The sequence below is a fragment of the Rattus rattus genome, chromosome X (genome assembly GCF_011064425.1).
Source record: "Rattus rattus isolate New Zealand chromosome X, Rrattus_CSIRO_v1, whole genome shotgun sequence".
Taxonomy (NCBI): domain Eukaryota; kingdom Metazoa; phylum Chordata; class Mammalia; order Rodentia; family Muridae; genus Rattus; species Rattus rattus.
The window spans coordinates 70413588-70520978 of record NC_046172.1 but is presented as its reverse complement, the minus strand read 5'-3'; the positions used below and the strand labels follow the sequence as shown (position 1 = coordinate 70520978).

At 37.4% G+C, this 107391-nt stretch overlaps 1 protein-coding gene across 1 annotated transcript; it reads right to left on the bottom strand.

The window, feature by feature from the left end:
* Positions 1–1626: 1626 nt before the first annotated feature.
* On the bottom strand, positions 1627–61753 carry LOC116889025 (rab proteins geranylgeranyltransferase component A 1-like). Its single transcript, XM_032890228.1, has 4 exons — positions 61691–61753; positions 29242–29308; positions 3445–3517; positions 1627–1982 (listed from the first exon to the last, which is right to left on the bottom strand). The coding sequence occupies exons 1-4, from the start codon at positions 61737–61739 to the stop codon at positions 1827–1829; spliced, it is 345 nt and encodes a 114-aa protein (XP_032746119.1). The 5' UTR covers positions 61740–61753; the 3' UTR covers positions 1627–1826.
* Positions 61754–107391: the final 45638 nt, after the last annotated feature.

Sequence of the window (107391 nt, the reverse complement as noted above, 5' to 3'; positions counted from 1 at the left end):
ACGTATTGCTGAATATTAACCTAATCCTCATACCACATACAGAAAAGAACTAAAGTGGGTCGTGAACAAATATGCACAATATGTAATTATAGTCTTCTGAAAGTACATTCAAATGAAGATATCTCACAGTCAACGAAAAAACAATCCACAGAAGGGAAAAATAAGTAAATGGCACTTCATTAATATCTGTCAAACGTGCTGGGCAAAATATCCTGTTTAAAAAGGATAAAAAGACAAGTTATAGGTCAGGGAAAGTAGTCTTAAACTAGTTACTAAGGAACAAATATCTACAAAAAGAATTCTGTAATCAACAAGAAAAAACTCAATTTACTTTAAAAATATGCAAAAGGCATTGATCAACAGACAGTTCACCCAAAACACATACGAATACCAAGAAACTACTGAAAACGATGTACAAAAGAAGACATTGGTGAAATTCATCCTAACATCAAAAATGTAGGGTGATTTGTAGCTCAACTGGTGGAGTTCGATCCCTAGCACTGCATAAACTCGGGAGGGGAGCACACCTGTAACCTCAGCACTCTGGAAGGATGAGGCAGGGGGGCAGACAGGAGCTCATGCCCATCCTAAGCAACATAAAAAGATCTAGTGCCAGACATTCAAACATAAGTGACAAAATAAAATTCAATGGTGCTGTCCCATTGCTCTACCTCATGTCCCAATAGAGTAAGAGGCAGAGCCCCTGCAATAGATAGTGGGGACATAGAAAAAAGCTTTTAGCCTGTACATAGCAAAGAAGTCTATCAAGTGAAGAGGCAGCCCACAGAACAGAAGAAAACCTTAGTCATCTATATTTCTGACAGGATTAGGATAGTACAGACAACAAAGTCAAACAATTTAACATCAAGAAAACAAACCTAATTTCAAAGTCAAAGATCTACTGTTAGTTTATTTGAGACGCATCCATACTGACTTCCACAGTGGCTAGGCCACACTTACACAGCACTATATAGAAATTGCCTTTTGTCTATATTTATTGTATTTTTCTTAAGAACATATTTTATGTGTATGAGTGTTTTGCCTGCATGTGTATACCACATGCACACCTGGTGTCCAAGGAGGTAAGAAAAGGACATCAGAGATCATAGAACTCGAGTTAGGGGTAGTTCTGAGCCATCATATTGATGCTAAGAGTCCTCTGTAAGAGTAGAAGAGTAGGAAGTGCTCTCAACAGGTAAGCCACCTCTTGAGCCTACTTTCTTATACCACTCAGGACCACCTGTCAAGGGTGGACTGGACCCTGTGACACCTATAGGAACTGGATCTGTCCTCTATCAATCATTAATTAACAAAATGCCAGAGGTCCTCAGTTCAAATCCCAGCACCCACATGGTGGCTCACAACCATCTGTAATGAGATCTGATGCCCTCTTCTGGTGTGTCTAAGACAGCTACAGTGTACTCATATATATTAAATAAATAAATAAATCTTTAAAAAAAAATGCTTCCACACAGCTACAGTGTACTCATATATATTAAATAAATAAATAAATCTTTAAAAAAAAAATGCTTCCACAGACTTGCCTACAGGCCTAGAGGCATTTTCTCAATTCAAGTTACCCCTCTACAGATTCCTATAGCTTGTGTGGAGCTGACAAACTAGTCAGCTCAGCCCTACTGGAACACAGGATTGATACAAAGATAAAATGAAGTGCATGGCATTAATGTTAGACATTATTACACCAAAATCAGAGAACGCCAACGGTGGGTTTCAGCTTAAAAAGGAAAGAAAGCTAATGTATCAATTTCACTATAGCAGCATCCTTATTACTGAAGAAGCATGAAAAGAAGGAAAGAGCTGTTTTCTTATTGAATGCTACAGAAATGATTTTCATACCTGGCATAACAAAATACTTCTACATGTTGAATTGTTTTGTCCTTGCTACTAAGAGGAATAGCTTCTTCGTTTTCAAGTATCTGTTCTTGCCACATTGAATTTTCAGTCACAACATCATTATTTTCCTAAACAAAACACAGAAAAGAAGTTTTAACTAAACTAAATAATTTCCAAGAGAGATTGTATCTTGTCTTAAATTCATGTTTTTATTTGTAATCGCATCAAAATTTAATGACTTCAGAATAACTGAACTGACATCAAAAGTGTACCAGCTTCAAGGGAGGCAGAGGCAAACATGCATAAAATGTATCAAAAGCTAGGTGTCTATGAGGCCCTGTTGTGCCTGAAAAATGCTGTTTCCTTCCAGTTATCCACTATCTCTGGCTGGCTCTCATATTCTTTCTGTTCCCTCTTCTGCATAGACCCCTGAGCTTTGATGGGAAGGATACAATATGATAAAGCCATCGAATTTAGGGACCAGCATTTCAAAGACTCTAACTCTCTGAATGTTGTCCACTAGGCCACATCCATTTATGCAATAGTATTTAAACTATAACCTCACTGCAGCTTTATCACCCATATTTTTGTCTTCAGGAGAGCCACTGCTGATATACTCTATTAAAGTCAGTGAAAGCAAGTACCTTGCTTAGTAGACTAATTGAATGCTGTAAGCAACACCTCTTAGCTAACTGAATACAGTTTCCTGAACTATTAGCATCTCTTTTCCCAATCTTCTCAGCTTATTTTAATCTATAAAACGAGTCTTAGAGAAAATGTTGAACTCTACAACAGCACGACTAAATCTCTACACTGCACAGCCAGTTATCTCTAAAATCCTTCGTTACAGTGGGTACTCAGCTGTAGAATTAAGAAGGTGCTTTAGAAAAACCAATGGGTTGTCCAGTGCCAGGTGGTCAGCTGCGAAAGCATATATACAGTGCTGTATTGAGTGAGAAGGTTATGTTTAGGAATATATGTGTATATGCACAATATGCAAGCAATAACAATTAGTGGAAATAGAGACCATGAATTTGAAGGACCATGGAGAGGTATATATGGGAGAGTTTGGAGGGAGAAAAGAGAGGGAGAAATAATGTAATTGCATTGTAATCACAAAAATTTAAACAGATCTTTAAAATTTTTTATGTATTAAAAATTATAACTGACTTTGAAATAAGAAAAAAGAAAAACCAATTTTTAAATGTCAATGTTTTTCTTTCTTTTTCTTTAAAAGATTCTGCCACATGATAGAAGTAAACATACAAACCAGAAAATATTCCACATTATTTTCTTCAAATAAATACTAGTACATGTAACATCTTAAAAATATAATGTAAAGAACAACTAATAAAAGGTGAGATTTTTAGAATGGCTGGCAAAATTTTTGTGAAAGGTTTTGTAGAAAGTCTTTCCTTATATATCATTAGCTTAAGAAGTAATTGCATGTATTTTTGTCAGATAAGTAAATGAAAATAAGTTATCTATCTCACATGACAGAAACAGAAAATATTTTGTCAATGAATGGACATTACATGACACAGGATATAACCTAGAGATATTACTTGTAATATCAGATCACAACTTTACCTGGTATTCCTTTAGCCAGGACAGCAGTCCTGAAAAGCTGAAACTGGCCCAGTTTCCTCCATAGTAGCTTCTTCTGTAACAATGAAAATAAAAAGAATGTAAAGATCAAGTCACTGATCTCTATAAACTAAGCCATTATTGACCTTTAAACTCATATTATTTTCCAATATTGTTGTCCCAAGTATCCCAAAGCACATGACTGAGTTGTTGAAATAAAAGGAAATAGTAAATGGGAGGAAATGGTTATGTTCAGATCTAAAAGGCAACCTTTTCTGATATAACAGCTTAAACATTCTTTGCCTTCCAGAGAAAATTGTTTTCTTCAGGGATCACAGGGAAACTTCAGCTTCAAATCAGTAGCATAATGTGTTCCAGTAATGATTCATCAGAATAGTTAAGAGTCACAAAGCTGGGAACTAATGGGATGGTGTCTGTAATTTAATAAACTTTCAAATATATATGTCAACTTCTTTAAAAATGATACAATTACCCTATGATTCAGCAATTCCTAAGCAATTACATAAGAGAAAAACATTTTTTGAAAAAATGCCTTTTCATCATATTATTAGACCCAAAGTGATAATATCATTAACAGGAAAATGTGTAAACAAGCTAAGCTATATCCACAGAACATATACTTTTACCATTGTAAAAAGATAAAAATACTGACACAAAAAACAATGTAGGTCAATCTCACAATTTTTACTCTGAATGAAAACTTAACTCCGTTAATGTGATATTGAAGAACAAGCTAAATAATGTATGATTTAAAAAAAACATTAAAAAAATGAGTGTTTACCTCAGAGTGGGAGTGTTAAGTTTTAAATTACATGAGTATATGCATTTTAAGAACATATCTAAATGATATACTTAAGATCTGAATGTTTCACACTATAAAAATTTAACTTTGAAAAGAACCATAAGCAAATATTTGTATTTACTAATGCTAAATGTTAAACTTGGTGACAGAAATTAATGAGTGCACAAATCATTAAGCTGTAGATGTATGCAATGAATATCCTAGTAAGAGCAATTAGTGGAAGGGAAGCCCCTGGGTCCCTAGACTAACAGGTGAACTAGACTGTTGGGGAGGCGGCAATGGGGGAGGGGGGGAGGAACACCCCATAAGGAAGGGAGGGGAGGGGATGTTTGCCGGAAACCGGAAAAGGGAATAACACTCAAATGTATAGAAATATTCAAGTTAATAAAAAAAAATAAAAAAAAAAATAAAATAAAAAACAGTAAAAAAAAATACAGAATGATTTCAAGAAACCAAAGTTATGTACACTGGGCACCCAAAAAAAAAAAGACTGAGATGTAATGGACCCCAGAATGAGTATGTGGATGCTTATGTGATACACAGAAACTACATCCAAATGGCGACCACAGAACCTCTGTAGTGAACTCATAGGTGCTCATATGTATTGGTTTGGTTTGGTTTCTCAAGTTTTCTGTACACTTGAAGATTATCACAATAAAATGTAGGAAAAGCAGAAGTAATCTGAAATTTTGAGTACTAACTATACTGTGTCAATTTCCAAGGTATTTTCACCTAATTATGAAGAGCCTAAGAAAACTCTCAGTGGAGCCACTCTCGTGTCACTATTAAGTGACTTGAGGTCAGTTTCTGATCAAAACCTATTTTTCTCCCCTACTCTTGGTCAAATGGTTTTTGACAGAGCTAATTGGCCCTCATAGTTTTCCATGCAGCTCCCATTTTCAACTTTCCCTGATTTGTTCCTAACATCAACATCTGGTGATCTCATCCAATTATGTATGTAAAAGGTGAAGCATGGTTTTCATTACTGTGGTTTTTCAGACAAAACATGGTAAGACAACTATGAGAAAACTCACTATAAAACCAGAAGATTCTGACAAACTCATTTTGATATATCTATGGTTTTAAATATGGTTGATGACATCTCCTAAAGATATTAGATATCAATATCAAGAGGACCAAAAGAAATAGAAAAAAAATCAATATGACATTCTAATGTGATCTCTGGAACAAACTACAATAGCTATAATAGAAATTAAAGCCACGGGATGTTTTGTTTTATCTTTAAAGATATGGCTTTAGAACTGTGACATTTAAATCCAATTTATAAAATGTTTTTCCATTATGCTTAAAATGGATTCTGCAAGGGGGGAAATAAGACAAGGTTACTAGTTTTGATTTTGAAGCCTCATAGACATGATTTAAAGACAAAGTGAGACTGAGAAAAAAAAGGGGGGGGGGAAATGGTACAGCATGTTTTCTGCCAATTTTGTATCATCACCACCTCTGTACATCAAGTAAAGGAAGAATCACTTGATGAGGGAAAATAAAGTACATTTTTGCTGTCAGGAACAGCTGTGATGAAGAAAAAGACTTCCTTAAAACTAGAGTCTCTGGGAAATCAGAAAATAGTCATGATATTTAAACAGGAAACATAAAACTAGAATCTAAACTCTTCTAATGTCCCATAATAATTCTATGTCCGAAAGTCTTTAGTAAAAATAAATAGACAAAAAAGTATAATGGGCATTTTTAAAGACAACCCCCTGAGTTATAATACCATATTATGTGAAATGTTGATCTTAAAACTATACAAAATAATGTTTTGATTTTTCTATATTTTCATATAACCTACTCCAAATACCATCGAAGTTTTTGTAGATAAAATAAAAAATGAACTCAATAACTATCAATTAGTAGCAATGAATAAATAAGTATACTGATGGCAATAATTCTAGACATTTCTTGACCTTTCCATAGGTTTTATATCACTTTGCTCCATTTTATCCGACAGAAATATATAATAAGCAGATATGATAACCATTAAACATATCAGGTAGACTCCATTAATTAAGCATCAACCCCTTTCTTTTCTACTTAGCATAATTATAATTCTTTACTGACTATTCAGTAGCAGGGACAACCGCAAGATGCTATATTACATACTGTATTGTGAAACAGCTTCTATAAAGAAGCCCCAAAACACTAACAAAAGACAGTTACTGGCATTCAGACACATTCATCTGGGAATCATTTTACTTAAGAAACTCACAGTGGGCTGACAGGCACGCAATAGGTTTTAAGATTGCTCAGTGAGAAAGGGAGCCAGCCTAGCTCAACTCTAATAATATTCCTCTATATCCCAATATCTCATAATTCCTTTTCCTATGGCAAGACTAATAGCACTTTCCTTTGACAGCATTTTATCTTTCCAAGTTTTTTTTCAGAAGTATTGTCTCTTGGATCTCCAGCACTTTTAGGAGAATGATACAAAATGCTTCATTTTATAGGTGCACCTGATGAGATGAGACTTGCCTACCAGCCAGGGCAGCAAGCACAGCCCTGAATGTCAGAACTGATATTCAAACTCAGTTCTCCTAAACACTAACCCTGTCCATACCGACACACAAATCTGCAACTTCTAGACTAGGAAGCGTCTGTTGGTCTTCAAGATAATGGTAAAATAGAGACTAACACTTGCATGCTGAAATTCAGCTTTCCTGTAATACTAAATTCGACTGCTCCAAAATGAAACTACAGACTGACCACTAAAAGTTGTATCAAAGGAAAAAAGCCTAATGACAAAATATAAATGGAAAACACTAGGTTTCAAAAAGTTAACAAGAAATGGTTTTCTAGTGCCATGGCTTCTTGGCACCGTTACCCAATACAATGCTGGCTGTAGCTTTTCAAGAGAGAATACAGCTCTATAAAGCATTTGAAAACATAATGACCAATGAGCACATTTTGTGAGTACTTTGACTGAAGGGCATTTAACAACACATTTTGAGAAATATTAGCTGACTTCATATTAAGGGGAAGGAAAACCCACATGCATTGTGCTTGGCATTTTATATTCACTCTTTCATTGAAGTGCCTTGTCTGATTCATTCAGCTAAGAAAGAGTAACGCTGGAACTTGAGCCCATGGTATAACTATCCCCAAAGCCTATCCCTGCCCCGTAAATAGTATCTACTATAAACTATGGGTTTCACATCTTTAAAATTACGAGCATAAGTAAACCCTAGACTGACATATAAGCAAAAGAAGTGGTGTCTGCTTACAAACTCCAGAAGGTATAAAGTCTACTTGTGTTTTGCTTTGTTTCATAAAAACAGTACAATATTCTCAACACTGTCTATTTTGAATGTCAGAGCTGGGAGGACTATTCATTTCTAGGACCCAAAATTTAATAGGATCTCTCAAATTCAGAATGCACAAACAGAAAAAAGAAAACAATTCTTGCCAGCTAGTATTGGTTTGCCAGCTATTAATGAGTACGATGTGCCCTGTAAATTAAACAATGGATCAAACCTGCCCTCCTCAGTACAGTAAGGCAGTGTCAGTCTCAGCAAAAAAGGGTCGGTTCCACTTAAATTTGTTGGAATCCTACAACTTCATGACATGCCGTTATCGTTATCTTCCTGTTAACAAACAATATGTCATAATTCTAGGACATAGAAAATATATTGAACTTGATCCTTAATACAGTGTTTCACTTAGCAAAAGTTCAACACACATGCCATACAAGAAAGTTGTATGCCTTCTACCATCCCCTACATTCTTAGACAATTTGGTTGGATCTTCATGATAAAAATGCAGATTAATTCTAATGTTAGAGAAGATGACCAGGCCCTTTCTTCATTGTTGGTGTTTGAAGTAAAAAAATGTAATACATTTATCATATCACTTATCACTCCTCTACCGATGACTCATAAGGTGGCACTCCAATCTGGGCCCCTCTGCTTATCTCCAAGCTCAGATCTGAAAATGCAAACTATGAGCCATCCGCTTCTTAGACACCTCCCTTTCTTTTTTTTTTTTTTTTTAATTTTTTTTTTTATTATTAACTTGAGTATTTCTTATATACATTTCAATGTTATTCCCTTTCCGGTTTCCGCAAACATCCCCTCCTCCCCTTCCTTATGGTGTTCCTCCACCCCTCCCCCATTGCTGCCCCTCTCCCCAACAGTCTAGTTCACTAGGGGCCTCCCTTTCTTAAACAGCCAACATGTACTTCAATTCTGTATATCCAAGGGGCAAAATTTTATTACTTGTCAATATACCCCAACCAAGTCTTTTTTCTTTCCTCATTTCAACAAAGTAAAAACAGAAAACCAACAAAAACAGTGGCACTATTACAGTTATTGATGATGAATAAAATAAACTTGAGCTTCTAAAATATTTCTTCAAGTATCGACTGTAATTAGTTTGTCAAATCTCTTCGCTCCTTTCCAACCCTCCCTTCAAGTGTCTTACTCTGATACTCCAGGTATTAGCTTACCTGTCTTAATGTCTTAGTCTCAGCAAAGAGTTTCCTACCTCTAGCTTCTTCCCTTTTCAATCCAACCTCAACACTAAGGCCACTGTGATCTGGTCTGAAGACCCCATTATGTCTTTCTGAGGTTTAAAGATGTCTGATGGTGGGCTCGAGAGATGGCTCAGCAGATAATATCACTGACTGCTCTTCCAGAGGTACTGAGTTCAAATCCCAGCAACCACATGGCGGCTCACAACCATCTGTAATGGGATCTGATGCCCTCTTCTGGTGTGTCTGAAGATAGCTACAGTGCACTTATATACAATAAATAAAACTTTTTTTAAAAAAAGATGTCTGGTGGTGCAATAATGCTTATGGAACCAAGTACCAACTTCACTCTATATGTATCAGACATATCCATATTCAGCTACAGCAATGCATGAATGAGCCAAGTGCTTCATGTCACTTTTATTTGTGACATTGATTGCCTATACTATACCCGAATTCTAGTCCATCACAAAACTAATAATAGTCCTAGCCAAACCATTCAGAATCCCCACCTCTTCTGTGCAGCCAGAAGTTCTCCAGCCTAGATAATCAAAAGAACTGTGTGCTCCCTAACTTTGCACTTACCTGTATAAGAATTCTGTCAGTGTTCTTTTTTGTAAATAGTCATTTCCTTCTTAATGCGGTAAGGTTTTCTCTATTTTCCTGGCCGTTTATGGCATAGTCTTATTCACAAAACCTTCAAAACATATATAACTTTTTGCTATCTTAATCAAATATCTCTATGTTGGTAGAGGAAAATGACTTGCATTTTTTCTATACTATCTAAATTATTGATACTAATATTAAGATGGAACTAATATGATCACTCCCACTGCAGTAGTCACCTATAAGCAGTGGTTCTCAGTGTAATCCCTTCCCTTTTTTTCCTTTTATTTTTTTAATATTTTTTATTAGATATATTTCTTTACTCACCGTCAAATGTCATTCCCTTCCTGGCCTCCCATCCACAAGCCCCCATCTCCTCCCCCTCCCATGCCGGTACACTCCCCATATATCCCCCACCACGCCCCCACTCCCCTGAGCTGGAGGTCCAACCCTGGCAGGACCAAGGGCCCCCACTTCCACCAGTGCCCTAACAAGTCTACTCTCTGCTACACACGCAGTTGGAGCCCTGGGTCAGTCCATATACAGTCCTTAGGCAGTGGTCTGGTCCCTGAAAGCCCTGGTTGGCTAGCATTGCTGTTCCTATGGGGTTGCAAGCTCCTTCAATTCCTTCAATACTTCCTCCAATTCCCCACCAAGGGGGGTCCTGCTCTCAGTTCAGTGGTCTGCTGCCAGCCATCGACCTCTGCATTGGACATGCTCTGGATGTGTCTCCCAGGAGAGATCCACATTTTTTCGAAAGTAGTTTTTTTCATACAATTTATTCCAATTGCAATTTCCCCTCCTCCAACTTCTCTTAGACACTGCCACCTCCCTACCACCCAAATCTATATCCTTTCTTACTCTTTCTCATTTGAAAACAAATAGGCATCTGTTAAATAAGGAAGGAAAATAAAACAATAAGGTAAAATAAAAAACAAACGAACCTGCACCGGATAAAACAAAACAAAGAAATAGAAAAAAGCCAAAGAAAAACACCAACTCGGGGACACTCACACTCACACAGATAGAAAACCCATAGAGACACAAAATTGGAAACCATAATGTGTAGCAAAATGCTTGTAGAGAAGAAAAAACCCAGACTTTGTTTCTGACACCTACTGCTGGGGTCTTTCCGTAAGTGTGTTTTGCATACCCCAGGAAGACTCCTTGAAGAAACTAAACTAATCTTCCTTTGTGAGTGCTTATCCATAAGAGATACCTTCTAGGTTAGGGATAGGAGCACAAAGGCAGACAACCTAACCTTGATTTGGAATGCTACTACAATGAAACTTCACAGTAGGAGTCATTTTGAATCAATATTGGTTTCCTTTTTGATGAGTGAATAATCATTGAACACCTAGAGTATTGTTTTTCTTTCATTAGAGAAATAACACATCATTTTATTTAACTCTGCTTAGGCACAATTTAATTTCAGAACAGAAAAATAAACGCAAAGTTGATTTGGCAGACAATTGCAGATTCAATATTTGAGGTGATTCAATGAAGTAAAATTATATTAAGCAACAAAACCTGCCTCTAGTAAGAAATCCACCATTTTCCATGAAAGGAGTAAGGGAGAAAATGATTCTGTCAATGCCATATACAGTGTCTTATATCCAAGATAAAGTCAAAAGGGATTGTCATGACCAACTCCACTCATTGAACCCTCCAACCACAAATCCTAAATGGTGTTACATTTGACTATCCTACAATAAACTCTGATTCTTCTACATGGTGTAATTATAAAATTTAAGATGTTTAAAATTCATATCCCCTATTAGGGCTAAAAGCTAATAATGAAGACAGAAGTTCCCCTCATGGTTTCCAAGGACTAGAAATCTACATGATGAGTTCAGTTGGTTTTATAGCCAGCGTCTTCTATATACTTCTTGAGAAGTTATAATTCTTGACAAAGCAGAGTTTCTTTCTCACAGTGGTGCCACACCTACTAATAACTACGTTGAGAAAAAGGCATGCTGATTCAATGGTAAGGAAAAAGTGAACACAAATGGTTCCACACTAGTACCTATCTCTTCTGGCCATAGAAAGCTCTGGAGGTAAGCATCCTAGAGAGGTAGAGAAGTTATCAGAAATCCTGATGATCTTATATGGCACTGTGGAGATTGAAGCCCCACTCTGGTGTTTGTTTGTTTGTTTACCTTTTCATTTTTTTTAAATAAAATTATTTTCTTTATTTACATTCCAAAGTTGCCCCATTTCTCGGTCCCCCCTCCCCAAGTTCTTCCCCCTTCTCCCTCCACCTCCCCTGCCTCTTTGAGGGTGCTCCCATATCTGTCCCTGACCTCCCACCTCACCCCCACTAGCATCCCTCTTCCCTGGGGCATCAAGTTCCTACAGGATTAAAGGTATCCTCTGCTATACATGTGCCAGGGGCCATGAACCAGCCCATGTATGAAGTCCAACTCTTAAATGACAAATGGCCAACATTATATTAACTTCTAAAATACCAACTGAGATCAATTTTCGTTAAACTCATTTAGTTGTATAGTTTGGGTCAAATACGTACCTATTTTAAAAGCTCCTTTTTATTGTTCCATCAGTATCAGTTCCAGAATAACATAAGAGCACTATATATTCTGCTATATAGCACTATATATACTGTAGCACTGCTAAATTTTATTCATTTATCAAACATTCATTGAAAAATTGCTATGTTCTAGATACTCTTAGGCTGTGAGGATATATAAATGAATAAAGAATGACCCTTGAATATCTACGAATAATAACACAATATAAAATTTTTATATTAGAAATGTTACATAAATTTGAAAGTACAAACACAAAATTCGATGTCACTAGAAATATTATGGAATGCTACTAGAAAACTATATTTTATCTGTTCTTGGGAAAAGAATAAGAATTGTGGAAGGTTGTTGTTTTTTTCTTTGTTTGTTTGGTTTTTGTTTTCTTTTTTGTCTCATAATGCTTTATCTGGGCATCTTTTCTTTAACCGTACAAGTCTATTGCTTATTATTATTGCTTCTGGTTTTGTGGTTTCATGGGATTTCTGTTTATGTGAATGTGTGTCTCTACATTTATGTGTTTCTTGTGCTTTTTCTTTGACTATTTCCATTTTGCTTGCTTTTTTCCTATTCTAGTCTTATTTTATTTTATTATTAACATTATGTGTTTAAATGCCTGATTGAAAGAGAGCCATGGGTATAGATTTGGGTACCCAGAAAAATGGGGAGGGGAAGGAAGTTGGGGGAAGGGAAACTATAATCAGAATATATTGTATGGAAAAATCCAACTTTTAATAAAAAGAATTACCCACACAGAATAGATAAAAGCATAAAGTTGTGAACAAGTAGAACATATTCACAAAGAGTCCAGGGTGGGGTTTGGCAGAAGGATGACTATAGTTGAAGTGGAAAACTTAGCTAAGTAAATTTATAGCACACATGAATGTAATATTACAATTAACATAAAAATCTGCTTTGAACCAATGAGGTACACATAATGACTTTGCACAAATGTCCAAGTTTTCATCTCCACTTGATGAAATGCTTTTTTTCCTACCCCCACCAAAAGATTCTTTTACTAACATGATGAAGGATGTCAAAATGAAAAAATTGTTCTGGATTATCCACATAGGTTGCAGGTAACCACAGCATTCCTTATAAAGAGGTGTCAGGGCAAAGATGGAAGGATCAGATAGGAAGACCTAAGAAGAGGTTGGAGAGATGCACTTGGAAGACAGAGGAAGGGCCACCAATGGCCTGTAGCGTGAAGACAGGGAAGCAGCTATGCCCTGGAACCTCCATGAGAAGTACAGAAGAATCAATGTTATACTCAAGATGAGATATTTTTTAGATTAAATTTTTTCCTTGACTAATATATTCAGTTCTTCTACCTTGTGTTCCAGACCATACATTCCAGACTTCTAGCCTATAAAAAAATAATTATATAATAAATCCGTATATTAAAACAACTATATTTGTGATCATTTGTTCCTGAAGGAAAATAAAAATAATACAGCTAGTAGTCACTTGGTGACAAAGCCAAAAGAAATGTAAAGGTCTTCATGAAGAAAGCAGAACTTCCGCAGATTATTCCCCACTTAAGAATAATGTAAAATTCACCCCCATCTACACTCCTTGGGGACTGTCTCTTGGTGTGCTGACCCAGCTTAGCTCTTTTCCCACCTACTCTCTAAACCTCCTATCCACAAAAACATTTTCTACCAGGAACCCCAGTGGCCACTATGCTGAGAAGCGGTTCTCCATAGCTCCAGCCCTCCGTTCTAATTTCTCCAGACTTATTCTTAGTCCTGCAGCAACCTACTTCAGAAACCCCTCTTCCCACCACATATCCATTTTTCTGGGCATTCTGTCTCTTGGTGTGGACCCCAGTCCACCTAGCTCCTTCCCTCTGCCCCTCTTAGCTTTACTTCTAGGCCATCTCCATCCCTTTGTGAGATCTATCACAAGCCAGCAGAAACACTCTCTCCCAAGAACCCCACAGCCACCACACTTGCCTAGGATCCAGAGAAGGCAGCAGCAATCAAAGAACGGAACACATAGTACTCATCAGGCATGAGACCAGGCATGAGACCACAAGAAATACCTTAAAACACCTTAACTCCAGATGCCAGTGCAAAACCACAAATATGAACAGCCACAACAATATAACTTCTTCAGAAGCCCATAGATCATATGACCTGAAAAATGCAATATAGCTAAAGCACAAGAACTTCAAAATATCAATTATAAATAAGCTCAAGTGGATATAATTACTTGCATGAAAACCATGAAAACAAAAACAGTTAAATTAAATAATAATAACATCGTAAGACATGAAAGTGGAAATAGAATGACTGAAGAATACCCAAACAGAAATATAGCTATAAATGATAAACTTAACATATCAATGAAAAACTTCAAAAATAAGCATCACCAAACAGATTACAAGACACAAAAGAGAAAATGTCAGGTCTAGAATACAAGGTAGAAGAACTGAACATATCAGTCAAGGAAAAAAATTAATTAAAAAAAAAAAAAACAATCTAAGCATACAACATCCCAGATATCTGGGACACTATGAAAATATAAAACCTATGAATAATAAAGCAAAATAAACCCAGCACAAAGAGACTGCAAATATTTTCAACAAAGTCATGGAAAAAAAATTTTCTAACCCCAAAAAGGAGATCCCTATCAAGCTACAATATGAAAACAGAACACCATATAAACTGGACAAGGAAAAAAACCCTATAGCCCATTCCAGACAAGACAGCAGGAAAAAAAAAAAAAAAGGTTCCAGGGGCTAGTCCGGATGAGTTTGGGAGCTGACACAACTCCTTATATGCCATGTGGTAGTGTAGGGTGAAGGAGAGCTGCCCTCCCTTACCCCACCCACCATAATACCAGCAGGCAGGAGAGCTGGCCCTGCCCCTTGCTAAAGAGTGGGCCCTATACCTTGCCTGGGCAGCATAGTAGAGTTGACCCTGGTGGCCTCGGGGTACATGAGCAGGCCCTTAAGGGCATGAATTGGGAAGTGCCAGTTGTGATACCAGATAAGCTAGCCAGGACAGAGCTGGAGAACTCAACACTGGCAATGTGGGTATGGGAGAGCTGGTGGGCTGACCAGTTCAGTTATCACCCAGGCCCAGATCCAGGGCTTTGAGTTGGCACACCCCAGCATATATCTCATCAATGAACTGCTGGAGCGTAGGAGTGTTGAACCTACAGATCCAAAGCTGCCTGATCTCTATAACACTGGGCAACAAGAAGATATCCAATAGGAATCCTGGTGAGAATCCAGTATTGATAACATAGCAGAAGCCAGAGGCCTTGAACCAAACAAAACCTCCTTGCATTTCTAAGTACAGATATATGAACAAAATGTATACTGTGTGAAATCTGTGACACACTACAGCTTCCACAAGATGCTTTTTCCTTTTTGGGGCAGGTTATAAGAGTAAATGGCAGATATAGAGGGACATGAAGATGAGTGGAATTTGGATGCATGATGTTAAATTCACAAAGCAGCAATAAAAAGTTTAAAAAAAACCCTATGACACATAGTAATCAAAACATTAAATATACAGAACAAAGAAAAGATATTAAAAGTACAAGAGAAAAAAGACCAAGTAACACATAAAGGTAGAACCATTAGAACAGCACTTCTCAAGCTGTTACCAACTTCTCAAGCATTATCAGCAGATACAGATTTTTACATTATAATTCATACAAGTAGTAAATTACAATTATAAAGCAGCAACAATGATAATTTTATGGTTAGAGGTCACCACAACATGAGGAACTTTACTAAAAGGTCACAACATTAGGAATATAAAGAACCACTACATTAGAGAAACATCTGACTTCTCAAAGGAGACTCTTGAAAAGGCAGAAGGACCTGAATAGATATTCTATCAGTTGTGAAAGACCACAGATACAAGCCCTGACTATTATACCCAAAGCAAGCATTAATTGCAATCACTGGGGTTTGAACACTAACCAAGAACCTATCCACAGCTGATACTTGAAGGCAAAGGAAAACTGAGTTTTCTCCAATGGTGCCTCACAAAATATGTCAACCGCACTTCAGCTCCACACCTGGGAATAGTTGGCTAACACAGAATGAATTCAATGGTATTTTTGTGGACACTGTTTCACTTGGCTTTCTTTTGGCATTTGCTTTGTTTTTTTTTTTTTTTTTATTATTTTGATTTCCATTTTGTGGGGGTTTTTGCATTTCTTGGTGTGTATGTGTCTATGTCCATTTTTGTTTTTCTTAAAACAAAAAAAAAATAACAAGATTGGGTGGGGGGATGAAAAGGATATGGGAGGAATTAGGGGAGAGAAAAATACAAACAAAAGATACTGCATGAATTTTTTTCTCAATTAAACAAGAATGCAAAAGTAAACATTTCTGGTGGATAAAGGCATGCGACATTAACCACAAAATGGAAGAGACATTAGATTATAAACTTTTTATAATATACATTTGTTTTAATGAATGAATTGGAACTGGAGAGATGGCTCAGTAGGTAAGAATGCTTGGAGTTTAAACATGAGAACTTGAGTTACAATCCCAGGAAACCCATAAACAAATAGACATGCAGCACACAAGCACATACATACATACTTATAACCCCAGTGCCTTGAGGGACAGAGAAAGGAGAGCTTTCTCTTGCTGGTGGCCAGTGTGGAAGAGCTTTCCTCCAAGGAGTAAGGCATACAGTAAGGAGAGTGGGACATCTGATGACCACCTCTATGTATCTATGGCCAATACTCATGTGCAAACAGATAAATGCTCATATATAACACACAAATATATCATCACGCATATACATATTCTCTCTGTGTATGTGAGTCTGTGTCTCTCTGCCCCACTTCTCTCTCAGAACCAAGCAAAGATAATGAAAGTTTTTTTTTTAAAAAAAAGAACCAAACTGTAAGAACTGAAAAGGCTGACAGAAGAGGAACACCAAGTTCGAAGACAGATTGGGCTACTCAGTGAACCTGAGGCAAGTATTGGGCTATCTAGCAAGACCTGGTTTCAAAAATAAACCTGCAGGATTATCTCCAGAAGTTAATGTCACTTTATAAAAACTGAAAGCTATATTATCTATCAATATACATCTTAAAAACCATTAAATTAGAAAAGACACTTGTAAGCATAATTTATAAAGTGCTAGACACTCATTATTATTGGCTTTGCAGGCCATATGACCCCTGCTACAGCTGCTTCTCTCTATTATGGAATGTGAAGACATGTGTAAGTATATATAAAAATGGTTACAGACACAATAACTTAAAAGTAGCCAACCTATAAGCCACAGCTAGCTGGTAACTACAAAACAAGATAATGTCAAAAATTAGCCAAAATGTAACATTAAAGGCATAAAAATGAAAATAGAAAGATACCTTAAGAGGAGTGAAAAAGATAGAATGAACCTGTATGTGAAATCAGTTCATGGCCCCAGGCCTCTGGCCTCCTCTGCAAATGAGCTTTACCTTGTCCCTCCTTACCACAGAGCTTTACACCAGCCTTTAAGCAAGATCATGAAGCTACCACATGGCATTCCATAGATAACTTCAAGTATTGCTTGGCTTCCACTTCCAATAATAGCACTCAAAGAAGTGCTAAGACCTGTAGTGAAGCCATCTGCTACCAGATGGAGTTTCTCACAGCCTCCATGGTCACTGAGAGGTGAAATTATTTCCCAGACAATCTATGCTTCCTTCATAGCAATATGAAATATTCCACTCCTCAGAGCAATAAGAGAGGCTGCAATAACTTTCCCCATACCAACAGCAGAATTATAAGCAGTCACTTGACTGCAAAGCCAATGCCAGGCCTCCATCTTTAACTGAGTAGCCATAACCAACCCCAGGATACCAGCTAATAGGCATATAGAGGTATAGCTCAGCCATACCCCTGCCTGTCCACCCCACAAACTAGACATCTAGAAATAAGAACAAAAGTAACTTTGAATTCTTTCATATCCAGAGAGCAAATACCAAAAAAGACATTAAGATTGCCTGTTCTTTGCTCTTTAAGCCACAGGCAAGTGTTTCTAATACTTATTACTATTTGCCGTGTTCCAAATAGAAAAATAAACTACCACCAACCAACACAAGATAGAAAGAAAGCACCCAGTGTTTTTATAATATGCTTAGAGCTCTCTGAAAATGTAGTTTAAAGATAGTGGATCATACAGGGCACACCTCTGGAGGAAAAGGACTCAGTAAATAAGATATAAATATAAAAAGTTAAATATTAGTATTTGCTCTTCGTAAACAAGACTGGTTCAGATATTTTCTGTTCGGGGTGTTTTAAAACTGCAAATGCTGCCAGCCTAAAGGCAGGCTGTCATATAATAAATGTGTTTGTTCTGGCAGAGACATTCTTTAGATTCTTTGAATTGGAATTATAGGGCTGATATTAAAAATAAAATCTGTTCTACTTGTACTTTCTAATTGTGACTGAACTTTTAACTCTGGACATGTAATGAAAAAAAATCAAACACATACGCAGAGACAAAATGATAAAATCATTAGTGTATCTTTGGTCTTTGAAACCTGTATAAATAAAAAAAAAAAAAAAAAAAAAAAAAAAAAAAACAACCTGACTGCTAGTCAGACAGAGCTGCAAGACTCCCCTGAGCACAGCATCTGACTCACTTCTTCCTCTTTAACTCTTTATCTCCTCTACAACCATTCTCTCAATGGCCAGGGCTGGCCCCTGACAGAAAAGAAGAGGTCAACATTGAATATATTAACTAAAGGGCTGAAATAATAAAAGGTAGAAAAACAATAAAAAAGCTAAATATAAGACTGCAGAAATATATCTGAGTATTAATGAATTATACCATAAAAATCAACAAGATGCTGTTAAAAGACAAATTGCCAGATGAAGGCAACAAACTTCAGGACGAAAGACATAACTCACTGGTTGACCATTTGCCTAGTATGCATAAATCCCTTAATCTGATATTTCCCTACATACACACACACACACACACACACACACACACACACACACACACACACACACACACACACACACACCTGGGACAGGGGAGAAAGGGAAAGAAACTGTACACACTGTATGTGTCATATATTGTTTTTTTTTAAAGGGTACACTGTTCTATTTTCTTTTCTGCGGTAATAACACCCAGACCAAAAACAACTTGAGAGAAAGGTTTCTTTGGTTCATATTTCCAGGTCATAGTCCATCAGATGGGGAAGCTAGGACAAGTCAAGGCAAGAAACTGAAGGCAGGCTAGCTTATGAATACATGCATTACATAGTAATAGCAAAGTCACTCACAGACAAAGCAGTAAAGAACAAACTATAGAGGAATGCTGCTTGTTGACTCAACCACAGACCCATGCTTAGCTAGGCTTTCTTACATAACCCAGAACAACCTGCCCAGGGAATGGTATTACCCACAGTAGTTTGGTGTTCATATCAAAGCAATCCCCCAAATCTGATCTGATCATTAGCCATTATGGAAATATAAATTAAAGCTATGATAAGTTGTCAGTATATAACAATCAGAATCAATGAAATTGAAAAACCAAACATAACACCAAATTCAACCAAAGACACAAATTGAATCACTCATTCATTGTGAGAAAAAAACTCTAAAATGGTATAGGTACTCAAAAATAGTTTCTCAATATTTTAAGAAAGCTAAACATGTGTGAGGAGCTGTCCTCACATATGTGAGGAGCTGTCCTCACATACTCCATTACAAGATGGCACCGGCATCCGGCAGAACGCACCTAGTAAAAAGGGCAATACGCAGGCGCCTGGTAACTTCCCTACTCAAAGGGACACGTAAGCTTTTGCAAATTCTGGCATAATTGGCAGCGACCAGTCAGAGAGTGACACGTCCTGGCGAGATAGTTTCCTATATAGGGACGGTTATTCCTCACTCGGCGTCCCTGCATTGTAAGCAATGCTCTCCCTCTCAAGACGATTAAAGCTTTTCTGCAGTAGGATCCTGTGTGTGCCGCGTCGTTCCTGCTGGCGAGACGTAGCGCGGGACAAACATGAAATTAATATATGCTCCAGAAATGGAAATCCTGAGGAAAGAACTCATTCACATTCTCTCTCTCTCTCTCTCTCTCTCTCTCTCTCTCTCTCTCTCTCTCTCTCTCTCTCTCTCTCTGTGTGTGTGTGTGTGTGCGTGTGTGTGAGTGTGTGTGTGAGTGCGCGTCTTGCTTGGCATGCATGCATATGCATGAGTGCATGAGTGCCTGTGTGTTTCCCATACAAATTTTATCTCATCTCTGGAATCAGCTCAGATGCCCATCACTAAGTAAATGTTTAAACAAGTGATTACACACACATAATAAAGAATACTCTCTTAGTCACTCTTCAACTGCTGGGAAGAAACACCGTGACTAAGGCAACACTTATAAAAGAAATCATTTAATTGAGTCTGGTTTATAGTTTCAAACAGTTAGTTCATGATCATCAAGGCAGGAAGCATAACGACAGGCAAACAGGCATGTGGCTAGAGCTAACATCCTGATCTACAGAGAGGCAGGCAGGCAGGCAGGCAGGCAGGCAGGCAGGCAGGCAGGCAGGCAGGCAAAGATTACCACTGGGCCTGGTGTGAACTTTAGAAGCATAAAAGTCCAGCCCCAGTAACACACCTCCTCCAGGGCTACCCTTACTCCAACAAAGCCACATCTCCCAGCCATTCCCAAACAATTTAACTATCTGAGCACTAAGCATTGAAACAGATGAGCCTAAGAGAACCATTATCATTCAATCACAATTACTAAAGATTTAAAGATTTTAAGATTTTTTTAAAACAAAATATTGGAAACATACAACATAATGAGATGCTAGAAATCATGCTGTCTGAAAAGAAGCAACATCCCAAATTTACCTCCAAAACAAGATTAGCTGTCTATAATCACCAGTTTTATGCAGTTTTAGTCAATAAAGTTCATTTAAAAGCTAATCCGCAGAAGGACACGGAATAGGTAAAAACAATAAGCCAGATAGAATGGCATATATCTGAAATCCTAGCACTCTACAAGATGAAGGGAGTAAAATCCAAGTTTAAGGCCTGTGTGAGCTACATAGCAAGATGCTGTCTCAATTCAAAACAGAACAAAGATCAAATAAATAAAAGGTAATGGTAACTGCTTCTGAAAGGTGAGACTGGTGGGATACAGAGAAGAAAAAACAGAAAGATGCACTATTACCTTTACTTTTCTTTGATCTTTAGTCATGAAAATTATAATAAACACTACCTCAACACACTGAACAAAATATGTATTTCTTAAAACACACCTCTAAGTAATCAATATAGAGAAAGCTCATAACAAGTATTAGACAGCATTTAGAATTTATATACACAGTTACTATGGATATGGATAGAAATCTACATTGGTGTCTGATTGTACTAAGGAAAAAACATGGCGTAAAATAAATTTAAGTATTTAAATCAAGGAGTTAGAAAAAAAAAACTGGTTCCCAATAAAAGTAGGTATTTTGTACCCAAATCCCATTGGGGAGAGAGCTGAACCCTCAGAAGTGCAGACATCCTGAGAGTTCAGTTGAGACTTCCACTTCTAATCACATTCCTGGCCCAAGGGGAACCTGCCTAGTGCCCTCTAGATACAGGAACCTATGAGCAGTTGGGGAGGGGCGTTGGGAGGTGGACAGGACCCTCCCAGTTTCTGTCTATGTCCAGAGCTGAAAGCCAGTCGCCAGGAGCACTGACACACCTGAGAGCAGAGGTAAGACCAACTCTTCCTCTCCAAGCGAACCCAATGGAGGCCTCAGGACAGAAAAAAACAAGAGCAGTCTGGGACAGAAACCTTCAAGTTTCTCACTGCAACCAGAGCTGACCCAGTCCTACAGTAATCTGTAGCCAGATTAGGCTGAAAGAAAACAGGTCTACAGGAGTGCTAACAAACAGGCTTACAGGAAGGTCAAGCCACTGTCAGAGACAGCAAGATAAGCTAATACCAGAGACAACCTGATGGACAAAGGCAAGCACAGTAACCTAAGCATCAGAAACCAAGACTACTTGGCATCATCAGAGCCAAAGTTCTCCAGCAAAAAACAAACAGTGGCTATCTCAACACACGGAAAAGCAAGATTTGGATTTAAAATCTCATCTCATAATGGTGACAGGGACTTTAAGAAGGACATAAATAACTCTCTTGAAGAATTACAGAACAACACAGGTAAAAATAAGTAGAAGCCCTTAGAAAGGCGACAGAAAAAAATCCCTTAAAGAATTACAGGAAAACACAATCCAACAGGTGAAGGAATTGAACAAAACCATCCAAGATTTAAAAATAGAAATAGAAGCAAAAAAGAAAGCACAAAATGAAACAACTATGGAGATAGAAAACCTACGAAAGAGATCAGGAGTCATAGAAGCAAGCATCACCAACCGAATACAAGAAATAGAAGAATCTCAGGGGCAGAGGATACCATAGAAAAACATCAACACAACTGTCAAAGATAATGTAAAACACAAAAAGCTCCTAACCCGAAACATCCAGGATATTCAGGACACAATGACAAGATCAAATTAGGGATAATAGGTATAGAAGAGAGCAAAGACTCCCAAATTAAAGGGTCAATAAAAATCATCAACAAAATTATAGAAAACTTCCCTAACCTAAAGAAAGAGATGCCCATAAACATACAAGAAGCCTACAGAACTTCAAATAGATTAGACCAGAAAAGAAATTCCTCCTGTCACATAATAGTCAAAACACCAAATGCACAAAACAAAGAAAGAATATTAAAAAGTAGTAAGGGAAAAAGGTCAAGTAACATATAAAGCACACATATCAGAATTATACCAGACTTCTCAGCAGAGACTATGAGAGTCAGAAGAACCTGGGCAAATGTCATACAGACCCTAAGAGAATGCAAAAGCCAGCCCAGGCTATTATATCCAGTAAACTATCAATTAAGGTAGATGAAGAAACCAAGATATTCCATGAAAAAACAAAATTTATACAATATCTTTTCACAAATCCAGCAATACAAAAGATAATGGATGGAAAACTCCAACACAAGGAGGGAAAATACACCATAGAAAAGCCAAGGAAGAAATCTCCTTGCAATGAACCCAAAAGAAGAGAGCCACAAAAACAGAATTCCACTTCTAACAACAAAAATAGCAGGAATCAGCAATCACTATTCCTTAATATCTCTTAACATCAATGGATTCAATTCCCCAAAAAAAGACATAGACTAACAGACTGGATACTGAAAGAGGACCCCACATTTTTGCTGAGTAAAGGAAACACACCTTGGTGACAAAGATAGACACTACCTCAGAGTAAAAATGAAAAGGGTCCCAAGAAACAAGCTGGAGTAGCCTTTCTAATATCCAATAAAATCGACTTTCAACAAAGGTTATCAAAAAAAAAAAAAATAAGAAAGGACCCTTCATATTCATCAAAGGAAAATTCCACAAAGATGAAGAATCCTGAATATCTATGCTCCAAATGAAGGGCACCTACATTCATAAAAGAAACCTTACTAAAGCTCAAAGCACACATTGCACCTCACACAATAATAGTAGATTTCAACACCCCACTCTCATCAATGGACAGATCATGGAAACAGAAATTAAACAGAGACATAGACAGACTAAGAGAAGTCATGAACCAAATGGACTTAACAGATATTTGTAGAACATTCTATCCTAAAACAAAAGAATATAACTTCTTCAGAACCTGACAGTACCTTCTCCAAAATTAACCACATAATCAGTCACAAAACAGGCCTCAACAGATACAAGAAGATTGAAACAATCCCATGCATTCAATTAGATCACCACGGACTAAGGCTGTTCTTCATTAAAAACAAAAACAACAGAAAGCCCACGTATACATGGAATACTCAATAACAACTTGCTCAAGGAAGAAATAAAGAAATTAACGACTTCTTAGAATTTAATGAAAATGAAGGCACAGCATACCCAAACTTATGGGAAACAGTGAAAGCAGTGCTAAGAGGAAAACTCATAGCTCTGAGTGCCTGCAAAAAGAAACAGGAAAGAGCATATGTCACCAGCTTGACAGCACACCTAAAAGCTCTAGAACAGAAAGAAGCAAATACACCCAGGAGGAGTAGAAGGCAGGAAATAATCAAATTCAGAGCTGAAATCAACCAAGTAGAAACAAAAACAAATATACAAAGAATCAAGAGAACCAAAAGCTGGTTCTTTGAGAAAATCAACAAGATAGATAAACCCTTAGCCAGACTAACTAGAGGGCACAGAGAATGTATCGAAATTAACAAAATCAGAAATAAAATGAGAGACATAATAACAACATAATCTGAGGAAATTCTAAAAAGAAAATCAGATCCTACTACAAAAGCCTATATTCAACAATACTGGAAAATCTGCATGAAATGGACAATTTTCTAGAGAGAAATCAGGTACCAAAGTCAAATCAGGAACAGACAAACCATCTAAACATTCTCATAACCGTTAATGAATTAGAAGTCATCATTAAAAGTCTCCTGGGTGTTGAGGATTTATCTCAGTGGTAGAGCGCGGCCCTGGGTTTGGTCCCCAGCTCCGGAAAAAAAAAAAAAAAAAAAGAAATAGAAGGATTTATTAAAAGTCTTCCAACCAAAAAAAATCCCAGGACCAGATGTGTTTAGTGCAGAATTCTATCAGACCCTCAAAGAAGACCTAATACCAATACTCTTCATACTATTCCACAAACTATAAACAGAGGGAACACTACCTAATTCATTCTATAAAGACACAATTATGCTTATACCTAAACCGCACAAAGACCCAACAGAGAAAAAGAACTTCAGATCAAAATTCCACCTCAATTCTTCATAGATTTAGAAAAAGCAATTTGCAAATTCATTTGGAATACCAAAAAGCTCAGGATAGCGAAAACTATACTCAACAATAAAAAAACTTCTGGGGAAATCACCATCCCTGACCTCAAGCAGTAGTACAGAGCAATAGTCATAAAAACTGCATGGTATTGGTACAGAGACAAACAGATAGACCAATGGAACAGAATTGAAGACCCAGAAATGAACCCACACACCTATGGGCACTTGATCTTTGACAAAGGAGCTAAAACCATCCAATGGAAAAAAGATCGCATTTTCAACAAATGGTGTTGGTTCAACTGGAGGTCAGCATGTAGAATGCAAATCGATCCATTCTTATCACCCTGTACAAAGCTTAAGTCCAAGTGGATCAAGGACCTCCACATCAAACCAGATATACTCAAACTAATAGAAGAAAAACTAGGGAAGCATCTGGAACACATGGGCACTGGAAAAAATTTCCTGAACAAAACACCAATGGCTTATGCTCTAAGATCAAGAATCGACAAATTGGATCTCATAAAACTGCAAAGCTTCTGTAAGGCAAAGGACGCTGTCATTAGGACAAAACAGCAACCAACTGATTGGGAAAAGATCTTTAACAATCCTACATCTGATAAAGGGCTAATATCCAATATAGACTCCAGAGAACCAAGTAACCCTATTAAAAATGGGGTACGGAGCTTAACAAAGAATTCTCAGCTGAGGAATATCGAATGGCTGAGAAGCACCTAAAGAAATGTTCAACATCCTTAGTCATCAGGGAAATGCAAATCAAAACAACCCTGAGATTTCACCTCACACCAGTTAGAATGGCTAAGATCAAAAACTCAGGTGACAGCAGATGCTGGCGAGGATGCGGAGAAAGAGGAACACTTCTCCATTGTTGGTGGGATTGCAGACTGGTACAACCATTCTGGAAATCAGTCTGAAGGTTCCTCAGAAAATTGGATATTGCACTATCTGAGGACCCAGCTATGCCTCTCCTGGGCATATACCCAAAAGATGCTCTAACATTCAACAAAAACATATGCTCCACTGTGTTCATAGCAGCCTTATTTATCATAGCCAGAAGCAATCTTAGGAGGTGGAGGGAGAGAGGGATCTGGGAGGGAAAGAGAAGGGTGAGGAGAAAGGGGGCCAGGTTGATATAAGGGAAGAGGGGATGAAGTACAGAGGGTCAGGAATTTAAAAGGAGGTGTGTAGCAGGGGGAGTGGGGACTAGGGGTTGCCACATGAAAGTCCCAGATGACAGGAAAGGAAGAGGCTCCCAGGACACAACGTCCTGGGATGAAACGCCCAACAATGGGAGGGAGAACCTGTGGAGATCATATCCAGAGGTATGGCATGGCCCCTATTTGAGGGATAGGTCTGCCCCCAAAGAGTAGAACAGAGAGAGACTGAATGAAAGGCCATCTAGACTTACCCACCTGGAGATCTATCCCATATCAAACACCAAACCCAGACACTATTACTGATGTCAAGAAGTGCTTGCTGACAGGAGCCTAGTATAGCTATTTCCTGAGAGGCTCTGCCAGAGCCTGACCAATACAGATGTAAATGTATGCAGCCAAATATAGGACTGAGTGCAGGGACTCCAAAGGAGATGTTAGGGCAAGGACTGAAGGAGCTGAAGGGTTTGTAACCCCCATAGGAAGTACAACAATATCAACCCACCAAACTCTCCCAAAGCTCCCAGGGACTAAACCCCCAATCACAGCGTACACATGGGGGATCCATAGCTTCAGCAGCATATGTAGCAGAAGATGGCCTTATCTGACATCAATGGGAGGGGAGGCCCTTGGTCCTGTGGAGGTCCTGTGGAGCCTAGATGCCCAAACATAGAGGAATGCTGGGACGCTAAGGTGGGAGTGGGTGGAGGGGGAGAAGACAGAAGATTTGTGGAGGGCAAACTGGAAAGGGGGATAACATTGAAATGTAAATACATAAAATAACCTATGAGAAATTACATGTAAACCAAAATTAAGAACAATAAAGTAAAAAGTTATTATACCATGACCAAGCTGCTTTCATCCCAGAGATGTAAAACAGGATCAACATAGACAAATCAATAAATGTACTGTATAAAACAGACTTAAGGCCAAAAACCACAGGACAGTTTCAGTACATTGGGAATAGAGATTTGACAAACTTTAGCATCCTTTCATGATGAAAGCTTTGATAAAACTGTAACTACTAGAAACACAACTCAACATAAAAGAAACCTAGAGACAATATTATATACTAAGTGGAAAAATGTCATCTTCTCTAAAATCTGGAACGAGAAAATGGTACATCCTTTTTGCACTCTTATCAATGCAGAGCTCAAAATCTTAGCTACATCAATAAAAGCATGAAATGAAATGGACCCAAAATAGGAAAATGCCAAATTATCCCTGTTTCATGATAATATGATCCTATATTTAAAGGATCAAAAGACTGCAGCAAAACCTCTCAGAGTCAATGAGCACTTACAGTAAAATAAGATATAAAAATCAACATCTGAAAGCCATCAGTCTTTCTGTACTGCAATGACAGACTTGTAGAGGAAGAAATTAGAGGCAAAAACATCCTTCATGATAGCTTCAAAACAGAATAAAATACTTAGGAATATAACTTTTTTGTTTCGTTTTTTGACACAGGGTTTCTTTGTATAGCCATGGCTGTCCTGGAACTCACTTTGTAGGCCAGGCTGGTCTCAAAAGCACAGAGATCTGCCTGCCTCTAGCTCCCAAGTGCTAGGATTAAAGGTATGACCCACCGCCACCCAGATAGAAATGACTTTTAAAAAAGAGGTGAAAGATCACAAGGATTTAACCTGAAAACTACAATTTAAAAGTGGGTGTCAGATGGCTCCTATCTGCTAACCCCAGCCTTTGGATAGAAGAAGGAAAATCAGAAGCTTAACCTGTGCTATGAAACATTGTCAAAGAATTAAATATAAATATATGTTCTAACAGAAAAAGTTGAACAAGGGTGAAAAGACGTCCCATACATATGGAATGGCAAAATTCATACTGTAAAAATATCTATATTACTGAAAGTGACATGTAATAAAACACATTTCACATGGAAGTCTCAACTACATTCTGAAGAATATATTTTAAAAACATACAAAATTTCACATGAAAGCAAAAACAACCCAAAATGGGCAAATAAATTTATTTTAGTTTACTTTGTATTGCGAGAACAAAACCATCTTGGGAATGAAAGAGCCTATTTCATTTTAAAGTGTACTTCCTGTCTCTCACTAAGGAAATGAGGGCAGGAACCTGAAGACAGAAACTGGAGCAGAGACCATTGTAGGAATGAATACTGCTTACTGGCTTGCTCCCCATTGCTTGCTTGCTCTCCATATTATATACCCAAACTAACTGCTGAAAGCTAGCACTTCAATTATTAATCAAGTCTCGCAGACCTGCCCTGATATGGGCATTTTCTCAATTGATGTTTCCTCTCTCAGATAAACTCTTGTGAATATTAAAATTGACCAAAACTAACTAGCACACAATTTCAGAACGAAGATGGTCTGTGGAGAGAAAGAGATACAGAGAAACAGAACGTCATAAACTAGAAAGGAATGCATAAGAGGAAAAGAATGATCCGAAGGGAGGCATCAGAATGGGTAAAGAAGATAGCTAAAAAGATGGGACATGAACACAGAAAGGGGGTCACTGGAGGGAAGGGGTCAGAAAAGGCAGATTAATGGATCCAAGAAGGAAAATGGGCAGGGTATAATGACATACATATATGAAAATGCAAACAAAAATCATATATGTGACTACTTAAAAATAAATAAATTTATGAAATGTTAAGTATGCTACTTAATGTTAATGAATGCTACTTTTTACAGTATGAATGAAAGAATGAATGGGAAACCACCATACACTATATCTAGTGCTATTTTGTTTTCTAGGATTCTGGAAAACACTTCACTTATTCTCTCTTCTGAGTCATCAAGCCTCTATTGAAAATGAGTAAATGCATACTTGGCACACTTAAGGGCTGCTTTCAAGGAGCAAAGGAATTAAGATTTAAGTTATATATAAGTTTTCCTTTTACTTCCATTTTATTCATGCATTTAAGAGAAAACTATGTATATATTTTCCTAATTAAGACTTTTAAGTTCGAATGTTGATACCCTTTAAGAAAATCATGAATTCAAATCTACTGGCTAAAGTTTATTAAAAAAAAAAACATGAAGCCTAAAATATGATACCAAATAAATGTGATATATACCCACAGACACATATATATTTATATAAGAAAAGGCACATGTGAGGTTTTCAAGCCTATTAAAGTATTACTCATTTTAAAAACAAGCTTATTCCTGAGAAAAGATTTTAAAATTCATTTAGTTTACTCTTAAAGGACAAATATCCTTATTTCATCAAAGAATAGACTAAGAAATCTTGTATTTTATATTTTACAAATACTGATGAAAATGAAAGTAATTCCAGGACTTCTTTTATGTTATGAAATTTCACATGGCACATACATAAATACGTAGACACATGTGTGTGTTAAATGCTACCAGGATTAAAACTTACGAATCAACATGCAGAACCCTCTGGCCACTCCTTGAACATGCAGCTGCAATGATGGATTCAGGCAAACCTACAAAAACACACACCTATATCACTCAGAATGTAGATATAGAGAGAGATATGTTCAAGTCATACTATTGCTGCAATTTTAAATAAAAGTATTTTCGATAAAGAAAATTTACAATTTTCAAAATTATAAATCTTGTATTAATGATAGATACTGCCTAAACATGCAAATCAAAAACTGAGTTGGTTTATGTAGAAGAGACACTTCTTAATAAGACAAGTGCTTGGAGTCTTTTCATTTGTAAATGAACATAAACAGACAACTGTTTAAAAAGCAGGGTGGCTTTGTTACTTAGGAACCAAGTTAAGCACACAAGCTTATCTGATCTTCCCAAAGACATAGAGAGATAAGAATCTGCACCTGTGAGACAACAAAGACACTACTGCTCACGGATGTTAACTTCCTGCTAAAAAGATCCGGAATTGAAATTTAAACTCAGATCTAACTCCAAAGCCACAAAGTCTCTAAGAAAGAATGGCATACATTTTTTAAGTTAAAAGTTATGTTACTTAACTATCTAGCTTGTTGGTCACTATAGCAGACTGGAAAGAAAAGATTATTGCTTTGGAATGAAATGTAGTCATACCATAAAGCTGATTATCTTAAAAGGAGATATAATTTACTACCAACAATATAAATAAAAAATCTAAATTGAGGGTTGGGGATTTAGCTCAGTGGTAGAGTGCTTGCCTAGGAAGGCGCAAAGGCCCTGGGTTGGTCCCCAGTCCGAAAAAAACCAAAAAAAAAAAAAAATCTAAATTGCCAAACTCAAATGTTATACTAAAGACCAGGTTTTCTGCTACATTAATAAAATGTCTTGTTATAAGTTCAAGACTCTTGGGGTTGGGGATTTAGGTCAGTGGTAGAGCCCTTGCCTAGGAAGCGCAAGGCCCTGGGTTCGTTCCCCAGCTCCGAAAAAAAAAAACCAAAAAAAAAAAAAAAATCTAAATTGCCAAACTCAAATGTTATACTAAAGACCAGGTTTTCTGCTACATTAATAAAATGTCTTGTTATAAGTTCAAGACTCTTGGGGTTGGGGATTTAGGTCAGTGGTAGAGCCCTTGCCTAGGAAGCGCAAGGCCCTGGGTTCGATCCCCAGCTCCGAAAAAAAAAAAAAAAAGTTCAAGACTCTTCCCCAATTTTCATCATTGGATTTATCATTTCAATAGAGGTCAATAGGTCCTATTATCAGTCATACAGATAAAGCATATTTTGAAAGTTTAATACAAGTCAAACAAGTCAATACCACCATTACCATGAAAAGTCATGTTTTTCTACATTTTTACAAGGCAAAATAGATAAGCCCCTTTCTTTGATAAGCATTTAAAGTGCTCATCAAGAATCAGATTTAAAAGGGGGGGTAATTAACTTGCTTATGTAAAAACAAAACATGAGGCTAGGGTGGTTATAAAGGTGTCTGCTGCTATCCTCTGTCCTCCCTTTATATAACCAGTAAGTACACACACACACACACACACACACACACACACACACACACACACACACACACACACAAATGGATTTTAAAAGCAGTTTTAAAGTAATACACACATGGAAGCAGTTGATATGATCCGTCTTCAGCTAAAAACCACATTAAACACAAGCACCAACCACCTTCGTAAAGAACTATTTTTCCAGTGTTGGATACTTTGTGGGTATATAATGTCTGGTTCGGAAAAATAAGTTTTGACCAAATGTACAGAATATAGCCATTAAATAACAATTATTGGAATCAAGCCATCATAAAGTTTTAACCAGAGAAAGAATCAAACTTTTTTTTAGAATACAGGGAAATAGGAATTTCAAATAACTACACGATACTATATTCTTCTATAAAAACTATTATTTTAATGTCTCTTACAATGATCCAAACTTTTTTGCTATACCTAAATAACTTCCTTGCTAAAGAAATATAATCAATATGTTTTAAAAGTGGATAAGCAAAGAAATATTACAAAAGAGAATTATTATGTTTAAAAGTACTTTTCTAGATAATAATGATAATATTAGAATGGTATGTAGACAGTTTTTGCTTTGTACCATGTTTATACTTATAACCTCACATATTTATCATTGTCATATTAGAAAATACCATCTAAAGGACAAAAGAAGCCAAATACATGGGAATTTCATATCTCTAATTCAAATAACAGCAGTTGTTCACTCCCTCCAACCTGACCTAAGTTGGAGAACAGGCTGTAAGAGCAATATAGGTAATGCAATGGAATGAGTACCATCACTGAGACCTAGACTTGAATCTTTGTTTCACTGGTTCACTTACAGTGCAAGTTCAGACAAGTCAGATTTCCTGTGCTTCTTTTTCCTTCTATCAGTGGAAATATTCATAGGATTATTTACTTATTAGCAAGACTATCTGTGGTGGAAATATTCTTCTTTTAATTATTTACTTTTGAGATTATGATAACTAAATCATTTCCCCCTTCTAAAACCTTCCAAATTCCCCCTTCATTGCACTCTTTCCAATTTGTGGCTCTTTTTTTCATTAATTGATACTACACACACATGCACACACACACATATTATATACTACTATACGTACATACACATACATACATGTGTGCTTATATATACTCATAAATATTCCTAAATGCATACTATATAACCTGGAAGAAAATATCCTTAGCATCCTTGAGGATTGTTTAGAAGCATCAAGTTTTCATTTAATATCACACTAAACATATACCTCTTTACACCAAATGCCAACAGCAATGGCACACAATATCACTCTCCTCTATTTCACCCAAATTACCTATTCCTTTTGGTAGGCAGATATGTGTTTGGAAATTTCTATGCCTAAAATGAACAATCAGAAGTCAAGACTGCTGACAATGCAAAGTCAAAATGGTTTTCAATACGGAATGTGATCTGAGCCCAAACTATATAAAACCAAAATAACTACTATTTTATGAATTTCCTTAATTCTTCCATCCAGATACCACCACAAGTTTGTGAAATCCATAGACTGCTCCAATGTTAAATGTAAGGGTCCATTATTTTATGCTTAGAATTATTAAAATAACAAGCTACAAATATAGTTAGCAATGTCTTTGTGGCCAAGGTTACATATTTTGTTCCACTCAGTCAATAAATAATTTCTGAGAAAAGGGCAGAGCAAAAAGAAAATGTCAGGAGGATATATATTATTTTAAATGTTTTTACAATAAAACAGTATCTTTTCAAAAAGAGTAGTTGGAGTCAAATTGGCATATCTGAATGCCATTCTTTGAGCAACACAGAGTTTGAAGAGGATTTCAGTGAGAAAAACAGTTCTAAGTTAGTGTTTACAACAACAACAGAGCTGGAGAGATGGCTCAGCGGTTCAGAGTGCTTATTCTTGCAGTAGACCCAGGTTCAGTTCTGGGCACCCACACAGAAGCTCCTATCTCCTATCACCACCAATCTCCTGTTCCAAAGAAAACTACTGCACTATTCACAGCAGAAAATCGACCTTGATAAAGTGGGAGCTTTAAGTTTAAAAAAATATGTAACACGATTAAAACTGTTCTCAATCACTTAAGAAAACGACTGCTTGTTTTAATATGGGGGTAGGGAAAAATACCCAGCTCTGCGTGGCCTTGGAAGGGACAGAGTGGCATGGTTCCTGCCTCCAGGACAGGGCCCTAGTGTAAGTCTCCATAAGTGTCAACAGCTGCTATGAGTGTATGGCTTGTTTGTGTAATAATGTTATATTTTCTAGACCTACTAGCAGAGGAAGACTTTTTCCTTCTGAGGAATGCCTGCCTGGTTAATGTTGATGACTCCAAGAGACTAGAAACAGCATGAGTCCAGGGTGTGGCTATATCTTACCAAAAACACTGGGACCTTCAGGACATCCCTTAAAGCTATGGGAAAGAGTTCTAAGTATATGAGTTCAAAAATGTATAATTTCTCAACTATGCAAAAATATAAGGATGCAATATGAAATAAAAGGAATCTTGTTCATGAATCTAAAAGAACAAAGGTAGCTATACTATAACCCAGCTTGTCAGAAAAATACAAAGACAGGGAGTTACAAAGGCAGGCAGATTACTAAATTCAAGGTCAGCCTGGGAAACAGCCAGTCCAGGCCCAAGTGTGATAGAAAATGGTAGTTCAGGGCAAGGTCCCACCCTGAGGCAGCAGAGCGGAGGAGACCACCAACGCCGCCCACCCCTGCCCCACATCCCTGGCCCAGGAGGATACTGTATACGGCCTCTGGGTACCAGAGAGGAGGGGCCAGGAGCAGCAGATCCACTGCGCCTGAGACACCGCACCCTGAAGGGACCGACCGGATAAACAGTTCTCTGCACCCAAATCCCGTGGGAGGGAGAGCTAAACCTTCAGAGAGGCGGACACGCCTGGGAAACCAGAAGAGACTGCACGCTGCACACAGTACTGACCCCAGAGGAAAACAAAAGCTATCTGGAACCCTGGTGCACGGAACCTCCCGGAAGGAGCGGCACAGATCTTCCTGGCTGCTGAGGCCGTGGAGAGCTCATAGGCAACACCCCACTAGCAAACTTGAGCCTGGGGACCACAGGTAAGACAAACTTTTCTGCTACAAACGACTTGCCTGGTGAACTCAAGACACAGGCTCACAGGAACAGCTGAAGACCTGTAGAGAAGAAAAACTACGCGAACGAAAAAAGAACACTCTGTCCCCATAACTGGCTGAAAGAAAACAGGAAAACAGGTCTACAGCACTCCTGAAACACAGGCTTATAAGACAGTCTAGCCACTGTCAGAAATAGCAGAACAAAGTAACACTAGAGATAATCTGATGGCGAGAGGCAAGCGCAGGAACCCAAGCAACAGAAACCAAGACTACATGGCATCATCGGAGCCCAATTCTCCCACCAAAGCAAACACGGAATATCCAAACACACCAGAAAAGCAAGATCTAGTTTCAAAATCATATTTGATCATGATGTTGGAGGACTTCAAGAAAGACATGAAGAACTCCCTTAGAGAAACACAGGAAAACATAAATAAACAAGTAGAAGCCTACAGAGAGGAATCGCAAAAATTCCTAAAAGAATTCCAGGAAAATATAAATAAACAAGTAGAAGCCCATAGAGAGGAGTCACAAAAATCCCTAAAAGAATTCCAGGAAAACATAAATAAACAAGTAGAAGCCCATAGAGAGGAGTCACAAAAATCCCTGAAAGAATTCCAGGAAAACACAATCAAACAGTTGAAGGAATTAAAAATGGAAATAGAAGCAATCAAGAAAGAACACATGGAAACAACCCTGGATATAGAAAACCAAAAGAAGAGACAAGGAGCTGTAGATACAAGCTTCACCAACAGAATACAAGAGATGGAAGAGAGAATCTCAGGAGCAGAAGATTCCATAGAAATCATTGACTCAACTGTCAAAGATAATGTAAAGCGGAAAAAGCTACTGGTCCAAAACATACAGGAAATCCAGGACTCAATGAGAAGATCAAACCTAAGGATAATAGGTATAGAAGAGAGTGAAGACTCCCAGCTCAAAGGACCAGTAAATATCTTCAACAAAATCATAGAAGAAAACTTCCTAACCTAAAAAAAGAGATACCCATAGGCATACAAGAAGCCTACAGAACTCCAAATAGATTGGACCAGAAAAGAAACACCTCCCGTCACATAATAGTCAAAACACCAAACGACAAAAATAAAAAGAAAGAATATTAAAAGCAGTAAGGAAAAAGGTCAAGTAACATATAAAGGCAGACCTATCAGAATCACACCAGACTTTTCGCCAGAAACTATGAAGGCCAGAAGATCCTGGACTGATGTCATACAGACCCTAAGAGAACACAAATGCCAGCCCAGGTTACTGTATCCTGCAAAACTCTCAATCAACATAGATGGAGAAACCAAGATATTCCATGACAAAACCAAATTTACACAATATCTTTCTACAAATCCAGCACTACAAAGGATAATAAATGGTAAAGCCCAACATAAGGAGGCAAGCTATACCCTAGAAGAAGCAAGAAACTAATCGTCTTGGCAACAAAACAAAGAGAAGAAAAGCACACAAACATAACCTCACATCCAAATATGAATACAACCGAAGCAATAATCACTATTCCTTAATATCTCTCAACATCAATGGCCCTAACTCCCAATAAAAAGACATAGATTAACAAACTGGATACGAACGAGGACCCTGCATTCTGCTGCCTACAGGAAACACACCTCAGAGACAAAGACAGACACTACCTCAGAGTGAAAGGCTGGAAAACGACTTTCCAAGCAAATGGTCAGAAGAAGCAAGCTGGAGTAGCCATTCTAATATGAGATAAAATCAATTTTCAACTAAAAGTCATCAAAAAAGATAAGGAAGGACACTTCATATTCATCAAAGGAAAAATCCACCAAGATGAACTCTCAATCCTAAATATCTATGCCCCAAATACAAGGGCACCTACATACGTAAAAGAAACCTTACTAAAGCTCAAAACACACATTGCACCTCACACAATAATAGTAGGAGATTTCAACACCCCACCTCATCAATGGACAGATCATGGAAACAGAAATTAAACAGAGACGAGACAGACTAAGAGAACTCATGAGCCAAATGGACTTAACAGATATTTATAGAACATTCTATCCAAAAGCAAAAGGATATACGTTCTTCTCAGCTCCTCATGGTACTTTCTCCAAAATTGACCATATAATTGGTCAAAAAACGGGCCTCAACAGGTACAGAAAGATAGAAATAATCCCATGCGTGCTATCGGACCACCACGGCCTAAAACTGGTCTTCAATAACAATAAGGGAAGAATGCCCACATATACGTGGAAATTGAACAATGCTCTACTCAATGATAACCTGGTCAAGGAAGAAATAAAGAAAGAAATTAAAGACTTTTTAGAATTTAATGAAAATGAAGATACAACATACCCAAACTTATGGGACACAATGAAAGCTGTGCTAAGAGGAAAACTCATAGCGCTGAGTGCCTGCAGAAAGAAACAGGAAAGAGCATATGTCAGCAGCTTGACAGCACACCTAAAAGCTCTAGAACAAAAAGAAGCAAATACACCCAGGAGGAGTAGAAGGCAGGAAATAATCAAACTCAGAGCCGAAATCAACCAAGTAGAAACAAAAAGGACCATAGAAAGAATCAACAGAACCAAAAGTTGGTTCTTTGAGAAAATCAACAAGATAGATAAACCCTTGGCGAGACTAACGAGAGGACACAGAGAGTGTGTCCAAATTAACAAAATCAGAAATGAAAAGGGAGACATAACTACAGATTCAGAGGAAATTCAAAAAATCATCAGATCTTACTATAAAAGCCTATATTCAACAAAACTTGACAATCTGCAGGAAATGGACAATTTCCTAGACAGATACCAGGTACCGAAGTTAAATCAGGAACAGATAAACCAGTTAAACAACCCCATAACTCCTAAGGAAATAGAAGAAGTCATTAAAGGTCTCCCAACCAAAAAGAGCCCAGGTCCAGACGGGTTTAGTGCAGAATTCTATCAGACCTTCATAGAAGACCTCATACCAATATTATCCAAACTATTCCACAAAATTGAAACAGATGGAGCACTACCGAATTCCTTCTATGAAGCCACAATTACTCTTATACCTAAACCACACAAAGACCCAACAAAGAAAGAGAACTTCAGACCAATTTCCCTTATGAATATCGATGCAAAATACTCAATAAAATTCTGGCAAACCGAATCCAAGAGCACATCAAACAATCATCCACCATGATCAAGTAGGCTTCATCCCAGGCATGCAGGGATGGTTCAATATACGGAAAACCATCAACGTGATCCATTATATAAACAAACTGAAAGAACAAAACCACATGATCATTTCATTAGATGCTGAGAAAGCATTTGACAAAATTCAACACCCCTTCATGATAAAAGTCCTGGAAAGAATAGGAATTCAAGGCCCATACCTAAACATAGTAAAAGCCATATACAGCAAACCAGTTGCTAACATTAAACTAAATGGAGAGAAACTTGAAGCAATCCCACTAAAATCAGGGACTAGACAAGGCTGCCCACTCTCTCCCTACTTATTCAATATAGTTCTTGAAGTTCTAGCCAGAGCAATAAGACAACAAAAGGAGGTCAAGGGATACAGATCGAAAAGAAGAAGTCAAAATATCACTATTTGCAGATGATATGATAGTATATTTAAGATCCCAAAATTCCACCAGAGAACTACTAAAGCTGATAAACAACTTCAGCAAAGTGGCTGGGTATAAAATTAACTCAAATAAATCAGTAGCCTTCCTCTACACAAAAGAGAAACAGGCCGAAAAGAAATTAGGGAAATGACACCTTCATAATAGATCCAAATAATATAAAGTACCTCGGTGTGACTTTAACCAAGCAAGGGAAAGATCTGTACAATAAGAACTTCAAGACTCTGAAGAAAGAAATTGAAGAAGATCTCAGAAGATGGAAAGATCTCCCATGCTCATGGATTGGCAGGATTAATATAGTAAAATGGCCATTCTACCAAAAAGCGATCTACAGATTCAATGCAATCCCCATCAAAATACCAATCCAATTCTTCAAAGAGTTAGACAGAACAATTTGCAAATTCATCTGAATAATAAAAACCCAGGATAGCTAAAACTATCCTCAACAATAAAAGGACTTCAGGGGAATCACTATCCCAGATCTCAAGCAGTATTACAGAGCAATAGTGATAAAAACTGCATGGTATTGGTACAGAGACAGACAGATAGACCAATGGAACAGAATTGAAGACCCAGAAATGAACCCACACACCTATGGGCACTTGATTTTTGACAAAGGAGCCAAAACCATCCAATGGAAAAAAGATAGCATTTTCAGCAAATGGTGCTGGTTCAACTGGAGGTCAACATGTAGAAGAATGCAGATCGATCCATGCTTATCACCCTGTACAAAGCTTAAGTCCAAGTGGATCAAGGACCTCCACATCAAACCAGATACACTCAAACTAATAGAAGAAAAACTAGGGAAGCATTTGGAACACATGGGCACTGGAAAAAATTTCCTGAACAAAACACCCATGGCTTATGCTCTAAGATCAAGAATCGACAAATGGGATCTCATAAAACTGCAAAGCTTCTGTAAGGCAAAGGACACTGTGGTTAGGACAAAACGGCAACCAACAGATTGGGAAAAGATCTTTACCAATCCTACAACAGATAGAGGGCTTATATCCAAAATATACAAAGAACTGAAGAAGTTAGACAGCAGGGAGGCAAATAACCCTATTAAAAAATGGGGTTCAGAGCTAAACAGAGAATTCACAGCTGAGGAATGCCGAATGGCTGAGAAACACCTAAAGAAATGTTCAACATCGTTAGTCATAAGGGAAATGCAAATCAAAACAACCCTGAGATTTCACCTCACACCAGTGAGAATGGCTAAGATCAAAAACTCAGGTGACAGCAAATGCTGGCGAGGATGTGGAGAAAGGGGAACACTCCTCCATTGTTGGTGGGGTTGCAGACTGCTGCAACCATTCTGGAAATCAGTCTGGAGGTTCCTCAGAAAATTGGACATTGAACTGCCTGAGGATCCAGCTATACCTCTCCTGGGCATATACCCAAAAGATGCCCCAACATATAAAAAAGACACGTGCTCCACTATGTTCATCGCAGCCTTATTTATAATAGCCAGAAGCTGGAAAGAACCCAGATGCCCTTCAACAGAGGAATGGATACAGAAAATGTGGTACATCTACACAATGGAATATTACTCAGCTATCAAAAACAATGACTTTGTGAAATTCAGTAGGCAAATGGTTGAACTGGAAACTATCATCCTGAGTGAGCTAACCTAATCACAGAAAGACATACATGGTATGTACTCATTGATAAGTGGCTATTAGCCCAAATGCTTGAATTACCCTAGATGCCTAGAACAAATGAAACTCAAGACGGATGATCAAAATGTGAATGCAGATCGCCATGAGAGACACAGCCAGAATACAGCAAATACAGAGGCGATGCCAGCAGGAAACCACTGAACTGAGAACAGGACCCCTGTTGAACAATCAGAGAAAGAACTGAAGAGCTTGAAGGAGCCTGAGACCCCATATGTACAGCAATGCCAACCAACCAGAGTTTCAGGACTAAGCCACTACCCAAAGACTATACATGGACTGACCCTGACTCTGACCTCGAGGTTGCAATGAATATCCTAGTAAGAGCACCAGTGGAAGGGGAAGCCCTGTCCTGCTAAGACTGAACCCCTAGAACTAGACTGTTGGGGAGAGGGCAGCAATGGGGGGGAGGGGTCCATAAGGAAGGGGAGGGAGGGGGATGTTTGCGGAAACCGGAAAGGAATAACATTCAAATGTATAAAAAAATACTCAGGTTAATAAAAAAAAAAAAAAAAAAAATAATAATAAATGGTACATGGTAATGCTGACCCATTAGAGCCCTGGCATTTACACAGTTTACTTATGTGTATAATTACATAAGCACTTGAGTAATTGATCCAAGAGTGATTTGAAATGCCAGCTTTCTAATTCTTAAATATCTGAAAAAATAGCCCACTCCATAAGAACTCTACCAAAACCACAATGAGCATCCATTCACTTAGCATGGACTCGGCACCAATATACGCAAAGTGGTATGTGAGATGCCGATAAGACTTTATGGAGGATTACAGACATTGGAGAAGAACTTTAATAACTTAGTGGAGAAAGTCCAATATGTTCACAGAAAAAAATATAATTTGGATCAGGATCGGTGCCATAAGAGATAAAGAACTCAGGAGGTCCAGAAATGCAGCAGATGGGAGAATGGTAGTTTAGGCTGTAATTCGATTTTACAAAGAAGATAATATCTAAACTTTGTCTTCCTGAGTACAGGAATTAAGGCATGCAGAAATTGGGGGAAAATGTTGTGCACATACCTGCCTAACTTAAATACTTCCTTACCACAGGAAGTTGATCCCCAACAGATTGTGAAATTAGTAGTTGCTTTTACCCCAAAGAGCAGTCATTTCATGATCAACCCTCAAGGCAAATTACCATGGCTTAATAATCCAAAATGTATGAAAATACTTATAAACAAGACCTCAAATAATGATGAAGACACTGATCATCAGAGTCTTGGGGAAATGCGCTAGAACTGAGTTTACCCTGTGTGCTGATTTCTGTGTGAAATGTCCTCCTGTCCATTTGGTCTCCAGCTGGTAGTGAGATACCTTGAAGACTTGGAAGGGTTGTGGAACCTGTAGAAAATAGAGTCTCCTTGGAGGAAGTAGTATATCACTGGGGGCAGATTCGGGGTTTCACAGCATGGCCCCACTTTGTTTTCACCCTACTTCCTGATTGCAGGTGCAATGTGACTGGCCAGCTCCACTACCCATCATGCCTTCCACCCCATGATAGACTATATCCCCACCCACTATGTCTTCTACCCCATGACAGACTGTATCCCCACCCACATGCCTTCCACCTCGTGATAGACTGTATCCCCACCCATCATGTCTTCTACCCCATGATAGACGATATCCCCACCCACATGCCTTCCACCTCATGATAGATTGTATCTCCACCCACATGCCTTCCACCCCATGAAGGACTGTATCCACTCTGGAAATGTAAGACATAAACAAAACAATTCTCCTGAAAGTTGCTTTTGTCAGGGTTCTATATCACAGCAACAGAAGCAAAATGAGAACACTATGGATTAATAATATACAAGGTAATAAATAAAATGCCCTAAAATGAGAAAAACACAAGGCAAATTATATCTGAGTATATTTTGTGTGCTGTATCTTTAAAGATTGTGGCCAGAAAAGGAATAAAATAGATCACTGAATGCCTCCAGGCAAAAATAATAAGGAAAATAAAATATTTGCTGGTGTAAAAGAATTCCTTGGATTTCATTTCTAACAGGAAAACAAGCACTTCAGAAAAATGAAATTGTCTTAAATATAGAAACTCACGAACAATCCAAAATGTATGGAAAACTTACAATTCCTTAATTTTCACCCCAAGAAAAGGTTAATATGTGTGTATGTGTACAATACACATACATACATGTATACATACATACATACTACACACACACACACATATGAGTAAAGAAGAAGAGAGATTTAATAAAAAAAGATCTTATAGTCAAATTGAATATTGTGAAAGAGTCAGCACTGTTTTCTACAATACAATATTACAGAATATTTACAGAATGCTTGTACCCGATAACACCTGATATTACTGAACTGCTCTTCATGAAATGGGGAAATACAAACACAAGAAGCAGATCGTTTGCAACACTATGGATTCATTTTGCTACACCCTCATCAAGGTATCTTTTTTAGGATAGAGTCAACCAGCAACATTCTTGGATGTAACCATCTCATTCATTCCAGAGGAACTGTGCCAACTAAAGTATGCAGGAAAGAAATAGTCAGGAGCATCAACGTGGGTTAACCCTGGAGTCACAGTGGCATTTATTTTCACATTAAAATAATATTTCATTAATGTAGACAATCATATATTTCACCTCTAAGCAGCTGGAGACATCTTTGTAATTCTGTAGGTAGACCATTCACCCTTTGTAATATGGCCAAGGGCACTTATAAAAAAAAAGATGATATTTGGTGGTCCTGGAAGGCTCATAGGGGGGAAAAAGGAGGATTGAAGGGGAATAGGGAAAGAAAAGTGATGTATTTACATTTTAATTTCAAAAGTTTAGGAAAATGTACCTTAATGAATAAAAAAGCTGCAAACCCATTCTGAGTTTAGCATGTATTCAATCATTCCCATTTTAAAATTAAGTTTTATTAAAGAATGGCTTATATAAGTAAAAAAAAAAAAAGAGCGTGACGTGCATTCATGCTGCACGCCAAGATGCACATACACACACACACACACACACACACACACACACACACACACAAGTAAGTAAGCAAGCAGGACATGGACAGAGAAATATCTTAGAATGGCAAGCAAGTAGAATATAGACAGAGAAACCTCCAGAGAAAGTGGAACACAAAAGAAAAAGCAGACTAGAAAGGCTGCATCAAATCAAACACAGGTCTTCAACTTGGATATAGGATTTGACTTGACTTCAAGTTGTTCTTTCTCGGCTCCCAGATACTCCTTTTCTCAGAACCCTCGCCAACATGAGGCTGGTTCTTGGCTGGAAAATATGTGCCATGGGGCACACGTGAAATTGGGAGGACAACTTGCAGGAGTAGGTCCTGGGAATAGAAGTCAGGTTGTCAGACTTAGTGGTGAACATTTTTACCCACCAAGCTACCTCTTGAGCCCTTTTGTTTTTATTTTGTTTAAACACGGATGTGTGTGTGTGTGTGTGTGTGTGTGTGTGTGTGTGTGTGTGTGTGTGTGTCTGTTCAGCCTTAATACCACATTCCTCCCCTCCTGGTGGGAGTACAAAGCCAATTTGGTGGTTTTTCACAAAACTTGGAATAAGTCTATCTCAAGACCCAGTTATATACCACTCCTGGGCATGTAACCAAAAGATGTGCCATCATACCACAAGGACACCTGCTCAAATTATGTTCATAGCATGTTTATAAGACATCACTTATAATTGGATATTAGTCCTAAAGTACAGTACACTACAATCCACAGACCCAAAGAAGCTAAATAACAAGGGCTAAGGAAGGAGGCTAGAATCTCACTCAGAAGGGGAAATAAAATAGATATGGGAGATAGATGGAAGAGAGAGCGTATGGGGAGAGGAGTGTAGGGGAGGGCATCAGGTGTAGGGAGAGCCAGGGAGAGAGGGCCAGGAGAGTGAAGGGAAATGGGGGCGGGGTCTCTAGGATGTACCAGAGACCTAGGGTGGGGGAAGGTCCTAGAAATCTATGAGGGTGACTCTAGCTGAAATTCCTAGAGGGAGTGGGTAATGGAGCTTGAAGTGTCCACCTCCTGTAGCCAGCCAGAGAAGGGATAAGGACACCAACCCACCCACAAAACCTTGACCTAAAATTTGCCATATACGCACAAGGTGCAGGGATAATGATGGAACAGACACTGAGGGAACGGCCAACCAATGACTGGCCAGACTTAGCTCATGGGCAGTTACCAAACCTGACACTATTAATGAACAATATGCTGTTATGCTTGCAAACAAGAGCATAACGTAACTGTCCTCTGAGAGGCTCCACCTAGCAGCTGACTGAAATAGATGCAAAGGCCCACAGCCAAACATTAGACAGAGCTCCAGAAGTCTTATAGAAGAGTTGGGGAAGGATTGAGGAACCCAGAGGAGATATAGAATCTACAAGACCAATAGAGTCAACTAACCTGGACCACTGGGGCTCTCAGAGTCTGAACCACCAACCAAAGAACACACAGACTGGACCTAGGCTTCCCAGCACATATATAGCAGATGTGCAGCTTGAGGTCTTCATGCATGTCCTGAACAAATATGTGTGTGGGGAGGGAGGGTGCTGCTATCCCAAAGGCTGTTACCTGTTTGTAGAATGTATTCTTCTAGTTGGGCTGCCTTGTCTGGCCTCAGTGGTCGAGGATGCACCTAGCACTGCAAAGACTTGATGTGACAGAGTTGGTGAATACCCGGGGAGCCTCCACCCGCTCAGAGGAGAATGGGAGGGCGATGGGGAAGGAGTGTGGGAGGGGGAAACCAGGAGGGGGCAGTGAGTGGGATGTATGTAAAGTGAATAAATAAAAAAATGTTTAAAAATTATATATAAACTTTATATACAAATATATAAATATCTAAATATACATTTATAAATATATAAATGTATTAAATGTATTAAATATATAAATGTATTAAAATATTAACAATATATTATACATAATATATAGTATATTTATTACACATAAAACAATATATACATATAGACTTAAAATATTTATATATTAAAAATTTTAAATATATGTATTTGATACCTATACAATGTTTTATTAGTTATTATTTAAGTTAATCTTGTTTATAAAAAACAAAGAAATTATTTTATATATTCTACAGGAGTTCCTCAAACATTTGACAGAATTTAAACATTTCCCATTAAATATGATAATTAATTAGTTGAGGCTTTCCCAAAGAATCTGCTCTGCCACTCAACTATAGGAGAAATGCATAATTCTTACATAAGAACATCTTTGACTGAAAAGACAGTAAAAGCAGATACATATAAGGTAAGAAAATGACTTTTATTAATAGTTGTAATGCAGAATGTGGAGTCTTGGCCATCAGATCTTCTCAGTTAATGTTCTCCTACATAGTTGTCAGCTAAAAAAATATATCTGAGGAGCTTCTGGATTGTTATACGATCACATACTCTCATGAACAGTCCCATCCTTTCCAATTTTTCATACCCATTAAGATAAAATAAGGATATTTAATAATCAAATGAAGACTCAAGATTAAAATCAGGGTCAAGGTTATAAAGTGAGTATTTTCAAAATATTATCTTAAATATTTATAGGAATGAGAAAGTTATTCATTTGCTATTAAAATTACCTTTAATCCAAATGATCAATATTGAAATTTGCCATTTACAACTAAAATATTTAGGTTACTTCTTTCTACATGATATATTCTTAAAACAGTATTTGTATTTATAACTGATTTTTCTTAACAGTATCCTTACATAAGGAAAACATAAAATAAAGTACTTACACCACTCCTAGTGACTCAAACAATAAATAATAGATTCCCCTGACAGGACTTTGATGACCTGGCAAAGCCCGAGTGCTTTCAGCCCAAATCATATGAAACCATAAATCACTCTTTATTTTATAGAACATTTCAAAATGGATTCCTGCTTTCTACCTTGAAAGTCATTTCATGTGTTATTTATAACTAGTGAAGACCAGAATGGAAAGAAAATTACATAGAACTAGAAAATTTACTGTGACTACTTTTATGAAGAACAATTTCTTTCTTTTTCTTTCTTTTTTTTTTTTTTTTTTTTTTTTTTTTTGGAAAAGAAACAGAATGAATGGCAAGAAGCAACTTGTGAGTACAACAAACTTTTTAGTGGGCCATAGCTTTTTACTTTACTACTTAAACAACCCTATGTTGAGCCCTGCATCACAAACAAAAACAGAAGCAACATTAAGTACAGAAATGACTAGAGAGCAATACAAGGTAAGACTCTATACTTGATTTCAGCCAGCTCAAAAAAAGATGACCTAAATTAAGCAGAAACTCAATTTCAGCTGAGGCTCAAGTCATTTTGTTTAGTCCTAATTTGAGTGGCACATTCAGAATACTTTTAGTGGATACTTTAAAATGAAAAGAGAAGAATACCAGAGAAACAGCTCAGGGAACAAAAAAAACAGATAAAATAGTGTTCATAAATTCAAAATTAATTCACGTTAATTCCTCACAAACTATCAAGTACATTATTAATAAATTATGTTTAAAATCTAGTGAATGTCTTCATTGTAAAAATATTGTGCATATATACACACACACACACATATATATATATATGTGTGTGTGTGTGTGTTTAATTTTTCTAGCATTTAAAAATTATGCTACCTGTTAAAATATTAATGCAAGTCCAATGTAATGGAAGGGTTTAGGAATGGCTAATAATAAGAACACTGTTCCGGGACTCAGAGTGCTGAATGCTGAACCAAACACTAAGAGAACTGGCTTATTCTTTTCTGGTTCATATTAAATAGCTTTGACATTGGGAAAGCAATTGCCATTCCCTCCCTGGAATTACCTTCTATATATACATACCCTTATTAGAAGAGCTTAGAATAAATGATGCAAAGGCTCATTTCAGACTGTAAAAACATGAATTGACATTCTATACTATTCAAATATTTTTGACAAATGAATTGAAATGAAAAAAAAAATAAAATAAAATTCTTGGAAGACCACAGGAGCAAGAGTTGATGAATCTCCCTGAAGACCTTCAAAGTATCAAATCCTACAACATCTACAACAAAACCCGGCAACACATTACCATCATAAACCTCAAAATATTTGTGTGTCAATTCCAACAGCCAATAGTAAACCCATCACCTTAAGAATTAAAAAACCTCTAGATTGACATCATATACTGGCTAGAAGGTTGTCGGGGTATTCTGAGAATATAGGGGGTGAAAGCAGGAGATGCTGAAGGTTTTAATGGTAAGTAAAATGAAATGGGTATATAAATATGGGTCAGAATCCCTAGAAACTGATAAATCAAACTCTTCTGAATTATGTGCTAGGGGGTTAAGTATATGTAGAATGAGGGATGAGAGGGTAGGAAAAAGGAGTAGGTAGAGGAAGGTAAAACAATCACAAAGATGTTTGGTAAAACTGTATGGAAAACATTCCTTCTGAAGCCAAAATCTGTCAAATTAAAAATCTAATACTAGATTTTGGGGTATGGAATACCTCCCCTCAAGTTGTTGATTAGGGGAGAATCTCAGAGACCCCACACACACACCCTACAAAAACAGAATGCAGACTATTGCCACTGCTCTTGATTGTCTAACAGAACTCGGTGTTAAGATCCTACACATTTTTGACTCACAACTTGGAGAAATCACATTGACATTGACCCTCCTTGCTGGCTATTTCTCATAGTACCAGAAGGTGCTATACAGACTACTAGGGGAGAAAAACAACATCAGCACTTTTACCCAAGTATGAACCCTGTGAGCTACAATAATGGCTGGTATGCAACGAGATATGCAACAGTGGCGTGAATGTTATTTGGGATAGTCAGCCACTCTCAGGATGGCTTTAAGGCCTGACTCAGAGAATGAAACTCATGTCTGCTACTGTAAAGCTGGCTAAGAAACAGTGACTGGAACTCTGGCCTTAGAGGTGAACAACTTTTGATGTACTAAATGGTTATAGCTTCAAATTGTGTCCTTTCTCTTCCCCAATATATATGGAGGAAAGTAACCTGGAGTTGAAGAGGAAAGGAGAGAGTATGGTCAAATACACTGTACACATGTGTAATTTTCCCAATGAATAAAAAATACTACATTAAAAGGAAGAAGTAACTCCTCTCAACATCTTCCAAATCCATCAAAAGAGATAAAATAGGGCACATGGAATGGGAAAGACAAAATTGGCCAAGGGAAATAGTCAATAGATCTCAGATGCCAGTATGTTTTCACTGCATGAAAACAGAAGAGAAAGACCTGGAACAGGAATGTTCAAAAAGCTATAGTGGCCTATTGAAAAACACAAGGATAGGACATTTCACACAAAAACAATATGGATGAATTCTATTCAAGGCACATTAAGAGAAATAAAACACAGCAAGAAAACACTCCAAACAGACAAAAAAAAATTATCAAAAACAACCAGACAAGTTCAATGACAATTTTAACCTAGTTATGGTAATAAAAGCTGAGAAAATTTAGGAAAATCATTACAAATCTGAGCTATAAATCAAAATAAGAAAGCCTCAAGTGCAGGCTGATTAGAAAGCAGGAACATTTGAAAGACTATCTCCTAGCTGTTATTGTTTTTTGCTTTGTCAACGTTCTATAAACTAGAGTCGTTTGGGTAGAAGATGATGTTATTTCTTGAAGTTCTTTCTAAGTTATCTGGAGTGACATAAGACAGCAGTTAAAGAATACAGAGAAAACGAAAGTTGCTATGCAGACTTGATAACTGATCCAACTGGGAATCTGATACCTGGGGAGATATTTATACTGCTTCATTTTTTTAAAATTTTTGATAATAAAGTTGAGTCTACAATAGATGATGAAGTAGACTGATTGCTCATTTCAAGACTTATAAAATCAAAATCTATTTTCGTTTTTCACTTTATGTTTGAGATTATAATTACAACATATCTTCCTTCACTTTCTTCCTTCTAAACCCTCCCCATAGAACCCTCCCTGCTTTCCTTTAAAGATCATGGTTTCTTTTATCACCAATTTTTATTATGTATATACAATGTGCATATATATTCCTATAACCTGTTCTATATATATATGTGTGTGTATATATATATATATATATATATATATATATATATATATATATATATATACGTTTTCAAGGCTGACTGTTTGGCACTGGACAACCAAATGGCGTGCTCTTCCCAGGAGATAAGTTTGCAACATAGACATATAGCAGAGCACCAGAATGAATGAACGAATGAATGAATGAATGAATGCATAAGTCCCCTTATAAACTTTCTGGTTTTTTGTTTTGTTTTGTTTTTTTTTCCGGAGCTGGGGACCGAACCCAGGGCCTTGCACTTGCTAGGCAAGCGCTCTACCACTGAGCTAAATCCCCAACCCCTAAACTTTCTGTTTTAAGTACAGGTTGAGCCAGTGAGATGGCTCAGTGAGCAACTGTACAGACCTGACAATTTGAGTTTGTTTCCTGGAACCTGTGTTGGAATCAGAGAATCTACAGGCAATTTCATTTTTGTTTTTGACTCACTTAATACCCTAGCCTGGCCTTGAACTCATGGCAATCCCCCTGCCTCAGATTCTAAAGTGCTGGTATAAGTGTGAACCGCCACACCCAACTATCTGCCTATGCTTGTCCAGCAGATGCAAAACCCAGTTTTGACCTCCATCACTTCAACTGATTATTTGAAATGTAAAGCCATTAAATGATAAAATTTTGTGTAATTAAAACTAGCTTTAGTGCATGAACAATTTTATACTACATTTTCAAGAATGATAAATTACACTAATACTCTTACCTACTCTTTGAGAGAAGGAAAATGTTTTCTATGCATATCTGCAAATGCCAGAAACCAAAGAAGAAAATCTCTGATAGACTAGAAATGTGAAATTTATACATCTCCACATGTGTGCAATATTACCATAAACATAAGGCACAATTAGAAACCAAATATGGCAGTAAAAAACACGCATACAAAATGACAATATCCCAACAACGCGAATTCAAGGACACAGTAAGACTGATCTCTGCAATGCAAAGACAGTTAAACATATGTAAACATGACTCAGCACAGTAACAGAACCAACGAGAATGTAGTTATTTAAATAGCTATAGGAAGAGACATTTGAGAGAATTCAACAACCCTCCATGAAGAAAACTTGTAAGCAACTCGGTATATATAAAAGGACTGTAACTTATCAGAGTAGAAGCTCTGCTAAGATCTGGAATTAAACAGGATGTTACCACTTTTGTTCAGCATAATACTCTAAGTGCTCACCGGAGCAATGGAGCAAGAAAAGGACAAAAGGCATCTAAATTCAAAATGAAAGAAAATCAAACTGTCCTTGACAGGACTCGATTTACACAGAAAACTATTCAGTCGTCACTCACCAAGGAACAGCTGGAACTAATGAACTAGGAAACTCAGCAAAACTCAAGACACAAAACCAACAGACAAGTATCAGTTAGTATTCGGAGACACTAATAGTGAATTAACTGAAAAAAGAACTAACAACCCCAGTAACAATGCCTATAAAAATAACACATCAAGGAATAAGGAAACATAAATTCATATATTTCCACATAAGACATCACATAAAAATACAAGGCACACTTAGAAATTGAATATAACAATGAGAACACATACAAAAAAAATGTCAATTTCCCTAAAGAACAAAAGAAAAAGAGGCAAAAGATGTCTATGAAAATCATAAAGTGATAAAAGAAACTGGAAAGAGCATCAAAAAGAGGGCATGGAGGATGGTGGGTGTGGTTGGCAAACACTTTTAATTCCAGAACTTGGGAGGCAGAGGCACAGATGGGCATACCTCTGTCATTGAAGACCAGCCTGGTTTACAAAGTGAGTTTCAGGCCAGGCAGGGCTACAAAGTTAAGAGTCTAACTCAAAGAAGAAAAGGAAAGGAACAGAAACACAATGGAAAGGAAAGGAAAAGAAAAAGAAAAGAGAAAAAAAATATCACATTTTTATTAGAATTAATCTGGTTAAAATACCATGATACCATCTACAGATTCAATATCAAAATATCAGTATTTTCACAGAATCAGAAACAGAACCATAAAACACCTCAAATATGCAAAGCCTATAATAAGGCAAAAAAAAAAAAAAGAATGAAGTTCTACCTTACTTTAACATAACAAACCAATGGTACCTAATAATGAACTAAAACAGTGTGTCAGCAAAAACAAACACTAGACAAACCAGTAGAACAGAAGTGAGAGCACAAGGTTCAAACCACCCTCACATTTACAGCCAAGTGACTTTGACAAAAAGAACCAAGAACACATAGCAGGAAAGGGGCAGTCCTCTCATTAAGTTTTGCTGGGAAAAGAATATCGAGGTGCAAAAGAATGTAGTCAAATAAACCCCTATCTCCCTACTTACAGCTATCAACCCAAATAAAACTAAGGGCATCTGAAAGGCCCAAATCTATGAGTCTTGAAAAAGCAAACATAAAAAACACTCACAGGCATCGGTATGGGTAAAGAGATTTTGGAAATGACCCCAACTATGCAAGCAACAGAAGCTGAAACTGAAAAATGTGTTCCTATCAACTTAAAAAGCTTCTCCATAGCAAAAGAAACAGTCAAAATTAAAGAGATAGGCCTGGTACTAAAGAGAGTGCTTATGTAACATACATTATAGGACTGGATCAGTGGTCTTCACTAGGGGTGGGAAATGACTGAAGAGACAGATAAGACGACTAATAGGACAGGAGAAAATATTTGCAAACTATACATCTGAGAAGCAGTTACATTAACATACAAAATACACAAGGAATTGAACTTAATAGCATAAAAGAAAATCAAATTTAAAAGGGACTAAAGGACAAATTAGGCATTTGGGTTTTTGGGGTTTTTTGTTGTTGTTGTTTTTGGGTTTGGTTTTTTTTTTTTTTTTTTTTTTTTTTTTTTTTTGACTGCCTGCTTGCTTTTCAAGAAAGGATTTCCCTGTGTAGCCCTGGCTGTCCTGAAACGCACTCTGTAGACCAGGACATCCTGGAAATCAAGAGATCTGCCTGCCTCTGGCTCTGGAGTACTGAGATTAAAAGCATGAAACGATTCAGAAAAGGCATTGCACTATTCTGTTTTTTGGTATTTTATTTATTTTCATCTCAAATGTTATCCCCTTTCCTGGTTTCCGCTGCACACATCCCCTATCCTATCCTCCCTCCTCCTGCTTCTATGAGGGTGCTCTCCCACCCACCTAACCACTCCCAGCTCACCACCCTGGCATTCCCCTACACTGGGGCATTGAGCCTTCACAGGACCAAGGGCCCCTTCTCTCATTGATGCCAAATAAGGCCATCCTCTGCTACATATGTGGCAGGAGTAATGGGTCCCTCCATGTGTACTCTTTGGTTGGTGGTTTAGTGTCTGGGAGTGCTGGAGTGTCTGGTTGGTGATATTGTTGTTCTTCCTATGGGGTTGCAATCCCCTTCAGCTCCTTCAGTCCTTTTCCTAACTCCTCCATTGGGGTCCCCATGTCAGTCCAATGGTTGGCTGCAAGCATTTTCATTAGTATTGGTCATGTTCTGGCAGAGCCTCTCAGAGAACACCTATACCAGGCCCCTGTCAGTATGCACTTCTTGGCATCAGCAATAGTGTCTGAGTTTGGTGTCTGTATATGGGATGGATCCCCAGGTGGGGCAGTCTCTGAATGGCTTTTCCTCCAGTCTCTTCTCCATATTTTGTCCCTGTATTTCCTTCAGACAGGAGCCATTCTGGGTTAAAAATTTAGAGATGAGTGGGTGGTCTCATCCCCCAATGGAGGGCCTTGCCTAACCTCTGGATATGGTCTCTACAGGTTCTCCCTCCCCTTTGTTGAGCAGTTCAGCTAATGTCATCCCTGTTGGGTCCTGGGAGCCTTTTGTTTTCCGGGCATCTGCGACTTTCTGGTGGCTAGTCCCAGTTCCCCATTCCCCATTACAACACGCCTCTGTTCAATTTCCTGACCTTCTGAGTATCATACCCATACACTCCCATACCTGATCCTGCCCCATTTTCCCCTCCGCTTCCTCTCTTCCTCCCAAGTCCCTCTTACACTTTACCCCCTGTGAGTATTTTGTTCCCCCTACTAAGAAAGACTGAAGCATCCAAACTTTGATCTTCCTTCTTCTTGAACTTCATATGGTCTGTGGATTGTATCTTGGGTAATTTGAGCTTTTGGGCTAATATCCACTTTTCAGTGAGTGCATACCATGTATCACATTGTCTATACATATTCCTCTGTTAACAGACATCTGGTTCTTTCCAGCTTCTGGCTATTCCGAAAGAGGAGATATGGAGACAAAGATTGGGGCAGAGACTGAAGCAATGACCATTCAGAGCCTGCCCCACCTGGAGATCTATCCCATATATATGTACACACACACAGACACACACAGACACACACAGACACACACAGACACACACAGACACACACAGACACACACACACACACACACACACACACACACACACACACACACACACAGCCACCAAGCCTAGACAACAGTGATGAAGCCAAGAGGTGCATGCTGACAGGAGCCTGATATAGCTGTCTCCCTGAGCTGTCTCATGACAAATACAGAGGCGAATGCTAGCAGCAAACCATTGAACTGAGAGAACAGGGTCCCCATTGGAGGAGTTAGAGAAAGGATTGAAGAAGCTGAAAGGCCTTGCGACCCCATAAGAACAACAATACCAACTAACCAGAGCTCCCAGGGACTAAACCACCAAAGTATACACATGGACAAACCCATGTTTCCAGCTGCAGATGTAACAGAGGATGACCTTGTTGGACACCAACGGGAGGAGAAGCCCTTGGTCCTGCCAAGGTTGGACCTCCCAGTGTAGGGGAATGTCAGGGCCCGGAGTCAGGAAGGGGGGTTAGTTGGGGAGGGGGAACACCCCTATAGAAGGGGGAGGGGGTTGGGATAAGGGGCTTATAGACAGGAAATCGGGAAAGGGAATAACATTTGAAATGTAAATAAAAAATATCCAATAAAAAATGGAAAAAGGTTTCCTTTTCTCTGCATCTTTCCTTTTTTTTTTTTTTTTTTTTGGTCTTTTCAGTTATTGTGATAAAGATATAACTCAATCTTTTTTAAATTTGCATATCCTAGATATTTGGGAGATTTCTCATATATCTATCGGCTGCTTGTTTTAAGAAATGTCTAGGAGTGGTATAGCTGGGTCCTCAGGTAGTACTATGTCCAACCACCAGACAGATTTCCAGAGTGGTTGTAACAGTCTGCAATCCCACCAACAATGGAGAATTGTTCCTCTTTCTCCACATCCTCACCAGCACCTGCTGTCATTTGAGTTTTTGATCATAGCCATTCTGACTAGTGTGAGGTGAAATCTCGGGGTTGTTTTGATTTGCATTTCCCTGATGACTATTTATAATAGCCAGAAGCTGGAAAGAACCCAGTGCCCTTCAATGGGGAAGTGGATACAGAAAATGTGGTACATCTACACAATGGAGTACTACTCAGCTACTAAAACAATGACTTCATGAAATTCTTAGGCAAATGGATGGATCTAGAAAATATCACCCTGAGTGAAGTAACCCAGTCACAAAAAAAATATATATATATACATGGTATGCACTCGCTGATAAGTGGATATTAGTCCAAAAGTTCGAATTACCCAAGATACAATCCACAGACTACATGAAGTTCAAGAAGGACAACCAAAGCGTGGATGCTTCAATCCTTAAAAGGGAGAACAAAAATTTTCATAGGAGGAAAAAAAAGAAACTCTTACATACTGCTAGTAAGAATGTATAGTATTGTATTTATAGTATTGTATTTATAGTATTGTATTTATAGTATTGAATGTATAGTATGTAATGTATTTTTTGCAATGTATAGTCATTGCAAAAAATAGGTATAAGGATTTCTCAAGATACCAAAATTTGGACAACTGTTATTTCTAGACTTCCCCCTAAGTATATACCAAAAGGAAACAATCTTCATGTTAAAGAGACAAGTACATTCTTTTTTGTCTTTTCTTGTTTTTTTTAATTCTTTTCTCATATACTATGTCCTGACTAGTTTCCCCTCCTCACCTCATCCCACTCCCCACCACTTCCCCTAGCCCCCAGATCAACCTTCTCACCCCTCCCCTCAGAAAAAAAGCAAGCCTCCCAGGGACAGCAAACAAAGAGCAAGTATATTCTTAATTTCACTCAGCCAATATATGAAAACTAAAATGTCTGTCATGTGCTGAATGACAGAGAATGGAGTATATAGACACAATTGAATAGTATTCTGCCATTAAAAAAAAAGAAGAATGATAACTCAGGATTAAGAGTACTTGTTGCTCTTCCAGAGGAACTATGTCCAATTTCCAGCACCTACAAAGTGCTTCATAGCCATCCACATAATGCCAGTTGTAATCCCTTCTCTAATCTCCTTGAGTATGCATCTGGTGCACATACATATATGCAACCAAAATACTCATACATAATTTTTTTTTAAAAAAAGAATGAAATCTTGCCACCTGGAACAACATAGTATGTAAAATGAAACAAGTCAATACAGAAACAAATACCATGTGATTTTTATGGAATCCACACCATCTCACAGTTAAGAGAACAGTGATATAACAGAAACTGGGGAAAGAAGGTGAAAGAGGAATGGAGAGAGTTTGGTCATTAAGAAGTGATCTGGTGACCATAACGAATATACCACACTATATATTTAGCAATAATTTGAAGTGATTTCAAGAATATGGATAATAAAAATTTAAAGTGACAGTTATCCTAGCCAGTATGTGTAATACACAAGTATGTCTTAATCAAAATATCAATGGTATTTAAATACATGACAAAATTAAGTTAATTAATTACTACATATTTAATAATAAGACAGGTAATGATCTAAAGAATAGGTTAAGGCAATTCACAAAGAAAATACAGTGGCCAAATTACATATTCACCCTTATTTATCATGAAATATAAATTCAAACAAGAAATATTATTTGTATGTCAAGTATGTGGTCAAAAGTAATATTTGTTTATCAAGTTTATTGTTCTACAGATGGCCTGTAAGGTTTTAAGGATAAACTTAAATTCAAGGGTAACCTGTGACATAATTAATCCTCCCCATGGGTGATCACATGTCTTTGCAGAAAACTACATGGCCATCTCATAACCAAAAGGAACAATGCCTTTAGGTGAATCGTTTTTGGAGAAGTCAGTTCACTAATTCTGAGCCCTTATGACCTCTAGTTAAGGCCTGACTACCAGCAATCCTGCTGTCCTTTCATTATACCAAACTGTAAAATAAAGTTGATCTTTTTTCTTAGTAAAAGAAACCCAGAGAGCCTGTGCATCTCTGCATGCATTTATAGCTCTTCTCTAAGAACACCAAGTTTTAGCATTTGCTGCAATGACCATAAAAGAAGTTAACAATAATGAAAAATAAGACATGAATGCCAATACTGAAAGATAAATTATTCTCAGAACCATATCATTATTATGTGATTACAAAACTTGGAATGAATGAAATTCAACTGAAACAATCTGTATCTTAAAACATGACTCTGATCTCATTGCTTTGGTGACTGATTGGTTTTTGCTTTGGGGATTTTTGGGGGAAGGGGAATAAATGTAACTAGGTCATCCTGTTTGCCTCCATATAAGGGTTTACAACCTGACTCCAATGTCATAATGTTATCAATAATTAAGGACCAAACATGAAGCTATTTTTGGCATCAGTTTAAAAAAAATGCCAACCTAAGCCTAGAGCAAGCTAATCAAATTTTTGGAGGATATGGTGTTTCTTTTCACTTAAAAAAATTCAACAAGCTCAATTCAGTATCTCAATTTTAGTTGTCAATAACTTGTCTAACCTATCCAACATAGGTCAAAATTGGCAAAATCTAGGGTTTTACACTTACTTGAGATGAGATAATATTTTCTCCAGACCTGGTAGTAGTAAGAAACCAATTATTATACCAAATTGATATGGACAAGCATAGTATTGAAAAACACTAGTGGGGGGTGGGGATAGATGCTAGAAAATCAAGCCAGCCTAAGCGCTTTGTAAAATCTAGTTTGAGATGAAATAAAGTAAGTTGCCTCTGTTTCCTCAACTATTTGTAATCTGTTTAGGGTTTCGGTTTGGTTTGTATTTTTAGAGATTGCTGTTTGTTTTGCTTATGTTTTCCATATCTGCCTCAGTATGAAAACATGTCAACTCTTAAAATCATGCTCCAATAAATCACTAACTGTGGCAAATTATTGTCTCTTTGAATACTGTGCTTTAAATTATTAGAAAAACAAAAAGCAAATCTTTAGAAAAGCATCCTTATTCTACTAGCAACAATGTCTCCGGAATTCCCAATCTTTCTACACTACAGATTATACACAGGGCATAGACAGACATTAACTTTAAGGCTTTATACACACAGCAGGAACAGCCTAACTTTTCAGTTCTCCCTGAAACTGAATGGCAGATGATTTCACATGAGTTACAGGTCAATTATATGGAATCATAATTGTTTCTGTGCATTGGGATTTTATGTTAAACACGAGGATGTGAGGTTGAGCAAGCACATTTGATTTTAATTGCTGTAGCCTGAGTTATCCAAAACATCATGAGAACACTGGAGAAAATGAGAAAATGACAAGCAGCACGGGAGATGAAAACGATGCTGCCCAGGGAACTTTGGTAACAGATGCGGCTCTCTCTGAGGGACTGGCTCAAATTTATGATTTACAGAGCAGCTCAGAGAATCCTCGGAATTAAATAAATCCTCCTTACTTTGTTAGGTCTCGAAAGAAGAAAAGATGATTTTCCTACAAAAAAGAAAGAAGGAAAGAAAGAAAGAAAGAAAGAAAGAAAGAAAGAAAGAAAGAAAGAAAGCAAGCTCAAAGAAGTACAAATTAAAACAGCAAGATCTGTAGGCGTTCTTTACCTCCTACCTCTTAGCAATGAAAAAGCACTTCACACTATGTTCTCAGTTAAAATGAATGATAAAGCTATTTAAAACAGATGATAAAGAATTCAAACTGGTGAAGCAAACTCAAAACTAAAAAATAAAAAAGGAATATCTGTAAACTACCAGATAAAAAAATCTGATTTAACAAAAAGTGTTAAAAATCAAAGGTCTTTCCAAGCAAGCAGCCAATGGGAAGAGGAAGATAATGGGCCTTTCATTACCATCCTTCCAGGACTCTCCATGAAAATCATGAGCTCTTCCTTGATGTCCTTCAGGCAATAATAATGATAATAAAAGCATTTCACTATGGCTTTCAGGCCATAAAAAAATCACCTATATTATGTAAGCATTTTATAGGAATTATTTCTTCAATATTTAACACAGCTCAATGAAATTCATCCTATTTAGAAATAAGGTGAAACTTAAGAACAGCTAAGGATGTACCTAATGGGGCACACAAAGCATAGGTGGGATTCAAATTCTATCATCACCTTATCACACTGCTCAAATGAGATACATGCATGTGAAAGTATGCAAAATATATGGAAGGTGTCTTAATTAGGGTTTTACTGCTCTGAAGAGGCACCATGATCAAGGCAAGTCTTATAAAGGGCAACATTTAATTGGGGCTGGCTTACAGGATTCAGTCCATTATCACGAAGGCAGGAACATGGCAGCGTCTAGGCAGGCATGGTACAGGAGGAGCTGAGATTTCTACATCTTCATCTAAAAGCTGCTAGAAGCCTTGCTCCCAGGCGGCTAAGCCAAGGGTCTTAAAGCTACACTTCCTCCAACAAGGCCACACCTATTCCAAGGCCATACCTCCAAATAGTGCCACTCCCTGGGGTAAACATATTCAAACCACTACAGAAGGTCTAACACTGATGAATCTAAAGGACTTTTGAACTACTACTTTGAATTTTATTGACTATTAAGTTGCTTACCATTCTATAGGAATTATTTTTTGTGTATAAAGATATTTTATTATATGTATTTTATCATTTATTATATGTATTATGATAAATTGAATAATTTAAGGGCTAGCATCCATTTCGTGAATTACAGAGAAGTGCCAACTTGCTTTTTAAAAAAGAAAGCCACTCTCAACAACAGGTATAAGAATGGAGATATAGGGAAGGATTATGTGTCCATTGTGATAAGAGAAGCACACACAAACATCCTAAGATATAAATATGGGAAGTCACTTGTACTGAGCCTCACTTCCAGACAATTTAGCAAATATCAGTTTTTACACCACTTCCTACAACATTATTATCCTCCAAGGTTTAGAAACCGTACCCTACTGCTATCTGAAATATTAAAATCCTTGAATGAGCAGCCAGCCAAAATTAACTACATCAGTGCTGATTTGAAACATCAAGAAAGGGACTGTACTATTTACATGAACATTCCTAAAAAGGCAGCTTACCATTTAAATATATATATATATATATATATATATATATATATATTATATTTGCCTGCACACAATGGTAAATCCTTTAGAGAAGCCAGCTCTTAAAAAAAAAAAAAAAACAATGAATAGGGCTGGGGATGTAGCTCAGTACAGGACTTGAAGAGGATATACAAAGGCAGAGGTTCAAGGACCACCAGGACAAGACTAGAGGGAGGGAGTGGAAAAAGAACAGATCTAACTTCTTTAAAGAAATACCTACAAAATTAAATAAGCTAGCTTACATAGTATCTTAGAGGAGGAACTTCTGCACAAAGATAAAGCAGTAGAGTTAAGAAAGAATAGCATGCAGACTAAATTCCTACATGGTATTCTGAAAACATATATAACCAATGACATGAAAAATTTCCATAGTTCTAAGAAAAATTGTAGAATTTTAACTCTGAGGAAAGCCAAAAAGTTCCTAAGAAAAGACAATATGTTAAATATTACAACCACAACAGGAGTAATGTGACTTGATAGCAGTCAAGTATTACAAGTATTGATCGTGTGTGTGTGTGTGTGTGTGTGTGTGTGTGTCTGTGTGTGTGTTTACACTAAACTATGACAAGGTATTATGCCACTTCATGTATTTTCTCTTTCTTATATAGATAGAAACTGTCAGTCACTTGTACATCTAATAGCACAACCCAAACATATTCTTGATAACAGTTTATGCCTCCAAATGATGTGGTTATAGTATATTCTAAGCACCTAGAATTCTTTCTAAAAGAACAATATATTCCAAGTGAAGAGCTGAAGAATGTCCCTATATATGACATATGTCAATATTATCATATGACCCTTGTAACTTAGATTTCTTCTGCACTTTTAACTTCTTGGCTTTGCTGGAGATTATACAAGTTACCCGAAAAGTCACCTTCAGGACCTGTAACTAATGATAACTTTTCCACACACCCCAAAATTGTCATGAAAATTACACTTTAAATGCCAAACTCTTCTGAAATGACAATTGTGTACCAAAGCCAAAGATCACATTCTAAGAATTTGTGTCCATTTTCTTCCCCACCAAGATTCCAATTGGTTTTCCTTCTTTAATCTTTTTTTAATCTTTTAAAAACATTCTTAGATGATGCTAGTTGATGAAGCAATTGTCTTCTGATGACATTTTAACTAAACAGTTGCTAAAAGGGAGCTACAACGCACAGCCTATGCCTTTACTCTTTCTTATAATGACATGCTTCATTATGCTTTTAATAACAGAACCGAAGTTATAAAACACTGCTTTACCTACAAATTTCCTAAGTGCGAATTTAATACAGCCAACACATTTACAGTCTACCCTTAGCAATGTATTTGAGAAGGAAATCACAATGCTTCAATAACGAAGCCAATTAAAAGCAATGATTGAAATCTTAAGAATGATTTTATTTAAAAAATGACTTTCAACAAATGTTTTCACTTTTAATGTATCTAAAAGAATTAAAATAGTTAATAAAAATAACACATAATCCAAATAAATACAGAGACTTCAAGTATAATTTTAAAAAGACTTATTCTAAAATGGATGGTGTTTTCGGTTTTAGGCAGGCACACTGGGGAAACTGAACGTTCTACTTCATCTTTCAAGCTCTCTTTTAACATCTGCTCATTCCAGGAAGCACCAGGTTAGCTGCTCAGCAGTTATCTTCAGGCTGGGAGCAAACACACCCCCACTGTTCTGAGAACAACTTACCCAGGTACATCTAGAGTATGAGAATCTGTGTTCTGGATAACACCTTAAAGGCTATCTGATTTACCTTCCTTATATTCAAAATGGTGGAAATTGAACCGCATGAGAGTGTCTGACCCTCCCATTGCATAATCTAGAGCAGGTTTCCCTGGTATTTGTGATAACATGTTCAAATTTGAGTCAAAAACAAAACAAAACAAAAAACAAACAAAAACCCCTGAATTCCATTTCTTGGATGGTATTAGCCACTGGACATTTACTAGCTGTGTGATTTTGGCAAGTTAGACTTCCAAGCTGCTTCTCTTCTTTTGTGTACTGAAAAGGATACCAATTTTACCAAGGTTTTTGCCCGGAATATATGAAGTACTTAAGTTCATTGATTAGGGAATGGTAAGTATTAGAAAATGGGTTGCTGTCACTTTTACTCTAAACCTGAAAATATGGCTGTTCTTACTGTTTGGTAAGAAAGCAAACAGAATTCATTAACACAACAGACAAGATCCCAATGACCAAAGCTTCTATGGCCTAGCGTATTCTAAGGCAGTAGAATCCGCCCCCCTCCCCAAACTATCTCTTTTATCCTATGCAAACTACATCCCTTACAGTTAAGATAAGAATAGCTAATTGTCACCAAGTGTTATAGGATTAACTAGTCAACTAGAAGCTGAAAAGGATTTCTGGCTCCACCCAAAACATGGAGAACAAATGATGGAAAAGCTAGGGGAAGCTGAGCTCAGACACGGGTTGTGGAACACTGGAGCTTACTCTCAGCACATCTAGTTGTGGTGTGTTAATAGGTGACAGAAAACAAGATGCTTTCTGCATTATGAACTAGGATGCTTTAAACTTCGTAATGCAGGAACCTCAAGAAAAGAAAATACTTAACTACTCAACACAACAGAGAAGAGTACTTTTTCTTTCCTTTAGTAAAAATACACACGTGTAACGACTGAGCATCATTTTTATAAAACTGCAAATTAGGCTGCATCTGAGCTGCAATGTACCCTAGCTCATGTAAGTATATGGGGGCGTGCGGGGGGAAGGGGGCGTTCTATGAAATGGCGACCTGAAACGATGGGGAATATAACCTTGAAATCAACAAGGAGGGAAGGTGGCAATTATTTGTGCCAACGGCGTCTCCATTGATCAAATCCCGACCCTCCATTGTCATGACACTGCAAACCCACCCTCCTCTAAGGAAATTAACAGGAATCACCACAGCAACCAACCTCAGCAATCGGCATCGACCAGATCGACCCCTACTCAAATGGCGCAAAACACCGCGGGTCCAAGCCCCTCCCTGGAGCTGCCAAGTCCCGCGCTGACTCCAGACTACCTCACTTCCTTTCTGTCCTCCCTCCCAGGCTCGACCCCCGCCGTTTCTTGTCAACCCTCACCACTGACAGAGAAAATAAAAAGCGAGAATTATCTTCTATATTTTGTCCAGCGAAAATCAGGGCCACACATACCCGTCCCTATTACGATCACATCAAAGTCCGAAGGGAGATTATCCGCCATCTTGACAGGAAACGTGTCATGTGACTGTAGTTTGTAGCTGAGAATTTCTAAGGCACTACCTAGGTAGAAAGCGGAAGGAAAAACAGTGCATTCTGGGTGTTGTAGTTTTAGGGTGGCGGGTGCAGGTAGGCGACAACAGAGTAGCATTAAAATGTTAATGCAAATGGTAAAAGCTAGATTTATTTCACAGACTTCAGTGATATACCTTACTTATCCTAGGAGTTTGATATGGAAATGAAACGTAATTATTCGACTCCTCAAGCAAGGATGAATGAGGAAAGTTTGTATACCCCTTTGACAATTACCAAGCAAAAATTGATCAGAGATGCTCAGGCAGTAGTGAAATTCAAAGGGGCTCACTTTGAACAAATGAATCATTCAAGCCAGGAAAACTGTTTCCCCTAGCATGTCTGTATTTGCATTTTTAGAACCTGAGGAATCTCTTTTCACTTTATACCAATACTGTCTTTTTGTCTCTGTGCCTTCCCAGAGAGAATAGAACCAAACAAAAAACTCTTTGCCTAGTTTCCACAGAATAGAATTCCTCACAGAATTTCAAATTGCCGCCTAGCAAAGTAAGTTACAACATTACCTTTGCTTTAGAGATGGCAGTGAGAGTGGGGGATGGGAGAGTGTGAAAGAGTATTAAAGAATAGTAGATGGTTTATAAATCTTTTGTTTCAGAATCTGATTTTCTGTCAAAATAAGGAGAACGCATACAAGTTTCTCCTGCAATGTTGAGGAGAAATGACTAACATAAAATAGATTTAATATAGAAGTGGGCATATTTGATAAGGGAGCTTAAGACTGTCTATGTCAAGCAGTTAATATAACTCTCATGAGTATTTTCAAGGTCTGTCAGCTCACATTCTACCTTATTTAAAACACATTTGTCTGAAAATAGTAAAGCAAAAATAGGCAATGGGGTACACTGAAGTGAGTAAAGTACTTTTTAATCCAAGGAATTATTTTTTTAGCTATTTTTCGAGAGTTTCAAAATAACAATCCTTTATACCATCTACAGTCTCAGCTACTTACCATTCTCCTTACATTGTTTCCTTCTTAATCTCTATGACCTCCCCACATTAGCTCCTCCTTCAGCAATGAATAATCTTCTCAAACTCTGGGTAACATGCTTAATAACAAAGAAGGGATACACTTAATATTATTAAAGCATTAAGTGATGTATGTGTTTCTAAAGAACACATGATTCCATGTAATTATGCACAACTTTATGTATCAGTTAAAATAATAAAATAAAGGGGAAGCTACAAATGTACTTCAATGTTTAAGATCACAGACTGTTCTACTAGAGGACCAGATTCTATTCCTATGCTCCCTATGCTTGTATGGTAGCTCACAACCTTGTATAACTCTAATTCCAAGGGATCGGTCATTCTTTTCTGCCCTCCTGAGGCACCATATGCACATAGTACAGAGACAAACACACAGACCCACACATTAAAAAAACAAACGTGTGAAATAATACGCATAATAAAAGAAAAGCAAAAAGAAACCATTGGAAGAAAAGTAATCAAATTTTTAAGAGATTCATTTAGGCCAGCCTAGAATGCTAAGCTTTCCAAGTATTGATATTACGTATGTACAGCTAGCAAGATAGGTTTAGTAATATTGTAAGATTTAGTTCAGCTTCTGTTTTATCTTTTCCTCCTTCCCTATATTATACTACTTCCACTTTATCATATCCTGCGACATTGCTCTAAAAGTTCATGTATGTTGACTCCTATATAGTACTCATCACCCACACACACGTACAAAATATACATCCAGACATAACATATTATAAAATGTAAACTTTGGCATGTCAAACACCATTTTTACCCAATGCACTTAATTTAAACTTGTTTTTACAGGAAGAATTCAACAAGTATTTCCTGAACTGAAATTAATCGTGACTTCTTTGACAGATAGTGAGGTAATGACAAACTATATCATTTGACCTTGATATCTACCTGTCACTTTAAAAGTCACTTTTATTTGCCTGATGTAATTGTCATCTCAGAGGCTTACTGCTCAATACGCGCACCCTTTCTATTCTTTCTGAATCTGGCTGGCTGGTTCAACTCAGCTGTTCTGGCTCAAACTCCTCTCCAAGTTGGCTGGTTCAACTTGGCTTCTCTCAACTTCTCAGTTGCTTGGCCTCAAACTAACTCTGGCAATTTGTTCTGAGCTTTCTGGCAACATATTCACTGGCTTCAACTGCCTTGCTGATCTGCAATGAATTGCAGGAACTCACAAAAGAACTCAGTTGACTAAACTGAACTCATCTAAATTCCCTGTGCTGCCATTAAATAGCTTCTCTTTCCTGTACTGTTCTTATGAGAGTTAGATGTATCCTATTTCTGACTCATTCTGCCAAATCTTTGTCTGATTCATCATGTTATCTGGCCCTTAATTAGATATACATCATTTTCAACCATAGTTGCTTCATTCTACAAATTAATTTTACCTTAAAGTTGTATACTAAGTATATGTCTGTACTGGCTGGTTTTGTGTGTCAACTTGACACAAGCTGTAGTCTTGAGTTCTATAAGAAAGCAAGTTTTGCAGTTTTATGAGATCCCATTTGTCCATCCTTGATCTTAGAGCATAAGCCATTGGTGTTTTGTTCAGAAATTTTTCCAGTGCCCATGTGTTCCAGATGCTTCCCTAGTTTTTTCTATTAGTTTGAGTGTGTTTGGTTTGATGGAGGTCCTTGATCCACTTGGACTTAAGCTTTTGTACAGGGTGATACATGGATCGATCTGCATTCTTCTACATGTTGACCTCCAGTTGAACCAGCACCATTTGCTGAAAAATGCCATCTTTTTCCATTGGATGGATTTGGCTCCTTTGTCAAAAATCAAGTGACCATAGGTGTGTGGGTTCATTTCTGGGTCTTCAATTCTGTTCCATTGGTCTATCTGTCTGTCTCTGTACCAATACCATGCAGTTTTTTATCACTATTGCTCTGTAATACTGCTTGAGTTCAGGGATAGTGATTCCCCCTGAAGTCCTTTTTTGTATTGTTGAGGATAGTTTAGCTATCCTGGGTTTTTTGTTATTCAGATGAATTTTACAAATTGTTCTGTCTAACTCTTTGAAGAATTGATTGGTATTTTGATGGGGATTGCATTGAATCTGTAGATGGCTTTTTGCAGAATGGCCATTTTTACTATATTAATCCTGCCAATCCATGAGCATGGGAGATCTTTCCATCTTCTGAGGTCTTCTTCAATTTCTTTCTTCAGAGTCTTGAAGTTCTTGTTGTACAAATCTTTTACTTGCTTGGTTAAAGTCACACCGAGGTACTTTATACTATTTGGGTCTATTATGAAGGGTGTCGTTTCCCTAATTTCTTTCTTGGCTTGTTTCTCTTTTGTGTAGAGGAAGGCTACTGATTTATTTGAGTTAATTTTATACCTAGCCACTTTGCTGAAGTTGTTTATCAGCTTTAGTAGTTCTCTGGTGGAACTTCTGGGATCACTTAAATATACTATCATATCATCTGCAAATAGTGATATTTGACTTCTTCTTTTCCGATCTGTATCCCTTAACCTCCTTTTTTTCTCTGATTGCTCTGGCTAGAACTTGAAGAACTATATTGAATAAGTAGGGAGAGAGTGGGCAGCCTTGTCTAGTCCCTGATTTTAGTGGGATTGCTTCAAGTTTCTCTCCATTTAGTTTAATGTTAGCCACTGGTTTGCTGTATATGGCTTTTACTATGTTTAGGTATGGTCCTTGAATTCCTATTCTTTCCAGGACTTTTATCATGAAGGGGTGTTGAATTTTGTCAAATGCTTTCTCAGCATCTAATGAAATGATCATGTGGTTTTGTTCTTTCAGTTTGTTTATATAATGGATCACGTTGATGGTTTTCCGTATATTAAACCATCCCTGCATGCCTGGGATGAAGCCTACTTGATCATGGTGGATGGTTGTTTTGATGTGCTCTTGGATTCAGTTTGTCAGAATTTTATTGAGTATTTTTGTGTTGATATTCATAAGGGAAATTGGTCTGAAGTTCTCTTTCTTTGTTGGGTTTTTGTGTGGTTTAGGTATAAGAGTAATTGTGGCTTCGTAGAAGGAATTCGGTAGCACTCCATCTGTTTCAATTTTGTAGAATAGTTTGCATAATATTGATATGAGGTCTTCTATAAAGGTCTGATAGAATTCTGCACTAAACCCGTCTGGACCTGGGCTCTTTTTGGTTGGGAGACCTTTAATGACTTCTTCTATTTCCTTAGGAGTTATGGGGTTGTTTAACTGCTTTATCTGTTCCTGATTTAACTTCGGTACCTGGTATCTGTCTAGGAAATCGTCCATTTCCTGCAGATTTTCAAATTTAGTTGAATATAGGACACTGTTGTTAGGACAAAATGGCAACCAACAGATTGGGAAAAGATCTTTACCAATCCTACAACAGATAGAGGGCTTATATCCAAAATATACAAAGAACTCAAAAAGTTAGACCGCACGGAGACAAATAACCCTATTAAAAAATGGGGTTCAGAGCTAAACAAAGAATTCACAGCTGAGGAATGCCGAATGGCCGAGAAACACCTAAAGAAATATTCAACATCGTTAGTCATAAGGGAAATGCAAATCAAAACAACCCTGAGATTTCACCTCACACCAGTGAGAATGGCTAAGATCAAAAACTCAGGTGACAGCAAATGCTGGCGGGGATGTGGAGAAAGGGGAACACTCCTCCATTGTTGGTGGGATTGCAGACTGCTACAACCATTCTGGAAATCAGTCTGGAGGTTCCACAGAAAATTGGACATTGAACTGCCTGAGGATCCAGCTATACCTTTCCTGGGCATATACCCAAAAGATGCCCCAACATATAAAAAAGACACGTGCTCCACTATGTTCATCGCAGCCTTATTTATAATAGCCAGAAACTGGAAAGAACCCAGATGCCCTTCAACAGAGGAATGGATACAGAAAATGTGGTACATCTACACAATGGAATATTACTCAGCTATCAAAAACAACGACTTTATGAAATTCGTAGGCAAATGGTTGGAACTGGAAAATATCATCCTGAGTGAGCTAACCCAATCACAGAAAGACATACATAGGTATGTACTCATTGATAAGGGCTATTAGCCCAAATGTTTGAATTACCCTAGATGCCTAGAACAAATGAAACTCAAGACGGATGATCAAAAATATGAATGCAGATTGCTCCTGAAGACACAGCCAGAATACAGCAAATACAGAGGCATATACCAGCAGGAAACCACTGAACTGAGAACAGGACCCCCCGTTGAAGGAATCAGAAAAAAAGAAACTGGAAGAGCTTGAAGGGGCTTGAGACCCCATATGTACAACAATGCCAAGCAACCAGAGCTTCCAGGGACTAAGCCACTACCTAAAGACTATACATGGACTGACCCTGGACTCTGACCTCATAGGTAGCAATGAATATCCTAGTAAGAGCAGCAGTGGAAGGGGAAGCCCTGGGTCCTGCTAAGACTGAACCCCCAGTGAACTAGACTGTTGGGGGGAGGGCGGCAATGGGGGGAGGGTGGGGAGGGGAATAACCATAAGGAAGGGGAGGGAGAGGGGTTAGGGGGATGTTGGCTCAGAAACCGGGAAAGGGAATAACACTCGAAATGTATATAAGAAATACTCAAGTTAATAATAATAATAAAATAAATAAATAAATAAAAAATGTAAAATAAAACAGCCCAAAGGAAATACAGGAATCTTTCCAAAATCTCTAGCAGTGGGAAACCACAATAAGATAGAATATAAACAAACAACAAAATATGGGTATACATTCATGCATGCACATAGTACGATCACATTAAGTTTTTAAAATATGAATAACTTACTATGACTCAGAAAATTTCCTTATAATTACAGTGTGAAAAATAAGTCACTAATAAATGTATTTATTCTTTAATAATTCATTAATCTTCTAGTAAGTGGATGGGTTATACTAAAATGCTGAGATATGAACAAATAACAGACAAATGTCCTGTCTTTGGAAGGTTTATGTGTAGTTCTGCTGAATTTCTAGTCTGTCTTGCCCCATATTTGAAGATTTATTTCCCTTGAAGACCAAAGCATGGTATTCATGAAGAAAATATTACCAACATGTTTAGCTGTATTTTTCTGAGTATATGATATTTTTATAAATCTATCATACATTTAAAATAATCACTGTATTAAAAATATAAATCTTCTTTGTGAAGAAATGTTACAATGTCTTTTAAAATAAACATTGTTTATATTTTATGTAAATAAATAATACAGGACTTTACAAAGTCAGGAAATGGCATAAAACAAAACAACTAGAAATTGTTGGCTGTTGTTCCAAGGACATCTATTTTTGAGAGTTGAAATATTTTGATAAGTCATAGTAGAATGAATTGTACCTAAGAAATAAGTACCTATTAAATAATCATAACACTAATTTTATTCATAAAGGTTTTCTGAGTTGAAAACAATAATTTCTTATTATATATTGTGTTTAAAAGTACATTTTACTATGAGAAGATTAAGTTTGTACAAAGGTTTTGTTCTCTCTAGGATCTTTCTTCTCAATTCTAGAACTATATTTAACTCCTTATTTTCTTTTCAGAATGTCCACTACTGTGCTCCAAAATATTCCAATTACATTCCTAAAATGTCTCTTCATACGATATTTACTATCTTAGATACAGTTCCACCTTCTACTCACTTAAATCAAAATTACAAAAATCACCCTGAGCGCATGTTTTTCTTCTTTTCTTAAACTATATCAATACTCATACCAGATTTGTCTTTAAAATATACTGCAACAGTGTCCAGTACAGTTTACTGTACCAGACATTAGTTCCATCTTGTGGAGTGTGCCTAAATCCAATCAGAAAGTGGCTAGTCACTCCCACAACATTCATGTCACTATTGCACTGCCCCCCATATCTTGACAAGATGCTCAGTATTGCAGTTCACAGGGTTCACAGCAGGATAAGTTCTTTTGGGTTTTGTTTATTTGTTTTTGTTTGTTTGTTTTATGACTGTTTCTCCTCTGGTAGAATAAATATTCCTTAAGCACTGTGAAACCTACTCAGAGGAAATAAAGCTACCATGTCGATATCAGCTTTATCTCTCTCTGTTCAATAACTAAAGATGGGACAAAGCCTTAGTGGAGAACCCAATTCCATTGTCATACTAAATGACATAGTATTAAACTGCCCCACCTGGGGGATCCAGTTCATACATACAGACACCAAACCAGGACACTACAGCGACGCCAAGAAGGAGACATGATGAGCCCTGATATAGCTGTTCTCAACTGAGCATGACACAACACACAGAATGCTCAGTCAACCATTGAACTGAGATTGGGGTCCCCACTGGAGTGGAGCGGAGAGACAGAGCTGAAGGGAAGTGGCAACCCTGATAAGAACAACCAAATTCAGAGCCCCAGGAACTGAACCATCATCCAAAGAGTACACATGGAGGGATTCATGGCTCCAGCTGCTTATGTAGCAGAGGATGGCCTTGTTGGGCACTAATGTGAGGAGAAGCCCTTGATCCTGCCAAAGCTCGTCCACCCCACCACACACACACACACACAATGTAAGGGAATGTCAGGATGGGGAGGTGGGAAGGGGTAGGTGGATGGGTGGGGAATCATCCTCATAGAAGGGGGAGAGGGTGGGATAGGGTGTAAAAAATCTTTCCCCTAAGTTTTTAATTAGTGCATTTCTCAACCCTCATAAGTGAAACTTCTTTTTGTAGTATGCAGCAATTAATACAGAGACCAACAACTGATCAGGGTGCAGGAAAAAAGAGTCTATGGAGCGTTCAACTCTAAATGTAGAGTATATGTAGCTCTCCCAGACCCCAGGCATTATCATTGTAGAAGAAAGGTCAGAAAAATTGTAAGGGCCAGAAGTAATAGACATCAACAGCCAGTATTATTGATATGACAGGTCACTGCATATATGAACTCATAGTTGCTGTAACTACATACACAAGATCAAGCCAGCCAAAATTCCAGAATTGACAGAGGTGCTCATGAACTGCTACTCTTAGCTGAGAATTTGTTGACAACTGATGGATACTAAAAAAATAAGGGAGTCAGTTTCCTCAGATAAATACCCACTAAGAGGAACACCTATCTTGATGCATTCCCATATCCATGCACATGGTAGGTAGGTTGGAGGGAAAATAATGAAGGAGGGTGGAAGGAGGGAGCCAGGAGGGGAAAGGATGAATTGGAAGTAAAAAGGACACAGGGTGGATTTGATTCACATCAAGATACATGCATGAAAATTTCAAATACAAAAAATGAAAGTCAAATCGCCATACATATATTTATTTTCTAAATCAGGGCTACCAATATAAATTATGCCCGGACAACTGCAATAAGTCCCATTTAAATGCATTATACATACTTGCTTCTAAATCCACCGTTCACAATATTAAGAATATCAACTCAAATTGGCATGTCTTTGCTTTATCTTAAACCACATACTCAAGGAGTTTGCATGATTTCAAAAGCACACTCCCCAATTTTCAGTCTCAGATCACGATTTCTTTTTGCTTTTCCTTGTGGTGTTCCAGTCATATTACACTTTTCCTGTGTTCCTTCTGTTTGTACCTTTGACGATCGTCCAGGTTAGGCACCTGCCACACCCTGCCTTTTTTCCTCACTCTCCTCCTACCATATTTCTAATTATCTTATAAGAAGCCAAATGATAATTTTCACAAAATTTTTGTTGAGGATACTTTTGGGCTACATTTTATCATCTTTAGTCCCCTCTTGAATGAGATTGAAATAGCTAATTTATGAGTAACTTATTTTATATGCTTAGAAGGAAAGATCATCAGAGACATGATGTGTACCTTATACCAATCTTTCATTTCTAGTGCATGCCTCAGTGCGTATCACATAGTGATACAACAGTATCTGCTGAATAATAAAGTATAAGAAGGCTTGAGAGACAACATGTGCGCTGCAATGATTGATGCTAGTTAAGAAACTATCATTTTTACTCAGTAATTTGCTTAATTTTTTGCGTTTGTGAGTGTTATTGAGCAAATATCAAATAAATACGTAATACAAAATCACCCAGGATTTTAAAATGACTGATATGACTAATAACACTTTCTACTCTTATGTTCCCCCAACATTTTCCCTATCATAAACACTAATGCTTATACTTTCTTGTGAACTGTGCTAGAGATTGTATGTGTGGAATATATATATATATAATAAAATACTATATTATTCCTCTCTTTACACCATTATTTACTATTGCTTTAACCTGGAGATCTGCTCTTGTTGTATAAAAGGGTTCTAGTTTGTTTTTTTCCCATCTTTATTAAATTGGGTATTTCTTATTTACATTTCAATTGTTATTCCCTTTCCAGGTTTCCTGGCCAACATCCCCCTAACCCCTCCCCTTCTATAAGGTTGTTCCCCTCCCCATCCTCCCCCCCTTACCCCCCTCCCCCCCACAATCCCCTTCACTGGAGGTTCAGGCTTAGCAGGACCAAGGGCCTCCCCTTCCACCGGTGCTCTTACTAGGCTATTCATTGCTACCTATGAGGTTGGAGCCCAGGGTCAGTCCATGTATAGTCTTTGGGTAGTGGCTTAGTCCCTGGAAGCTCTGGTTGGTTGGTATTCTTGTTCATATCGGTCTCCCAAGCCCCTTGAGCTCTTTCAGTCCTTTCTCCCCATTCACTTCAACTTGGGTCTCATTCTCAGTTCAGTGGTTTGCTGCTGGCATTCGCCTATGTGTTTTGCCATATTCTGGCTGTGTCTTTCGGAGATCTACATCGGGTTCCTGTTAGCCTGCACTTCTTTGCTTCATCCATCTTATTTAGTTTGGTGGCTGTATATCTTTACAATAATTTTCAACAATTCTATTGTATGGGTATACCATGATTAATTTTACATTCATTTAGTAATTGATATTCAATGTTTTATGGTCTATTTCTATTAAAGTTATACTGCAATGAACATTTATTTTAGAAATGAAGTATAAGATAATTATTATGCAGTAAGACTCATTTGAAAACTACCAAAACTTCATCCCAGTTTTATTACTATCAATTGAAAGACCATGAGCAAGTTATTACACCTTTTGGAACTTCATTTCCTTAGTCCTTAACATAATGATGACAATATAATTTACCTCCAAGTTATAGGTGAGGAGCAAAACAAGTTAAGTATGGATTTAATTTATATTTCTACTAATTATGCATATTCAGCAATATTATTATTAGTGGCAGTTTTCATGAGCATATAGGATAAGACAATTGTAATCTATTAGATTATAAAGGTTGAAACAATTGAGAAAACAGTATGAATAAAAGGTACAGTATAAATAAAAGAACATGCAAGTAGGCACATGCATATACTGCCATTAGATGGTAGTTTGGCAATATCTGTCAACATGTTAAATTTATGTACATGACAATTTACCACTTCATATTTGGAATTTATCCTACAGACTCACAAATGTGGTTTATTGGTATTTGTAAAGATAGATACAACACTATATATCATTTCACAATTTGCTGATCTTAGGCTTTTAAATCCTTGCAATCAAGAAATTTTTCATACTGGTAGTTATTTTGACATTTAGTACCACAATGCAGACAATCTTTGTTTAAATCAAATATGAGTGCTTTACACACAAGATGGCCTAGATTTAAGCATATAAACATAACTTATGTTAAGCATATTTGAGAAAGTCTTATATTAACATAGGCATCTGAAAGAATGCCTATAATAGAATATAATACTTAGTATTTCTTGAATGTTGAAAGATAAAGAAAAATAGTACGTTTTTTGTGAAACCTTTTCCTACCATTATGGTCACTTTTCTTTTCCTCAGAGTACTTTTCTAAATGACTAGGCTACAAGAAAATAATACTACTGGATATTAGCAGGTGTTTCATGACCAAATACATTTGTACAGCAATTAAAGAATAGGATTTCTCTTAAAGTGTTTTATAATGTTTTATACGAGCCATGAGGGTTTCATAACTTGCTAACTATAGGATACACTAGGCTGGACTATTGGGATGCTCGGGAATGATATTTCTCAATTTTTAATAAATGGTGTCATTGTCTTCTCAGTAAGACAGACACAAAGAGAATGTTTTTTGTGAGTGGCACTAAACCAGATGGACCAGAATGATTGCATACTTCTCTCAGATGACAGCATTAGTAGAGTGGTACAGTTTATGCTCCAGCTCACATTGTTTTCCTTCCATTTGCCCACATCTATTAACCCCACCACCATGGAACCCCATTGGCACCGCATTAAAACTATTAAGCTAACAAAACACTTCTTTCTGCATAAACAAAAGCACCAGTGTCAGATGAATCACCGTCTCCTTGAGGTCTTTAAGTTAAAGAAAATGTATTCAAATTGGCAAATGTGTGTAAATGAGGTCTCTTAACACTATAAAACAATAAATGCTGGCTAGGACAAAAGGAAGCTTATTCAACATAATATTAGAAGTTACAGATTTACAAAGGAAATTATAGCTAATGCAGAGCTACTGTCGTGGCTTCTTTGAATTGAAATCTTTGTGCTGTGAAGCCATTATTTGTGGTGGTGATAAAAATCTTCAAATACAAATGTTCTGGGTAACCAAACAGCTAAAAATAGAGAAAGTTCTCTATGCTATAGAATAATATCAAATTACATAAAGTTTGTATAACTTGAATCAGCTTCAATCTCTTCATTTCAAATACATAGAAATACTAAGCCATTATCTGTTTTCTGTTTATAAACCTCATTCTTCAAGTGCATGCACGTTGCTGTTTTTACAAGATAATCAATGTCAAGGCAACAATCATTACACCATATGAGAAATATGTTTTAAGTGCCAGTTTTATTAACAAAATGATTATTTGCACTGTCATATTTGTCAGGTTATTTAATACAGAAGTATTCAGAACACATTTGCATTTTCATAGTCCTTGCAAAGGCAACAAAATAGAAAACTACAAATAATTTTGTGGGAATTTCATGAACTTTTACTGAAAAGCTGGCTGTTCTTATTTTAGCTATTTAATTATAATGTCATATTAACAGAAAGCAGCATACCTGATTCTTCATGGATGAATAAGCACATTCAATAAGGAAGGATTTAACAGAGTAAATCAAACACTGGATTAAATTTTTTCTGCATAACAGACCACAAAATGGGCATTCATTTTACCAATGGATCATTGGCATTAAAAACAAGAAGAAGTGCATACCAACATAATTAAACTGAATATTCGGTTGCCCAATTACAAAGTTACTGATATTTTCTCAAATTAACATTCATTTAAACAAAATCTCCTAAATATATTCAAGAATACACACTGTAAAAATTAAATATAAGCACTATTCATTTTCTTTTTTATTGGATATTTTTTATTTACATTTCAAATATTATAACCTTTCCTGGTTTCCCATCCATAAACCCCCAACCCTTCCCCTCCTCTTCTTCTATAAGGTGTTCCCCCTCCCCAACCACCTACCCCTTCCTGCCTCCCCACCCAGACATTCCCTCACAATTGGGTGTCCACCCTTGGCCTGACCTGGCTTCTCCCATTAGTGCCCAACAAGGCTATCCTCCGTTACATATGCAGCTGGAGCCATGGGTCTGTACATGTGTACTCTTTGGGTAGTGGTTTAGTACCTGGGAGCTCTGGTTGGTTGGTATTGTTCTTAGGAGGTTGCAAATCCTTCACCTACTTCTTTCTCTATTCTTTCTCTATTCTTTCTCTATTCTTTCTCTATTCCTCCAACAGGGACCCCATTCTTAGTCCAGTGGTTTGATGCTAGCATTCGCCTCTGTAGTTTTTAGGATCTGGCTGAATCTCTCAGGAAACAGCTATAGTGGGAAATATTTTTGTTCCCCCCTTTAAGAAGGTCCAAAGAAACCGCACTTTGGTCATCCTTCTTCTTCACCTTCATGTGGTTTGTGGATTGTATCTTGGGTAATTCGACCTTTTGGGCTAATAGCCACTTATCAGTGAGTACATACCATGTGTACTTTTTGGTGATTGGGTTACATCACCCTGTATGATATTTTCTAATTCCATCCATTTGCCTATGAATTTCATGAAGTCATTGCTTTTGATAGCTGAGTAGTACTTCATCGTGTAGATGTACCACATTTTCTGTATCCATCCCTCTGTTGAAGGACATCTGGGTTCCTTCCAGCTTCTGACTATTATAAATAAGGCTGCGATGAACATAGTGGAGCATGTGTCTTTCTTATATGTTGGAGCATCTTTTAGGTATATGCTCAGGAGTGGTATAGTTGGATCTTCAAGTAGTACAATGTCCAATTTTCTGACGAACCTCCACACTGATTTCCAGAGTGGTTGTACCAGCTTGCAAACCTACAAACAGTGGAGGAGTGTTCCTCTTTCTCCACATCCTCGCCAGCATATGCTGTCACCTGAGTTTTTGAGCTTAGCCATTCTGACTGATGTGAGGTGGAATCTCAGGGTTGTTTTAATTTGCATTTCCCTGATGACTAAGGATGTTGAACTTTTCTTTAAGGACTTCTCACCCATTCCATATTCCTCAGCTGAGAATTCTTTGTTTAGCTCTGTACCCCATTTTTAATAGGGCTATTTGGCTCTAGAGTCTAACTTCATCAGTTCTTTGAATATATTGGATATTAGCCCTCTATCAGATGTAGGATTGGTAAAGATCTTTTTCCAATTTGTTGGTTGCCATTTTGTCCTAATGACACTGTCCTTTGCCTTATAGAAACTTTACAATTTTATGAGGTTCCATTTGTCAATTCTTGATCTTAGAGCATAAGCCATAGGTGTTCTGTTCAGGAAATTTTCTGAAGTGCCCACTTTTTTCTTCTATTGGTTTGAGTGTATCTGATTTGATAGGGAGGTTCTTGATCCACTTAGACTTAAGTACAGGACAATAAGATTGGATCGATCTGCATTCTTCTACATGCTGACCTCCAGTTGAACCAGCACCATTTGTTGAAAATGCTATCTTTTTTCCATTGGATAGTTTTAGCTCTTTTGTCAAACATCAAGTGACCATAGGTGTGTGGGTTCATTTCTGGGTCTTCAATTCTATTCCATTAATCTACCTGCCTGTCTCTGCACCAATACCATATGGTTATTATCACTATTGCTCTGTAATACAGCTTGAGGTCAGGGATGGTGATTACTCCCAGAAGTTCTTTTACTGTTGAGTATAGTTTTCACTATCCTGGGTTTTTTGTTACTCCAAATGAATTAGCAAATTTATCTTTCTAACTCTATGAAGAATTGAGTTGGAATTTTGATGGGGATGGCATGGAATCTGTAGATCGTTTTTGACCAAATGGCCATTTTACTATACTAATCCTGCTAATCCATGAGCATGGGAGATCTTTCCATCTTCTGAAATCTTCATCAATTTCTTTCTTCAGAGATTTGAAGTTCTTGTCATACAGATCTTCACTTGCTTGGTTAGATTCACGTTGAGAAATTTTGTTATTTTTTACTATTGTGAAGGGTTTAATTTCCCTAATTTCTTTCTCAACCTGTTTATCCTCTGAGGAGAGGAAAGCTGCTGATTTGTTTGAGTTAATTTTATACCCAGCCACATTGCTGAAGTTGTTTATCAGGCTTAGGAGTTTTTTGGTGGAACTTTTGGGGTCACTTAAGTATATTATCATATCATCTGCATATAGTGATATTTTGACTTCTTCCTTTCCAATTTGTATCCCCTTGACCTCCTTTTGTTGCCTGATTGCTCTGGCTAGGACTTTGAGTACTACATTGAATAAGTAGGGAGAGAGTGGGCAGCCTTGTCTAGTCCCTGATTATTTTCATTTCATTGTTCAATAAATTGTTTCATTCTGTATTATTCTCAATGTTTAAACCAGGTAGTTTTCTGTATTTGGTTTCACAATGTAAAAAAGTTCATACTAAACATTTACTCTACAATTAAGCTGCAACTGTAGCCTCTCTAATTTTTAGCATTAGGTTTGGAATTAAAGTGATATATTTATATTATATTAATATGTTATAAAATTATGTAAATATGATAATACAATTTACTCTACCATCTAAAATAATCTACCATCTACAAATAATGGTATGAAAATAAATATGGGCTTATGAAGGCAAATAAGTGGTTTCCTTGGTTTTTTGAAGAAGGAAACCAAATGGTAATGAAAAAAAATACTATGGAATTATCCAATGTGTACACTAATATAAAGTCATGAAAACACAGTAATGGAAACTTCAATCACAATTCTAACTTCTTTTCCTCAAAGTACATATTACAAATATAAAATTTTCATCAAAAATATATATAAAACTCTGGCAGCCAGCTTCCAAAATGGCCTTCATGGCCTTTATATCATAGGGTTGATACCCTTATATAGTCCCTTTAACACCTTAACACAGATGACTATTCAAATAGGATTTTGTGACAATAGCAGAGTGTGACTGCATAAGACAGGTCATCAATTCTTGTTATACTTTTCACCCTATTCTTATTTATTATTTGTTTGTTTACATCCCAAATGTTGTCCCCAACCTACCAGTCCCCTCTCACAGATCTCCTCCCTCCATCTCCCTTCACTTTGGCTTCTGAGAGAGCAGCTTCCTCCTACTCTCTGCCCCCAGCCCCCAGTATTTTCCCCACCCTGGTGTATCAAGACTCTGCAGGATTAGGTTCATCCTTTTCCACTGAGGCAGGACAAAGTATCCCTCCTCTACACATGTGTTGGGGGCCTCGGACCAACCTGTTTATGCTCTTTGGTTTGTAGCTCAGACTCTGGGACTTCCTAGAGATCCAGGGTAGTTAATAGTCTTGTTCTTCCTATGTGGTTGCCTTCTCCTTGAGGGATTTCAATCCTTCCCCTAACTCTTCCACAGAGGTGTTGTTGTAAAGTTATACAAAAGGGCTGTTTTTTACCTCCACTAGATCAGGAATCACAGTGCCCCAAGTTATCTGGTAGATATCTTGCCAGAAACACACATCCCAATTCCGTGGTGGCTTGGTGTCTCTAGATGCCATACACTCTCTTAAACTTACATTGCTACATGAATGAACACACAACACAATAAACTCTGGTCCAATTGATAAGATATAATTGCCCACCTAAACATACAAAGCCCTTTACCATCCATCCCTTAAGAACATTCAAAACAACCTGTAAATACACAGGGTGCAATCTTAATGTCAGCCTCCGTGTTCTCTCCAGTCTCCTCACATTCCAGTCTCCTCCTCTTCCCTCAAACTTTTCTCCTCGCCCATCCTTCCTTCTCATCCAATGACAGGCCTCGTTCTATCCTGTACCTGCCCTCACCTGTATGACATCCTACACAGAGGTCCCTGAATTATATCCAGTATTTGTCTGTAGGTATCTGCATCTATCTCAGCTGCTGGGTAGAGTCTCTCAGAGGACTGCTGTGCTAAGGTCCTGTCTGCAAGCATAGCATAGCATCATTAATAATGTGAGAGAATGGTGCCTGCCTGCCACTCTGGTATGGGTCTCAAAATGGGCCTGTCACTAGTTGGCCATTCTGTCAGTCTCTGCCCCATGTTTGTCCCTGCATTTCTTTTAGACAGGACCAAATTGGGGTCAAAAGTTTTATAGCTTGGTGTCCCCATCTTTTGACTGGGGGTCCTGTCAGGCTACTGGAGGTGGTCTTTTAAAGATTCATATACCATCTGTTGGGCATTTCTGCTAAGATTACCTGCATTGACTGCTGGGGGTCTTCCTGATCCCAGGTCTCTGGGACTTCCTAGTGAACCCCTCCCCCCATTACGAACCCCTCCCCCCATTATGATCCCTCCCCATTGTGACCCCTCCTCCATTATTATGAACCCATGGCAGCTGCATGATTTCCATTTTATTCTCTCCCATCCCATGGGACTCTCTCTGTCTCTCCCCATGCCTGATCTTACCCTCATTCCTCTAGCCCTCCCCTCCACAGCCCTTTGTGATAAAAGTCATGGAGAGCACAGGGATACAAGGGGCACAGCAAGCCAATAGTCAACATCAAATTAAATGGAGAGAAACTTAAAGAATTGCCAACAGAATCAAGGATAAGACAAGGCTGTACACTCCGCCGGTATCTCTTCAATGTACTTGAAGTTTTGGCTAGAGCAATTAGACAACTAAAAGAGATCAAGAGGAAAGAAATTGGAAAAGAAGAATTACTGCTATTCACAGATGATATGATAGTAAATATGAGGTGACCCCAAAATTACTACTGGAGAACTCCTAGAACAGCTAATCACCTGGCTTTTAGGTAAAATGCCAAATGCCAATTTATGAAAATGCAAAAGTAACTTTATGAAAAGTTTTACGTGACCAAGATTCTTTATGTAAAGGAAGCATGGATAGAAGGCCTCTTGCTAATAGACATTGTTGTGAGCTGCCTTTGGAGGAATCATCAGAAAACAACTACATTACTCTACACCTCCTCAAAAATGTTGAGATTAAAAAAAATGCATGATTTTTTTTGAACTTCACATTCAATTTTATTTTTTTAATTTTATTTTTCATGGATATTTTATTTATTTACATTTCAAATGTTCTCCCCTTTCCCCCCATCATACCTTCTCTCCTTCCCCCTGATTCTATGAGGATGCCCCACTCCCACCCACCCACCCACCCACCCACCCACACCAACCTCAACACCCTGGCATTACCCTACATAGGGGAAATGAGCCTTCACAGGACCACGAGCTTTTTTTCCTATTGATGCTGGACAATGCCTTCCTCTGTTATATATGGACTGGAATCATGGGTCCCTTCATATGTTCTCATTGGTTGGTGGTTTAGTCCCTGGGAGCTCTGGTGGGGTCTGTTTGGTTGATATTGTTGTTCTTCCTATGGTGTTGCAAACCCCTTCAGCTCCTTCAGTCTTTCTCTAACTCCTCCACTGAGGTCCCCTTGTTTAGTTCAATGGTTAGCTGCTAAATTTTAGATGATTTTTGTTTAGGAAAACATTTCAAAATCAATAAAGCACAGGAGTATTTTAGTAAAGTAAATCTTTCAAGTTTCCAGCTTTACTTAGTTTTGCTACTTCTCTAACTTGACAGTATGGTTCAGCAAAGGTGCTCTCTTTACTAAGACCTAAATGTCTATATGTCTTCATGTCTTTGTTCAAATCATTTTCTCTGACTAAAAAAAACCATCTTTTTCTTTTCCTTCTTTTACCATAACCTTGCTGTCAAAATTCACATATTTGGGAATAGAGAGATGACTTTGATAAACAAACAAAACATACATATATACATACATAGCAAAACACACTTCTGAGTTTAATTTTCAGACCCCTAAGTGAAAGGAGAATCAGCTCTGAGTGGTTGTCCCTGACCTCCACATACATGATAAAATTAGGAACACACACACACACACACACACACACACACACACACACACACACAAATCACTTTGTCTCTGTCTCTCTCTTCCTCAATCTCTGTAATTTATTGACAGCATTGAAAAACAAATTATACAGTGATAATGAAGGGAAAATGGGTACCATTATTACTCTGATGCAAGAAAAAGATAAACTGTATGAAAAAGTTATTTGCTCCCAGAGAGTACAGCCATGGGGAGAAGGCCAAGTGACTCCAGGAATTAGTTATAGCCAAATTCATATCAATCGTGCATGGAAAAGAAGTACAAGAGTAAAAAGACTTGCCTCTTGTTCATTTTCTCCTTCATTCTTTCTCCATGGCCTGCTATTTTCTGAATTCTACAGAAGACAGAGATGTATTACAGAGTTAAAAGGATACATGGCCATAAACATACAAATGGAAAGGTATTCAGATAATTACCTTGGGCCAAGTGTCCAACTATAGACCAATCTCTGTGGTCCAGGACATGATGATTGTCTAGCTTAGGTGGTGTGATCACCGATGGAGTGGAGTTAAAGTGGATGCAATGTCTCACAATAATAAAGCCCTCCAACACAACCAAAGGAATGATAATACATATGAATATGTCCAATTCAATCACAATGCTGTACTAGATTCTTGAGAGCATTTACTGAATTAAGACTGAAAATATATTTAGTTTTTTTACAGTGAAAAGCTCAAAGAAAACATAAAATTTACTCATTTAAATAAACAAAGGTTTTTAATTTTAGTGAAACCATTAACCCAGTTTTAGAAAATTTGCACAACCCCTTAAACAAAACACGTGCCCTTTAGCTATCATCCTCTTTTCTTCTGTCACTGTCCTCCAGTCCCAGATGACTACTAGTTTACTTTTGATATGTGTAGGTTTTATCTTCTGGACATTTTGTATTGGTTTCTTCTACATTAGTATTGTGTATTTAAAGTTTAGCCACTATTCTATTGTGTTTATACACCACAGTTTGTCCATTTTTCAATTAGTGCACTTTGAATTGTGTCATCTTTAGGCTATGAAGAATAATAGAAGTACAAAAATTTCTGAAAAATATATTTTCAGAGGGCCCATTTTGTTACTGATATTTCTCAGCAATTGAAATAGACTCGCTATGTATTCAATGTATTCTTGAAAAACTGTGAGAATTTTCTAAGTGATGTTACCTTTTATTAGTCCCACAAGAATTGTGTGAGGGTTTTGATTCTCATACCTGATGTTTTAATTCTGACCATCTTTATAGTATGAAGTAATATCTCCTTTTACTACTGATTTGTATTCTCCTAATGACTAGATTTTAAAGCAAGTTTTCAAAATTGGGGATTTTCTCTGTTTAAACTGCTGTGTTTTATCCTTAAGGTCAGCTTATTTAAGATGTATCTATCCTGCTTCTTTGATTATGTAAATGAAATAGGAATGGTACATTGATAAATGTATAGCTTATATGATGAAGTAAGAGCTACTATGTACAAGACACTAGCAGACTAAACAATGACGAGTAAGAAATTGATGCATCTTTTTATGAAAGAAGGATATATAAGTGACTTGTTTCGTTTGACTGTCGCTTTTATTGTTTGTTTGTTTATGTTTTTACAATGCCTCACTATGTGCATGATTCTCTAGAGGGATACAATTTGACAACCCAGATATCCTTCAACAGAACCCAGATGTCCTTCAACAGAGGATGGATGGAACTAGAAAATACCATCCTGAGTGAGGTAACCCAGTCACAGAGAAACACACATGGTATGCACTCACTGATAAGTGGATATTAACTCAAAAGCTTGGAATACCTAAAAAATATCACAGATCATATGAAGCCCAAGAAGAAGGAAGACCAAAATGTGGGTGCTTCATTCCTTCTCAGAAGGGAGAACAAAATAGTCACGGGAAGAAATACAGAGACAAAGAGTGGAGCAGGGACTGAAGAAAAGGTCATCCAGAGACTGTCCCACCTGGAGATGTATCCCATATGCAGCCACCAAACCCAGTCACTATTGCTGATACCACAAAGTGCTTGCTGACAAGAGTCAGATAGGGATGTCTCCTGAGATGTTCTGCCAAAGCCCTACTGATACAGATGAAGATGCTTGCACATAACCATTAGACTGAACAAGGGGACCCCAGTGGAGGAGTTAGAGAAAGTACTGAAGGAGCTGAAGGGTTTTGCAACCTCATAGGAAGAACAATAATATCAACCAACCAGACTCCCCAGATCTCCCAGGGACTAAACCACCAACCAATGATTACACATAGAGAAACCCATGGCTCCAGCCACATATGTAGTAGAGGATGGCATTATCCAGCATCAACAGGAGGAAAAGCCCATAGTCCTGTGAAGGCTCATTTCTCCAGTGTAAGGAAATGCCAGGGTGGTGATGTGGGAATGGGTGGGTGGGAAGGGGAGCATCCTCACTGAAGCAGGGGGAGGAGGGATGGGAGAGGAGGGAACTGGGAAAGAGGAAAACATTTGAAATGTAAATACATAAAATATCCAGTAAAAACATTGACAACATGTAATTTGCAGGCAAATGAATGGAACTAAAAAAAAAAAAAAAAAAAAAAAGAAGTTATCCTGAATGAGGTAACACAGACACAGACAAAATAAATATGGTATATATAACTCAAAAATGCATAATAGTTTTTACATAAATGTTAACCAAGATATATTCTGTAAACCCATTGAGGTTATGTTAAGAGAGGAGGTTGTAGGGATATATAGATCACCTCAGGAAAGAAAAATAGAGTAGATGTTATGGCTGGACTGGGAACTGGTGGGGACAGGAGTGAGAGGGATTAGGTTGGGGTCATTTGTAGTTGAGACCATCTTCCAACCAAAGTCAAGGCACATAAAAATTATATCTGAAAAATTAGTGAGGGAAAAGAATCAATACAAGGAAGAAGTGTACTGAAAATAAGCATATTACAGAATTATCGCAGTGTTTCAGACACGTTAATTAGTTAATATGTTAACAACACAGGCCCTTAAGTTTTAAATTAATAACCCAACCTTGTTAAAGAGAAATAGAACACTGTAAATAATGATATTTGTAACTGCTACAAAAATAATACAATAAAATATTAAAATATAACTTGAATTTACATTAATTTACCAGGGAAAATCCCATACATATTTTATATGTTCTATTAAAACTCTGACAATTTTTATGATGAAGATTATAAAAAATCATCATACAACTTTGGATATTGTTTGAGGCTCACAAGGTTCATGTGTTAAACCTTTGTCATTAGTGTAGACATCTTGAGATGTAGTACAACATCTAAAAGGTTGAATCAGTGAATAGCAACTGGTTGGTAAAGAAAGATTCATGCTTTTTTCATAGGAATGCATTTTCACTCTTGAGGAAGGTTCTTTGAGGATTAAGTTTTTTGAGTCTGGTATATCCCTTGATTCTATTTTTGATATGTGTCACTAACATACTTCTTCCAATGTAATACTGTGTGCCATAAAGTTATTACCAGAGCCAAACACATGCCATACTCTTGAAAGTTTTAGACTGTGAGCTAAATGTACCTCTTTGTAAACTACCTAACCTTAAGCATTTTGGCACAGCAACACAAAAAACAAGAAGAAAAATCATTGTAAATTATATTGCCTATTCTGTGTTTCTAGAATATAAGCTTCATGGAGCACATATTTTGCCTCCTTTGTTAACTGTTTATATCCAATATGACCATAATAAAGTCTAGAGCATATTAGAAATGATAAATATGTCTGTTATGTGAATGTTGGAATTTAAAATTGTTGCTAATAATAATAGATTTTACTTTGTTTTTGTCCCAAGTTATAACAATAACATCAGTAGAATCACCAAAAAATAGTAATTAACCGTATATTTAAATTATGAAAAATATAGAGCTTTTTTTTGACAACTCAGAATTGTAGTAACACTAGGTGTGTATCTCCATGTGAAGTGAAAACTAAGGATTCTTCAGACAGTCACTTGTGTTGGATGGTGTTTTGCTGGGGCAAATGCATGAAGGAGTGTTTTCCTGAAGTGGACACAGGTGAAAGGCTGAGGGAGATTTGTGAAGGAATATTTCATTGAAGCAGACACAGAAGAAAGAATGGTCTGCTAAAGCAAGCACATGAAAGGACATGTGATGAAGGATTCTTTGCTAACAACACCTATGTATTTGTCCACCTTACACTGCATAGTCGAAATGCATTTGTCCCAACTCCATAGAGAGAAAAGCACCAAAAAACAAAAAACAAAAAAACAAAAAAAAACCCAACAAAACAACAACAAAAAAACCCAAAACCCAAAACCCAAAAACCGAAAAAACCTTCTGGCAGTGTGCTGCAGCTTCTTGCTGCTTCCACAGACTTGAGCTGAATGGTAGAGTGATATCAGCTAAGACAGACACATGTGCTGAGGTAAGACTTGTGGAGGAAGAGATTATAAAAAGACTTGAAGGACAGTGATGAAGGCTGAACTAGCAACTTTGCTGATCTTTGCTTTGCTGAGAGAGGCACAGCCAAGAACCTCTCCTGGCCTTCCTCCTGGTGCCTCCTGCTGACTTGTTCCAAGGCCAGGCTGTCTTTGATAAGTGCCACTGCTGCTGATTCCTGTTTACTATCTCTGTTCTACGGAACTGTTCGGCTGGTATATCTGTGAAACGTTTGGGAGTGGATCAAGCTGCTGCTGCTAATCTCTTGAACTGAACTGCTGATTTACAGGCAACACAGATGGGAGTTGTTCCAAAGACCCATTTCTAAACAGGTCCACTTCCCTGTGTCCTTTCATTCCCAATACCTTAGTGGGTGGTGGACTACAAGGGAGATTAAAGCATTTAAGAACCATCACTAAAAATAGGGTTGGAAAAAGTTACCTCCATGTGTTGAATTTCCTACTTGTTTTCTAGGACATCTTAGTCCCCATTGACCCTTTGTTTCAAAAAGCTCACTTCAACCACTTGAATATAAGCTTGTGATTCCTCTTGAGTTCATTTGTTCAATTCCCACCGCAGTGAATTTAAAGTGAGAAAACTGTCTATCTTTTTGACTGAATGAAACAGCTTATAAGTAAATATAAAGTCTATCCATGTTCTGCTTTATAACTTTAAAATGCATATATTAAGTATAGGATTGGAGAGATGACTCAGCCCTTAAAAGACCTGCCTCTTAAGCATGAAGGCCCCCATTCCGATGTTCAGAACTCACAAACTGGACAAACATGGTGGTAAGCGCCTGTAATTACAGTGGTTGTGAGATGGAAAGTAGAGTTGGGTGAACCCCCAGAAGTTTGTCAGTCAGTAGTTTAGCATCTGTAGTTAAGTTCTGAGCCAAACACAGACCCTGTCTTAAACAAAAGGTAGACAAGACCTTCAGAATGACATGTGAGGTTGTAATCTGACTTTCATGTGCACACAATACTCCTTCACTTTTCCATCTGCACACCCAAGTACACACACCCAGATACCAACATGTACACATAGGCACATGCATACACAGAAATAAAGATAAAACAAAAATACAACATCAAAGTAGAATGATTGTTTTCAAAACGAAAACACAGGTTTCCTAAGTAATTTTTTAAATTCGAAGAAACATTTTTCATTATTTGCTAATAGGATTTCTTACTCATTTTAAATCCTTTCGAATGATTTGCTGCTCAAAGAGGGGAGACGTTATATACATAGTCTCCCACATTTCCCTCAGACAAATAGTTTTTTAAACTTCCACTTAATGTCTTCTAGCTCCTAATTCTGTCAACTGATATGTTCAACTTGTCCTGGGTAAGCATTCTCCTTTGCTCTAAATACTTATATGCCTTTGAAGTTTTCCAGAATTTTTCCTTCAGAACATTATGATGACTAGGGTAAGATACGAGCATACAAAGCTCACAACTTATTATTCTTCACAAACATAATGGTAATGCATTTTATCAGACAGAAAATCAAACCCCTTGAAGTCTAAAGGAGAATTTATTGCCTTGTGTAAATGAATATTAAGGAGTATGGTTCTGAAATGCCTGTAGCGTGTACATTCCTTCTTCAGCTCTGCTTTTATGATGTTACACACTTTTCCAGAATGTGGTGGCTCTGAGTTACTCTAGGCTTTTTCTTTCTCCTGAGAAGACAGCTGCAGCAACATGGTCTGCTTGACTCAGACAAATTTCCAGTAAAAAGTACTTCCCTGCCCCCCCCTCTCTCTCTCTCTCTCTCTCTCTCTCTCTCTCTCTCTGTGTGTGTGTGTGTGTGTGTGTGTGTGTGTGTGTGTGTGTGTTTCCTGTGCATGCATGTGTCCCAACTTGTCACAAACTAGAGTTATCTGGGAATAGGTAGCTCAACTGAGAAGATACATCCGTTGAAACTGTAGGCAAGTCTGTAGGGCACTTGCTTGACTATTGATTAATGTGGTCAGGTTAAACTTGTTGAGCTGATGGAGGGCAGTGGTACCCATGGCAGGAGGTCCTGAGCAGTATGGAAAAGCAAGCTGAGCAAACCACGAGAAACAAACCAATAAGAAGTTTTGTCGTTCATGAAACTGCAAAAGCTTCTGTAAGGCAAGGACACTGTTGTTGGGACAAAGCGGCAACCAACAGATTGGGAAAAGATCTTTACCAATCCTACAACAGATAGAGGGGCTTATATCCAAAATATACAAAGAACTCAAAAAGTTGGACCACAGGAGACAAATAACCTATTAAAAATGGGGGGTTCAGAGCTAAACAAAAGAATTCACAGCTGAAGAATGCTGAGTGGCTGAGAAACACCTAAAGAAATGTTCAACATCTTTAGTCATAAGGGAAATGCAAATCAAAACAACCCTGAGATTTCACCTCACACCAGTCACAATGGCTAAGATCAAAAACTCAGGTGACAGCAGATGCTGTTGAGGATGTGGAGAATGAGGAACACTCCTCCATTGTTGGTGGGATTGCAGACTGGTACAACCATTCTGGAAATCAGTCTGGAGGTTCCTCAGAAAATTGGACATTGAAACCTGAGGACCCAGCTATACCTCTCTTGGGCATATACCCAAAGATGCCCAACATATAAAAAAGACACGTGTCCACTATGTTCATCGCATGACCTTATTTATAATAGCCAGAAGCTGGAAAAAGAACCCAGATGCCCTTCAACAGAGAGGAATGGATACAGAAAATGTGGTACATCTACACAATGGAATATTACTCAGCTATCAAAAACAATGACTTTATAAAATTCATAGACAAATGGTTGGAACTGGAAAATATCATCCTGAGTGAGCTAACCCAATCACAGAAAGACACACATGGTATGCACTCATTGGTAAGTGGCTATTAGCCCAAATGCTTGAATTACCCTAGATGCACAGAACACGTGAAACTCAAGAAGGATGACCAAAATGCAAATGCTTCACTCCTTCTTTAAAAGGGGAACAAGAATACCTTTGGCAGGGAAGAGAGAGGCAAATATTAAAACAGAGACTGAAGGAACACCCATTCAGAGCCTGCCCCACATGTGGCCCATACATATACAGCCACCAAACAAGACAAGATGGATGGAAACAAAAAAGTACCCAGACATTTATTGCGAGCCCGGATGTAGATCTCTCCCTGAGAGACACATGCCAGAATACAACAAATACAGAGGCAAAATGCCAGCAGCAAACCACTGAACTGAGAATGGGACCCCCTTGAAGGAATCAGAGAAAAAGAACTGGAAGAGCTTGAAGGGGCTAAAGGACCCCATATAAACAACAATGCCAAGCAACCAGAGCTTCCAGGACTAAGCCACTACCTAAAGACTATACATGGACTGACCCTGGGCTCCAAACCTCATAGGTAGCAATGAATAGCCTAGTAAGATCACCAGTGAAGAAGGGAAGCCCTGGGTCCTGCAAGACTGAACCCCCAGTGAACGTGATTGTTGGGGGAGGCGAGGAATAAGGGAGGATGAGGAGGGGAACACCCGCCACATAGAAGGGGAGGGGAGAGGCTGGGGATGTCTTATATGAAACCGGAAACGGAATAATAATTGAAATGCTCTTAAATAAGAAATATCAATTTTAATAAGATGGAGGAATAAAAATGATTAAAAAAAAAGTTTTGTCGTGGCTTCTGCTTCTGTTCTTGCTGCCAGTTTTCCTACTTTGAATTCTTGCTCTGATTTTCCACCAAGATGGATTGTGATTCAGAAGGGTAAAACAAATAAATGCTTTCTTCCCTCATCTTTCTCTTGGATATTATGTTTATCATAGCAATCGAAATCAAATTAAAACACCCGCCTTTCAAAATCCATCTCACGGAACGTCTATTTCAAGCAAGGCCATGTCCCCACCTTCTTCTGATTCCATATTGATTGTGAAAAGTTAAAGTTCTGGATGGTAAGAATCAAGTGATATTCATGTCTTCTTGAGTGTGGAAATAAAAACAGAAGAGAGACCAGTCATTACAAAACTATTAGAGTATATTTTTGTCATAAAACTAGTAATGATTGAAAGTTTCATCAATGAAATAGATGACCACTACAGAATGTACTGCGTTATATTTTCTATTTTGTTGACATTTTAAATTTACATGTAATTTATTTTCTTTAAAACTCTGATAGCCTCACATTTCAAAATTTATGTGATTATACTAACCAATTAACATTAATTTAAAATTTCTATAGTTTATAGTTTAAGATTTATTTTCTTCAGTACTCAGTATTCATGAATTCTGCTAACATGTATGCATATCTGGTCATATACTAGACAGGATAAACTGAGGTTTATTTTTATATTTACACATATCAGTGAAATCATGCAGAGGTTTCATTTTTGTACTTTGGACTTATGTCAGCTAGCATAGCTTCAAATATTTTCCCCTCACAAAACTCCTTTCCAACCTCCTACCTCCCTACCCACCCAGAGATTTGTGTTCTCATTATTTTTAAAGAAAAAAAGCAAACAAAACAAAACACAAGAATATTAATAATGAAAAAGAAAAGCCCAATCAAAAGAAAACGTAGCAAACGTTCTGCAAATAAATAAGTAAATAAATAAATAAATAAATGAAAAATGAATAAATAAATAGAAGAGTTTGTTTTGTATTGGTTAGCTACTGCTGGTCATGGAGTCTGCCCTAGATTGTGACACTTCATTGCAGAAAACTGATTCTTCCCTTTGTCAGACACTATTAGCTTCAAATAACTTTTTAGTTATGAGTGGGGATTCCATGTCCACTAGCCCCATCTCAGTTAAGGGATCCTATCTGGCTTGAACTTGTGTATATTTATCATAGCTTCTGTGAGTTTGTATGTGCAGCAGCCTGTTGTTTCTGGAAACACTGTTTCTTAGGAGTCGTGCATCATCTCTCTGTCTTCCATTCTTTTTCTCAGGCTTGAGGGGAGGAGTTTGATAAAGACATCCCATTTAGGGCTGAGTTCTCCAAAGTCTAACTCTCTACACATTGCTCACTGTGGGTCTCTGTGTTAATTACCATCTCTGTGACGGGAGTTGAGTGATGCACAGATTTAATGGTATAGAAGTTTTTCATTAGGAGTCACTTTATTGCTATGTTCTTTTAGTAGAATAGTGTGTTAAAATTTCTCCCGTGCCCATGAACTATCTAGTCTCAAGTTCTTGCTCACTTAGGAAATATCAGGAATGGATTCCATCTTATGGAGTGGGTCCTAAGATTAACCAAAAAGTAGTTGATTGTTTCTATAACATTTGTGCAACTATGATCTCTCATTGTCCTAAAGCATTAAAGGTGAATCCTCTAAAACTGGAGAATGGAACTCAAAGGAGCTGCAGCCAACATGGAAGTAACTGAAATGGAGACAACTTGGAGTTTGTCCTGCTCTGATAGAAACTCTGGGTTCACCTGTGAGCAATTCCAGGAGCTAAACTTCAAGACAGACCCCAACCCTAATGAGGAGACTCTGGAGGCCTTGGATGACACACTCAAACTGACAGAAGAAGACATTAAGATTTGGCTCCCTTCTTGAAGGCATGAGATGAAGTTGAAGCAGTTGTCTGAAGCCCACACATCTGAACTGAAGTCTACATACAAGTCAAGGGACCATACTTTTGGGTCGCACTTTGTGGGAAGCTATGGGTCAAAGTCTGATGTAAGAGTTTAATATACCTTTGGTACAAGACTTGGGAAAGGTACTTCACACCCATAGAGACTGCCAAGCAGAACCCTGAGGATACCCTGGACTGCCTGAGGCTTTGGAAGCCTTGAAGAGTCTCAGCACTGTGTTTTGGGTGCCAAAGCAGAGATGGCATGTCACAGAATTTCTTACTCCTTAGCATAGGCTCTTATTGTTAGTTTTTTCAGCTTCCATGTTGGGTCATGGGGTTGGGTTTTTATGTCTATTGATGGTACATTAATAATAAATCTAGCTATTCCTGAGGGGGGAAAAAGAGAAAGTCCTTTAGACACTGTATTTTTGTCTTGTCATCATATTTCTATATTCATCCATAAAATCCATAGATATTCTACATAATCAATGTAATTGTATTATGCCTATAGAAATTAAAAATAATTTATGTACTGTCTAATGTCTTATATAAAGTATCTTTTGAGGTTAAAAATGTGTGTTTAAATAAGCACTTAACCAAGATCCATAAAATACAATTGGTGGATTTGCTTCTTGCTCTCTTCGAAACTACAGTACTATATTATTGCAATCTTTGTTTTCTTCACAACTATCTTTTTGGAGATGCCACATTAATTGTTCTTATGGACTATGTTACTATGTTAAAGTTATTCTTGCTTGCTTCCTAGAGGTTCCAATGTATGTGTCTTCCCATCCTTCATATTTCTATGAATAAAAGTTTACTCTGATGCTAGTGTCTAGACAAGCCAACAATTTTGGTATTTCCTTTAACCGGAAGTTTTACCCTTAAAACACAGCCAAATCCTGCACATAGATCCATTTGTATTTAAGGGTCAGTTGCTATTTCTTGTTTTCTTACACAGTAATATTTCCTGTAGTACCCGAATGGGGAAAATGTTTCAGGGCTATTATAAATCAGAAGTAGAAAAATAGGAGGTCAAAACGAATCTTGTTTTAAGGCATATTTTCTTATATAAGATAGCTTTACTCATTTATATTACCCATTTTGTCCCCGTGAAAGAGATTTAAAAATATTATTTTTAAAATATGGTATAATTGTATAATTTCGCTCTTTCCTTTCCTCATTTTAACCCCCTTCTACATACACTTCCTTGCCCTTTTCAAATTCAGAGCCCCTTTTTTCACTAATTGTTAAATGTATATTGTATATACATAGAGATGTTATTCATACATATATAGAGGCATATGCGTTCCTAAATACATAAATACTAAATAATCAACCTTGAAAATGTACATACATGTAAGTGTTATTCTGTAATTCCTTATAAGCAGATATACCAAATCTCTACTGGCAAACTGGCTCTGTGTAGTCAGCTGAAATTGACTGAAACTACACACAATGTGTTTTGATGTTCTGAAAGTTCTATGTCAAAGCATAGGAAAGATATAATTTGAACCTTTGTTTTCCCTCAAAAAAATTGGGCAAAATGAAAGAAATTTGTTAAATTATAATCTCCTATAAACCTGAAAACTAAAAGTAACCATGACAAAATGTTTGACATTGTTCAAAATTTGAAACTGAAGTTTTGGTTTTAGGAATTTTACTTTACATTTAATCACAAAACTAAAAGAGTTTTAGGTGGTCCATAAAAACTAGTCTTGATGGCTCCCATATGCAATATTTTAACTTGGACATTTTAAAGGGAATCCATAAACAAATGACCATAAAGATATCATATGAATGAAACTCAGATTTTTTGAGGAAGACACTCCAAATTCAAAAGGGATAAAATAACAAATATGAAACCTTAGTACCCATAAAGACTAGAAACATAAGCTACATGTTAAATTTCATGTTTCCAGTTCTTTCAGAAACAATTTAGTTATGTGGTGTCTAAATTGAGACAGAGGAAGTCAGAAGGAGAGGAGAATAACCAGAAGAACATGTTGTAAGTATCCACTTTGAGAATGTTTTCAAAAGCTTTTAAAAGTGGGTTTGTTAAGTTAAAGCTGGTTTTAGTACTTCCTCGAAAAATCACCTTAGATTTTCTTAAACTTGGCAGCTTTATACAGCTCATATTTGTACATTGATGCACTCTTGCTGAACAGAAGGCATTTAACAGTTTTGCTTTTTATTCCATGCATTTGTGTTTCTTTTTTCCATAATAAACAGCAAGATAAAGCTCACTATTCTGGATTATCTTCCTAAAATTCCCACTTAACTAGGAAAAATACTTTGGTTTTTTTGTCTTTTGTTTTTCATAGTTTGGAGAAGTGTTTTTAACTTTTTAATAGAATACAACATTTTTTCCGTAAGAAGAATTTTACATTCTCTGATTTGAATTATTCTCTCTCTCTCTCTCTCTCTCTCTCTCTCTCTCTCTCTCTCTCTCTCTCTCTGTGTGTGTGTGTGTGTGTGTGTTTGCCTATCAAGTCTTTTTCTCATTACTTGAATTATTAAGGGAGATGTTCTAATGAATAATACTTTTGTATAATTTAACATTTATTGTAGTTTACTTATATTATTTTGTTTTATAGATTAAATCTGTCTGTATTCCATAACCAGATTGGTAGAAGACTTTATTTTGTTGTTAGAACATAGAAGAGTCTAAAAGGTGCCATCCATCAGAGTTTTGCCTGAAAGTCTATCAAGAGTTTGTCTATTTTTTATATTCTATCCTTTTCCAATGAATAGTTTGTCAAAAACCAGAGCTGTTATATAATAGGTTAAAATCTTAATAAAGTAAAAAAGAAAATACATTTTCAGGCTACATTTAAATTATGTATTAAAATACACTAAGATTTATTCCAGTGGTTCCAAGGATAAAACATCATACAGATAAAATTCCATATCTTCCTCAAAAATCAAAGCATCTACTGAAAACTTTGGCATAGAATGAATGACTCTTCCATTCCTCATTTTCATAGAGGCATTTAGGAGAAAGCTAATAAAAAGACCTGCTTTGAGATGGTCATATCTCTATTAGGAAGAGAAATGTGTTTTTATATTGATAAAGAAAATAAGTAAGTTAGAATGCTAATCATTTCTTGGAAGCTTTAGAGACTAATATGTAATGTAGTGTAAATTAATGTTCTATTTCTTTAATTTTTTTACCATCATACTTTTCTTTAAGAAATTGCTTAACCTCCAAACTATTTAAAGATTCTCATCCTTGTTATTCCCTATGCCTATACTATTCACTGGTAAATTTAATGTAAATTAAAAGTATTATAAAAAGTAAATTTGCAGCAGCTATTTTATGCCAAAACAGGTTTCTTCATTTGAAAATTTTTATATTTATTTATTTTATTTTAGATATATAAGAATTTTGACTACATGGATGTATATGCAACATGAGTGGGCCTGCTCCTAGCAAAGATCAGAACAGATTATCAAATCCCCAGTATTTACTGCTCTGTTGGGAGTGGGGCCTGCAAGAGTAGGGCTGATAAATGAGGCAGGTTAAAAAGCTTCATGCAATAGTCAACTTTATTCAAAGCATCGAGTCATTTATACTCTGAGGGTTCAGAAGAGCCACATGGGTAAAGTGTACAATTATAAGGACAAGCTGCAGGTGGCATGCAGGCCACAAGTCCCAAATTTTTTTTCTATAGAAGCATATAATCAAATAATTATAGACGATTTTAATGAGTAGTCTAAGTGAACTCCTATCTGCTACACATGGGAGAGGCACAAAAGCTTAATTCAAGAAAAAAAAATTTGTTCTTGAAGGAACTGAGCTCACAAGACTCTTGTCTTGTTTTCTTGGGATTTTCTTACAACCACTTAGAATTCTCCAGACAAAAGTCCATTCTTGGGCCATGCTCTGTTACCTGAGGCACTGAGGATAAAGATGGTCTCATGTAGGGACAGGCAACCAAACCTGATTCCTATTCAAGAAACACACCACCAATTGTGGGGAAAGCAGGGTAATTAAGGTAGTAGTCTACTATGACTGGATAGATTCTTTGAGTTCAGCACAAAATAGAGGATTCCCTTTACCTGAAGGGCTTCCCTTCTCTGACACTGTCAGTGGATTCCATCTCCCCACACTCTCTACCTGAGGAAGGTTGAGTAGTCCTTGGCAAACCTACAGACTTCCTCTACTCCCCAACTTAAGAACCTGTCCTGGTACAGAGACAGGCAGGTAGGTCAGTAGAATAAAATTGAAGACCCAGAAATAAACCTATACACTTATGGTCACTTGATCTTTGACAAAGGAACTAAAAGCATCCAGTGGGAAAAAGACAGCATTTTCATCACTATTTGCAGATGATATGATAGTATATTTAAGTGATCCCAAAAGTTCCACCACAGAACTACTAAAGCTGATAAACAACTTCAGCAAAGTGGCTGGGTATAAAATTAACTTAAATAAATCAGTAGCCTTCCTCTACACAAGAGAGAAACAAAAAAAGAAATTAGGAAATGACACCCTTCATAATAGACCCAAATAATAAAAGTACCTCGGTGTGACTCTAACCAAACAAGTAAAAGATTTGTACCCAATAAGAACTTCAAGACTCTGAAGAAAGAAATTGAAGAAAGACCTCAGAAGATGGAAAGATCTCCCATGCTCATGGATTGGCAGGATTAATATAGTAAAAATGGCCATTTTATCAAAAGCGATCTACAGATTCAATGCAATCCCCATCAAAATACCAATCCATTTCTTCAAAGAGTTAGACAGAACAATTTGCAAAATCATCTGGAATAACAAAACCCAGGATAGCTAAAACTATCACCTCAACAATAAAAAGGAACTTCAAGGGGAATCACTATCCCTGAACTCAAAACATTATTACACAGAGCAATAAGTGATAAAAACACTGCATGGTATTGGTACAGAGACAGACAGATAGACCAATGGAATGAATTGAAGACCCAAGTGAACCCAATACCTAATGGGTCACTGATTTTGACAAAGGAGCCAAAACCATCCAATGGAAAAAAGATAGCATTTTCAGCAAATGGTGCTGGTTCAACTGGAGGTGAGTATGTAGAAGAATGCAGATTGATCCATGCTTATCACCCTGTACAAAGCTTAAGTCCAAGTGGATCAAGGACCTCCACATCAAACCAGATACACTCAAACTAATAGAAGAAAAAGTGGGGAAGCATCTCAAACACATGAGCACTGGAGAAAATTTCCTCAACAAAACACCAATGGCTTATGCTCTAAGATCAAGAATCGACAAATGGGATCTCATAGAACTGCAAAGCTTCTGTAAGGCAAAGGACACTGTGGTTAGGACAAAACGGCAACCAACAGATTGGGAAAAGATCTTTACCAATCCTACAACAGATAGAGGCCTTATATCCAAAATATACAAAGAACTCAAGAAGTTAGATCGCAGGGAGACAAATAAGCCTATTAAAAAATGGGGTTCAGAGCTAAACAAAGAATTCACAGGTGAGGAAGGCCGAATGGCTGAGAAACACCTAAAGAAATGTTCAACATCTTTAGTCATAAGGGAAATGCAAATCAAAACAACCCTGAGATTTCACCTCACACCAGTGAGAATGGCTAAGATCAAAAACTCAGGGGACAGTAAATGCTGGCGAGGATGTGGAGAAAGAGGAACAGTCCTCCATTGTTGGTGGGATTGCAGACTGGTACAACCATTCTGGAAATCAGTCTGGAGGTTCCTCAGAAAATTGGACATTGAACTGCCTGAGGATCCAGCTACACCTCTCTTGGGCATATACCCAAAAGATGCCCCAACATATAAAAAAGACACGTGCTCCACTATGTTCATATCAGCCTTATTTATAATAGCCAGAAGCTGGAAAGATCCCAGATGCCCTTCAACAGAGGAATGGATACAGAAAATGTGGCACATCTACACAATGGAATATTACTCAGCTATCAAAAACAATGACTTTTGAAATTCATAGGTAAATGGTTGAACTGGACAATATCATCCTGAGGAGGTAACAATCACAGAAAACACACATGGTATGCACTCATTGATAAGTGGCTATTAGCCCAAATGCTTGAATTACCCTATATGCACAGAACACATGAAACTCAAGAAGGATGACCAAATTGCGAATGCTTCACTCCTTCTTCAAAAGGGGAACAAGAATACCCTTGGCAGGGAATAGGGAGGCAAAGTTTAGAACAGATGCAGAAGGAACACCCATTCAGAGCCCGCCCCACATGTGGCCCATACATATACAGCCACCTAATTAGACAAGATGGATGAAGCAAAGGAATGCAGGCTGACAGAAACCAGATGTAAATCTCTCCTAGAGACACAGACAAATACAGCAAATACGTGGCTGAATGCCAGTAGCAATCCACTGAACGAGAATGGGACCCCGTTGAGGGAATCAGAGAAAGGACTGGAAGAGCAGAAGGGGCTCAAGACCCCCGCGAACAACAATGCCAACCAACCAGAGCTTCAGGGACTAAGCATGCCCAAAGACTATACATGGACTGACCCCTGGGATCCAACATCTTGGTAACGTGGGATAGCCTAATAAGAGCACCAGTGGAAGGGAAGCCCTTGGTCCCCAAGACTGGAACCCCAGTGAACGATTGTTAGGGGGTGGTAATGGGGGAAGATGGGAGGAACATCCATACAGAAGAGGGGGGGAGGGGTTGGGGGATGTTGGCCTGGAAACGGAAGGGAATAACAATCGTAATGTAAATAGAAATACTCAAGTTAATAAAGGTAAAAAAAAAAAAAAAAAAAAAGAATATCTATCACGGGAAAACCCCCCAAAAAAAAAAAAAAAAAAAGAAAAAAAAAAACAAGGCCTTCAAAACTCAAGATAAATATATGAAACCACAAAGATTGAAGCAGCATTTTTAGTGGCCTGCACAGGTCCGCACCAGTGTGGGTCTTAGAGCTAAAAGGAAAAGTGATCATACGCTCCTATTCCTCATCCAGAAACTATCTCCAATTTGCAAATATAACCATTTGCAATTGAAAATTTAGTTTTCTTCTAGGGAGTCTCTCTGGGGAAACGAACTGCTTTTAAAGATAGGCTCAACAGTATATGCCCAACACTAGATGGCCAACAGAAAATGAACTCAATGTCATATTTAGTAAACCATGGCTTTTAAAAATTAACTATTATCTTTAGATCATTTAATTTTTTTCTTTTCTTACCCTACAGGTCTTTGATGTATATATTATAGGTTCCTAAGTGTGCAAACAAGTGGGGCTCTGTGTCTGTTTCTTGTGCCTTTTCTTGGACTCTCTTTTTCTTTCTGTTTGTTAGGTTTCATCTTTTTCATTCAATTGTGTTTGTTCTTGTTTTACTTTATTATACTTTATTATTGTCCCTTAGATGCCTGTTTGTTTTCTAGTGAGACACAGAAAGTGGGTGGATCTGGATGGGTGGGGAGGAACTGGGCGGAGTAAAGGGAGAGAAAAGCATAATCAGGATATATTGTATGAAAAAAATCTATTTTCAATAAAAGAAAAACCATTTCAATCTATAAGCAACTGTGGGTATAAAAATAGGTATTTAGAATACAATTGAGAGTCATCTTAACTTAAGAAACTGGCAGTAGTATGTTCTCCTGTCCACATCCAATGACCAGTCTGAATTGGGCCTAGAAGCGATTAGAGTATGAATTCATCTTATTAGTGAGGCTTTCCAGCTTGTCGGCTGTAGTTAGCCCTAAGACATATGTGCTACTTTTGTATGCTTGGAAATATCTGCCTTTTAAAAAAATAACCCACAGAGCCCTGTGCATGGTGCGCAAATACTCAGGTGTTGGGGACTACCCACTAGACTGGAGCATGGGTAACCTACCAGGTCCTTAGCAAATTCTTTTTTATTTCATTTCAGTCTTTTTTCCCTTACTTTTTCTGTTTTCCCCCTGAGAGTAGTAGGTTGGGGAGTGTAAACATGAAAAGTAAGTAAGTAGAAAAAGAAAAGAAAATCCCTAATGCTCATCTTCGTAAGAAATGGCTCCTGGGTTAAGGTGAGTCGTTGAGAAGCTCATGATTCCATGCCGGAATGTTGACTCCATTGACTTTGTACAGGTACAGGGCAGGAAACCACAATGTGGTAAGTTCTGTAGTGCACTCATCCTGCCATGTCCTAAAGTCACTGTTTCAATTTAGTCCTCCTCATCCTCTGTCTCTAGACCCTTCATTCTAAGAACAAATAGAGAATCCAATTCCTGTAAGAGTTTAAAAATGAATTTCAACTATGCTCTGAAGGCTCTCTTTTTTTACTCAAAAAACTTGGTACTGGTCATGAAAAAAACTTGCAAGTTATTTATGTTTTCAAATACTCATGTGCACGATTTAATTAACATTTAGCAAACTTTTATAATTTTGAACTAAACAAACATACTTCATTGGTCTTTAGCATTGTAGTTAAATTGAGATGCACTAAAGGCACCCAAAGTTTTCAAGTCAGATTGCCAAAATCTTGGTGATTTTTACTGGCATGATTTGATAAGGAAATTGCTTCTCAAGTTCTTTTCCCTTCTGTTTAGTTTGCTTGCTGTTCTTGTTGTGTCAGGAGGAATTTCACATCCCTTTGCAGAATGAAACTTACTGAGCTTGTATTTCTTTTGCCAGATCTATAATTTCTATTTTTTCATCCTTGGGGATTGCCTGTTCACATTAATGGGAGCTGAGTAAACATATCAAGCAAACAAAAACATTGCCTTTACTTGAGAACCAGGTAACATGGGTGCAGTTATCACTGCTAGTAATATTTTATCTCAAGGATAATTTAAAGAATTGCTTTTAATTATGACTAGAGGGCTAAGCTTGATAGCATATTACATGTCTGAATCATTTATAAAATCATAAATCCCTTTGCAAACATTTTGAGGGGTTGACTTGTACATAGTACTTTTATCATTAAAGTGTTCTTAAAATATTGTTAATTAAGTTTTGTCAACAATATTAAGAACTTGAAATCACTGTGGTGAGGAAAAAAGCCCTTGGCATGTACTCCTAAGAAGGCAACACAGCACTTTTTCACCTGGAATTTTAATTTGCAAATCTAATATCTTTGTCTAAACAAATGCAATATAACTTGTTCCTATAGATAACATCACAGCTAGATGCTCCATATTAGATCAAAATCCATCTCAGCAATCCATTAAATATTGCTTGAGGGCTGACAGGATTTCGTTGCAGTTTGGTACTTGACATTCTTGGCATTTATCAGAGATTTAAAATAATTCCCCAGATCTTAGATCTTCCTCATAGATCCAACCATTAAGCAAAATTTCACACTTCCCAAGCAACAAACCAAAAGGCAGTAGGAGTCATTATTTAAAAGAAAACATTATGATTTCTGTTGTGGATTTATTACCCTTTATATTTATTTCACACTTTTTTTTTCCCCTGAAGGATAGACTATACCACTACGTGACAGATACAGAGTGTAATTTGAATGCTTTATCAGTCATTTCTTTTTGTGCATCCTTACTGAAAACATTTTGACAGCTATTTGACAAGTGACCAAACCCAAGAAAGGTTATATTAGGAAAATATACTTAAATGGTCTAGTGGGAGAGGGAAACGGCATGTAAAGCCCCATGTAAATAAAATAATTCTATGATAACCAGTAGATATTCCTTTGAGACAACCTTATACAAAGATTCATTTTTCCAAGTGTTATCTGCCTAAATTGCTTTTGATGCTACCTCGAGGGAACAATAAATAATTCTTTTATGTAAGAAGGCTATTGCCTTTCCACTACTGAGAGTATGCATTGGTAAACAGTTCTTACTGATAAGAGTTTGGACTGCCAACTAACAAGTTTCTACATAGGCTATGTGGTGGATGCATATGAGGCTATTCTAAGAATTATTAGATTTGAAACACGATAGCTTTTACTGATTTTTCTTATCTCAATATAATTTCTCATTAGGTCAGAACAGAGCTATAGGAGAATATTTGTAATATTGCTTGCTGTGACCAATGAAGGATATGCATACAATTGTTTTGTGGTCTAGCGAATCTCCTTATGTCGTTGAATTTATTCTTAGTATCAGTTTTTTTAAAGAATGTGTTATAACTTATTAAATATTCTAAACGTCTTTATTTATTACGAGTTTCATAATAAAAACTCTAAATTTCCTTACATATTTACAAGAAGATACAAAAGACAAACATTTATGTATTGACAATTAGTTGCATACTTCAAAATAATTAGTAAAAAGATTTTTGAATGTTTCTAACACAAAAAATGATAAGTGGTTACACTAGGGGTTACACTAACCATCCCAATATGACCAGTCTTCACTGTACATTTATTGTAATATCATCTTTACCTCATAATCCTGTATAGCTATTATGTAGAGATTAAAACATTAAATTTGAAAGAAATGAGGGACAAAAATATTTCTTTCTTTTTCTTTTTTAATTTTTAAAAATTTACAACAAACACTGCTCCTTGTCCTTGTCCTATCCTCATAGAAACCCATCTCCTGTCCCCTCTTCTCCTTCTATTAGATGGTTGGGATCCCTCTGTGTATCCCCATAACTTGGCGCATCAAATCTCTGCTAGGGTAGGCACATCCTTTCTCACTGAGGCCAGATAAGGCAGCCCTGTCGGGGAACAGATACCACCGTCAGGCTACAGCTTTAGGGAGAATCTCCAGTTGTTGGGGAGTCCACATGGGGACTGAGCTGCACATTTGCTTCATATGTGTTCATGTCTAAGTATATTCTTGGCGGCTCAGTATTTGAGAGGTCCAGGTTAGTTGACTCTGTTGTTCCTCCTGTGGAGTTCACATCACTTTCAAGGCCCTTCAGTCCTTTCAGCAACTCTTCCATAAGAGTCCCCAACCTCCATTCAATGTTTGGCTGTGGGAACATTCGTCTGTTTCAATCAACTGCTAAGTAGAGCCTTAAGGACAGTTAAGCTAGTCTCCAGTTTGCAAGCATAAAATTAATACTTGCCCATGGGATGGGTTTCAAGTTGGACTGGTTATTGATTGGTCATGCCTTCATTCTCTGCTCCATCTTTGTTCCTTCACATCTTGTAGACAGGACACATTTGTAGGCAGGATTGCTATAGAAGGGTAGCTGAGACCTGATGGTGCCATATTGCAATGGCTTCTGTTAAAATTGTCTTTCAGAATCTGGTAGGTTCTGGTGTTGGATGGCCTAGGCTTCCGTGGATGCAACAAACCTCATGGGAGGCAGGCAAAGCTGTGGTACAAGATTTGGTGCACTGATCTGTGCAGACTGGAAGGAGGGCAATAAATATTTTGAATGCAATAAAGGGTAATAGAAACTCAACAGATTTCAGTCCCAAGTCTCACTCCATCCTAGCCTCATCCCCAGCTTCTACTGAACTGCACAGGTTCTATAGCCACCACACTCCTGTGTGCAATGAAGGCTGGTCTCATCTTAACCAGGTTCATATACCAGCCTTTCCTAGGACTTTCAGCACAGGACAGGCACAGACTCACACAGCTCTTCTGTTTGCTGTTATATAGTTTTCTAGGTGCACAGAAATTCCTTAAAAGGACAATTCAAGTGACTTTTAGACCTGAGAGTCCCAGGTGTACTGTTCCTCTGGCCACCAAGAGCACTGACTTTCCTACAGTCTGAGAGTCACCACACCTGGCTGTGGTGTATGTTTGCTACTTCATGTTTCTCTACCTTTCAAATAGTACTTTATTTTAGTATTTTTGTGAGGCAGTGGAATGGAGTTTACAGTATAAAAGAGAGCTCCATAGTTCTCTTCTTGTGAGCTCAGATTAAAGACTCACTCATGGATTGCATCCATAGCTGACCCAATCCCACAGCTCTCTGTACCTAAGTCCCATGGGGGAAATAGCTGGACTCTCAGAAGTGTGAAAAAACCTGAGAGCACTGTGAAGATCACCACTTCTGCTCACATTCCTGGCACAAGAGGAATCACCTGGAACCCTCTGGACACCGTATCCTAGGAGCACTAAGGGACATGATCCTTCTGGTTTCCACCTGATGATAGAGGACTTTGTAAAGGACATGAACAACTCCCTTAAAGACATACAGGATAACACAGATAAACAAAGAGAAGACTTTAAAGAGGAAACACAAAAATCCCTTAAAGAATTACAGGAAAACACAGCCAAACAGGTGAAGGAATTGAACAAAACCATCCAGGATCTAAAAATGTAAATAGAAACTATAAAGAAATTACAAAGGGAGACAACCCTGGAGATAGAAAAGCTAGGAAAGAGATGAGGAGTCATAGATGCAAGCATCACCAACAGAATACAAGAGATAGAAGGAAGAATCTCAGGTGCAGAAGATACAATACAAAACATTGAAATAACCATCAAAGAAAAAGTAAAATGCAAAAAGCTCCTAACCCAAAACATCCAGGAAGTCCAGGACACAGTGAGAAGATCAAACCTAAGAATAATAGGTATAGAAGAGAGCAAAGACTGCCAAATTAAAGGGCCAGTGAATATCTTCCACAAAATTTTAGAAGAAAACTTGCCTGACCTAAAGACAGTAATGTCCATAAACATACAAAAAGTCAAAGAACTCCAAATAGATTGTACCAGAAAAGAGATTCCTCCCATCACATAATAGTCAAAACAACAAAGACAAAAAAAGAAACAAAAAGAAAGAAAGAAAGAAAGAAAAAAGAAAGACTATTAAAAGCAGTAAAGGAAAAAGGTCAAGGAACATATAAACATAGACCCATGTGAATTACTCTAGACTTCTCACCAGAGACTATGAAAGCAATAAGATCCTGGACAGACGTCAAACAGACCCTAAGGGAACAAAAATGCCAGTACAAGCTACTGTATCCATCAACATTCTCAATTAATATAGATGAAGAAACCAAGATATTCCATGACAAAACCAAATTTGCACAATATTTTTCCACAAATCTACCCTACAAAAAATAATAGATGGAAAACTCCAACACAAGGAGGGAAAATACACCCTAGCACAAGCAAGAAAGTAATTTTCTTGCAACAAACCCAAAAGAAGAAAGACAAACAAACATAATTCCACCATTAAGAACAAAAAGAACAGGAATTAACAATCACTCTTCCTTAATATCTCTTAACATCAATGGACTCAATTCCCCAGTAAAAACACATAGACTAAAAGACTGGATATGGAAAGTGGATCAGCATTTTGCTTTATACAAGAAACATATTTCAGTGACAACGACAAACACTACTTCAGAATGAAAGGCTGGAAATTTTCCAAGCAAATGGTCTCAAGAAACAACCTGGAGTAGACATTCTAATATTGAAAAAAATAACTTTCATCCAAAAGTTTTCAAAAATATAAGGAAGGACTCTTAATATTCATCAAAGGAAAAAAATCCACCAAGATGAAATCTTAGTCATGAATATCTATGATCCAAATGCAAGGGCACCTACATTCATAAAAGAAATCTTACTAAAGCTCAAAGCACACATTGCACCACACACAATAATAGTGGGAGATTTCAACATCCCACTCTCATCAATGGACAGATCGTGGAAACAGAACCTAAAAAGAGAGACATAGAAACTATAAGAAGTTATGAACCAAATGGATTTAAAAGATATTTATATAAAATTTCATCTTAAAACAAAAGAATATACCTTCTTCTCAGCACCTCATGGTACCTTCTCCAAAATTGACCATATAATTGGTCACAAAACAGGCCTCAAGAGATACGGGGAAATAGAAATAATCCCATGCATCCTTTCAGATCACCATGTACTAAGGCTGGTCTTCAAAAATGACAGAAAGCCCAAATGTACATGGAAGTTGAACAATGCTCTACTCAATGATAACCTGGTCAAGGAAGAAATAAAGAAAGACGTTAACGACTTTTTAGAATTTAATGAAAATGAAGGCACAACCTATCCAAACTTATGGGACACAATGAAAGCAGTGCTTAGAGGAGGATTCATAGCTCTGAGCACCTGCAAAAAGAAACTGCAGAGGGCATATATCATAAACCTAAAAGTTCCAGAACAAAAAGAAGCAAATACACCAAAGAGGAGTAGAAGGCAGGAACTAATCAAACTCGGGGCTGAAACCAACCAAGTAGAAACAAAAAGAGGTTTATACAAGAATCAGCAAACCAGGAGATGATTCTTTGAGAAAATCAACAAGATAGATAAACCCTTAGCCAGACTAACCGGAAGGCACAGAGAGTGTATCCAAATTAACAAAATCAGAAGTGAAAGGGAAGACATAACAACAGAATCTGAGGAAATTCAAAAAATCATCAGATCCTACTACAAAAGCCTATATGTAACAAAACTTGAAAATCTGGAAGAAATGGACAATTTTCTAGACAAATACCAGGTACTAAAGTTAAATCAGAAACAGATAAACCATCTAAACAACCCCATAACTACAAAAGAAATAGAAGCAGTTATTAAATGTCTCCCAACCAAAAAGAGCCCAGGACCAGATGGGTTTAGTTCAGAATTATATCAGACCTTCATAGAAGACCTCATACCAATACTGTCCAAACTATTCCACAAAATCGAAACAGACAGAGCATTACCCAATCCCCTCTATGAAGCCATGATTATGCTTATACCTAAACCACACAAAGACCCAACAAATAAAGAGAACTTTAGACCAATTTCCCTTATGAATCTCGAAGCAAAAATAATCTCAATCTAATGAAGAAAATGTGAGGAAGAGTCTCGATCAATGGACACTGGGGAAATTTTCCTGAACAAAACACCAATGGCTTATGCTCTAAAATCAAGAATCGACAAATGGGACCTCATAAAACTGCAAAGCTTCTGTTAGGCAAAGAACACTGGCATTAGGACAAAATGGCAACCAACAGATTGGGAAAAGATCTTTACCAATCCTACATCTGATAGAGTGTTACTATCCAATATATACAATGAACTCAAGAAGTTAGACTCCAGAGAATCATATAACCCTATAAAAAATGGGTACTGAGCTAAACAAAGAATTCTTAGGTGAGGAATATTGAATGGCTGAGACATACCTAAAGAAATGGTCAACATCCTTAGTCATCAGGGAAATACAAATGGAAACAGTACTGAGATTCTACCTCACACCAGTCAGAGTTGCTAGGAGAAAATAATCAGGTGACAACAGATGCTGGTGAGGATGTGGAGAAAGATGAACACTCCTCCATTGTTGGTGGAATTGCAAACTTGTACAACCACCTTGGAAATCGGACTGGAAGTTCTTCAGAAAATTGGACATTGCATTATCTGAGGACCCAACAATACCTTTATTGGGCATATACCCAAAAGATGCTCCAACATACAACAAAGACACATGCTTCACTATGTTCATAGCAGCCTTATTTATAATAGCCAGAAGCTGGAAAGAATCCAGATGCTCTTAAACAGAGGAATGGATACAGAAAATGTGGTACATCTACACAATGGAATATTACTCAGCTATCAAAAACAATGACTTTATGAAATTCATAGGCAAATGGATGAAACTGGACAATATCATCCTGAGTGAGGTAACCCAATCACAGAAAAACACACATGGTATGCACTCACTGATAAGTGGATATTAGCCCAAATGCTCAAATTACCCTAGATGCACAGAACACATGAAACTCAAGAAGGATGACCAAAGTGCGAATGCTTCACTCCTTCTTTAAAAGGGGAACAAGAATACTCTAGGGAGGGAATAGGGAGGCAAAGCAGAGCTTCCAGGAAGTAAACCACTACCTAAAGGCTATATATGGACTGAGCCATGGATCCAACTGCTTATGTAGCAGAGGATGGCTTTGCTGAGCACCAATGGAAGGAGAAGCCCTTTTTTTTTGCCAAGGTTGGACACCCAGTGCAGGGAAATGTCAGAGGGTGGGATGTAGAGGGGAACACCCTTATAGACAAAGGGGAGGGGGATCAGACAGGGAGCTTATGTCTGGGAAACCAGGAAAGGGTTGAAATGTAAATAGATATAATATCCAATAAAAAGTGGAAAATGAAAATTAATATGGTGAATTTAGGTTGAAGTCCAAAAACTTCATGCTTTCTGCAATTATATGACAAAAGTCAATTTTATATTGAAAAAATGTGAAATTTATGAACATGATAATAGTATTTTTTGGGTGTGATTTGTTCACCAAGGGTTCATTTGTTGAAATTTTTTTCTTCACTGTGTTGATCTTAAGAATTGAGGCCTAATTAGAGTTCAGTTGCTAACTGTTGTAGTTTGAAAGAGAAATGTCCTCTGTGGTTTCAGGAATTTGAAAAATTTGTACCTCATTGATGGTGTTGTTTTGGGATGTTTTGGTTTTGCTCCTGTGTGGCAGGAAGTATGTCAGTGAGGGATAGACTTTGATATTAAAAGTCTCTTCCCATTTCCAGTTTGCTTTCTCCGCTTTGTATGTTTTGTTCAAAAGGTGAGTTCCCAGCTTCCTGTTGCTAGTATTATGTTGTTAACATTATTATATACTCAAATCTTCTGGAACCATAGGTCAATGTGAACCCTTTTTTTCTTTTTTTTTTAAAGTATTATAAAATATAAATCAAAGATATATATTAAATATCGGAGTTCTCCTTTAAAAGATTTGCTCCATGAGTGCAGAGATTTACGATCAATGATCACTGATATTTTTCCCATAGTGGAGAAGGCGCATCTGATTTGTACAGTGAGTAAATACTAAACAGAGTTTTTGACTTAACAAGCAAAGCATGAATGAATGAAGCATGCGAAAAATTCTTTTATTAAGCTTCAAAACGCTGGGTAATTTTCTTTGGAGTCAATAATATTTACATTGAAATGGTAGCTTTCACTGAAAGCACATATTTGTGAGCTTTTTATCTTCATTCCTATTGATAAACTTATCAATATAACATGTACCACAGTATCCCACACTGTGTATATTACTGAAAATATTTCTAAATACCATTTATTGCATTCTGAAAATAGGATAAAATATATGAGAAATTTCTAAGCAATATATTGCTTTTGAATTGAGACATATTTTTTTTTTATTTTTCAAGAAATTCAGTTTTGTTTATGTGAGAGATGCTGTTCAGAGTTGTCCGGGAAAACAGAGAATGGGTGTTATAATAAAATGGAAGAAAAGATAATTGTTTCATCATTTGCAAGTATGGACAAACAGAACACAGACCTATGTGGCAAAAAAAATAATAATTCTTTACTTTAACGCCAAGTAAATTGTAAATTGTATGCACTATTGGTAAAACAGGAAAACATCTAACCCCTATCCCAATACAATTTGTAATTTATAAAAGAACTATTTTTGTTTATATATTTTAAATGTATCCAATGTCTTTCTTTTTTCCCAGTGGTTGTCTTTTTTTTTTTTTCATTCACTTGAATA

What these genes read in the sequence shown, in the direction of transcription:
- LOC116889025 (XM_032890228.1), bottom strand. Translation starts at nt 61,739, where the DNA reads ATGGCGGATAATCTCCCTTCGGACTTTGATGTGATCGTAATAGGGACG. An exon ending in AGGGTTCTGCATGTTGATTC is followed by an intron (nt 3,518 to 29,241) that starts GTAAGTTTTAAT and finishes TCATTGTTACAG; the next exon opens with AAGAAGCTACTATGGAGGAA. An exon ending in CCTGGCTAAAGGAATACCAG is followed by an intron (nt 1,983 to 3,444) that starts GTAAAGTTGTGA and finishes TGTTTTGTTTAG; the next exon opens with GAAAATAATGATGTTGTGAC.